The sequence below is a fragment of the Caretta caretta genome, chromosome 1 (genome assembly GCF_965140235.1).
Source record: "Caretta caretta isolate rCarCar2 chromosome 1, rCarCar1.hap1, whole genome shotgun sequence".
Taxonomy (NCBI): domain Eukaryota; kingdom Metazoa; phylum Chordata; order Testudines; family Cheloniidae; genus Caretta; species Caretta caretta.
Genome location: NC_134206.1, coordinates 208411620 through 208555798, shown reverse-complemented (window position 1 = coordinate 208555798; position 144179 = coordinate 208411620). Strand labels below are relative to the sequence as shown.

Here is a 144179-nt window from a genome sequence, read left to right as displayed (position 1 = left end):
ACGGCCAAACTCCCACACATTTCTGTATAATGAGTACAGCAAAGACCATCCAGACACAGGCTTGAAAGAGAAATCTTTCCTTCCCACACTAACTGGACCATAACTGGGGGCCTTTAGACACTAAGAGATCCTCCCCCACTAGATCAACTCAATGCATGCTAGACATTCATTTCATGATGGTGGATCCCAGCTCCAAAACTCTGTCTTGAATACTATCCTAGTGTCACGCTGGAGGGACTGCCTTGCACAGAACAGATTCCAGCACTGGTACCTGCAAAACTAAGTGGGGCCCTACTAAACACCAATACCTAAAATCAACCTCTCTTCCCAAAACACAACTGTGCTGTAGGTTCACCCCCCCTAGAAAACTGTCCAAGTCTCAATGCTCCTTCATTTAGGGATGGAGAGAGAGGGGGCTGCATCCTAGTACAAGGCTGCCATCCTTGCATTTGCCCTTTAAGAGGGACATGAATACTCCTGGGGAATCAGCCAACAGGACGATCCTGTGTGTGTCGGGAGTAGGCAGGACACGACACAGGGATGGGGCAGCTTCCCTTCCTCCCCATTTCCCCATGAATCCTGGCTGCACCAGGCCTGAGGGAACATCTTTCATAGGGGCAGGCCTCGATGCTGCCAGAACATTTCAAACCACCCTTACAAAACCCCCTTTCTGCAAATGAAGCCATTCACACCAGGGCCATTAGGCACAATGGCTGTCACTGTACATTCATGCACTTCTGGTGCAGTTCATTCATTTCAAACCCAAGTGGAGTAACTAGGAGAATACAGCTTCAACACAGACTGCAACAAGGTGGCACGTACCTGAACAATGCCCAGAGTGGCAGATGTGACAGGATCCGAGAAGTCACCGCCAGGGGGAGATACACTTAGCAGGAAGAGAGAAAGGAAAGTGGTGATCAGCAGCACTCGTGCAGGGCTAAGCTGAAGCTCCAAACCCAGCACCACAACTCAATACCAGTAGCAGCCAGATTTGCCACCCTCCACGTCTTTCAACAAAATGCCACACTCCTTTGAAACCAAAGTCAGAGGATGCAGAAAGAGGAAGGATCTTGACTGGTTTTACTCTTGGTGAACAGTCAAATTTTCCTAATCCAGCATTAGCAGCATCAGGCCTTCCCAATTCTTGGTACAAAATAGAATTCATCTATCAAGAGTCAAGGTTTCAAAGCAGACAGCAGGGAACCACGGCCAATGGGAGCTGCAGGGGCGGTGCCTGCAGGCGGAGGCAGCGTGCAGAGCTGCCTGGCCACGCCTCCGCCTAGCAGCTGAGCAAGGGGGATGTCGCCGAGGAGCTCCCCAGGTAAGCACCGCCTAGAGCCTGCCTCACCCCAAGCCTCTCCCGCACCCAAACCCAAACTCTGCTGCTGGGGGGCGTGGTGAAGAGGAAAGAGGTGCCGAGCTAGGTAGGGAGCCTGCTGGCCTTGCCAACTCCTCCCCCCCACCCTCCAGCAACAGCAGGGGTCCCAGGCGCGCCGCCGCTTGCCTCCACCCCACTGGGCCAACCTCCAAGTTTTATTCACTGGTATTTTTAGTTAAAAGGTTATGGACAGGTCATGGACCATGAATTTTTGTTTACTGCCTGTGACCTGTCCATGACTTTTACTAAACATACCCGTGACTAAAATGTAGCCTTATGGATGACTGATGAACATTTTAATTTCTGTAAGACCTCCCAGAGAAATGGATGGGCACTAGAAACCAGTAGAACCATCTACCATTTTCAGATAAGCAAATGAAGTTGATTTTAAATTTAAAGGTTTCCAGCTCCTCAGACAGGTATACAGATGTTTAAATTATTAGGAGATTGAGCACAAGGAGAAGAAATCAGAGACATTCCTGCAAGTCTAGGGAAAGTTACCTTCCTAATGCCACACTGAAACAGCTGTCAGCCCATCTCCCTTCCACCAGTAAACTATCTACAACTATTACCTCACTCTACAGTAACTGCTGTCAAAGGTCTCCAGCATTTCTTCCTGTCCAAGTCTCAGCACCTATACTCTCATCCTGCTCAACCTCTCTGCTGAAGAGACAGACAATCAGCTTCCCTGGCTGTCATTCTGATCAGGTCACTTCCCTCCCTTAGCTTGATGCCATAGTGGATGGGGAGTCCGTGGAGGGATTTTCAAGCAGTGTGTCACCACTATCAAAACTCTCCATAACTCTGCCCCTCCCTATTTACGCAAGCTTCTCTCACATCACAATGAGTTCCTGTCCAGCCCCCACTGGCTTCTCTGCTCTGCCTGTGTTCCTACTCTCAACCACTCATGTTCCAGCTTCTCACATAATCATCTACATACTGTCTTCCATCCATGCTGCCCCTTGAGCATGGTACAGTCTCCTTGAGCATACCTACATACCACATATCCTCTTATCCTCTCCACATTTCAGTCCCTCTTGAATTCTGTTGACAGGCATGTTATTCCCTCCCGGCCCAAACTCTGCTTACCTGTCAGTCTGTACTCAGGCTGGGAATTCCTCAGGGCAGGGGCCATTTCTGCTTGCCTGTCTGGGAAGCACCAACCCACTGCTCCCACTACCCACCCCCCGAGAAGAGCTGCAATCCAGGGAATGTTGAAAGGTTCAGTACTTACGCCCCGACGATGCTGACGCTCCCTTCTCGCTCAGGGTTCCCCAGACACTTCACTCTGCCAGCTCGCTCATAGAATGAGGCCAGACGGGCACCGAGGTAGGCTGGATAGCCACTGTCTGCAAGCACCATACAGAAACTAAGTCACGTGAAGGCTCAACATCTACAGGAAGGCTTCCTGTGGCTGGACACCAAGAAAAAGACTACTCACCAGCTGGCATTTCAGCTAAACGCCCTGAAATTTCCCTAAGGGCCTCAGCCCATCGGGAAGTGGAGTCAGCCATCATACTGACATTGTAGCCCATGTCCCGGAAATACTCAGACAGGGTGATTCCTAGAACAAAGAGAAGAGCACACTGCAGGTTACAGTTCAGACAAGTACTCTGGCTCATATGCCTTCCCTAGAAGGGCAGGAAGCCTGTTCAAGTATCACTGAATTACTCATTTAGATTTTGATGACAAGGGAGGCTGAAAGTTACTCCTTTTGGACTCCCAAGAGAGTTTCCTCACTGCTCTGGTCTCTTCTCCCTCTCTGCTCCTATTCTCTGAACACAGATTTGCTTCCCCCTTGGTGAGCCACGTGGACTGTGTCCCATTCTTCTCGTCCATGAGATTCAAGAGCTATGCCATTAGTTAACTTGTGCTTCTTTTGAAAGGCTGCCTCTGTGGTGGTGTAACAGAGAGGGAGGCTAACCTCGAAGTGTGGCTTTAAAACAGTCCTTTACAGTAGAGAAGGGGATTTAAAGCTAATGGGACGCATCCTTTGGTTTCCAAACGGCAGACTACAATAACTTTAAGGGAGGTCAGATTTTGTCTCAAATATTTAACAGCATTCAGTAAACAGCTTGTATTTTAAGATGAAGGGCATAACCCTCATCCTACCAATTTAATGGGGGAAGCTAGCAAAGTAAAAGGAGATAAAAAGGTGCATAGCTGTATTCCACAGTCAAGAAATCATAGACTCTCTCCAGAATGAGCTAAGCTTTACAGAGTTAATACCACACAACTACAGGATCAGAGCAGACAAAAAAAAAAAAAAATCCACACTAGTGGCAAGGATTAAAATGGCAAATGTAATTCCTTGGCAGCCTATATCTAAGAGAAGATCAAACTACTACACAAAACCTATTGGATAAGGAAGGTTTAAAAAGATCAGTTTCTGAAACTAAGCAGAGCTAGTAAGCAGAGAATACATCGGTATCTGGATATACCGGAGGGCAAGGTGACACCTGTCCCGGGTAGCCTTTACTTCTCTTATAACTCTTACCAGTATAAATAGAGGCCTCTCTGGCAGCGACGGGCATGTTGGAGGTATTTGCTACTAGGGCTGTTCTCTTCATAATACTTTCTACCTTGCCATCAACTTCCATCGTGAGCTAAAAAGGCAAAAAAAAGCAGCACACGAATCTGTATAACCCTACAGAGATTATCCTCATACTCCTGTGCCAGAAAAAGCCCCAGTACAAGAGTATTTGCCCTCACAAGTGGTCTAACAACTAGAGCAGGGGATTGGACTCAGGGCTCGTGAGTTCTAGATGCTGTTCTACTACTGAGACCCCCAAGGGACTTGGGTAAATCCCTTAATTTACATGCCTTTGTTTGCCCACCGGTGAAAGGAAGAGGACAGATTTACTAGAGGTAAAGCTTGTTCAGGTAATTGGATCAATACCACTTAGAACGGATATAAATGCTTTCACCTTCAAAATGGTGTACGAACAATTGTACTTTGGAACCTCTGTGGACAATATGTAGATAGGGAAACAGACAGAAAAGGTAAATGACTTTCTAGAGCAGGAGGTGGGATTAGAACTCACAGGCCCAGGCCTCACTCCTGTGCTCAGACCATGTCCTGTAAATATGCTAGATGAGCAGTATCGCTATATTATTGCTCTCTGGTTCTTACGTTTGCCATTTTGTTGGCTTATCTTAGTATTAGCAGTGTTACTGTTCAGTAAACTTGTGAGGGAAATGCAGAGTGTATTGTCTTTATGAATTTAATTACCCACTCTTCCTCGGCCTCCCTGTGTGGCCAGAAAATAATTTACTTACATGTTTGTGCAATGTGTTCTGTAATTTCTAGAAGAAGCTAGCTCTCCCAGGAGGCACATCTGTCCTCCCTACTATTATATCCCTGTAAAGAACTGACTCAACTCTCCCAACAACTGAGGTGGATTATTTTTTGGGGGGGAAGAGGGAAGAGCAGGGAACTGCACAGGTATTGCTTTGAAAACATAAGGCTATAGGAAGGAACCACAGTAGTCAAGTTAATAAACTGACGTGCAAAACATTCTTAATGCTACATTAGGGTTTAGATTTTAAAAAATAAATAAATTTACACACGAGTTTTCCATTCCATAAATGAGACCTACCATTAGGCAACAGTCAGAGACAGGGATTCCCTTTTCCCTTATAAAGAAAGAAGCACTGAAGAGCACATTGTCACATTGCCTGTATTATCTTGCAAGAACACCCCCTAGGATCGGATCTGCAGAGGTGCTGAGCACCTACATTCTCAGTTACTTCAACACTAGTATATACCATACAAAGGGGCAGAGTTCAAACAGCTTTTGGAAAGATTTTCTTCATGGGTGCAACTAAAACCTCAACATTTATGTAATTTTGCCTATTATTTTGGGTTTGTTTTAAAACAAAGATTTATCCCAGTGTTAGTTCAAATGCTGTGAGAGCTCCCAAAACTGATGTCCTTCCCTGGATGGGCCAGTGACAGCTCTTACTATAGCAAAATATAGATTACCATGCCACATGGTGTCTGGAGGGACATGAAACAAGGCCCACAACAGCTGAGGTCTGACAGTATCCAGTGGTTCAAAGCCACCACCTCACCAAGACACACGCAACAGCTCTGTTCCCAGGAACATTTGGAAAGAATCCTTGCATCCCATACTGACCTCTGGGAAATCTCTGAGTACTTCAGACATCTCATTTCCTCGTTCTCCACAGCCTACGTATATGATAACATCACTGTTGGAGTACTTGGAGAGAGACTGCGAGATCACAGTCTTTCCACAGCCAAAGGCCCCGGGGATAGCAGTAGTACCACCTTGGACACACCTGAGGAAAAGAGCCAGACTGGTTTTATACTGAACTCAGACAGAGAAAAGCGATGTCCTGTTTGCATATTGTAGTAAGTTTTCTTCTCAGCCCTCTGAGGCTCTCACTTCACTTGCCTAAGACAACACATGGAGTCAGATTTACCCCATGTCATGAGTGCATGTGATATTTCAACAAACCAGAACAAAGGGAACGAACAGGCTGTCCCTCCTCTATGCCAACAGCACCTACCACTGTTCCCAGAGTAACTACCTAGTGCTGGGACAATGGCTGGAACAGGTTCAGTACAAAAATATGTTTCACGAATGGAGATGTCTGAAGAATGAGCACACTGAGAACATCCAACTTAGAAGCATCATTGAGAGATGAGATATTAGGCCAAAGTTGTCAAGCATAAATGCCTAAAGTTAGGCACTTAATCTATATGTAGGAACCTAAATAAGTGGTCTGTTTTCACAGGTGCCAAGCCTCTGAAGTCACTAGGAGTTGCATGTGCCTAACTTTAGGCTTCCAATTTGAAAAATGTAGGCCCTTGAACAAGCTGCTCTCTCAGTGATAAGACCTTCAACTCTGACTATTTATATGTGGAGACTCCCCAGTTATAGTATTTACTAGGCCTGTTTTACTTTGACATTTTCCTCCTCCTCTTGGTGCACAGTGAGATTTTGCTTTTGCCAGGGATTCCTCTGAAGTACTTGCATCACCATTTTTGGGATGTTGCTTCGGGGCACAGGAGATTTATGTATAATTTTCCAGCCCCCCTTAAAGGAATTCTTGTACAAAGATCGGAACCAAGCCCCGCAGAACCCCAGGTGATACTTACGGGAAGAGGGCATCAAGGACCCGTTGGCCAGTTAGCAATGGATGGTTGGCTGGTAACTTTTCAGTGACAGGACGGACTTGACGTACGGGCCAGACCTGGACCATAGTGAACTTCTCCTTCACACCTTCAAATTCCAGCTCCAAGACAACATCCTGTCAGAAGGCAGCAGACACCCAGAGTAAGCAGACAGCTGGATGCGGGGGGAATGTGCGAGTTCTCATTCTCACAAGTCTATACAGAATCCCACCAGCAATCCACATCATTAATGACTAGTTATTTTTTAGAGCCATAGGCCTTCCAGACACCTCAGTGTACTACCCCAGCCTGGGGGAAGCCCACTTCCTAGATTTACCATGTCAGGGAAATTACTTCTGGGGGAATTCCGCACCACTGTGCACATGGAGAATTTATGTTCCCCCACATATTTCTTTGTTTCCCAGCAGAAAAATGACTTTCTGATGGGGAAGCAAAGGGAAGCCACAAGAGCCGTCATGTGACCCTCCCCAGCAGTATGTTTCGGGTGCCCAGGGCAGCCAGCAGAGGGTAAATCACTGTGGGGCAGAGGGTGGGACTGGGGAAGACCCAGCTGGTGGCCATTACCCTGCACCAGACTCAGCTGCCAGTCCCGGCTGAGCAGGACGAGACTATTTCTCCTGCATGGCATCCGGGGCCATGTCAGACCAATCCCCAGATTTCTCCCCCAGCTGTAGGAAGCTCTGCAAATTCCCCTCCCCCACATGCTTCCTGTGCCCATTGCTCCTCAGCTGCAGGGGGAGGAATCACTGTACAGGGCGCTGCTCCTCCATCTGCCCAACCTCCATGCATCCAGACCCCCTCATACTCAGACCCTCCCACTGAGCCTCATCCCCCCACCCAGAACCCCCTGACAAGCCCCACTCCCCCTGCACCACCCTAATGAGCCACCTGCACCTGGATCCCCAACCCACTGAGCCCCACTCCCCCAGCATCTGAACCCCCCTGCCAAGCTTTATCCCCCCCCGTCCTCCTGCTGAGTCCCAATCACCTTCACCTGGACCCCCCTGTAGAGTCCCATTACCATTGCACCTAGAACCACCACCCCCCCCAAGCCCCTGTGCATCCAGATCCCCCCTGCACCTGGATCCCGCACTGAGCCACCTGCATCCAGATTGCCCCACACAGAACCCTCTCAAACCACACCTGGACCCCCCCGCCCACTAAGCCCCGCCACACTTGGATCCTGCTTTGCTGAGCCTGCCTGCCCACACCTGGCATGGAGGGGCAGGGCACTGTGGTGTTTCTGTGGCTGCCCCAGTCCTTGCGCTGCGTCAGAGTTGGGTGCAGCCTCACTGCTGAGTTCATGTCTGGGGAAATTGGGGGGCCCTGCACAGTGATCTCCCATCTCTGTGCAGCCAGTGGCCTGTGCTCCCCAATGCCATGCTGGAGGTTCCACATTTGACAAAATTTTGCAGAATTTTAAAATATTGTGCACAGAATTTTTAATTTTTTGGCACACAATGCCCTCAGGAGTAGGAAATCAAGTGTAAGCATAAAGCCTCAGCTTCAAATAATCATGATGCACAGTAGCTAAAGAAAATGCCCTTGTTGATTCTGCATATACCCAAGACACTGCAGGACCACCCACAGTAGAGTAGCAAACATGGTGTATTTAAATGGCACTTGCTCACACAAGTGAGCAAGGCTGAGTTTTCACCATACAGAGCAGCTTGATTTCACAAGGCATTAGGGTGATCACTGTTGGCAAGTTGGCAGCAGGTGACCTGCATCTCCAATACCCAGCTGCATATAATGCCCTTTGGTTGGTGCTGCAGGACACAGAAGGGGTGTACACACCTTCTGGCAAAAGTGTGAAATGCATTAGCCAGCACCATCTGGAAAACTTACTGATGTGTCGTAGTTCCCTGGAGGAGCAATATATGTTACCGTACCCCTGTTCCGTGGGGGCAACATAATTTTGTGTTTGATAAGGGAGTTTTCATTCACCAGTCCATAAATATCTCCCCCAGTGATGTGACTGCCAACCTAGGATCAGGAAAAGAAAGTACTCCTTTAATCATACAAATGAAAGGTTTAGGTTTAGAGAGAGAAGCACAAGGCTTTATAAAAATGGTCCTTAAATCTAGCACCCTGATTGTCTCCCATGTAAGGCACTGTAACAGCATAATAGCCTGTTTGCATCTTTTACTAGCACTGTGACAGCCCTGCTAGAAACGTGCCATCAGCCTACACAAGAACAGCAACCATTCTATGCAATGAGGCTTGCAAGGCTCAGGCAGCTGTGTGATTACAGACGAGTACTGGAGATTCCCTGGACTCCTTTCTACCCACCAGCCAGACTGACTTGTTGAGTACAGCAGAGGTGGAATGCATCAATTTGTAGGCAATGGAAAGTGAGGTACTAGAAGAAGGCAATCAGATCAAAGATTGCATGTTTCAGCAGCGAGGCGGTCTTCAGGGTTGACAAAAATCACTTGGCTAGAAGTATTCCATTTGCAGAGGTATACCACCCTCTCCCAGAAAGCAGATGCGTTAGAGAGCTATAGCTATCCTACTTGCTATGCCCAGCATGTTCCCATTAATTCTCTTTATTGTACTGTAAAGACATCCAGTTTAATAGGTACCAATGTATTTCCCAACAGTGCCACCTAGCATCACATCAGTGGTACAGTGACCTGCTCTTTCATAGCCACTTTGCCTTAATCCACCAGTATGCCCATCCTCAAGCACACTGGACTTCTGTTTCACAGACACAATGTATCTGAAAATGTGACAATTCATCACTGCACATTCTTCCGCCACACAGCAATGTGCCTGGGGGATTTTTGGCAGCTTTGTCATAGCCTACCCGCAGGTTTTTGGAAGGTGAAAAGTCCCATTTGAGGTCTTTGCTCAGAGCTGACACGTTGACACCTCTGGGGATGTAGATACTTTGGGTCTGAGTGCTGATGTCTGTCAGAGGCCTCTGGATACCATCAAAAATGGCCCCCATAATGCCAGGGCCAAGTTCCACTGAGAGGGGTTTACCAGTCCGGAGTACAGGATCTCCTACAGACACACCAGCTAAAGAGGCCTGTTCAGGAAAAGCTCATCCATACATTTACCAAAAGACGCTTTATCTCACCAATTCAATTGCTCAGGTTGTGCAATGCACTGTATTGCAAAGGAGATAAGCATTCAGCCTCTATTCTCATACCTCGGGCTGGAATAATTAAGATTGATGTTTTCACTCTCCAGAGAGGAGACACTAAATATTTTCCCTTATGATCACTAGTCTCGAGCCACAAAATGGAAAAGTTTACTGGAAACTCACAACCATATTTAGAGATCCAAAGAGGACAGATAAAAGCTAGCTCATCTCTAAAGAGCCTCATGTGACTTACGCCTCCTGAGGAGAGGATAAGAGAATGAGTCACAGGTGACAGTTGCCATTTAATATGCTGTAGGAAGGTGCTCACATACCATGGTGATGAGGGCTGTATAAGGGCTCTTCCCATGTGAAATTAACCTGTGGAGTCAGTCGGCAAGAGGTCTATTCTCCATTTAAGCCCTCAAAATAGAACTTCAGCAGACTTCATGGCCTACATAGTACTTTTGCACAGAGATGGAAACATTGTGGCAGACTCCAAGTTTAATGACTCCCTCCCTGATAGTCTCCCTCCTTCTTCAATATCATTATCTATTACCACTACTAGATGGTACATTTTTGTAGCAAACAAGTTTGGATCAATAGAATGGATTTCCCAAGGATACATGTGTAATATGCTCATGTTTAGCAGCGAAATCTGAATCCACCCAAAGGATGAATCCTTCCCAATTTTAAAGCTGTATTAGGATATTTTAATAGTACACACTTTTTGAAACCAAAGCAAAAACCACCCCCAAAAACTGAATTTGCTTGGTAGCGCTGGTATTTGATGTTTGTATTTGTCAATGAACAAATACAGTCCAGTTACCAAGTTCAAGTGTAACTGATGTTAGACATTAAATCAGGACTGAGGTTCAAGGAGGTGTGATAGAAATTTCCTTCTATATCCTCAAAAAAACCTTACTGGGCTTATAAGTAACCGCTTTAGGGGGGAGATGTAATGTGAGGTGTGGGAGTTCAAAGGACTATGCTGAGAAAGGCAGGAATGAACTTTTGGGACTTCAAATGTGAAGTAGATTTCCGGGGAAATATCTAGAGAGGTTTATGCGAATTCCCCACCTCCAGTCATACAAAATTCCAGCCTTTTGACCCTGTATCTGAGGAGAGGATGACATTCTGCTGATTACCTGTTCTAGGAGGTTGGCGATCGAAGGCCTGAGCTGTAAAAGAAACAGGCTGATCTGTCCAGTCTGCGTTCTGGTTCTCAGTCTGAGATAGTTATGAACTTGTAATGATGGAGAAAGTCCAGTTGCGGTTTTGAAAGACTGACTCCTACTAAAGCCCGAGGCTGGAGTTGGGGTGACCCTGGTGAGCTTTTTAGCATGCATGTAGATTCTTTTATTATTTTTAATATGTTTTCTCTGTATTGCTTTCACTTTTAGAATAAAGGTGCTGGTTTATGTAGAGCTGTATGGTAACTTGTAACTTCTGGCAATTTCTCTGTTCATAGCCTCTGGAAAGGAAGCAAAGCCCAGACACTGGCCTGTATAGGCAGCCTGGCTTGCTGGGAATATCACAGTGTAGGCAGGGAACTGTGCAGCCTGGAAATACTCTGATCAGGAGGGAGTGAGACACAGATCTCTGTCCAAGAGAAATGATGGCTGAGGAACTGGTAGCCTAGAGTGGGTGCCCTGCACAGGCCAGAAGGTAAATACAGGTGCAGTTGCCTTGAAGTGGAACAATAGGTACCGGGTATATTATGCAAGTCTTATAGAAGCAGCTGTGTACTTTGAAGACTGTCATTACCAGGGTTGTGCAATTATAGCAGTGTAAGGGATAAGGAACAGAGATGGCTTCTGTGATCTGGTCCCACTGAGGTTTGTTTATTTGCTCTACTGTACTCATCCTACCTGTTAGGATTACTTAGTTTGACAGGCCTTAAAGACACCAATGAGAAGGATACAGGTTTCTTCATACACCTGGATAGTGGCCATATCACCCTCCAGCCGGATAATTTCTCCCACCAGTTCACAGTGGCCAACTCGTACCAACTCGTACATAGCTGCACCTGCCATGTTGCAGGCAGTGACCACTGAAAAAGAAAAACACCTGGGTGAAACCATTTCACATCTTGTCTGAAGAAGTCTGCTAACCCAGCAGAGAATGTAGAGTGCTGGAAAGCAGAGGCCTGGTACCCAGTCAGTCCATGTAAGCAGTAAGCGGGTCTGGGAAGCACAACTGTAGAGCTTATAAACCAAAACAAAAAACTGTCCTGTGCTTATTATTCCTGCTCTCTGGGGCCTATGGCCAGGCACCATCATACCATGGTAGTCTATAGACAGCTGTAATTCATATCCAGGATATGCCCTGTACTCAGCACAAGATTAAGAAGGTTTAAGGTTCTAAATGACTATCCTCCCAAATCCCTCTATAAAGACACTCCTTCCCCAAAGCCCATCATGAGCACATTCGCCTCTGGGAAAAAGTAAAAAAAAAAAAAAACAAGACACCCCCACTACTCTGACATCAGACCATCTGGTGTATTGTCTATTTAACTTATGGAGTGTGCTGGGGCAGGGACTGTGCCATTTATTGTTACTATTTATATTTGATAAGTTTGATTTTGCAGGAAAGTGACAGATGATTTTTAAACAGATCTTTAAAGTTGATAGAGCCTTTGCCACCTGATTAGAACTATTTTAAAGCAGATTATATTTTGGCCCTAAGCTACTTCACTATCCTAAATGACCAGAAACTAACTACAATAGTTTAGACACTGGCTTATGAATTAAACTGTTATGTTTAAGAGATTCCTAAAGTTGTCCTGCTTCCTTCAATACAATGCCCTCTAATACACAGGGTTTGACATACAGGAGGACATGCATCCACTGTGGCCGATGTATAATAAATAAAATACATAGCAACACCTTGCTGACATTTCCCATGCTGGTGGCTCCCGATTTAGTACACGTGTGTAAAGCAGCAGACAGTTCTTTGAGGGCTCTGTGCTAGGTAGAGTGGGGGGGAAAACAATTAACCACTTAGAAAAGCTTCACTGTGCTTCCTCCAAGAGGATATAAAGGTCCATGAAACAGTTTTCATAATACAATGTTGAACCCACGTGGGCCATCCCCAACCAAGCAGCACCTACCAGGTCCTGAGACTCCATGGACGTAGCCAAACACGCTCTCCCTGTCTTCATCTCGGATTTTGGGTAGCTTGGAAAAGTTCATCTTGCCCAGTTTACCTGCCCAGTAAGAAGACAATCAACAGTTCGTTCTATACAGAGCAGGAAGAGACCTAACCCAGTGAGTAGCAGGCTCCCCTTTTCCAGTGCTTCCAATTAACAAAGCCCACTGCAGGAGTCTCAAAATTCATGTGGACTCATGCACCTTAACTCCCCCCTCCACCACTATGAATTCATAGCCAGCTATAGTCAAGAGTGGTTTGCTTGGTTTTTTAATTCAGCAAGACATACTAGTATGAGCAAGCTTTATTACCAATAACATGGGGCCCTGTACTGACAGTGTCACAAAGAGCTTATTATGGAACTGCTTCCACCCTGATTTTAACAGCAGAAATCACTAAGTACAGCAAACTATGCTTTGAATGTATTATTTTAAGCTCAAAGTTCATCTCCCACTCCCCTCCCCCTTGCTGAAAGGCTCACTTCAATCTGCAACATTTACTAGAATGATAAGTGATTTCACAACTTTCAAACCAGCATTTCTGAGCTGCGTAAGTATGGTATGCAGCCTAAAGTACCACTATGCCTGGAATTCCCCCAGTGCATTTTTATAGCATCACTTTTCAGCGTTTGTTATCTCTGTGACTGCTACAGCAAATGTACTCCTTCTACAAGTCAAGTGATGCCAACACCACAGCATCCAGCTGCTATATGCTCCCTTGTTAAACAGCTGTATAGATTCTGCAGGGCTAACAGGAGGCCTTATACTTACTAATTGGGAAAGACTTAAAAATAGATTTAGAGTTTAAAAACAAGGATTTGCAAAACAGCTCCTCATTGACTGGTCACGAACAGACTGTAGATGCACGTTCTTCCTGTAATAACTGGCCGTAGGGCTGCACTGCGCTTTAGGTGCAGATAACAGCCCTTTGCTTGGTGTGTGTTACCTTGGAAACTCCCCACAATGTTACTGATCTAAGTGGGCATCACTTGCTACTCGTATGTTAATTCACTCCTAGAACAAATCAAAATAAAGTGTTGGGAAAAGCCCTGGAGACTGGCTGCTCTGTGTATCCACAGGGCAGATCAGATACAGCCAACAGCAGTTCATCCCCACCATCAAACCAACCCTGGAGAACTGAGTTCAGGCTCACAGCACACCCTATGCCCAGTGTCTCTGCTGAAACAGTTAACAAGGGGGTTTATCATGGCTTGAAAAACTTGCCCCAAAACCGACTACCCCTTGTGAAAGATGCATGTGCTGCTAATCCATCTGCACATACACATCGCCTATCCCACCCGCCTTGCAGGGTTCCTCTTCCCAGTCTGCTCTCTAGGGATAGTAGGGAGAAGGCTGCTGCTCTCCAGGGCACATAGGGCTCAGTCTCTCAGTTCTTCCATTGTACATGGGCCCTCTGCTCTTCCCTAGCCCCACTCAGCCAGAATTCCTACTCACCCTGAGCAAGTAGGTTTTTTCAAGCCCAAGTGCTCACTCATGGTAGTGGTTTGTGTGATGTGGATACCCATTTATTCATTTCTCTAGCCACCAAAGAGATGATCATGACTCAGTCCCTACCAACTTGAATGGGAACTGGTAACCTAGAGATCAAAGACTGGGTGTTCCATTTCTAGTTCCTAGAGCTACCTAGTCCTTCTGGGCACAAAGTGTCCTGTGACCGTGCAGGACCTCAGGAACAGAGTGGAGTCCTCAGCACTGTGAAACTAGACTGTGTAGCTTAGCATTAGAAGCCAATTTCAAAAAGTTTGTTGAGAATTCCGTCAGCTATTTGACAACTCCAAGAGGGTGTCATGACCAAAAGACCACCTGAAGCTCAGGAGTCGCAGGCAAGGGAATCGGTGCAGCAGTGGCTCCAGCAGCGTTATTCCACATGCCCCACTGAACAAGCAGCAAGACTTAGAATTCCACCCAGAACGTGTACACCAAGAGATCATTCACAGATGGATGCTCCAGAGCCATTAACACCACGGCAGGGTTAGTTCCTACCTACACAATCCTTAAAAAGGTGAAGCAAAGACTAATCTACATTCTGATGGGACTGAACCATGAGAGGTAAAAAGTTGCTCCTCCTCATCCATACTCCCACCTAGCTTAACAGAGGCATACAAGGGACTTGATCAGGTCACACCATTCTAGGTCAGTTCCTTCTGGAGCTCAAACACAAACTGTTCAGATCAGGAAGGTCAGCTGTGAGCCAAAGCCAGTGAGGTTATTTGAAAGGGTTTAACTCCTCTTCAGTCAGATTTTTTGAAGAGCTCACAGCAGGCGGCAAAAGCAATCATTCCAAGGACAGACAAGCACATGCATTTAGACCTGCAGCAAAAACACCCTACCTAGATCTTGTCCATCTTTCATCCAGACGGTCAATCTCCTCCACTTCTCTAGCATTCCCACTCCCCACTTGCTTCCCTGTACTTTGTCCAGAAGGCTACCAAAGTAATTTTCCTCACCCACCACTCTCTCCAGGTGGAATGTTTTGGAATCATTCCATTAGACTGCCCTTGACCCAACCATTTCAAGCTCCTCATCCTGACCTCTAAGGATATGCCTACACTGCAGCTGGGAGGTACAACTCGCACATGCACACCTCCAACTAGCATGCTAAAATAGTAGTGGGGACATTGTGGCACAGGCAGTGGCTCAGGCTAGCCACCTGAGCTCAGACCCATGGGGTGGATGGGCTTGAATTTGGGTGACTAGTCCAAATGGCTGCCCATGCTGCACTGACCACACTGCTATTTTTGACATGCTGACATAGCATGAGTCTATCTGGGCTGGGAATCACACCTCCCAGCTGCAGTGTAGGCATGCCCAATGTCTGCACAGCACTGCTCTGGCCTACACCTCTCCAAAACCAACACCCACTGCTAAGGTTTCCACTGCCCTGGCAACGAAACCTGCTTCAGCACTCCCTTCGGATCCTTCTCCCACATGGTCAGAGCAGCCTCCACATCCTGCTGCACCAAGCCATGAGCCCCAGAAGCACTGACCTTTCTCAAGAGGTTATGATCCTTGAAATACTGAACACTATTCAGAAACCACTGTTCTGCATCTCCCCCACTGAGATACCTGGTAGCTAGTGCTCAGGTTGGTTCTGCAGGTTTTCATCTTAGACTGTACGGTCAACTCCTTCGGGGGCAAGACTGCCACTATATTCTGTATTGTGCCCCCCCACACTGGTGGAACTCATATCCATGTGCTATGGGAGGCTGCTATCTGCCAGCCAGCATTGCACTACGAGCACAGATCGTGATTGTGTTTAGCATTTAACCACCACCACACTACTGACCTTCATCAGCCAAGACCACCTTAATATGTTAACAGAGCTGGACACACAAGGATTTTACTAAATTCTTTTAGTCCCTTAAGAGGACTCCCCCAGCCCCTGAGGTTAAACATTACACACAGTTCACTTTTCCTTGGTTACCCGCAGCGTGAGCAGAGCAGTTACATAGAATGTAACAGACTAACAAGCATTACTGACCAGTTTTGGTTTTTTAATAAAAAGCTGAAAAAACCTGATTTTAAAGATCCTTTCAGAGTGGCCTTCTAGAGAGAAGATGAATGTATTCTGTCCAAAACCCTGCAGTAATAGCAGACCTCAGAACACAACCAGATTCAGACTTAGCTGGTTGAAAGCTATGCAAGTACACCACGAATCTAACTAGTCATTTTATAATGGAAATCCATAAGTAACAGACAGAAAAGCCCCAAATCCAGTAGTTTTCTACCTAGATTCCCCCCCAATAAAATCATTTGACTGCAGAGAAGACCCCCAAAAAGTGAAAGATTTTCTGCTGCCAGTGTAAGAAAGCACCCAATATTCTCTGTCATGATTACTATCTTTTGCCTTTTAAATTTGATATGTGATCATTGATGGAGACGTTCAATTCCATTCAAAGTTTGAGCCCCATATCCTTGGACGAAAATTGGTTTAGGAATTAAGACCCTGGTGAGATGATCATAAAGTGCCTTTTTCTAGCAGGAAGCAAATGACTCTAGATTTACCATACCATAAATATCAAAGGATTTCTTACCTTGCTTTGTAAGGGAAAGGGGGAGGCAAAACAATCCACAGGCCAGATGAAGCAACCCAGATTTCAGCACTAAAGTAGCAGCACTTAGTAGCAAATGACTGTCCTTCCCAAAAGGCCCTCCAACCCCCTTACACAGAGGGATGCAAAAAGCCTGCTGCAGAGGGGGAAGAAATTCCAGGCACACAGCAAAGACACAGTCACCTGACTTGATGACTCATCAGTCTCTCCCCAACAGCACTGAGAATGCTGCAATAGCAAATCAAGCTGCTCCAGGCCCATCTGAGCTCTTGTTCCTAAATACAGCTTCACTGTATTAGCTGTCAGGAGGTAAAAGGAACATCACGGTTCCTAGCAAGTTCTTCCTGCAAAGGTCTCTAGGGGAAAAGCTAGTAAATTCAGCTTTGGAAATTAACATCCTTAAACAAAATCCTTAAAAGAAGCAGAATTTTACTACACTTTCTACTAGCTGCTTAAGTCAGTCTATACAATCAGTTAATTCACTTTCAGATTTCATACATCAGTTTCAGTACCAAGTTCTATCTAGTTATTTCTTGGTGGTTTTACATAGCTACGCATGCACATCAAGCAGCACAGTAACTAGCCAAACGTGAGACGCAAATTCGAGCGCAGTTTTAAAGAATGACTGTTTCTTACTGCTCAGTCAACAGCAGCCTGTGAATGGAACACCGCTGCGACAGTGAAGAAACAGGGGAAAGAATCTGCAATACTACTTATGGCTTAAAATAGGGAATGAACTCATGGTAAGGTAAGGAATAAGTCCATATGGCGATTTAATGCTGTTAAAATTAAAAACCTTCTCTAGCTTAGCGAGCAGAAGAAGGGTATTAGCTATGAAGACCAATGTTCTTGGAGTAACAACTGCTAGAATTTGCTGTGGAAAATAGTTACATGACAACAGCGAGCTCTGCACTATATAAAAGACAGGGGAAGATGTGAGCCCTGCCTCAAAGAGCCAGTAGGTCTTTGAAGAAGTCTCCTCCACCTTAAAATAGTTGCCTCAAAAACAAAATAGGCATACAGTTACTATCCCTTCTCATTAGGACAATAGCATAGATGCTGCCACTCCACCGTGCGCATCGCATGGGACATGTATTTTTTAAAAAGGACATCTTAATTGTAATGTAGTGTAACTAAGTGTTAAGGATCTAGAAGACAGACACTTTTAGGTCCTGCAACTGACAATATTAAGAAGTGGGCCCCTTCTCCCACATCATTTGCATTTCATCAGAGAAGTGTTTTCCTTTTCTTCTCATTCACTGACAGTTAGGGTTGCCAACCCCCAGGATTGTCCTGGAGATTAATCTTGAATTAAAGATTATGTCATGTGATCAGACCTCCAGGAATACACCCAACCAAAATTGGCAACCCTACTGACCGTGTATTGTGTTCGGGCTCTCAACACTGGAGGCGGGGGAATGTTTTTAAATTTCACAGAAACTTGCTTTCATAAGTACTATTCCTATGTAGGGCACAGAAATGTTGACGAGCCCTGTATTGAAGGCCTCTCAGTAGATGATGTGGCTTTAAGGGAAGTTGTCACATGAGCATGGTTTATGGTAGTGTAATGTTTGAAAGCAGAAGCCCAGTCTCAATGCAACACTCTCCCCCACCCCCACCCCAAAATGCAGAATTTTGCACTGAAAGACAGTCACTAGACTGTGAGCAAGTTTCAGCTCAGCTGCCCAGTGCATTGTAAGTTTTTCACATGCACAATGAGACTTTTAGTCAATTGCCAATTACTTCATTTCAAAGCCAGACCGATTTCATGTTGCAGAGGCTTTGAGAACCAGTCACTAGAAGCAGCACTGGAGGGTAAAAACAGAATTATTTTTAATCTGAAGGAGGCAAAGTTTTTTCCCTTCCTGCTTGTTTTTTCTTCAAAAATATCAAGAATGTGAAGTCTTGTTATTCTTTCATTTGAGAACTTCTTGGCTGACTTAGAAGAGTTGCCTGGGAGCAGTCTCAGCCCTTAATTAAAAGGTGCAATGGTGTTGAATCAGAGAGATCATTCCTCCCAACCGTTTGTCAGTAATTTGCATTTAATAATTGTATAAAAACTGTTTTTAAAAATAGCTTCCTCTGTTAGATTTCACTTCCTTACTACTTGAGATTTCATAACTCTAAGGAGGTCTGCAGACATCCATAGAGTTTCAGGGTGGCAAAGACAATGCAAAGTACAAATAGTCACGGCAAAAAAAAAAAAAAAAAATTCTGCACTAGGACCACTGTTACAGATATTAATTATCTCGAAATGGGGCAAACAGCGAAGCTACGTGTGACAAAACTATTTCAATTAGTCAAAACCAGAGAAAAATTAACTTCAGAGAGATTTAAACATGATAGCAGGTGAAATTAGTGTTTACAAATGCAAAGTAATCCACATTGAAGGGAATTATCTGAACTACTCAGACTTCTTACATGGTTATTAACTAACTGTATTAACTCAAGAAAAAGACCAGGGCATTATTGTACAGAGTTCAGTGTGCAGCAGCAGTCAAAAGAGTAAATATACTGGATTTATTTCATAACAGAGTAGAGAACACAGAAATTATGATGCCACTATATAAACCAACAGTATACCCTCACCTGGAATACTGTACCAGTTCCGGTCACCACAGCTCAAAGGGCACAACAAAATTACAGGGGTTTCAGGAACGGGCAACAAGAGTAATTAGCAGCCTGCAAAAACTTTCATGAAAAGATATTTAAAAGATTGGGGCTACATACCTTAAAGAGAAGATAAGAAAAGATGTGATACAATAAATGGTATAGGTAAGGTAAATTGGGAACTTCTAACAACTATGTCTCATAATACAAAAGCAAAGGGACATTCAAAGAAACTGAAAGTGGCAAATTCAAATTGTGGAATTCATTGCCACAGGATATTACTAGGCTGAGAGTTTAAATGTCTAATTCTTGCTTGAGTTCTAAACATACAAACTTACAGCTTTAAAAAAAAAGTTTTTGCAAGGCCATTGTGATAGAAGACAACAATATCCTAGGCAAACCTTACTAAGTTTCATACCATTGGGGTTTATTGAACATAAAAACAGCCATACTGGGTCAGACCAAAGGTCGATCTAACCCAGTATCCTGTCTGTCAGTGGTCAATGCCAGGTGCTTTAGAGGGAATGAACAGAACAGGCAATCAAGTGATCCATCCCCTGTTGCCCATTCCCACCTTCTGGCAAACAGAGGCTAGGGCTGCTATATTTTGTATTTGTATTCAAAATACAAATGTTTGAGTACTATTGTGGGATTCTATAGAACTTCTTTAGGAGGAAACTGGGATTAATGCATCCTCTAGGAGGTAATACACTGGACCCTTGCTAGAACGTGCGTCTATATAATGCGAATTCGGACATAACGTGGTCGCAGCCATGGATCCCAAATTTAAGTACTGTACAGTATACTCAAAAAAACCTGTTGACGCAATAAATCGACCGCTGAGTGCTCTGTCGACTCTAGTACTCCACCAGAACGAGGAGCGCAAGCACGGTCAATGGGAGAGCGTCAGCTATTCATGTAGTTGAAGTTGCGCATCTTTGATCGACCTCGTGTGGTAGTGTAGACAAGCCCTAAGACGATTGCTGTAGGCCCAGAACACCATACAAATGTAATGTAATAAAAATTTACAGGTACAGTATTTATCTTTAGAAAAGTCAAAAATGGCAGGCAAAAGGCAGGCTTACTTGGTGCAGGACAAATTGGACGCTATCGAACAACTTAGAAATGGTGAAACCCAGGCAAAGATTAGCCGTGATATTGGCATTAACAAGTCCACCTTTTGTGGATGGCTAAAGAATGCTGACAAGCTCGGAACTTGCATTCATAACCTGGATGAAGAGCATGGCCTTCAAAGAAAATGAGCCCATTTAGCAAATGATGCCGATCTTGATTCTGCAGTGTACACATGGTTTGTGCAAGAACAGCAGAAAGGCATTCCGATCTCTGGTCTGCTTATAGCCATGCAATTCGACCTGGAACTTAATGGCAAATTCAGCAATTTTAAGGTGAGTTCAGGTTGGCTAAGGTGATTTCAGAAATGACACGGAATCTCTAAGATTGCAGTTTCGGGAGAAAAACGCTCTGCTGATGCAGACGCCAAGCAATCATACCCTGCAAAGCTGAGGGAAATTTTACATGCAGAGAGTTATTCGGAGGAACAGGTTTACAATGCAGACAAAACAGGAATTATAAAATGTTACCCAATAAAACCCTGCCTGTCAGAACAGATGAATGTAAGAAAGAAGAATATAAACAGGCAAAAAGTCACCTTACTTTATTGTTTTGTGTGAATGCAAAAGGCAAGCATAAATTAAAACCATTATGCATTGGAAAGTCTCGCATGCCTTGGTGCTTTCATCACGTAAATGTGAATTGCCTGCCATTTTCATACAAGAACTCCAAAAATTCCTGGATGAGAGATTTCTGAACAATGGCTCTTCACCGAATTTGTCCCTTCTGTGCAAAAGCCTTTGAGGGCAAACTGCTTAGAAGAAAAGGCCGTTCTTTTGCTAGACAACTGTCCAGTGCATCCTCTGGCCTAAAGACTCAGAACCCATGATGGTAAAATATGGGTTGAATACTTACCTAAAAACCCGACTTTCAAAAATCCAGCCGCTTGATCAAGGTGTTATCGCCATTTTTAAGCGGCACTATTAATGAAACTTGGTACGACAAATGATAGAAAGCGAGTTGTCTGTCACTGATTTTCTGAAGAAGTTGATTATAAAAAAGACTTTTTACATTGTCAGCAAGTCCTGGAATTTATTATGCGCTGAAACAATAAACCGCTGTTGGATGGCGGGACGGAGAGAGTCATTTGGCCACCCGCTCCTGGAAGAAAATGAAGAAAGCAGATCACAGTCTGACAAGGAATTCGACTTAGAGGAATTTACAGAAGAGGAAGTTGGAAGAACAGACATGGAGTGGATATAGGAGCTGTGCCAGCAACTGTCCGGGCTCAGGGTAACTGTTCTGCCACAAATTATCGAGTCCTGGATAAGAGGCGACAATGAAGCAGAAGAATTTTATCCCGTTGCTGAAAGTCTAACGGATGACCAAATTCTTCAGGCAGTATGACCAAACAACATTCCAGAAGCTGAAGAATTGGCCTTCGTCATGGAAGAGGAGGAAGATGAAGTGGACATCGTTCCAATATCAACTGCGACCGTAGCTGGCTTAGAGACTGTTTTGAGATGCAAGACGTTGAGCCTATAAAAATTATGCAGCTACGTAGTCTTTTGCAGTTTGCTAAGTGGAAGCGGCACAGCAGCAAGAAGCAAAAGCAACTCACTGACTAAGAAAAACTAGACTATTTTATTGTAATGTCTACTTTAAATCTCTAATAAAGCAACACTTTTCGTCGTTTATTGTTTCCTTCAAGTCGGAGTTTATTTTCTAGGGTTTTCTATACTTTATGGATGTGACAATTACTGTATACAGTAATTTCATTTTAACACAGTCCCCACTATAACGCAGTACTAGGCATGGATCCCAAATCCCACATTCTAGCGAGGGTCTGGTGTACATGTGAAGTGGATTTCCTAAGAAATACTAAGGCGGAGGAGAATGCAAATGCCCCACCTGGAATCCACCTTTTTGAAGTTGCACTTTGAGCAGAGACCCATTGTCTGGCTGATTACCTATTCAGGGTCTCTTCAAAGAGCCAAACTGGATACATGAGTGACACAAAGGATAAACCCGAGTGCGAGCCAAAAGACTATTCCTGCCATAGTCCACGTTGCAGGTGGGGTGATCACTGCTAAGCTTTTTTGGTATGTGTGTGAGGGTTCTTTAATTGTTTTAAAATGTTTTCTTTGCATTCCTTTAAACTTAAGAATAAAACATGCTTGCTTAGAAAGAACTGCGTGGCAATTTATACTGTGGCAACTACACTGTGTACTTTCTCTAAAGAGAGGTCAAAAGAAGCCTGTGTAGGCAGCCTGTCTTTTGCTGGGGATTTCACAGTATCATCAAGGGACCATGCGATGTGGAAATATCTCAGGGAGAAGAGAGATGATTGACTCCACCCAAGAGAGGCAACAGCTGGGGAGCCAGAAACCTAGAGTGGGTGCCCTTGCTGGACCACTGATGGGGAACCCAGGTGCAGTTGCCCTGAAGAAATCAAAGTAGTATTAGACATTTAAACAAATAATACAAAGTTACAATTTAAAAAAAGTTTAATGATATAAGCCCTTACACCTTAGGACATTTTTAACAACCGGGAGTTAGGACGCCCAAGGGCAGGATATACCCTTTTGCCTCTATTACAGCGCGGCTCTTCTGAGGCAGTTGGTATGAGCCACTGTTAGACATGATATTGGACTAAAAGTCCACTGCTCTGATTCAGCAGGTCAGTTCCTTATTTTCTACTTTCTAAAAGAAAAAAAAAAGTTTCAGGCCTTGTGTTTTCACTATGAAGAAACAAAAATAATGCAGATAAGGCCAATTTTCCTTCCTTGGTAGATCACCTTTAAGTCCAGTGCACACATAGTGCCGGATCACCTCTAGGAAAAGAGGACCAAGAAGTTCTGGATCCACTATTTCCCTGGAATACAACATTAGGAGTTGACGGCTGTACCACAAAGGAGGAGGACTGTTCTGTTTTCCTCTGTTCTACCCCTCTGAAGTAGACACACTTCTCAAAACACACAGTGAGTAAGGGTGAAACACACAGGCATGATATTCCAGCTCAGTCCACTGTCTGGGTTTTCTTGATGCTGTTTCCCTCCAATGGGTCATGTGGACTTGACCGCTCAGGAAAAAAAAAGTCAGCAATATTTTCAAGTCGAAAGAAAATTTTGGAGTCATGTTGAAGGGAAAAAAAAAATCTATTTTTGTTCTTCCCCTCCAACAGAAGCTCACACCTAACATGGTCAATGCAATCCCTTTGCTACTTTAAAGATGGATCTTTACCTTCCACCCAAAGAGACAGACTTTCTTCATAGACTTCTGGCCTTAGTCTTACTTCCTGTCTAACAGAGCTCATAGGATTTTCCTTATATTGTTTCCTGCTTCAAGTCCAGTAGCTGTACTTGAACTACAGCATATCTGTTTGAAAAAACATTTATTTTTGATTTAAAGATGTCCAATGATGGAGAATCCACAACAATCCTTGGTAAATTGTTCCAATGGTTAATTACCCTCACTGTTAAAATCTGACACCTTATTTCCACTCTGAATTTGTCTAGCTTCAACTTCTCCCCATTGCATTTTGTTATTTTTTGTCAACTAAAGAGCCCCCTATTATCAAAAATCTGTTCCCCTTGTAGGTACATATACACTGATCAAATCATCCCCTGAATCTTCTCTTTGATAAGGTAAGATAAATAGATTGAGTTTCTTATGTCTTCTCGCTATACAGCATGGTTTCCAATCTTTTGGACATTCTTGTAGCCCTTCTCTGAACCCTCTAAAATTTATCAACATCTTTCTTGAATTGTGGACACTAGAACTGGATACTATTCCAGCAGTGGTTGCACCAGTACCAAGCAGAAGTAATATAACCTTCCTACTCTATATTTTCCCATTTAGACATCCAAGCATCAACTTAGGCCTTTGACCAGTGTCGTACTGGTAGCTAACATTCAGCTGATTATCCACCATTATTCCTAAAGTCCGTTTCCCCCGCACATAATCCCTGCTTCCCAAGATAGTCCCCGATCCTGTAAGAATGGCCTACGGTCTTTGTTCCCAGATTTACGACCTTACATCTGGCCATATTGAAACATAGTGTTTGTCTTCCCCCAGCTTACCAAGAGATACCAGTGACCTGTTCTCTTGATTATTTACCACTCCCCCAATCTTTTGTCATCCGTAAATTTTAATCACTATTCATTTTTATCTCTAATAAAAAAAAAAGTTTTCTTAGCCCTATGCTATATCTGATCCCTGTGGGACATCCACCTGATTCTCCATTTACAATTACATGTTGAGACCCATCAGTTAATCAGTTTTTAACCCATTTAATGTGTGCCATGTTGATTTTGTTTTGCTACAGTTTGTTAATCAAGATGTCATGCAGTACCAAGTCAAATGCCTTACATAAGTCTATCACATCAACACTACCACCTTTATTAAACTTGTATTCTCAAAAATAATATCAAGATCTATTTTTGATAAATCCACGCAGATTGGCATTAATTATCCTCCTTTATTAGTTGAGTCCTCTATCAGCTATTCCATTATTTCATCTGAGATCCATCTCAGGCTGACAGGCCTATCTGTGCCTGTGCAAGCAAAAGGAGCAGGAGAAGAACACTTAATGAAAATTAATAAGAGCCTTAGATGTGGTGTCAGAGTTCTAAAAGAAGTCAGGGCTTGGTCTACACATGGAGCTCTTCAGGAACCAGTCCACATGTGGAGACACTTATTCCAGAATAAGACAGTCTAAAGCTGCAGGGGCTAAGAAAATTAGAGAACCACTCTTATGATCTCATACCACCAGATTATGCCAAGACAAGTGTAGTGGGGACACTGGATAGGGAGCCATACAGTGACTCTCCCTATGGGACTGAGTCACCTTATCAGATGATCTACAGTGGCTTCAAACAACAACGTTCAACGCCAACAGAAACATCCACATCCCCTTCCCTTAGTTAAGAACAGTGTCTGGATGAGGTAAATACAAGAGATTGGAAAGGGGAGACTATAAAGAGATACTTCAGATCAACTATCAAAGTAGTTGAAGCATACAGCCAGTGTAGCTCTAGATTAAAGAGATTCAAGAGCCATTTCACGTTCTCTTACTCTCCCATTGCTGAAATGAAAGTTCTCTGGGGCCTTCGAAATTGCGGCGCTAATTCCTTCACGGGGGACCCACTCAATAGCAGGATCAGCCCGCACAGCAGCATTTACAGGCGTTACTTGTGCAACGCCAGACACCGCAATGGAGCCGCTGCTAAACGCTGCCACCTTCCAGCCTCAGGTTAGCCGCCCCCCCCCCCCCCCCGCCCCCTTGTTCAGCATTTCAGGGGGGCGGTTTCGTTGCTTTTGTTTGCCAGGCTTGGCCCCCGGACCGCAGCAACAGGGGCGCGTCTTCATTCGGCCAGTAACCGGCAGGGTGCCCAGGCCGCCGGGTCACGCGTCAGCCCCGCAGCCCGGCTTCCCCCACCCCGTGCTGGGTCACCCCCGTAAGCACGGGCCGGCCTCAGCTCCCGCGGCGCCGGCCGCCCCCAGGCCGGCAACGCACGCGACACGCCCCCCCCCCCCCCCGGCCACGGTCCCGGCAGCGCCCCCCCCCCCCCGCCGCGAGTCGCAGCAGGGGCCCAGAGGCCGCCAGAGCGACGCGCCCCGGACGCCGCAGCCAGAGCGGCGCGGCGGGCCTGGGTACGTCACCACGGCCCTGCGCCCCCCGGCCCGAGCAGCATGGCCCGGCGGCGTCACGGGCGCGCGCGGGGGTGAGGTTGGAGAGCCCCCCGCGCGCTCGGCCGGCCTCGCCCACCCCCGGCTCGGCGCTTCCCACATCTGCCAGGTGACGACGTCTCGCGGCCGGGCGGGGGGAGAGTCTCACCTGGGGCGGGCGTAGCCGAACCACTTCTTTTTCCCTTCACTTCAATGGCAGGCAGCGGCGATCAGCTGCTCATTCGCTCATAGGGCGCATGCGCCGAGTCACGAGCGTAGTCCCTGACCCGCCGGAAGTGAGGGAATCGGGAGACCTCCTAGTTTAATGCTGGGGGTGTTTCTTTTAAATGACAGGTGGCCAATGCGGAGGCAGGCGATTGGCCTTCCAGGGCCACGTGACAGGACAAGGCCCTTCCCGCGAAGTGGCCACGGGAGAGGTCACGTGGGTGGCGCCGCCGCATAGCGCCGGCCCAGTCACGCCGCAGCGAGGTGAGGGGTCACGTCGGCGGGGTGGGGCGGAGCGCAGCGGACGGGCGGCCCGAGGCCCATGTGGAGGGGGAGCTGCAGGGCGAACCGCCAGCGCCGAGGAGGAGGAGGAGGCCGGAGCCGCATCGTCGGGCCCCGCACGCACTGAGCGCGGATCCCGGCCCCGCCAGGCCGCACCATGAAGGGGTGAGTGCGGCCCCGAACTCCAGCCCGGCCCTGAGCCTGGGGGGCCTGGCGCGGCCCGGCCTCGCTGTGACCGGGGCCTCCCTGTGCCCGGCTCCGTGCCGCTGCCGAGCTCCCGCCTGGCATCCCCGGCTGGCGGCGGCTGGCCCTGCCTCGGCCCTGGCCAGCGGGGGAGCCCCAGGCGCCGCGGGATCAGTGGGGGAAGCCGCCTGGTCCTACCCGGCCCCGGAGTCTGCGCGGGCTGCCGGGACTGGTGGCGTGATCCTCCCGGGGCGGGGGCCAGCCCTACTCCTGGGCCGCTTCCGCCGCTCCCCAGCGAAGCTGCGCGAACACCGAGACGTTAACCGCTCTCCAGCCGCCCCACGCGCCTTGTCCGCCCCTCGCCGTGCCCCGCCGCTTCCCGGCCAAGTCTCGCCTGGGGCCCTCCATTCAGCCGGGCAGCCGCCGGCCCGTCCCCCGGCTGTCTGTGCCCGGCCCCTGGGGCGTGCTGCTGGGCCGGGCTCTTGGATTGTTGGTTGTCGTGTGGATACCTTGTGTGTGGAACGGGCTAGAGAAAACTCAGCTATTGAGTTGCAGTCGGTGCTTAGTGTTAAAGTAAAACCCATTAAGGGTCTGTCTGGTAAACACTGATGTTTATCTACAAGAAGCTCACAGCACGTTGCCTTTCGAAAGTACCCCACCTGCACGACAAAAGCGGCTCTCCTAGTCCTTGTCTCACCTTATCTGCTGTGCTACAGAAATACTGGGTGGAAAAGCTGGTTTGTTCCATTCCGCTGTTGGGAAATGCAGATTATCATTTTGTGCAGAGGTCTTTCCTGTGAAGTTATCTTGCCAAATTGATATAAAAACAAATTGGTTTTAGCATACAATCTCCTTACCCTTCCTTCACGATAATAATAAAGAAGATATAACTAGTGTCATCAAATTGGTAGCTGTAAGTCACTCAGCAAAGTTCTGGATTGAACAGCATTGGAGATAATGTTTTATCTTAAAATGTTGCCTGCCCCAGGTCAGGTAGAATTTTGTGTGACTGCTTTATAGGGAGGTTTGAAAGGATGGTGTAATTTCCATGAGTATTTGCTTTGATGTAGCCTATAAATTCTATTGACATCTCTTTGAGGTTGCAGGACATGGATGGATGAGAAAGAGCTATGTTTTGTAGCTAACAATGATTTCTGCAGTGTAATCTGTTTGGGGTCTCCCTCCCTTTCTGGTTGTCTTGTGAAAATGTAGGATAGGGATTTCAAATGTGGTAAATGACACACTGATTCCACTGCTAAACAGAGGTAACATGGTCTAGTGCTTTGAACACAGGACTGGAGGTCATGAGACCAAGGTTCTGTTCCCAGATTTGATGACCTGTTTATGTCTAGTGTCTCAATTTCTCTTTCTATAAAATAAGGGTGTTCCTAAGCTGTCTTCCAGAGGTGGTGTTGCAAATAATTACTGTTTGGAAAGTGTTTTATAAGTGTCCGATATTACTATTCCAGTTTGGCAGCTTAAGGCAGGGTGAATGATAGCTGAAGTTCTTAGGTTTTTAAACCACTTTCTATTTGTTATTAACTTGTTAGCAGTTGGGATGAGGTCACAAACCAGGGCTGCTTGATGATAAAAACTTGGTTATCTCTCATTTTCATGACTAGTTTCAAACACCTTAAGTGGTTTTCGGGGACTGAGTCAGTGAAGCTGAGAGATAAAAAACAGGCTCCAAAACTTAGACATCAGGTAACAATGTGGAATGGTTCCATAGAATTGCATACGAATAAAAGATTGCCCAACAGGAGTGATGGATTCCTTTCTCTTTTCCCACTCCCTTGGAGCTAGTCAGAGTTACCTTATTTGGTGTAGGGAAGGGCAATAGAATTGATCAGCAAAGGTGAGCCAGCAGTTGGCTTAGTTATTAAGTTAGGTCCGCTCCTTTGTTGCTGGAGCTAGAATTTTGTCTTTTTCTTCTCTTTGTAACCCATCTTGCAGATTTCTACAGCTTGGCTCTCCTCTGACTCCATGTTGATTGTGAATCAGACAGAGGAGCTATTTGGGCCTGGATATGATACTTGTATGTCTATGCATGTCAGGGCAGACCAGACTGGGGTCTCTTGGCAGGATATAGTTATATATCCCTCTAGTGCAGCTCTGTCGTGTTCTGTGTACTCTTGGCTTTCAGTGGCTTCTGAGTTTGGGGCTCCCATACAAGTACAACACCCCACTACCACCCCCTCATAACAATTTAATACTCAGTTTTATGTCCCCAATCCTGCTCCATTCAGGTCAGTTCTGGAAGAAGCCATTCATAGTCCTCTAATGTTCTGTGACCCTTCAAATCTAAGGAGGCAGTGGCACAGTGTATGTGGTTTATGGCTCTTCTCTCCAATCTCTCTGAATTTAGAAGAACATGCAGCAGTGAAGCTGCGTGTGCAGTTGCTTCACATTCTATGTTGAATCTACCATATCATTTAGTGTGGCCATAGAATCTGCATAGGCCCAGAACCCCCTCTGCTGAGAGCAAGGAGAAATCAACGAGAAGTTAAGGGGCCTCTGCTGGCAGCTGCTGTGGCTCCTTGGATTCCAGCAAGTGAGCCAAACTGTAAGCTTCTGAACAAGTCCTCCACTGCTGGTGCTCGCAGAAGTTCCCATCATTCTCTTCTAAGGAGACCTATGCTACTGGAGGGAGCCTCTTCCCATTTTTAAAACTCCTGTCCGTTGGACTTTCCAATGCTGGAAGTTCTAGCAGAAAGATCCCTGTTACTGACAGATATTGCATAAGATGGAGAGGAGCTGTGGTTTCTTTCAAGGAGGATGTGAAATCATCTAGCTGTGAAAAACAGTTTTCTCTGATTTGTTCTGTTTTACGAGAGGTTAAACATTAGACTTGTGGAAGGGTAATTATCAGGATCTCATTTGTTTTTCTGAAGATCATGATCACATTTGCTTTTCTCTCATCTTCTACACCTTCCCCGTTTTTTCATGACTTAAGCCATGTCTACACTACAAAATTACATCAACCTAACTTAACATCAACATACAGCTATTGCAGTTATTAAATCGCTTGTGTGTGTGCACACTTGACTCCTTGTGTCAGCGGTGCACATTCTCTCCATTAGTGCTTGTATCGATTGTACTGTCATGGTGGGGTGGCTCGTGAAAGCCAATAACAGTCGATGTAAGCAATGAATCTCTGCACTAACACTGCGTCAACCTAATTACGTCGACCGTGACTCTATGCTGCTTTGGAAGGCGGTGTTACAAAAGCAGCGTAGAGAGGCACTTATGTCAGCTGGAGCCAAATTTAAGTGAAGACACTTCCACAGCTAGGTCAAGGCAAGGCAGCTTATGTCGAATTAATCCTGTAGTGTAGACCAGGCCTTACTCACTAAGTTTATCCAATGTAAAGGTTATCTGCAAAACTTTTTCATGTTTGTTCACTTTGCAGCTTGTGAAATTGATGGTCCATGGAGATCCACTTTTGCTTCTCTTATTTTTGCCATAAATCCAGTTTTCATATTTTTTTTAATTAAAAATATTGGCTCTGATTAGTTGTGGGGGGGACTTTAGTGAGAGGAACTTGAACTCCGCCCCCTGTTGACCTCACTGTTTGCATGCAAAGCAGTTGCGAATAGCATCCCTGTCTCTATATCACATTCTGTTACACTGTTTTGTTAAAGTTTTTACATTGCTGCCTCCAAGCAAGGACTGTACAAAGGGAGGTTCTCACTGACTTGCAAGAGCTCAAGTTACAACTTGCTGATTAACATTTCTGTGGGATTTGTAATGTGTCAGAAAATAAAGTTATACCACCTGCTGAGGCAGGAGGGGTCTAGCCAAAAGGCAGACTTCAAAGAGGAATGAAAAACAGAAAAGCAGTTTCTCAGAAGCTCTATCTGTGGCCTTAAGGACTCTACAGGTTGATTCAGATGTCATGGTATTATCCAGGGCGGTGTTTCTCAATAACCGGTTCATGGACCAACGCCGGTCCCTAAAAAATCTCCTTGACACAGTTCAGGAAGGCAGAAAACTAGTCCCTGGAATCAAAAAGGTTGAGAAACACTGGTCCAGGGGACCCAACTGAAATCGGGACCCTACTATGCTAGATACTACACATATGCATAGTAATCAACGGTCTTTTCCACCCCCTATTCCCCCAAAAAGCTATGAAACTTGGAAGCCTTGCAGATGAGCTCTTCCAGAGGCAGCTGGCTCTCTCTGGACTTATAGAGGTGAGACTACAGTTGGGAACATTGAATATAGGCCAGAGAAGTGGTGGTAATATGCATGAAACCCCTGAAGAGCACATGATGAATAGCTATGGCTAGGCTTAGACCTCAGATGAGTAGGTATTGAGGAAACATGTAAAGCCCTAATGCCTGAGGATATCAAACTGTAGATCAAGTTTGTGAAGCCTTGTGCTCACGTTGGACTCTTTGCTGTGCCTGGACAGGTAGACTGCCACAATAATACAGGAATGTCCTTGTTCTTCAGTTGGCTAGGAAAGTGAGTCCTGAACTGAGGACCTAGATCTGGTAATCCTACGCTTTCATGTACCGTGGGTAGAATGTGACCATCACACAACAGCTACATTTGATACAGCACACTACAGGCTGCATCAGAAGCAACATGAGAAACACACATTTGCTTAGCCCTGGCAAGCCAGGGGACAAATTTAAGACAAATATGGGGAGGTGTGTAGGGAGGCAGCAGGGGCAATGGGATGGATGGGCGGCTGGGGCTGGCACCTGCTGCCAAGCAGCCAGGGCCCCACAGTTGGAGGCAGCATGGCCAGAGCCCGAACCCCCACCATCCCCGGAAAGGTGGGGAAACTCACTCTAGCTGCCTGCTCCAGCATTTTTGGCTCTAGAGGAGGACACGACCCAACTCCTGTTGGCAGCCCTGCGGGAGGGGCTGCTGCTTTGCACCCCCCAATTCCCCCACAGTTGGCTGCATTTGAAAAATGCTGCAGGGAAGCAGAGTAGGTGTGCAACCCACAGGTCTTTAAGGGATAGTTGAAAACAAACTGACATGCCCCTGAACCCTGAGTAACCTGTGTGCCTAGCAAGAAAGCTAATCTGTTTAAGAAAACTAGAGGCTCTTCTGGCTTTGGAGGAGATTCTAAGCAAAGCTATGCTTTGCAGATCATTCATAGCTCTGTTTCAGTTTTAATTTATGGGAGTGCATTATCCTGTCTTGACTTCTGTTTTAACTTGCAAGCCAAAACAGAAGCAATAAAGTTAGCTTGCTGTATACTGGGCAGCAAACCCTCTCCTAAGTCCTCAATTTGTTGTGTTAAATTTTTTTCTCCCCCAGCTTACTTTGACTGTTCCTTGATACCTCCAGTAAAATTTGTGAGTTGGAGATTCTGTTCCGCTAAATTTAGAACACCAGCTGCTTTAGATAAATCTGAGCTCTGCTATCAGTTACACAGAGATCTGTTTCAGTCAGGTACATCCCTTTAGGAAGGGACTTGCATTACTTAGGCTATGTCTATACTACGGTGGTAAGTTGAACTAGGCTACACAACTCCAGCTACATAAATAACATAGCTGAAGTCCACGTTCTTTAGGTCGAGTTACCACGGGGTCTGCACTGCGGGGGGTCGACGGGAGACACTCTCCTGCCGACTTACCTTACTCTTCTCGTTGGGGGTAGAGTACAGGGGTTGACTGGGGAGCGATCTGCTGTCCATTTGGTGGGTCTTCACTAGACCCGCTAAATTGACCGCCAGTGGATCGATCTCAGAGCATCAATCCTAGCTGTAGTGTAGACATAGCTTTATGGTTGAATGGGGCTGAGATTCTTGTAACATTTTAAAAAAAAACTTGAAATTTCCCTTTCTCCTCTTTATAGTGGGTTCTAACTGGTTTTGAAAGCTCTGAATATTGATTGTCACTGAAGCTTCTCATCATGATCCATGTTTCTGGGAAATAATTTGAATTCCTTTTGAACTGTAAACTGGTACAGCGTTCAGAGTAACAGCCGTGTTAGTCTGTATTCGCAAAAAGAAAAGGTGTACTTGTGGCACCTTAGAGACTAACTAATTTATTTGAGCATAAGCTTTTGTGAGCTACAGCTCACTTCATCAGATGCGTACTGTGGAAACTGCAGAAGACATTATATACACAGAGACCATAAAACAATACCTCCTCCCACCCCACTCTCCTGCTGGTAATAGCTTATCTAAAGTGATCACTCTCCTTACAATGTGTATGAAAATCAAGGTGGGCCATTTCCAGCACAAATCCCGGTTTTCTCACCCCCCACCCCCATACACACACAAACTCACTCTCCTGCTGGTAATAGTTCATCCAAAGTGACCACTCTCCCTACAATGTGCATGATGATCAAGTTGGGCCATTTCCAATCATACACATTGTAAGGAGAGTGATCACTTTAGATAAGCTATTACCAGCAGGAGAGTGGGGTGGGAGGAGGTATTGTTTCATGGTCTCTGTGTATATAATGTCTTCTGCAGTTTCCACAGTATGCATCCGATGAAGTGAGCTGTAGCTCACGAAAGCTTATGCTCAAATAAATTGGTTAGTCTCTAAGGTGCCACAAGTACTCCTTTTCTTTTTGGTACAGCATTGCTTCCTTTGAGTACACCATCAAGGGGACACATTCTGCCCTGGTGTAAGCAGATGCTGCTGCCAGTGAAGTGAGTGGGACTTGTCAGTTCCACCAGGGCCAAATAGGTTATTTACCTACCAACTTCAAATCTACCGTTTGCACAGTAACACCAACTCTGCGCTCCCCTATGTATGGTTTTCAACCCATACCACAATGAGTTGTAATTAGATCTCGGGGGAAGCAGGCTTGTGTTTGGCAAGCACTGGAAAGATTGTAGAGCAGTGATAGTGAGAGTGGACGTGTTAATGCCAGTGTTCTGGGCAGGCTTCCAGTTTCAGTAACAATAAGCACCTCACTAAATTCCTACTTCCATTTCAATTTGATGTAGAATCGTTCTTTGTTTCCTTTCTTAAATTTGTGTAGTGTTTCTGTGCATTGTCAGCAGCTGCATTATACCCCAGAAGTCATGGGTGCCCTTCAGTAGTGAAGTGATTCCTTTACATAATGTTTGTGGGATGAAAAGTGCCATATAGTATGGAAAGACCAAAGTTTCTCTGGAGTTCCACTTGCTACTAGACTTCTAATCGTAAGACAAGGTTCCTCAGACATCCTTGTAACTTAACTCTGGACATTGAGCTTGACTTTTTGAAAACATGAAGTAGACTTTTTTGGACATTAAAGTAAATTAAACACTTTTGCAGTTTGAGATTTAAAAAAAAAAATCACTTAGTGAAGTGTTGATGAAGAAGAATGGTGTAGTATTTTTGTCCAATGGACTCGAATTCCACCAGACTTGAAGTTGCATGTATGTTGTGACACACTTGCCCTAAACTCTATAGTGAGGCCCATTGAATTTCATCACATTGTACACACACACATACTACACACTGGAAATTCTTTGTCAGCGTCATTTAAATGGTCAGTGGAGATTGTATTATCTAACTTAGTAAAAAACAGTACAATCCTGACCCTTTGCTTTAATTTGGTATTAAATTCTATTTTATGTTGACAAGTTTAACGGGCTGCAGAATTTTGTATTAAAAACACAACTTTTGGGAGTTGTGGTAGAAGTTTGGGAGTGGGGTGTCAGAGCAAGAATTTTGGCATCCGGGTGGGGGACAAATGAGACTCCTCTGTCACCTATACAGTTGTCAGTAGTTTGAGATTATGGGATGAGGACATTAGGTGGATGTTTCTGCTAAAATTATTAGTGAAATAATGTTGTCGGTTTCAGTGTTAACGCTCCATTAAGATAGGGACATTTCATATCGTTGATTGTTTCAGGCTGTCTGAAGACTGAGTATCTATGACTGCATCTGTTACACTAACAGTGGTCTCCAACCTTTTTACGCACAAGATGACTTTTTGAATTTAAGTGCAACCCAGGATCGGCCCCGCCCACTCCACCCCCAACCCCCTCCATCGCTCACTCTCCCCCACCCTCACTCACTTTCATAGGGCAGGGGGTTGGGTTTCGGGAGGGGGTGCGGGCTGTGGGCTGGGGCAGAGGGGTTCGGAGTGTGGGAGCGGGCTCCGGGCTGAGCCTGGTGAAGGAGGGGGTGAGGGGTGCAAGCTCTGGGAGGGAGTTTGAGTGCAGGAGTGGGCTCCGGGGTGGGACAGAGTATTGGGTGTAAAAGGGAGTGCAGGTTGCTGGCTCTGGGAGGGGGCTTGGGATGTAGGCTCCTACTGGGTGGCACTGACGTCGGGCGGCTCCTGGTTGGTGGCACAGCAGGGCTAAGGCAAGCGGCCAGCATGCTCCTGTGGCCCCGGGGGGTGGGGGAGGGAGGGCGGCTTGTGACTCCACACACTACTCATGTCTGCAAGCACCGCCCCTGCAGCTCCCATTGGCCACACTTTCCTGTTCTTGGCCAGTGGGAGCTGCAGGGGCAGTGCTTGTAGGAGGAGCAGCGTGCGGAGACACCTGCCCCACCCTGCCAGGGGCTGCAGCGGGGTGCTGGCCGCTTCTGGGAGCGGCATAGGGCAGGCAGGGAGCCTTTTAGGGGCTGGAGATCACAATCGATTGTCAGAGGCTCCAGGATTGACCAGTCAACCGTGATATAGAGATCTGCACTAGAGTCTGGTCTACACCTAAAACTTAAGTCAACCTAGCTATATTGTTCAGGGCTGTGAAAAATTTCTTGCCTTGTGCTGTGTAGTTAGGTTGTCCTAACCCCCACTGTAGACATAATTAGGTTGACAGAAGAATTAGTCTGTTGACCTATTTGCTGCCTCTCAAAGGGGTGGATTTACTACAGCCATGGAAAAATCCCTTCCATTGCAGTAATATGTGTCTATGCTAGAGTGGCTTAGCTACAGTGCTACAGCTGTACCACTGTAGCACTTGTAGTGCGGGAGTACCCTGAATTTGTCTTTAAAGTTTTCTTCACCACCATAAGGGATAGAAATTCTGCAACAAATTACATACAGAGTGGAATGCACGGAGATGGCCTCCTCAGGATATACTAAATAGAAAAAGTAAACAGTTTTCATTAATACCTTGGGCATAGAATAGTTTTTAGCAAATAACAAAAGAATACACATTCATTACTAACATTTTTTTTCAAACGCTATACTTGTGTTGTCATTGATGCAAATGAAGAGAAAAGCATGGCCAAATATATATGCTGTGTCCGAGATATGTTTGGTCTAGGGCAACTTTACAAGTCCTTAGATTTGAAGACGGAAAACTGTCTGTCTGTACAGAGTGACTCTTGCAGATAGTGAGCTTCAGCATGTACGCGCTGAATGGTCCCTGTTTTCCATGTACTTATGCTGTCCTATCTCTCCCTAGACAAAATGAATCTATTTTTCTTTGTCCATAGTTCTTCAGAGCTAATGCAGTTCATGTGATTCTCAGATCTTTAAGGCCTGTTGTGGACATTAGATATTGTCCACGCAGGTGCTCCGAAGAGCAGTGTTGGGCCAGGTTGAGCTTTGAAGTCCTGTGCAAACTGGAGGAGCATTTGGAGAGGGAGGCCTGTGTGGGTGAGGAATGGAGGGCCAAGCTCTCCTTCAGTTCATGAAGATTTTTGGGGTCTAATTTATGTGATGACAATCATGTAGTGGTATATACTGAAAATAACACTGAAAATATGCTTTCAACAAAAGATTCCTCTGTGGCTTTGTATCTGGTCCTCTCTCTTCTCGTTGGCACTGACTTTTCGAGATGAAATCCAGTTACACCTGCTATCAAGAACTGGGTTTGATGCATTTTAAAGGACCATTTGCAAGCGTGTGGATTTTAGAAGAACCATGTAGACTGGGTCTAGAGCGCTGAGTGAATGTTTAGATGAGACCCTACACCAATGGCATGTTAGATATTTTTTGCAGCAGTGAAAAGAGGGGCTTGCAACATCACTGCTTGCCCCAGGGTAAGTCACGTTGGTTCAAGCCTTGCTTTACATTGGTGCAATTACGCTGAGGAAAAGGAGAGAGGTTGCACTGATGCAGTAGTGCCAAAATCCTTAATGTAGACATGCTCAGAGTAGCCTAAGGCAAAAGAGATAGCGGTGACACAGAGGGAATGGCAAAAACTGTGAGGGTGACAAGAAAAATGGGTACTTTGTGGAATAGCTCAACAGGGCCACTTGGTTCCCAGCCATTTCTGCTTTTAATACACTCAGATGTATTAAAATAAACTATAAAATAGAAGTAGGGTGATATTAGCTGTGTACATGGCATTGGTGAGGTCATTACTGGAATATTGCATGCAGTGCCGGTGTCATACTCTAAAAGGGAAATAGAAAAACTGGAGAGGGTTCAGCAACAAGCTACAAGAATGATTAATGGTCTGGAAAACACACCTTACAATGAGACTAACCAAGGTTAACTTATTTAGTTTACCAAAGGAAAGGTTAAGAGGGGGCTGGATCTGTCTATAATTATCTACAGAAGGAGAAGATACCTTCTGTATCTTCTATCTGATACGGGGGGAGGGTAGCTCAGTGGTTTGAGCATCAGCCTGCTAAACCCAGGGTTGTGAGTTCAATCGTTGAGGGGGTCATTTAGGGATCTGGGCAAAAATTGGGGATTGGTCCTGCTTTGAGCAGGGGGTTGGACTAGATGACCTCCTGAGGTCCCTTCCAACCCTGATATTCTGTGATTCTATACCTGAAAGCTCTTTAATCTAGCAGGCAAAGATATGACAAGATCTAGTGGCTGAAAGTTGAAGTCAGCAAAGTTCAAATTGGAAATAAGATGCAATATTTTTTAACAGTGAGAGTAATTAACCATTGGAACATATTGCCAAGGGATGGAGTAAATTCTCTATCCCTTGAGCCTTTAAATCTAGGCTGCATGGCTTTTTAAAAGGTAAGATATGCTCTAGTAGCTTAGCCACAAGTTTTTGGGCTCAATGCAGGAATCACTAGGAGAAAACTATGGCTTTTGTTATGCAGGAGATCAAACTCAGAAGGATCATTATCGTCATCTAAGCCTTAGAATCTATGAATGAAATAGCCTTTCAGACCTTGTGAATGCTACAGTAGCTGTACAGAAATAATGCACATTTTATAAAGTGTGTGTTTGGGCTGTGTACACTTCTTAAAGTACATATTGGGCGTTCTATACTGTGGCCCTAAGATCTGTAGTAGCTCTCGCAGGTTATAACACTATGCTTAGAAAACAAAAACCTACCTTCCTTCATTGCTGGTGGTAGTTGACTTGATAGTTAATTAAGATGGATATTGTACCTAAAGTGATTAAATACAGTTGAACTTGTCAGTAGCTAATCAAGAGACTAAAAAATTGTTTGCTTAAAGAAGTTGATCTCTTAATAAAACAGAGCTAAACTGTATCCCGCATGTTTGGGGCAGTACTTGAAGACAGCAGGGTGCCTAGTTCAGCAGAGATCATACTTGTTTTACAGTGTTCTGCATATGTCATCTATACTTTTTTTTTTTCTTCTAAAGACACTAACCCGTGTGAACAGCTCTAGCTGTTAAGAAAGAAAGTGCAGGAAATCAAAATAATTCTAGAGAAGTGTACTTACCTCGAACCTTGCCAGCCTGCATATGTCTTTGTAAAATGGTCTTCCTGAAAACAGAATTGTTATAGAGTGTAAAACAAAACAAAATGCTAATGGTGTCTCTTGAGCAGAAGAAAATTCTAGTTGTCTATACATTAGTCAATAAAATTGAGGCTGTAGACTAATCTGGAATCATCCATGCTTGCTCCTCAGTCATAACGTACAATGAGCTGGCAGCTGCCTGTGTATATAGAGCTGTCCACTTGGAACAAGGTTGTTGTTTTTTTTCATTATGCTAGTCCTTGCTAAAGCTGTTGGAGCATTCTTTTAAGCTTGGAGAGAAATTGGCAGGGATGGTGTATACAGTTGATATCCCCACACATTGCTGTCCTGGATGCATCATGTTCCTACCAGGAGTCTGTATTCTGGATTTATGAAAGGGCATGTTATTTTTCCTCAGTATTGTTCATCATAATGGTATTTCAAAAGTTGTAGATTACAGTCCCAGTTCTGCTCCTGTCATATTTAACAGGAACAGTGACTTTGATGACTGTAATCTGTGACCTTTCCCCCCCAAGCAGTAGTTCACCAGCATATTAAAACAGATCTAGCTCAAGTGCTCATGGCAATATTTTGTGCAGCCTCCAGGACTCTCTGGGAAGGAAGTTTAGGGAGGACCTGCCTTTCTTAGGTAATTTGACTTCTCTTAGGTTCATCCCCTGATTTTGTTGAAAATCAGCACAAATTCAGGACTATCTTGTTAGTAGTTGGACTTGGCTAAGGAGCTTATTCTGTACATTGAACAGATGGAGAGAGGCACGCATGAGGCTGGCACAGAGGCAATCTTAGTGAATCTGTGGTAAAAATTTAAGGGGAAGGTTTGGAAACTAGTGCCACTTGGCTCACAGGGTGATTCTGACATTTTCTTGTCATGTTCTCTTTTTGCTTTCTTTCTCCAATGCTGGCACAACCACACACACACACAGACACAGTATTTTGTGGAGAGCCAGCCTTGTGTAACCATTTCAAGACCTTTAGCATCTTCTGAATTTATGGTACTGATTGGGACTTTTTCTTGGTATTAAAGCAGCTGCCCGCAAAAGAGGGAGTAGGAGCTGTGTGTGCGTGTTGACCCCACACCAATGATTCAGGTAGCTATTCAATTGGTTGTTCAGCTAACTAGCCCTCTATGTATAAATAAAATACCTGGTTTTAAATATTTGATATACTTATAAATTGTGGGTTTGTAGACGTGTTAAGCATGTTTTGATTTGTTCCAGTAGCCGGATCGAGCTGGGAGATGTGACGCCACACAACATTAAGCAGCTGAAGAGGTTAAATCAGGTCATTTTTCCTGTCAGCTACAATGACAAGTTCTACAAGGATGTGCTGGAGGTTGGCGAGCTAGCTAAATTAGGTACAGTTTTTGTCCGTAGTTTGGGGGTGGGTGGAAGTATTACCCTCCTCTGTTCTTGGTATTTGTGACACTAGCTCCTCCTGTTCTGTTAAGCAGTGAAAATATGCTTAGCTCTGTATGAGGCACAGTCCTTACCCTAAAGAACTTGCAGTCTAAATAGGGTCTTTCTTTATTGGGAGTAGGTGTTCTGTTCATTACCAGGGGAAGCACAGGAAGATGTATGTGGAATCTTACCCCTTTTTCCCATGTGGTTCATTGGCTGGACTTCTGATTAATCAAATCCTTTGACATGAGCACCACAGGGCAAACATCACCCAGAAAATGTCAGCCAAGATTTAACATTTACCTGAATGTTTCTTGGAGCAGTGTGGAAGAAGTTAATTGGATATATCTCCATATGACTTATTTGACTAAAAGTTTTATTGTATTTTCGGGAAGAATATAATTATCCATGTTCCCCAGAAAAAGGGAAAAAGTGGTTATGGGGAAAAAGAAGAGAAGTGAAGGAAGACAAATGAAGGATAGGATATTTATAAGACTTGAGATTTCTAAATGACCAAAACTTGACTGTTTCCCTCCCTGGCAGCATATTTCAATGATATTGCAGTGGGTGCAGTGTGCTGCAGAGTGGATCACTCTCAGAACCAGAAGAGACTTTACATCATGACACTTGGATGCCTGGCACCCTACCGAAGGCTAGGAATAGGTAAGGCTACCTGCATTTTGATCTGCATCTTCAAAAAAAAAAAAAAAAAAAAAGTGCTGGGCAGCCTTCTGAATGCTTTTCTAAAGCTTTCAGTTCCTTTGATACAGCAGAACTTAATGCTTTATTAGAAGATGATTCCTGTCTTAGGAAGGGAGCTGTGGGAAAGAAGAACTTGTTTTATAGTGAACTCTGCTTTCCCTGTCCTGTGGAAGTGAGTCTGCTTTCTAACTCAAGATTTCAAAGGGCTCTTTGTATATCAAGCCTAAGACCCTCCCTGTGATGTAGGTATTCTATTTTACAGATAAAAAATACCGAAGCAAAGAGAGGTGAAATGATATGCCTTAGGGTCTCACAGCCAGTCAGTGGCACACGTAGAAATATAACCCACTGGACAATGTTCCATCCAGTCACCATGTATCTTAGTTTTCCATCACAATAAGTTAACTCTCCTTGTTTGAGGAGAGCTGCTATTTTCTATCTACATCATAGCGTATAGTTTCAGGGGGGTTTCAGCTTTTTCTCCCAGATCTATGGGCTTCTCACATTAATACAGGCCTTTTATTTCCATTAAAATGTTTCACTGGGACAAAAAGCCAAAAACGGAGCTTTATTCATTTAAATTATTTGTTACCTGCTTGTCAGGTAATGTTGTTAATACTGTCAGTGCTATTACTTAAATTTAATCGCATTCTTTGCTCACTTTGAGGCCCTGGAAGTTTTCTTTTGAAGAAGGTTCTCTAATCAAATCATTGGTACCACGTAGAGTTGCTTATTAGCATTGCTAGGCTGTAAGCTTTTTCTGTTAACTTTAAAAGCATTAAGGCATTTTCTTAAAAGAAATTATAAAGAATTAGACTTTGTGAACAGTCAAAGGAGGGAAGATAGGCCTATTAACCTTAAATTTAATTTGCTTAAACTCTCTGCATCTGTTCACCTATGGGGAAAATACATAACAAGGTGTTGGGAGGCTTAATTCATAAATATGTAAGATGATTTGAAATCTTTCATGAAAGGTGTTACAGAAGAGCAAACTATTATGTTCAATAATCTTTTCTGTTCTAAATATGTTTCCTGGTCTTCTGACATGAGGTTTCTCCTATTTTTAATATCTTCTTTTGCAGGGAGTCCTCTTTGTGATTGATATTTTTAAGCCTCCCTGAGGCCTTTGAATTTAGGCAACTTAATTTTAAGTTACTGTTTAAAATATCCAGTGTATAGATTTTAATGTTCATAGCAGCCTCAAATAACACTTAAAACATGAAGTGCAGTATAGTATGCTAATTTCAGAGTACAATAGCAATGCTCTCAGCACTTGCTCTAGGAATATGTCATATGAACTCACTAAGAGCAGTATATCCCTGCTTAGGGAATTAAGCAGTTACAGAGCTGACTGCAAACTTTAAACTGATTTGGTTGCACATTTGTGGGGTGATTAAGTCTCTCTCTATTCCTTGGCAGGAACTAAAATGTTGAATCACGTCTTAAACATCTGTGAGAAAGATGGCACTTTTGACAACATCTATTTGTAAGTAAATGACATTCTTGCTCTCCTGGGCTTGGGAGAGGCTCCATAGGGGAGTGAGGAGGGTACAATATTTCAGTTTCAATTGCTGTGGGATGATGGATCAAAACTGGTCCCATCTTACAAATACTGCCCAGCCATTCAGCGCTCAAGTTCTAGATTTGTTCCAGGCACTGCCCAGTAGCAGACGCTTCCCTAGTTTTGGAAGGTTTCCTTCAAAAGTAGTGCTGAATTTTAAAGTAGGGATGTCGATTAATCACAGTTAACTCATGCAATTAACTCAAAAAAAATTAATTGCAGTTAAAAGAATTAGTCACTATTAATTGCAGTGTTAAACAATAGAATACCAATTTAAATGTATTAAACGTTTTTGGATGTTTTTCTACATTTTCAAATATATCTATTTCAATTACAACACAGAATACAAAGTGTACACTGCTCACTTTATATTATTTTTGACTACAGATATTTTCACTGCATGAAAAATGATAAACAAAAGAAACAGTATTTTTCAATTCACTGCATACAAGTACTGTAGTACAATCTCTTTATCATGAAAGTGCAACTTACAAATGTATTTTTTTTGTTTATAGAACTGCACTCAAAAACAAAACAATGTAAAACTTTAGAGCCTACAAGTCCACTCAGTCCTACTTCTTGTTCAGCCAATTGTTAAGACAAACAGGTTTGTTTACAGTTACGGGAGACAATGCTGCCCACTTCTTAATGACAGTGTCACCTGAAAATGAGAACAGGCATTTGCATGGCACTGTTGTATCTGGCATCACAAGATATTTATGTTTATTTGTGCTAAAGATTCATATATCCCTTGATACTTCAACCGCCATTCCAGAGGACATGCTTCCATGCTGATGATGCTTGTTTAAAAAAAAAAAAGCGTTAATTAAATTTGTGACTGAACTCCTGGGAGGAGAATTGTATGTCTCCTGTTTTACCTGCATTCTGCCATGTATTTCATGTTCTAGCAGTCTCGGATGATGACCCAGTACATGTTGTTCATTTTAAGAACACTTTCACTGCAAATCTGACAAAATGCAAAGAAGATACTAATGTGAAATTTCCAAAGATAGCTACAACACTTGACTCAAGATTTAAGAATCTGAAGTGCTTTCCAAAATCTGAGAGGGACGAGGTGTGGAGCATGCTTTCAGAAGTCTTAAAAGAGCAACACTCTGATGTGGAAATTATAGAACCCAAACCACCAAAAAAGAAAATAACCTTCTGCTGGTGGCCTCTGACTCAGATGATGAAAATGAACATGGGTTGGTCTGCACTGCTTTGGATCGTTACTGAGCAGAACCCGTCATCAGCATGGACACATGTCCTCTGGAATGGCGGTTGAAGTATCAAGGGACATAATAATCATTTTTGAATGTGGGTTTTTTTGTACATAATTCTACATTTGTGAGTTCAACTTTCATGATAAAGAGATTGCACTACAGTACTTGTATTAGGTGAATAGAAAAATACTATTTGTTTTTTACAATGCAAATATATGTAATCAAAATAAATATAAAGTGAGCACTGTACACTTTGTATTCGAAATGTAGAAAATATCCAAAAATATTTAAATAAATGATATTCTGTTATTGTTTAACAGTGCGATTAATCATGCAATTAATTGCGATTAATTTTTTTAATTGCTTGACAGCCCTATTTTAAAGCATTGTAACTACATGCTAATGGCCAAACAGCAAGATCAATTAAACAATGGGCAGCATTTAAAAATAAACAAACATTTACCACACTGATATCTCCTCTCCTTAGAGTAGGGAATACTATAAATCCTATATTAAACTAAAATGTCGTAGGTGGTAAGTGTCTATAATGATACCCAGTCCACACATGTACATTAAAACACCAGATCACTAGAAAATGTGGTTTCGATCCTACTTCAGAGCAGTTGACTGAATCTTGAGCCTCCACCAGGATTGCTGAGGACCCTAGTATGTGGAATGTTTAACAAGCTAATATCTCCTGATGGATTGGTCAGTCCCCACACCCAGCACTGCATTAGCAGGAAGCTGAAGCAAAGACCCTAATGGGAGAATTCTCAAAAGTTTACTGTGCCGACTCTGGCTAGTAGTGACTGATAAGAAAAGCCTTGCAGTGGAGCTTGTTTGCAAACTAACTAAAATGCTTCCTGCTCTCTCCCCTCAGAGGTAGTGGCCTATCAGGCCCATCGTTAAACATTTGTTAATGAATACTAGTTTTCCTTCTGTCTCCAAGTTAAGAAGCTACAGTAATGTGCAGGTTGGAAGACTAATTGATCTGAAATATCTGCTGCTGTTGCCAAAAAAAAGGGGGAGTGGCGCGCCCTACATAATCTCTCTCTCCACCTACCAAAGTACTGTTCTAGGATGGGAGATGAATAGCTGGCAAAGATGGGCACACCAAATACCTGTTACGGGTGGCCATATTCTTGGTTTTGCTGACACTTGAGCCAACATCTTCAAATTTAGGCTCCTAACTTTAGGCAACTAATGTTCAAAAACATGGCCTTATGTCGTAAGTGTGAAATGCCCTCTTAGATGTTGACCATTGCCGGTGATGAGACTGGACTCTGTTTTTGTTCCATTGGTTCCACATCATGTCATTTAGGACCTTGATATATGAAAGCAGTGATTCCCAAACTTTTTACTAAGGCAACCCACCAAATGCATTTTGTCTGTCTTTGCGAACCACTATTACACAGATGCACCCTTCACCCTGACACAGCAACCCTAATCCCAGCCCAGTTGCAGAAGGGACGCCCTGGGGTGAGGGCGGGGAAGTGCTGGAGAACAAACTCACTCCAGTGTGATGCTCCTGTCCCACTGAGCTTTGCTCCAGGCATTGTGACCTGATGCATGGGTTCACAGATCCTGGAGCTGGGAGTTGGTCTAGCCCCTCAGGATTGGAGCCACTGCTGCGAGGTGAGTTCAGGTCTGGCTCACTGTCCAAACCTCCAGACCTCCCCTCTGCCCCAGGATGAGAGAAGTGTGTGTTTGCATAGGCCAGGGCCCTGTGATGGGTTAATCTCGTCCTGAATGTGGCAATGCATCTGGAACCTTGCTACCATCCCATTAGTGGGTCTAGGACCCACCATTTGGGAAATGCTGTACTAAAGCATCTAGATCACAAGCATCTGGAGTGTCTGTTCAACTCTGAAAATATTTATTTAACAGATACTATTGAGCCAGCGGAAGTCGAAACACAAATCTTTTTTTATAAGACCCATGACAGAAATTAAGTCCTCTAGCAGTTTAGAATAGAAAATTAAAGGCTGTTTAGGGGGATTATCCGCCACCTCCCCAAGAATTTCTGTTCTCCCAAGCTTTGTAAAACTCTAAAGAAGAGGGAGAAATGTTTCCCAAACCCCACAGAATCTGTCTATGCTACAAAAACTGTTGTGTAGGAGGGAAGGTGCTGTAATACAAAGCCCCAACCACATCTAAACAGTCTGGTCTTGCCTGTGTGGGTTGGGTCAGGGCATGTGTTAATACCATCAGAGCACTCTTTTGTTGTGGTAGAATTCATGACATGATTGTCATTGATAAGCCTGATTTTACTGTAGTGTTTAGAGTGTGTTACTGAAAGAACTTACAGAATCAAACTGCAGTAGTGTCTCCAGTGAAACTAGGTTGTATTGTTATATTTCACAAAATATCTGCCAAGGTGGAAACTACTGAGCTGATAATGTTAATACTTAACACTTCATATAATCAAAGCACTTTATATGCTAGCTAGTTGATCCCCACAACAGCTCTCTCGAGAGGGGTTAGGTTTATTTTACAGATGGGGAAATAGAGGCAGAGAGGTGAGGTGGTTAGCTAAAAGTCACAAAGGAAATCTGTGTTAGCACGGGATTAGATGTCAGAAGTTCCTAATTCTCAATTCTGTGCTCTATTAGACCATGGCATCTAACTCTAGAGCATTACCCCCCCCACCTCCATCGTAGGGCTAGTCTACACTGGCAATGCTAAAGCGCTGCGGCAGCGCTTTAATGTGCCTGTGTGGTCGCGACACAGAACTGGGAGAGAGCTCTCCCAGTGCTCTAAGAAAACCACCTCCACGAGGGGCGCGGCTACCAGCGCTGGGGCACTGTCTACACTGGCGCTTTACAGCGCTGAAACTTGCTGTGCTCAGGGGGGTGTTTTTTCACACCCCTGAGCGAGAAAGTTGCAGTGCTGTAAATTGCTGGTGTAGACAAGCCCTTACTCTCTATCCCTGGGTATACAATTCCTGGGTGTGTAGGCTACATTTTATACTACAGAAAATGCTGATGTCTTTTTCTCTATCCTCCTGTGTGCCCTAGGCATGTCCAGATCAGCAACGAGTCAGCTATCGACTTCTACAGAAAGTTTGGCTTTGAGATCATTGAGACGAAGAAAAACTATTACAAGAGGATAGAGCCAGCAGATGCTCATGTCCTCCAGAAAAACCTCAAAACCCCTTGTCTTGGCCAGAATGCAGATGTGCAAAAGACCGACAACTGAACAAAACCCCAATGAACACTTTCTTGCACTTGCTTGTCGCCAAATAAGGAAAGAGAGGCCTGTTGATTTTTTTTTTCTCCCCCCTTCCCTTCATCTTTTTTTTTTCTTGCCCTCTCTCCAACAAAATGTAATGCTTTTCCCAAGGACTGTCCAATCATGTTTGGGTTTTTTTAGCTCTTTCTGTTCAACAGGATAGGAAGAGGTGTACAGATCTCCCTAGTTTGAGGTGTGGAGGGCTTGGGTAGGCTTTCCTGAAGTCAGTCTCCTTCAGAGAGTGATTTATCTCTTGCTTTCACACCGAAAGGTAGGGCCTAAAAAAGTCTGTGTTGAAAGAAAAAGCAATATCTTGTCCTTTTTGAGTTCTATAATACCAGTTTGTTTTTTACAGCCCCTGAAATATGCGTGAACTTTGTTTTAGCAATTCTCTTTTCCCTCTTCTTCCCCAGGCCCCCCAAAATGTTTAATCTTTCCAAATATTTTTGTTTGACTTTTTCTCCATCTCTTGCTAAGAAGAGCAGGCTGGTTTACCAGCACATTTATTGTGCCTGTGCTGAAAGTTATCACCCCAGCTGGTGCTACATTCCTTGATTGACCCAAAAAAGGATTCAGAGTGAGTTTTAGTTTCTTCCTTTTCAGCTACCATCACCATTCATCCTACCCAATTCCGACCAGACTCTTGCCAGGGTAAGAGCTAAATCTGATGTCAGCAAGAAGAGCCTTGCAAAAACATGTATCCTGAGGTGAGGTGTTTGTTTTAAGAGCAAGTGAAATTCTCCAGGTCTCAGCTGTCCATAAGGGGCAGTTCATTTTATCCAGACTACTGGAATGGGAGAAGGGACTGTAAGCATCATGTCCAGTTCAATTCTAAGGCAAGTGCCTGTGTCCAAGTGTTAGTTTGGTGCTAGGACTGTCAAACCTGCGGTAACAAAGAAACCTGGGATTGGAGCCAAGGTGGAGGAACCAGGCAGTGAGACTGAGAAGGGAAACCAGAGTCCTGACCCTAATCAAATAGCTTTGCAGGGGATCTCTGAAATGGCCTGGGCTCTGCTTGGCTTGCTGAGTTTATATGATCTGTGGGTATGAAGGGATTAAGAACTGCTCTTTGAACGCCTCTGAAGACTTTTCTCCGACCTGCCAGTGTTGCAGTTCTCCTCTTGTGAAAGGGTGTTTCATGGAGCATCAGAGAAAACAGCTCAGACTGGAACATCTTTTGGGATTTGGAAAATAGGCTGGTTGACTGGCTTCTTCCTAGTACTGTAACATAAAAACTACAGTAAACTTTTTACTGAGCTCTGCTTTGCATCCTTTCATGCTTCATTTGCATGAATTTCAGTGCTACCTTGTACACGCTGTTGTCAGCAGTTACATACCAACTTGACCTAAGAGGAGACTCCAAGCATCTGGGAAATGCACTGAATTGAAACTGACCCTCCTGCCCCATCACCTAGATTGAGATTAAACTGCATTCCTTTGCCATAAGTGTTTTTAAAAATGCAGCTGCCTGTTGAGCCCATCTGCTTCAAAGGCCTCCAACCCATGGTGCACATAACAGTATACATCTCGTGAGCAGGTGCTGTTGCTCTGAGGCTGACTTGGGAACCAAGGATTTTGACATTGGGGGTGTGAGACTAAGGCAGGAAAAAATGTCTCTCACCTCATATTATGCAGTCTAGATCCCTAGTATCAAAAACAGGCAACCCCAAAACTATCACTATTCACCATAAGAGCTTTTTGAATACATTGATGAGCCTGAACTGAGTAGCTGCTCATTGACTTCAGTTTCTGGATTTATGCTAATTGAGTCTTGGTGGTAGAACTCCCCGTTGGCTTTGTAAAAGCCTTGCTAGAGTGGCCAGGGGAACTGTGTTCATATCACCCTGTGGTGGACTCTAGCTAGAAAAGTGCTGACAGTGTTTCCTTGGCCACAGATTACCTAGTTTTGTAAAAGTTTTATAGCATAGTTAGACCCTGCCTACACTGATTATGGAGGCAGTTTCAGCACCTTTCTAGCAAGATTAGTGTTGAAGCACAATTAGTTCCTCAGATGCCAACATAGTTTTCTTGAACAGTTGTAGACAGGACTAAAAGGTGTTAATGGGGGGAGAGAATATGCATTGGAGGATGTTCATGCAGCACAGCTATAGTTCAGACCATAGCTGTTTTTTGTGCCAAGCCAAGTGCTCTTGATTCTTCTAGAATTAAGTGGTAAGTGTTTGGGTTGGGGAGGTAAGTATAGGGGTGAGCTTTTTAGGATTTGCTGTTGTAGGCTTCCATAAATCAGTGGTTTGTAGGCAGTTTTCCTGCAGGTTTCAAAAGCATAAACGAGTCTGGTGTCTGGACTTGCTTGGTTGTCTCTGTCTTTTTGCTTTGGGCTGCCATCATTCTATGAATGTATCCCTCAAAAAAATTCTTAGAACTCCCATTCCACAGCAAACCGGTCTCACTAACTTCTAACTAAATATTTTATAGGAAGTGGAAGGGAGAGAAACTAGAAATCAAGGCTCCTTTTCTCAGACTATTAGTCTTGGAAAATGTTTTTTTGTACTCTTAAGCACACACATCAAAAGGTTTCATCTAAAACCTCTTCAAAAGCTGCACCCCATACATGGGAAGAAGGGCAATAGTTCTGGCTACCAAACGGTTGTGTTAATATTAGTGTACCCAGACTGTTGGGTGTGGGAGGAGAACTTACCTCAGTGCTGTCAGTAGGAGACACTGGAATAGTGTTGAGTATTAGTTTGTCTGCAGTAAATTTCTATTACTTCAAATGTTACTGCAGCAGGACCTCCCATTAGCTTGAAAATAACAGCATATGCACAACGATTTAAAAAGTTAGGAGTGTCTATGAAATAATCACCAGCACTTCTGTTCTGGATGAAGAGCTTGCAGGCAACATTTAGGCTGTGTACATGCAAGTTGCTTTTAAACCTCTCTACAATAGGTTATGTCATACGTCAGTTGAACCATGAAGATACTGTCCTCCACAAAGAGACATTCGCTACCAGAAACCATAATATAGGGGCCTGGGAAAAGAAGCACCCAGAAGGATGTCACTCGTCTGGGGGGATGGAATATTTTTTTTGTATACACAAATGGGCTGAGTTTACATGGTGCAGTTAATAGTTAAACCTGCCGATGCTGTTACAGCTAAAACAAATAAGTGATATTGTGTTAATTCTTGATGGTGCCCTGTGATGTCTAGTAAATTTGAACCAAAAACCCCCACTGTTACATTCTCCTCCCCTGTGCTGTGATCCAGGTTCAGCAGCTATGCACAGAGTCGGTTTTGTAATGTTTGTGCTGACTTGGATGTTTTTTTGGAATCTGCAACTGCCTCGTACTGAATATGGCTAAGATTGCCCCTGTCTCTTGATTAGGACTTTGTCTGAATGGGGCGGTGCACTGTGCGGCTTACAGATGCATCCTCAATGTTATGACTTTTAAATTACTGGGGTAATCAAATTCTTTACAAATAAGATGGTCCATTTTTAATCTAGATCATTGCCCTTGTACATCAGGAGCATGTTTTGTTTTTCTCAAACTCTTGAAAGTAAAACTTTTAAAAATACTGTTCAGAATAAACGTGCACTATTGGAGTTGTCATCCATGATTTGTCTTGTGCATTTCTTGCAACTTAGCCTTGTTTCCATCAATCCTTGGTCTGTCTGAAATCAGGTGTGGGGTTTTACTCAGGTTTTTCACAGACCATGCAGCTTTCCTCTCCTGATGATCTTCAGTAAGTTGAGCAGCATGAACTGTGGTATGGATCTGGCAGTGTGGTGACTGCTGTATGTAAGTGACTATCAGGGAAGTGACTTTTCCAAAATCAAGGGCCACTCACTGAAATCCCCTGCCTTATGTGGGACAAGAGCAATTGTGGACACTTTAGCTGATGTACTTCTGTGGTATTGCACAAGGAGAGGGGCATCAACACAAAACATGTTAGGCTTTGTAGGTTAAAAACCACTAAACTGTCTCTGGAAAATAATTGCCAGCCATTGCAGATCCTGAAGAACAAACAGCGTGCTTCCTGTGAAAAATGCTGTAAAAGCAGGCAGCTGTAGTGTGTATCTGTAGAAGTAAGTGGTCTTAAGGTACAGAGAGCACTGTGAATCTGTTTTGGATCAAAGAAAAGGTCACTTTTCATCCTGTTCCCACTGCTGCCCAGCCCCATCTTGTTCATAGCGTCATTTGCTAGAAAGCTGGTCAGGAATGTTTTGACAAAACACTTTTTGCTGAAAAATGCCAATTCAATGCAACTAAAACTGTTAGCACAAAACTAATTTCCAAACTTCAAAACCTTTTTTCAACATTTTTCATATCAAAAGATCTTGTTTCAACATTTTCTAAATGAAAAATTTCAAGTTTTGATTCAAAACTACTTGTTTAGAAATTTATTTTAAACAATCACAAAAAAAAAAGCTAAAGACAAAAGTGAAAAAATTGAAACAAAGCTTTGAAATTATCAAAATGAAATGGTCTAATTGACCTGAACCAATTTTTTCCATTTATTGGTTTGTAAAAACTTTTAAGTTTTTGAAAAACTTTTTCATCCTGATGTGGGATGGGAACTTTGAGATTAAAATATATATATATTGCAGGATGGGAAAAATGTTTCCTGCTCAGACCTTCTTCCTGCCCTTTTTCACTTGCTCTTTCCATTCCAACGGTTCTTTCCCACTATTGCTCTCCTCTGCTTCAACAGCTACCCCAAAAAGCATATTTTTATATTATAAATATATAACACTGCATGCAAATTGCCAAGCACAATTCAGACACCATTGCAATATCAATTATAATTTGGAGGAGTGTATAACAAGGATTTTGGCCACACTTAGTTCCCTAACCTCCAGAAGCAGCTGGAAATCCCCCAAACCTTTTCTTTTTTAAAGTTGGGCTATATTCTGATCTTAAACCACAGTGGAAGGGATCATCATCTAAGATGCTGCAGGAGGCAAACATGTTGCTGGACTTGATCCATCACTGTAACCTTACCCTGGGAAGTGAAATTAGACAATAATTGATTGAGATTGGTAAAGTATTAAGAGGTTTCCTTAGGATTGTTGGTAGTGTCCTCTTTAAAAGAGGCATGGACAATCTGTCAGTAGTAGCTCCAGGCACTGCCTAGGAAGGGGCAAAACTTACCTGTTTTTTCTTTTTAAAAAGCTCCATTAACTCAGATAAGGCTGAGAGAGACTCTTTAAGCACTAAGAACGAGGAGTACTTGTGGCACTTTAGAGACTAACAAATGTATTAGTCTCTAAGGTGCCACAAGTACTCGTTCTTTTTGCTGATCCAGACACAGCTACCACTCTGAAATCTTTAAGCACTACAAACAAAAGAAATGACCAATTTAAAGTAATTGCAACATCTATTTCCTTAATACATCCCAGCAAAACTGACTTACAAAGTAACTTTATCCCAAAATGCTAAATATGAGGCACCAGAAGATGCCCCAGAATTAAGCTTCTGATGCAGTTTCTGAATAAGAGCAATTTTTCATAGTACTTTAAAATGTATGTGCATAGTCAAACTGGCCTGAAAACTGCTGTGCAAGCAGATGTGATCGCTTAATCAAGGGATTCCTAAGACACAAACTCCCCCATTAAAATTACCTGCTTTTAAAATTTCCAGTTTAGCTTTTTTAGCAAAGCTGGACAGTGCTATGGGCAGTACCCCCATAATTTACATCATGGATCTTGCCCAGTTCACAGCCATTGTCTTGTCACAAAAAAACCTGCTCCCAAAGCAGTAGTTGAACTTATTGGTCTTAGTTTCTGGTTCTGCAGTGTGGTGTGCCAGGCTGCTGTGAGCCTGGATAGAATGCACTGCTGCCAATGCTGAAGATACCAGCTGTCGCTTGACTTACTGGGGAACCTGAAGGGCACAGCTGGTGCTAAAGCTGTATCAGGAGTGGAGCTTAGAGCTCTGGTCTCACCAGCAGCAGAAGCTGGCAAATTTGTGCTCCACACTGCTGCAGCTGCTGTCATCTCAAGCGCCTTAGCTGTGATATCTCAGGACTAGAAAGAGGACAGGGAGATGGGATTGCAGCAGAGGCTGCTGTGGGGCATGTCTGCTTGCCCCTGGACTGCTCTCTTCACTTCTGCTGAGAGTCATCAGCTGAGGACTGCAATCTCTGTCCTTTGCAGTATTACAGCCCACCCCCTACCAAAGTCCATCTAGCATATCTCATCCAGTTTGCCTTGTAGGTGTGTCTTTGCTGCTCGCTGTCACCCAAAACACAGCACAGTTGAGGGGTACGTGTCTTGCTTAAACAGGCATCAATAATTTCATAATAGAAACAAAGAGAAGGAAACAGACAGCTGAAGTCTACATGATTTTGCTGTAAATGACAGACCATCCAACTAGCCCGCAATTATGAGATGGACATAACCATGGGCCTTAGGAGAACATGGGAGAATGTGAATTATGGTCTCATGTCTGTCTACTACTGTTTATATATCTGCACTTCATACCCCTTATTGCTGACCAGATCCTTTTACCTAGACCCCTGCGTGGATACAAAAATGTGGATCCGCATCTGCAAGAATCGACCTGTGATCTGCACTCAGTCTTTTTATCTATCTGTACTACACCAACAGCAGCACACTCTCTCACAGTGCCTCTCAGGAGGAGCAGCTTGTATGCATGCATGAATGCACTGCATATAGCAGGAGTGGCCAAACCACAGCTCCTGAGCCACATGTGGCTCTTTTACAGTTAAAGTGTGCTTCCCCCCGTTCTCCACCTACTAGACTGGGAGGGGGTGAGGGAAGCTCAGGGCTTCTGCCCTGCAGCAGCGTGGTGGGGCTTCAGCCCTTGGGGAGGCACCTGCTGGGGCTCAGGATTTCAGCAGGAGTGGGGCTGAAACCCAGAGATCCCCTTCCCCACAGGTTTAAAGCCCCAAGCCCCACTACCTTGTCACAGGGCAGAAGTCCCGAGACCCAGGCGGTGCGCCCGGCTCTTGAATTTCTGAAGATTATTGTATGCAGCTCAGAGGGTCAGTAAGTTTGACCACCCCTGGTATATAGGCTCTCAAAGGCAGGGAAGCAGCTGACTGAAGCTCATAGCCTATGAGGATCTGGATGGCAGGGAAGCAGCCTCTATTCCCTCTCCCTTGCATACTGAAATAGGGGATGTGATAGAACAAGACAGGCAGCAAAATCCCCTGTGGTCCTATCACAACAGTTTAAGTAGCCAAGCTATTTAGGAAACTTCTCCCAACTTCATTATTGAGGTCAGTTGGAGAGGGAGGCAGCTGTTTCTGCTAAGTAAGTACGTACGGGGGAGGGGGGGAATATAAGATTTGGAAGGCGGGGAGCAAACTCATAGGCTAAGAGCTCCAGACAGCTGCTTCCCCACCTTTGAGATCCTATATTTACAGCCCTGTGCGGATAAAAAATTTGTATCTGCATGCAATCCACAAAAATGGTCCACAGATTTGCAGGGCTCTTCTTATACCCCAATCCTGCAAGACACTTGAGTATTAGCCCCACCCCATTTTACAAGTGTGAAGTTGCTCAACATCACTTCAAGTAGACCTGGCAATAGAAGCCAGGTCTTTCATATGGCAGATCCAAATCCACTCACCTACAGAGCTTCTTGGAATAAGTGCAGTTGTGGGTGGTCTACAGTGATCAGATTGGACATACTGAGCTACCTCTCAACTGTTCAGTGAGAGAATTTGCTAAGATTGCCACATGGATATTGTCAAATTGCAAATGGAAAGGGAGGTAGTGTCAGGGATCCACAGGATCAGTGCTGTGGCCCCAGCTTTGGAATGGTCTCTAAAGTAACTTCTGTAGTGTGCCAGACTCTAAGTGTCTCACTCTTCCTCCACGATAAGCCACGTGACTTTACTGCTTCCTTAGGCAGGACCTCTGGCCTGCACCACATCTCCTTCACACGGTGAGCTCTGTTCAGCAAGTCTAGATGAGACAGACCCCTGATGGAGATGTGTACACTGATGGCATGTCTCCAAGCATTTGCAGTGACACTCACGCAGCGTTGTCAAAACAGTAGGGTTTATTAGTCATCTGGAACACAGCATAGGAAGTCCCTAGGTTAACACAGAGGAATGAAGAATAAAGCATAGTTCATTCTGTTTAGTTCAGAGCCTAGTCAAGCTGTAGTGAATCCCATTGTTCAAGCTCTGCTCTCTCCATCCATCTAACCTCTGTCAGCTTCCTAGGTGAGCCCCAAATGCTTCCTCCAGCCCACACTTAACCCTCCCCACTTTTAGCCATTCTTCAACAAAAAAACTTCAAAAACAGACTTCAAAGAGAAACTGTAGAGCTACAATTCATTTGCAAACTTAATACCATCAATCTGGGCTTGAATAGGGACTGCGAGTGGCTGGCTCACTACAAAAGCAATTTTCCCTCTCTTGGTATTGACACCTCATCAATTATTGGGGGTGGACCACATCCATCCTGACTGAATTGGCCTTCAACATTTGTTCTCCACTTGTAAGGTAACTCCCTTCTCTTCATGTGCCAGTATATATTTATGTATCTGTAATTTTCACTCCATGCATCTGAAGAAGTGGGTTTTTTATCCACAAAAGCTTATGCCCAAATAAATCGGTTAGGCGTTAAGGTACCACCGGACTCCTCATTGTTTTTGTGGCTACAGACTAACACAGCTACCCCTCTAATACTTGACTGCAAGCTAGAAGCAGGGCCTACTGGGGCAAGACTATGTAAGAGACTGCCTTTCTTTCAGTAGGGGAGTGCAGAAATGAAGTGAGACCTTGTGTGTCTCTCTCCATGATGGAAGAACAAGAAGTAGCTGTGGGAACTGTCTAGGGTCTGAGGGTATGAAGAACCCAGTGGTGGGTCCTTATGGAGAGTGAACCAGGCACAGAACCCAGGTAGTGGTCTGCTGGGGATAGGCTGGTAGGGAAGGCCTTAAACAAGCATTTCCCAAACTGTGGGATGTGACCTCCAAAGGGGCTGCAAAAGTATACTGGAGGGTTGTGAGGAATGGGGAAAAAAAGAAAATGCAAAAAAAATTTGTAAAGAAGGGGAAAAAAATTAAAAAGGCACATTACAACCAACTGTAAACTTGCATGCAGGGCACTGGCAATCACGCAGTTCCTATTGGCATGCAGTTCACGCAGGCCCTGGAAACAATGCTGGCATGGGATTCAGATCCCACTGTGGTGGGCTGGGACCTCAATGTGGCAACTGAGGCTTCTGGGGAAGTCCAGTGCAGAAAGTTCATATGAGCCTTCAGGTGTATAAAAATCTCCCCCTTCCCCAGGGATTGAGCAACAGGATGGCAGCGGCCCACCTTCACCCCAGCTTAGTATTATCAGCTCTGGCACTAGGTTCCCAGGGGCCAGGGCTCTGCCTGGGGATACAAGCTCTAGCCCTGGAGGGCAATGGCTCTCAACCTTTCCAGACTACCTGTACCCCTTTCAGGCGTCTGCTTTGTCTTGTGTACCCCAAGTGTCAACTCAAAATCAGACATCAAAATACAAAAGCGTCACTGCGTACTGTTACTGAAAAATGGCTCCTCTTCACCATATAGTCATAAATCAATTGGAATAGAAGTATTGTACTTACACTTCAGGGTACACTATTATAAACAAGTCACAGCATGAAATTTTCTTTCCCAAGGACTTCACTAGTGCTTTTACGTAGCCTGTTGTAAAACTAGGCAAAGCTCTAGATGAGGGTCTGCAGCCCCCAGAAAACCTCTGTGTCCCCCCCACTGGTACCTGGACCCCCGCTTGGCAACAAGAGCTGGAGGGAACCGGAACCCTTGTATGGACCCTCCCATTGGCTGCCTGCCCCAGCTGCCCACCTCCTCAGGAAGAGCAGCCAATCAGCGCTGGGGCAGGGAGCCCCGCTCCCCTCAGCCCTACACAACCCGGGCACGTGGCTCCGCTCTGCCCGCCCCTCCCCGGGCGTGGCGAGCCGGCGAGGGCGGGGCTTGGGAGCACTGGGGCGGGGCTGAGGGCTCCTGCAGGAGGGGCCGGTGCGAGGGGAGCGACCCGCCAAGAGCCCGCCCCAGCATCTGACAGTCCGGCCGCGGCCGCGACCCCTCCGGCTCGGCCAGGTCGGCCCCGGGCCAGCTCAGAGACTCCCCGGCGGCCGCAACCGCCGCCCGACCCGCCAAGGACCTATCCCCCTTTAGTGACTCCCGGCCAGCCTCTCCGCGCGCGCTCCCCCACCTCTCCTTTAAGGCATATTCCCGCCCTCTGCTTCCTAGTCCTTTTGCTCACTTGCTCCGCGGGTTGCCAATCACCAGCAGTTCCTGTTTTGTGCAACCTAAATTATTGGCTGCTTTTACGCTTTTCCACCCTCTCTGTATCTGATTGGTCAGTCCAGGGCAGCGATGGGTACGGCGCAGGTCTCCCCCGCGGCTGGCTCGCGGATTGGTGCAGGCAACACAGCATGTGGCCGTTGATTGGCTGCTGCGGGCCGCGTGTGCGTCTAGCAGGTTAGGGTGCGAGTGAGGGGCGCTGAGGGGATCGGAGTGGAGCCTGTGGGGGACGCGGGGCGCCCGTCCGGAGGATGGTCCCCGCGGTGGGGCTGCCGCGTCTGCCCTGCCCGCCGGTGAGTGCCGCTCGCTGCCTCCGGGCGGAGCCGCAACGGGGGGGCGACGCAGCAGCGGGGGCTGCTGGGCGGGGGCCGGCGCAGCCTCGTCCCGTCCCGCAGCCGTTAGCGGAGCGGGGCTCTTCGGGCCGGCGGCTGAGGGCGCTGCGGGCGAGGGGGGGGCGCTGGTGCCGATGGAGGGGACCCGAGCGACGCCCGGGATGTCAAACGGGAGGACTCCTTGGAGAGGCCGGGGGCGGGAAGCATCCGGCTTTGCCCGGGGCGCCGGCCCCAACGCGGGGACCCCCGGGCGCTCTGATCCTTGCGGTGAAGCCCCCGTGCGCGCCTGTGGCTTTGTCTGTGTGTGCAGCCTGGCAAACCCGCCCCAAGGGAAGGGCGCCTGCTGTAGCCGTGGTACAGGTCAGCGCAGTTCAAAGGTGCCTGTGCTTGGTGAGTCCACAGGCCTTAATCTTGAGCTGGGATGCCCTGTTGGGACAGACCCAGGAGAGCAGTAGTTGTGTATATGGGTATAACTGTTTTGCCCATGGGTGTGGGGCAGGGGAGAGGTAGTTAGTAGATGGACCATGGGCCAAATCCAGACTTCCAGAGGCTTTTGAATGGACTCCGAAATCTTTTAATTTACTTATTATCATTGTTGTTGTTGTATTTTCTCCAGAGTCTGGACCTTGACTATACCTTGATCAAGAAATTTGGAACTTGACAAAAATAATTGACTATCGCTGGTGTGGGGGTTTTAATCAAAATAGTTACACGAGTACAGCTCCTGTGTGGATGCACTTTTCAGGAACACTTATACCGTTATATCAGGTTTCAGAGTAGCAGCCGTGTTAGTCTGTATTCGCAAAAAGAAAAGGAGGACTTGTGGCACCTTAGAGACTAACAAATTTATTTGAGCGTAAGCTTTCGTGAGCTACAGCTCACTTTATCGGATGTATTCAGTATAGCATATTCTGCTTTTTCTATTGGAATAAGCTATAGCATTATAATTACCTTTATACTGCTGTAGTTGCATCCATACTAGGTGAGGCTGAAGTTGATTCCTTAATCATGGGACTAGCTCTTTACTTGTGGTTTCTAGTTCCTTATTCAAAGACCAACATTATTTAAAAATATATCAACTAAATTTTTAGAATGTTCATCAAGTTAAAGTGAGTGAACATGATAAATAGTTAAATTACCAATTACTTATCTGATTATTTAATATATAATTAAGGAGCTGAGGTTTGACTAGCTGTAGGTGACAACACCCCAAAAGAGACATCCCTGCAACTTAGTGGTCTGAAGGAGAGGGACATGCCACTCCCCAGACTGAAACCTTGTTTGTGAGCAATATGCTGCCACTTGTCATGACTCCATCCCACTTCTATGATAGGGGTTGAATAAGGAGTTGGCTTTTGATTGGCTATATGACAAAATTACTGGGTCATCCTAAGTGACATGTCACTGCAACTGCTGTTCCATTATGAAGTTTATGGAAACATGCAAAATGGTTCCCAGTGTTTCATGTTATCCCAACAACTTCATACCTATAAACTTTAGGCTTTAAACTAGGTTCGCTGGCGGGTGCAGACCTAAGCCCTGAGGTAAGCGGAGAAGTGGGATAATGGGAGGAAACACAAGGAGGGTGCAACAGGGGAGGCCTCCTGGTTCAGACTGAGAAAGCAGGGCAATCAGCTAGTTATCTTAGGTGCCTGTACACAAACGCAAGAAGCCTGGGAAACAAGCAGGAAGAATTGGAAGTCCTAGCACAGTCAAGGAGCTATGATGTGATTGGAATAACAGAGACTTGGTGGGGTAACTCACATGGCTGGAGCACTGTCATGGATGGGAATAAACTGTTCAGGAAGGACAGGGGAGAAAAGGTGGAGGAGTTGTACTGTATGTAAGAGAGCAGTATTATTGCTCAGAGCTCCAGTATGAAACTGGAGAAAAGCCTGTTAAGCGTCTTTGGGTTAAGTTTAGAGGAGAGAGCAACAAGGGTGATGTCGTGGTGGGCGTCTGCTAGAGACCACCAGACAAGGAGGATGAGGTAGACAAGGCTTTCTTCAGACAACTAACTAAGTCTCCAGATCACAGGCCCTGGTTCTCATGGGGGACTTTAATCACTCTGACATCTGCTGGGAGAACAATACAGGAGTGCACAGACAACCCAGGAAGTTTTTGGAGAGTGTTGGGGACAACTTCCTAGTGAAAGTGCTGGAGGAACCAACTAGGGGCCATGCTCCTCTTGATCTGCTGCTCACAAACAGGGAAGAATTGGTAGGGGAAGTAGAGGTGGGTGGCAACCTGGGCAGACATGACCATGAGATGGTCGAGATCAGGATCCTGAAGAAAGGAGAGCAGCAGAATACGGACCCTGGACTTCAGAAAAGCAGACTTTGACAACCAGGCGTCTGACTCTCTCAGAGAACTGATGGGCAAGATCCCCTGGGAGGCTAATATGTGGGGAAAAGGAGTCCAGGAGAGCTGGCTGTATTTTAAAGAAACCTTATTGAGGGTGCAGGAACAAACCATCCCTATGAGCAGAAAGAATAGCAAATATGGCAGGTAACCAGCTTGGTTTAACAAAGAAACCTTTGGTGAGCTTAAACACAAAAAGGAAGCTTACAGGAAGTGGAAACTTGGACAGATGACTAGGGAGGAGTATAAAGATATTGCTCGAGCATGCAGGGGTGTAATCAGGAAGGCCAAAGCACAACTGGAGTTGCAGCTAGCAAGGGATGTGAAGGGTAACAAGAAGGGTTGCTACAGGTATGTTAGCAACAAGGAAAAAGGCCAGGCAAATTGTGGGACCCTTACTGAAAGAGGGAGGCAACCTAGTGACAGATGATGTGGAAAAAGCTGAAGTACTCAATGCTGTTTTGCCTCGGTTTTCACAGACAAGGTCAGCTCCCAGACTGCTGCACTGGGCAGCACAGTACGGGGAGGAGGTGAGCAGCCCTCAGTGGTGAAAGAACAGATAAAGGACTATTTAGAAAAGCTGGACATGCACAAGTCCCTGGGGCTGGATGCAATGCAACTGAGGGAATTGGCTGATGTGATTGCAGAGCCCTTTGCCGTTATCTTTGAAAACTTGTGGCAGTCGGGGGAGGTCCCAGACGAATGGAAAAAGGCAAATATAGTGCCCATCTTTAAAAAAGGGAAGGAGAATCCAGGGAACTACAGACCGGTCAGCCTCACCTCGGTCCCGGGAAAAATCATGGAGCAGGTCCCCAAGGAGTCCATTTTGAAGCACTTGGAGGAGAGGAGGGTGATCAGGAACAGTCAACATGGATTCACCAAGAGCAAGTCATGCCTGACCAACCTGATTGCCTTCTATGATGAGATAACTGGCTCTGTGGATATGGGGGAAGCTGTGGACGTGATATAACTTGACTTTAGCAAAGGTTTTGATACCATCTTACACAGTATTCTTGCCAGCAAGTTAAAGAAGTATGGATTGGATGAATGGACTATAAGGTGTATAGAAAGCTGGCTAGATCGTTGGGCTCAATGGGTAGTGATCAACAGCTCGATGTCTAGTTGACAGCTGGTAATCAATCAGAGTGCCTCAGGGGTCGGACGTGGGCTTGGTTTTGTTCAACATCTTCATTAATGATCTGGATGATGGGATGGATTGCACCCTCAGCAAGTTTGCGGATGTTGCTAATCTTGGGGGAGAAGTAGATATGCTGAAGGGTTAGGGATAGGGTCCAGAGTGACCTAGACATATTGGAAGATTGAGCCAAAAGAAATCTGATGAGGTTCAACAAGGACAAGTGCAGAGTCCTGCACTTAGGACGGAAGAATCCCATGCACTGCTACTGGCAAATGACCTGGGGATTACAGTGGATGAGAAGATGGATATGGGTCAACAGTGTGCCCTTGTTGCCAAGAAGGCTAACGGCATATTGGGCTGCATTAGTAGGAGCATTGCCAGCAGATCGAGGGACGTGATTATTCCCCTCTATTGGGCACCGGTGAGGCCACATCTGACGTATTGCATCCAGTTTTGGGCCCCAACTACAGAAAGGATGTGGACAAATTGGAGAGAGTCCAGCGGAGGGCAACAAAAATTATTAGAGGGCTGGACACATGACTTATGAGGAGAGGCTGAGGGAACTGGGGTTATTTAGTCTGCAGAAGAGAAGAGTGAGGGGGGATTTAATAGCAGCCTTCAACTGCCTGAAGGGGCGTTCCAAAGAGGATGAAGCTAGGCCATTCTCAGTGGTGGCAGATGACAGAACAAGGAGCAATGGTCTCAAGTTGCAGTGGGGGAGGTCTAGGTTGGCTATTAGGAAACACTGTTTCACTAGGAGGGTGGTGAAGCACTGGAATGGGTTACCTAGGGAGATGGTGGACTCTCCATCCTTAGAGGTTTTTAAGGCACTGCTTGACAAAGCATTGGCTGGGATCATTTAGTTGGGGTTGGTCCTGCTTTGAGCAGGGGGTTGAACTAGGTGACCTCCTGAGGTCTCTTCCAACCCTAATCTTCTATGATTCTATAATCACAATACCTTTGATTTAACAAACTCTGTTATACAGGTAATTTTGATAACGACATCTAATGAACTAATCAATGTTTGAAACATTTTAAATATTAATTAGGGATGTCGATTAATCGCAGTTAACTCACACGATTAACTTAAAAAATTTAATCGTGATTAATCACAGTTTTATTTGCACAGTTAAACAATAGAATACCAATTGAAATTTATTTAATATTTTGAATGTTTTCTACATTTTTTCATATATATTGTATTGTGTTGTCATTGAAATCAATGTGTATATTTTTGATTACAAATATTTGCACTGTAAAAATGATAAACAAAAGAAATAGTAGTTTTCAATTCACCTCATACAAGTACTGTAGTGCAATCTCTTTGTCGTTAAAGTGAAACTTACAAATGTAGATATATTTTTTTGTGTGTTACATATCTGCACTCAACCAAAACAATGTAAAACTTTAGAGCTTACAGGTCCACTCAGTCCTACTTCTCATTCAGCCAATCGCTAAGATAAACAAGTTTGTTTATATTTACAGGAGATAATGCTGACCACTTCTTATTAACAATGTCACCAGAAAGTGAGAACAAGCATTTGCTTGGCACTTTTGTAGCTGGCATTGCAAGGTGTTTACATGCCAGATATGTTAAACATTCGTATGCCTCTTCATGCTTTGGCTGCCATTCCACAGGACATGCTTCCATGCTGATGAGGCTTTAAAAAAAAAAAAAAGCGTTAATTAAATTTGACTGACTGAACTCCTTGGGGGACAATTGTATGTCCCTGCTCTGTTTCACCCACATTCTGCCATATATTTTATGTTATAGCAGTCTTGGATGATGACCCTGCACATGTTGTTTATTTTATAAGAACACTTTCACTGCAGATTTGACAAAACACAAAGAAGGTACCAATGTGAGATTTCTAAAGATAGGTATGGCACTCGACGCAAGGTTTAAGAATCTGAAGTGCCTTCCAAAATCTGAGAGGGATGGGGTGTGGAGCATGCTTTCAGAAGTCTTAAGAGAGCAATTTTCAGATGCGGAAACTACAAAACCCGAACCACCAAAAAAGAAAATCAACCTGCTGGTGGCATCTGACTTAGAGGATGAAAATGAACATGTGTTGGTCCGTACTACTTGGGATTGTTATTGAGCAGAACCCCTCATTAGCATGGATGCATGTCCCCTGGAAAGGTGGTTGAAGCATGAAGAGACATATGAATCTTTAGCGTGTCTGACATGTAAATATCTGGCAACGCCAGCTACAACACTGTCATGAGAATATGCCTGTTCTCACTTTCAGGTGACGTTGTAAACAAGAAGCGGGTAGCATTATGTCCTGCAAATGTAAACGAACTTGTTTGTTTGAGTGATTGACTGAACAAGAAGTAGGACTGAGTGGACTTGTAGGCTCTAAAGTTTTAAATTGTTTTGTTTTTTGAATGCATTTTTTTTTACATAATTCTACATTTGTAAGTTCAACTTTCATGATAGAGATTGCACTACAGTACTTGTATTAGGGGAATTGAAAAATACTATTTCTTTTGGTTTTTTTACAGTGCAAATAGTTATAATTAAAGTGTACAGTGCTCACTTTATATTTTTGTTCTGGTTTGTAATTGAAATCAATATATTTGAAAATGTAGAAAACATCCAAAAATATTTAAATGGTATTCTAATATTGTTCAACAGTGTGATTAATCACAATTAATTTTTTTAATTGCTTGACAGTCCTAATATTAATGCTATGTACAAGCTCTACAGAGAGGGCAGATAAAGGATTTTTCTGGGAGTTGGCATATTTCCTTTTTGTCTGAATAGTCAGCAAATGATACCTGAAAAAACATAGGTTACTACTGTGAGATGCATTTGCCGAAGTGTGTCTTGTTTTCTTCCAGTGCATTTGCTATCATGCACAAAAACATCTGATGAAAATAGATAGCAGAGGGTCAAATTTTTAATCTTTCTGTGATCAGACTTAACTGCAAGTGTAATGAGTTGAAATGCATGGCTCACCATTAATAAAACGTGTATTCAATTGACTTAATCCATTGCACCTGTTCCCTTTGACACTGACATTGTAAAATAAGTGAAATTGAGCATTTGTTGCTGCTGTTAATGCTGACCACTGACAACACCTATGTTTAAGCATTCCTAAGTATTTGTATAAGACCCTGTTTTGCACAGAAGGGAAGTTTCTTTGTGAATTTTTGCACAGAATTTCACCAAACAATGTTCACCAAACATCCATATGGGGGAGAAAGTTTGATTAAAATTATGGGCACAGAAGAGCCAGTTGCAGGATTCAGAAATTTTCAAGTCTGAGGGGATCAGTAGATGATCTCTAGTGATATACAGGTCAGACTAGAATTTCATCCTTCTATTAAACCCATTAGCAACTTTTATTTTGACTAAAATATCTTCTACAATGGTATCCACTCTTGAGTTGAAGACAGCAAAAGCTGGAGAATCCACCATTTCCCTTGATAATCTGTTTCAATTGATCATAATCTTCATTATTAAAAATGTGCGCCTAATTTCTACTTTGAATTTATCTGTCTTCAGTTTCCAGCCATTGCTTCTTGTTCTGCTTTCCTTTGCTACATTAAATAGCCCCTAAGAACCTGGTATTTTGTCCATGTGAAGATACTTATACATCATAATCAAGGTATGTCTTAGTCTTCTTTTTGATAAGCTAAACAGACTGAGCTCTAACTTTTTCACTGTAAGGCATTTCTCTAGCCCTCAAATAATTTTTGTGGCTCTTTTCTTTGCCTACTCCAATTTTTCAATGTCCTTGTAACAGAGTCCGCTACCTTCTGTGCATCTCCTTGAGGCCAGAAGTGGGTCTGTGGTGCCCTTCCACAGTTTCCCCTCATGGTGCTTCAGTAAGCTCAAAACAGCCTTTCACCAGTCCAGTAACAGCTCTTCTTGAAGGGGGGGTCTAGTTTTATTAATAAAGTTCCAAAACAAACGAAATCCTCCTCCCAGCCTTTAGAGACAAGTCCCTCCTCCCTCACGTATTGCCTTTTCTTTTGCTTTTTGAGGGCATGTCTACAGTATTGCCAAGTTAATCTAACTTACATCGCACAGCGGTGTGAAAAAGACCCTCCGAGCAACGCACATCACAGTGACCTAAGCTCGGTCCAGACCGGTCTGGAGGAGGATGGAGTTGGGGATCCCTAGCCCAAATATATGATCTCTGGATCTGATATACACTTACTCTCCAATTCCATTAATCACAGTGATTCTCAGAAAATTCAGGCAAAATGTTCATAGTAGTTCCAGTGTGGCTGAAGTAGTTATGATTCTTGGGCCTAAAGAATCCAGCCTCAAAAAAAAACAAAAATTGCCTCTCCAGCCAAGTGTAATATCTCAGACTGTCAAGTCCTCCATCTGGATCCACACTTCTTACACCACACAGCATGGCTGGCTAACATCAGTTGAGACAATCTGTTCAGCTGAGGCACACAACATTCTCATCCACAATAGAAAGAACTCTATGAGGTGTATTTTGCCAAATGGAAATGATGCATTATCTTTGCTCAAAACCAGTCATTTCAGTCTGTATCTCAGGTACCAGTCATATAGATGTACCTTCTATCATTAAAGAATTCCGGATTCTCAGTGAGCACTCTGACTAACCTTATCAGTCAGTTTTGCTTTTCACCCTTCAGTTCAGGAGTTTTCCACTTTTTCACGCCCTACAGTGGCTTGGTTTGTAAAAGGCCTTGTGAGGGTATATCCCCTAGTCAGAGAACCACCTCCTTGCTAGAATCTAAATTCTAAATCTTGTACTGGTTGGGTTAATTGGTCCACCTTTCAAGCCATTATATAAACATTTTCTGTTCTGTCTTTCCATCAGTATAGACTCTCAGGTAGGGGAAATACGAGAATTAATGGGAGACCCCCTAATTACAATCTTTCATAAAGACAAGGTGAAAGACAAGTGAGACCTCACCCTAAATATGTGCTGAAGCTACTGTCACTTCCATCTAAGCACTTGTATGCACCTACTTGTATTTTTCCCAAAACCACATTCAAAAAAAAGTGAGGTTAAGGTGTACGCTTTAGATATTCTAATGGTGCCCTCTTTCTACATTGATAGAACTAAGACTCCTAGGGTGCTTCTACACTGCATCCTTCTTTTGGCAGTGTGTAGTGTATGTACATATACAGTCCACCTAATACAGGTATAAATTACAGTGTAGTCAGTGAGACATGGCTTAGCTGAGTAGAGACATGTCTGAAGGGTGTGGGTATTGTGACAGGGTCAGGCCAGATGGCTACAGGAGAGTGATAGAAGGCAGATATATTAGCTCCAGGTTAAGCAGGTCCCCTTTCTCTGGGTAAGGTAACGGGTAGTTCCAGAACAATCAGGTAATTGCTGGAACCAATTAAGGCAGACAGGCTAATTAGGACACCTGGACCAATTAAGAAGCTGCTAGAATCAGTTAAGACAGGCAGGCTAATCAGGGCACCTGATTTAAAAAGGACCTCACTTCAGTCAGTGTGGGGGTGCGCAAGGAGCTGAGAGTGAGAGCGCGTGCTGCTGGGGGACTGAGGAGTACAAATGCTATCTAGCATCAGGAGGAAGGTCCTGTGGTGAGGATTCAGAAGGTGTTGGGAGGAGGCCATGGGGAAGTAGCCCAGGGAGTTGTAACAATAACACAGGTGTTACATGAAACACTGTGGACAGCTGTGATCCACATGGCCGTAGGCTGGAACCTGGAGTAGAGGGTGGGCCGGGTTCCCCACATCCCCCCCAGCTCCCTATTGGATACAGGAGGAGTTGACCTGGGCTGTGGTCCTACCAGAGGGGAAGGTCTCTGGCCTGTTCCCCGACCCACTAGGTGGACCAGGAGAGAATGCGGGAATTGTTCTTCCTTTTCCCCATGCTGGCCAGTGATGAGGTTAGCTGAGTAAATGGCAGGTTTGAGCCACTAATAAAAGTGGCCAAACTGAGGGCTGCCGTGAATCTCTGAGGCGAACAAATCCTCCAATAAGCACAGGACCCACCAAGGCAGAGGAGGAACTTTGTCACAGTGTGTACCTGGCCCTCTACTCACCCAAGTCATTCCTCCCCTGTTTACACTGCTGTTTTTAGCAGTGTCGTGTTCCTCTGCCTGACCACGTCTGGAGCCTTTTCCTGCCACAGGAAAAGATTCTGGCATGGGGGAGACAGCAGGGAGGAGCCTTTCACTGTAGCTACACACGTGCTACAGACTGCCACCAGTGGTGCGTAGTATAGATGCAGCCCTAGAGCGTTCCCCAGATCGTTCATAGATTATGGGAACAGGTTGAAGAGTCAGGCTATTTCAACAGACTTTCTAATGAGCTTTCTACTTGTATCAGCCTGTGCTATGAATGAGCCAACATAGACCCACCAATGAGTGACAGCTCATTCTATAAGAGCACAAGGAGCTTCTCTGAGAAATATTCCAGTACTAGAAATATGTAGAGCGGCTACCAAGGGTTCAGAGCACACACTTACCCAGCATTACTCCATGGTGGAAGTATGAAGATACGATGCTAATTTTGGTAGGGCTATCCTACAATCATTGGTTAGACTTGCTACACCCACCTCTTGTAATGTAGGTGAATCACCAATAGCAGAATGTATGTGGACAAGAACTCAGAGAATAGGAAACTGTTACATACCTTACAGTAAATGTATTTCTTTGAAATGTGATGTCTATAAGTAGTCTATGACCTGCCTTCCCACCCACCTCTTATGTAGTCTGATGACACCTGGATTCTGTATTGGGAAAAAAAGTGAGACACAGGTGGGATTGCCCTGCCCTTTATGCCTTTGGTTGGAGGCACAGGGACAGTCAGGGCACAGGCAAATAAATGTGCACCAATAATGGAATATATATTGACAACATATGTTGAAGAGCCACTCACCGGAGGTAGCAGTTACTTTTCCTCGTAGTTTTGTGAAACTTTCACTTTTTGAATTGAAATTTTCCAGCACTCTTCTCTGCCCCAAGGGGATTTTTTTGTTTTGTTTTTGTTTTGAAATTTGAGCAAAATGTTCTAGCTGTGGGTTTCTTCAAGTGAAGGACTGATGATTGATTGATTGAATCTAAACACATCATGTAGGATGATCAAACTAGATGAACAAGCATCTCAAACAAGTTATTAAGAGACAGCAGAAAGCCAAAAAGGAATGGACAAAGGGATGGATCAGTCAGGAAAACTACCAGTTAGAGGCCTGAAAGTGTAGGGGAGAAAGTGGGAGCAGCCAAAAGCCAAACAGCATTGGACCTTGCAAAGAAAAAGTAAATCACTAGTAAGAGGATCTTTAGCCATATAAATAATTAAAAAAAAAAACCAACAACAACAAGGAAAGAAGTGGGATTGCTAAATACTGAGGATGTGGTGGAGATTAGAGGTAATCTAGGTATGGTCCAACTAAATGACTACTTTAGCCTTATTAAAAATAGCGGCAATGAGGAGCTTGGGAGCAGTGACAGGGTGGCTAATGGGAACAAATATATGGAAGTAGAAATAATCACATCTGGGAGGAGGGTATGCTGGGCACAAAGCCTGGGCATGCTGCACCTCTACTTCCTGCGCCTATGGAGACCCGCTGGCACTCTGTGTTGACTTCCCGTGATTGGCATATTCTCTGGTTCAGCACCAGTCAGGTCCTGAGGGTGCCAGACTGAGAGGTTCAAACTGTATTAGAATTAAAAGATAGGTAAGGAGGTAGTTACAGGGGGGACTACAATGGGCATGCTGAAAGATGAACCTTTAGGCTGAAAGGAGGTTACTGATGGAATTACTCAAGGATCAGTCTTGGGACCAATCTTCATTAATTTTTTTTTAATGACCTTGACACACAAAGTGGGATTGTGCTAATAAAATTTGCAGATAATGCAAAGTTGGGAAGGATTGCCAATATGGAGGAGGACCTGAATAACATGCAAGAAGATTTGGATCACCCTGAAAACGAGTAATAGAAATGGGACGAAATTTAATAGTGTCAAGTTCAAGGTCATGCACTTAGGGACTAACAAGAAGAATTTTTGCTATTAGCTGGGGATGTACCATTTGGAAGTGACAGAGGAGGAGAAAGACCTGGGTCTATTTGACTGATCACAGGATGACTGAGCTGCCAATGTGTAAAAAAGCTAATGGAGTCCTAGGATGCATCAGTGAAGTATTTGCAATAGAGATAGGGAAGTGTTATTTCCTTTATACAAGGCACTGGTGAGCCCTCATCTGGCATACGGGATGCAATTCTGGTCTTCCATGTTTAAGAAAGATTAATTCAAACTGGAACAAGTGCATAGAAGGGCTACTAGGATGATCAGAGGAATGGAGAACCTATCTTACGAGAGGAGATTTAAGGACCTTGGCTTATTTAGCTTAACAAAATGAAGGCTTGGGGAGATTTTATAGCGAGCAGCCATTATAGCAGAGGAATAAATAACTTCCTCTCTTTACCTCCCTGGTGTTTAAGGGCCAATATTGGCACAAGAACAAATGGGATATAAACTGGCCATCAGTAAGTTTAGGCTTGTAATTAGACAAAGGTTTCTAACCATTAGAGAAGTGAAGTTCTGGAACAACCTTCCAAGGGGAGTACTGGGGGCAAAAAAACTTTAAGATTGACCGTCATAAGTTTATGGATGGTATGAGGTTGCTTACAATGACATATGGCCTATCCATGACTGCTATTAGCATATATCACCAGTGACTGGATATGGGGCACTAGATGGGTAAGGCTCTAAGTTACTACAGAGAATTCTTTCCCAGGTGTCTGACTGGTGGGTCTCGCCCATATACTCAGGATCTAACTGATCACAGTATTTGGGGTTGGGAAGGAATTTTTCCCCAGGTCAGATTGGCGGAGACCCCGCGGGGGTGAGAGGGTTTGTCTTCCTCTGCAGCATGGGTCACAGATCACTTGCTGGTTTGAACTAGAATAAATAGTGGATTTTCAGTAACTTGAAGTTTTTTAACTCAAGCTTTGAGGACTCCAGTAACTCAGCCCAAGGTTATGGGCCTACAACAGCAGTGGGTGGTTGAGGTTCTGTGGCCTTCAGTGTGCTACTCCTAAGGGCATTCTGCACCAAAACATTGGACCTTGCAAAGAAATTCTGTGCACAATATTTTAAAATTCTGCAGGTTTTATTTGCCAAAAAATAAATGCAAAGGCTCCAGCATGGCAGTGGGGAGCACAGGCCACTGGCTGTACAAAGGTGGGACATCACCCTGCAACGTCCCCACCCCTGGGACACAGACTCAGTGGTGAGGTTGCACCTGACCCTGACACAGCATAAGGCCTGGGCCTGCCCCAGAAACACCCTGGGGTCCTGCCCCTCTATGCCAGGTGCACCAGGTGTGGGGCAGGCAGGCTCAACCAGGCAGGATCCAAGTGTCTTGGGGCTCAGTGGGGGGGGGATCTAGGCGTGGAGTGAAAGGATTCTGTGTGGGACAATCTGGGTGCAGGCAGCTCAGTGGGGGGGGTCTAGGTGTGGGGGGGATCTGAATGCTCAAAGGCTCGTTGGGCATGGGGTTTCAGGTGCAGGGGGCATTGGGACTCTGCAGGGCTTCCAGGTGAAAGTGGTTGGGGCTCAGCAAAGGGGTCTGGGTGTGTGTGTGTGGGGGGGTTTCAGCAGGGGGATCTAGGTGCTGGGGGAGCAGGGCTTGGTGAGGTGGGGGTCTGGGTGCAGCTAGTTGGGGGTCATTGCTGTGTGGGTCTCGATATGGGGGCTCAGGGTGGTGCAAGGGGGTGGGGATCATCAGGGTGGGGGCTTGAGTGCAGAGAACTCAGTGCGGGGTGGTCTGGGTGCAGGGGTGGGAGTCCGGAGGCAGGGGGTATCCAGATGCAGGGGTTGAGGTTCAGTGGGGTAGGGTTTGGGTATGGAGGGCTAGGTGGGTTCTGGGTGTATGGGGTAAGGCTTGGTGTAGGTGTCTAGGTATGGGAAGTCCAGATGCATGGGGGTTACACCGATAGGGGAGCAGATCCCTGTACAGGGATCCCCCCCCCCCCGCAGTTGAGGAGCGATGTCGGTAGGAAGCAGGGGAGGATGCTTAGCTTCCTGCAGCTGGGGGAGGTTTCTGGAGGTGGATCTGACACAGCCCCAGCCATTTCTTGCAGGGGAAGGGGAAGACCCGTCCTCTCCTGCCTCCAGCCAAGCTTGGACTTGCTGATCTTGGCTCAGGGTAGGAGCCACTGCCTGAGTGTCCCCAGCCCTGCAGTGATTTACCTCTCTGCCAGCTGCTCTGGGTGCCTGAAACAATGTACCTGCTAGGGAGTGGTGCATGAGTGCTCTTGCAGTTTACCTTTGGCTTTCTGACAGGGAAGCATTCTTCTGCGGGGAAGCAAAGAAATCTCTGGGGGACATGAATTCTGTGCATGTGCAATGGCGCAAAATTCCCCCAGGAGTAATGTGCAGGAGGTCAGACTAGATGATGATCACTTCTGGTCTTAATCTGTGAGTTACTGTTATCATGTTGATGTACAGTATGGCGCACATACAACCTTTACTAGTATTTACTAGTTTGATGGCTTCATTTTGCAACTTGGACATTCTTAATGCTTTCTATGTAGGATATATAAAATCTTCCTTCACCCACAGACAGGAGCCAGTTAGTAATTGGTTGCTTGGTCCAGGGATTTGGACCAGTCAAATTTTTGAATTGCTCCGCTCTAGCTCTGGTCTGGCACCAATCGTATCTGCTCCAGCTCCGCTCCGACTCTGCTCTGCACTCCGACTCAAATTAATTTTTAACTAAATAAAAAAGTGCATACTGTAATTTTGAAAAAACATTCTTTTTATTCAGACTTTTAAAACAATTTAAATGTCATCAACAATGATACAAACTAGAATCATTCATAATTCATTCTGTAAAAAATTATTGTAGCAATCAAGTCATCTTTCGTAGCCTGCCGCAAATCATTTAAAATTAACTTTAAAGCCGAAAACAGTCGCTCTACACTAGCTTGAGTTGTTGGCATGCTTGAAGCAATTCTACAGGCAGCCTGAATGCAGTGTGGGTAGCTGTGAATGGCCTCAAAAACAGACTTAACTTTTAGCTTTCCAATAGACTCCATCACCTCACAATATTCCTGAAAGTTTCTCTTGAATAAAGCTTCATTACAATTATGAATCACAGAAACTCGCCGGCGTCTTTCTTGTTTATCCAGTTCCTTTTCGAAGGCGTCATCTTCTGAAGAATTGGTGCTGGAATTGTCTCCATTTCCCTGTGTTGGCTGAAGACATCTCAGGGATGGATGCTCGAACAAGTTCAGAGTGGAGACGGAAGTTTGAGAACAGCCTGCTATTACTGAAGGATGTGAACTTTCCGAAACTGCAAATTCGATTGTTGATGACTCCTTTTGTTGTGTTTTGTTTTCTTCAACCTCCTTCGCCGAGTTCAAATGTAGCAATAGATTTTGTTTTTCGAGTCGTCGAGCAATATCCAGGAGCCCTTCCTTTGCCTTTGGTATTTCCCTTGAGGTAAGAAGAATCCGATCCCATGGGGCAATGTAAACTCCAGCAAGGAATGAATATTGTCAAAAAGCTTCTCTTCGCGTTTCTGCATGGAGGATAGAATTCTTTCTGCAATTTGTCCACCATTTTCTTGCAAGAATTTTGACAGTTTTCACCATTCCTGCATTAAAACTCCTGGGGTTACGTTGACAGCTTGAAGATTCACAGTTGTTTGGTTTGCCAGGAGGTCTCGCAAGTTCTTCACTTCATCACATTCAGCTTTTGTTAACTTGAGTTCTCTTGTTCTAGCAGCAGCCACTTGTTCACAGTAAGATTGAAAAACAAGAAGCCGATCAATCATGGCAAATGTTGAACCTCAGTGAGTCACAGTATCCAATGATTGAGTTACCCCTTGTAGATCAAGCAGAACACTTCCAATACTTTGGGTTCGTAGTTTGAGAACGACTTGTCGCATTTTTGCCAGTAATTTTTCTTCGCATGTTCTTTGTTCAGTCCATCCCAGATTGCCAACTGAAGAGTGTGAATTCCACACCTCGTCAGTTGGACTTTTGAGTCGTCCTCATGAAGCCATGCTGGAAGTATGAGGCTAGGGTCATTAACCCATTGCACAGCAGCATCCATGTTGAGTTTGATTTCATCCATTCCTTTAGTTCCTTCATCAGACAAAATAGCTTCAGTACTGTCCATATCCCTGTTCTCAGAGGTAGAAATGGTTTCATTGTCCTCCCTGAAATTTTTGACAGCACACATCATGTTTGCTGCGTTGTCAACGCAGATGCTCTGTACTTGCATTTCACTGATCCCAAATTTTTCTAAAATAGCTTTTACTTGACTTTTCACGTACAAAGAATTGTGACGCCCTTCAGTGTTGATTATGTCCAAGGTTTTTACCACAGCTTTATCTTTTCCTTCTTCGTAGTACTGAGCATTGATTGCAAGGAAATTTCTGTTTCCACGGGTTGCCGCATCCATTTTCAGGTAGCACAGTTTTTTGCTCCAAAGCTTTCTTCAGCTCTTCGCGACCAGACTTAACTGTGCTGACAACTAAATGACAAACCGCATCATACCCCGTCGAAATGCCAAGCTGCCGACCCATTTTAAAAGTCCTTAGTAAAGGACGTAGTCTTACCAGATCAGGAACCATTCTAGCCAGACCCACAGGCAGGAGAATAAGATAATCATTTAAGTTAAACTTGGATACAGCAGCCTCCACTTTGAAAGTTTTGGCTGCATTTTCCCATTGTGAAGGCATGTGCTCAACTGGGAGGTCATTGGGATTGTGCCCTAAAAACCCTATGTAAAATGGACTATAAACTTAGTTCTCTTACAGCTTTTTCAGGACCAAAACTTCATCTTTGATTTGCTGTACTTTCAAAACAACAAAGATGTGTCCTTCAGGCAACTATGGTCCCACTTGAAGAAATTGGAATTGCAGGCTAAACTGGTAACTAAAAATTTGTAGGGTAAGCTCTTTGGAGAGCATAGACACAGACCACTTGCTGAAGCTTGCGGGTTTAGGCAAGGTGAGAATTTCCTCCTTCCTTTCAGCGAGAGAATCTTCAAACTACCTTATCTAAGCAGGAGTTTCATTTGAAGCCATGGCTTCTCCAGGTTCTAGCCTAGAGACTACACATTCAGGAAAGATAGCAATGGCATCCTCTTGCTGGGGTTCTCTGGCAAGCCATCCAACCCAAAAGGGGTGTATGTGTTTTCATTCCAAGTCTGGACAGATTTTCCTGTCCCTCTGTGGGAGGTGCTTCAGCATGGGCCCTCATCTGGGAGTAAACCACCTTGGAAAATGGGTGCTTGAGATAATCAGGGAAGAAAGTTCAATAGAACTCACTCATTATCCCAGGTACAAGTTTATCCTTTCCCAAAGGTATATTAAAATAAACCAACACATCGCTAAGACCCTTCATAGCATCAGAAGATGAAGAGTGCAATAGTCTATCTTCTACATGCTGCAGTAATGCAACCAGTTCTATGGAGAGTCAGCTGTTTTGGACAGGGCACAAGATTCTATGGATTCACAAAAAGAAACTGTATCATGTAGTCTATTTTAGATCTTGGGTCTCAAGTCCCTATGGAGATTGGTATTCAGATGGAAATACAGAAATCTGTCATTACGATATTATCTTCCCAAAACTTCAAAATGTGAAAATAAACCTTCTAGAGATCTAGTGAACATATGTCTATAGAGTCACCTAGAGATACTTTGGCTTCTGCTACAGCAGGAAGCATTTCGAGTAGAGTTACTCCCGTTTTGGACTCTGCACTTCTACATGGTATTCACAAATGCCACATCATTCCTTCTTTCAAGTGAAAGGGATACACGTCTACCCTCATCGGGATGACCATATCATTTATCAGGGCCCAGCAACAGTCCCTTAAAAACCTTAACATGGTTTTAAGCAAACAAGTGGAAGGGCCAGTTACAGCCCTCAGAAAACTCCAGCATCTAAGTTATTGTGCAAGACAGTCTTCTTATTTCAGGAGAGAGAGAAGATTAGCACGCCTTATTTAAAATAAGATATTTGACTTAGCTCCTGGGCTAGTTTGTCTCTTATATGGATACCCTACACCATTCTTGCTTTGTTTCCAGCCAGCGATTGCAGCAAATCACTGTATAAAGATCTTGGTGCAGATTTTCTTTAATATTGAACAGCTAACTGATATTGGGTCCTGAGAAACTGATCATCAGTACAGATATCTGGCACACAGAATATAACTTTTCTCATGCTATGGACTATCAAGAGTATGCCTCTATTTCCAGCAGATAGAGAGGGTTGGAGTGTGTGTAAAGCATTAAACCTTCTGTGCTGTGTAGAGAAGTAGCCTTACTCATGTCCTGGGTAGAAGTGCTAGTGGGAGAGTGGCACTATAGGTGAAAGAAAGCATAGAGTCAAAATAAAAATCTTAAATCAAACTATACCATAGTCTCTAGCAATAGAAATTCCATGCTTGAACAATAAGAGTATAGCGGTAAGAATATGCTACCAACTACCTGACCATCAACATGCTGGTAATTGTCCTTTCTAATCTTCCTGAGTGTTTCACAAAGGCAGAAAACACAGTAATAATGGGTGAATTCAATTATTCTCAGTGACTTCACTTGAGTAATGGATGCAGAAATAAAATTTATACACACCTTAAATGACTGCTTCTTGGAGCAGCCTGTCCTGGAACCCACAAGGGAAGAGAGGCAACTCTTGCAAAGAAGCTAAGTTAAACAGAAATTAAAAGGAATAGTCACAAGGATGAAATGTGTGCAAGCTGCATGGAGACTATTTAAAATACCATAATAGAAGCTCAAACTAAATATAATCCCTAAATAAATTAAAAAAAAAAAGACCAAAAAAGTGTCAACATGGTAAATGGTGAAGCAAAAATGGCAGTTAGAGGCAAAAAGGCATCCTTTAAAAATTGGAAGTTAAATTCTATCACTAGCAAGAATTCTTTTGTCTGTATATCTTTATTTGACAGTTCTCTAAACTAAATAAGCTATACTTCCAAAGGACTCTTTTGCTAGAATAACTACCTCTACACTAGGAGTTTTAGTGGCATAGCTTTATTTGTTAGCAGTGTGGCTTTTTCACATTCCTAACTGATGTAACTATGCCAGCAAAACTTAAAGGAAAAACAGTCTTAAGTGTCCAGCTGTTGCAGTTGGGAAGAGAACCTTCCAAATGTGACCAGTGTGTAATCAATACAGACATGTGTCTGGTACAAAACTGTTTTGTAGACCAGGTCTCTGAGTTTGTAGAGTCTGAAATAATAGCTCTGAGGTGTCAACTCCACCATTTATTTCAGTGAGTGCAAACTCAGAAGCCAAGGACAGTATTTCACAGTTGAGCAAAGCTTGTAAGAAAAGGGGAGGATATCCTATTAGGAAGATTCAAACAAATTACCGAATAATATCCATTATTTTGGTGCAGGCCTGCCAGCTGCTGTACACATGCAGCAACCTGGACTGAAGCTTCACAAGAGGGTTGCTTAACATATTACCCATCTAAATGTTGCTACCTACTAGTGATTATTTTTTATAGTTATTGCTGCTATTGTAAACTTGAAAGTGTTCTATTTCAGTGTTAAATAACAACTCTTTTTTTCCAACAAGAAATTCTGACATTTCCTAACTTCTAATAAAAATGTAAGGACATATTTTCAAATATTTTATAATTTTAATTAAAATTGTGAGTAGGCATTTAACATATGCTGGAGTTGAAGGTGGAGGATTAATTGGCTTCGTTTTCTGAAGGGAAGCATAAGCTTTAAAAAGTTTGGAAATCCTCACGTAAACCATTTCATGGAATAATCATCTCTAGAGATTCAGATAAACATTGACTGTGAATACTGAGGAACCTTGTCCATCCTTGGCACCTTTGCTGCTGTTACCAAGGATGCTGATTTTCATTATTTTAAAAAAGCTATCCTGTCCCTGCACTTTTTTGTTTCCTTAGTGTGTATAAAGAGGACTGAAAAGGGTCTTTCTCAAAAATACACTCCGTATGTAATCTGGAAAATTCTGTGACTAGAGAGTTGGTGTAAATGATGATCCAATAAGAGACCAGGAAAGTTAATCTATCACATTATCCATCATAAACAACCAAAAAAATAAATAAAATCCCACAAACTCAATTTTTAAAAGTCATTTGCGTGTCACCATTAGTGATGGGAGCATCTGTCCACTCCAGACTCAACTGGAACCATCAAACTCATTTCACATGCAACAGTGAAAAGCCATCCTAGAGAAGACCACTACTGACCTAGCGATTTACCAGTTCCCTTAGCTATGCACAGGTGCAAATTGCAGATCTTGTGACCTTGCTCTCTACAGACTTCTGCTTTGTTGTCTGCTGATGAAAATCATATAAGTACTGAAAAACATCTCACTTTCCATTAAATTGTTTAAAATATTACAGTGTGAACAAGGCCTAATATATGCAGAGTTTGACAAAAACTAACTCGGGCTCCTAAGTCACTTAAATGCTTTTGAAAATTTTATGCCATGTCTTGATTGAAGTCTGGATTTCCCACCTTGCTTAACGTTGGTGTTGCATTGCTCAAACAACTTTTGGTAGGTGTACATTATGTATCTTCAGATTTTTGGAACAATTTACCAATGGTAGTGGTGGATTCTCCATCACTGACCATTTTTAAAACAAGATTGGATGCTTTTCTAAAAGATCTACGCTAGGAATTACTTTGGGGAAGTCCTCTGGCCTGTGTTATACAGGAGGTCCGATTAGCTGATCACAATGGTCCCTTGTGGGTTTGGAATCTGTCACTTCAAAAATAGTCATTTAGTATAGTTATTCTCAGCTTGATTGACTGACAATGTATTGCAAAATTATTTTTAAACCTACATAAATGGGAAGATTTTTCATCAGTTCTTTGGGGGAGGCGAGGTTCTCCCAGCTATATATTTTTTCTATTAGCCTTCAGTGAGAGATGCTGAATCATCTGTTACAAAAGTGAGAGGTGGAGGAGCAATCTTCCACAAATTTTTATCCTCTCCATAGTTTTCATCTATCCCTGTCATTCAGTTGGTGATCCTGGAGGCTTTGACGCAAACTGTCACCCAAGGTAGCAGAGGGCTGATCGCTCTGCTGAATGGGACTAAGAATGCATTAGTAGGGTTCACTGGGTCATCAAATATAAATATGGCAAATTTTAAGAACTCAGGGAAGTAAGGAAAAATAAAGATAAATTCCTGATTTTTTTTTTTTTTTTTTTTTTAATCAAGATTGACTAGACCTCTGTGATGGGGAATTGACCCCTCCTTGCCTTTCCAAGCAGAGAGGTCCATGTGTGGAAAAACAAATTCTGCAAAACACAAAATTCTAAAAAAAATTCAGAAAGGCAATATATTTCCTACTGAGCAAAATGACTTATCTTCATTAAAATGTAGATATTATAGCTAGTGTGCGTGGTTTCCACAAGATTTTCAGAGGTTGAACACTGAGTGGGGAAAAACTTCACCCCAAGCTTAAATCTGTAAAACTCAACTGCAATTGCTAGGGTCTAGGAAAATGTAGGTAGCTTAGAGATTAGAACAAGAGCTCTTGTAAGAACAGTGGGTCTTCCTGAAGAAGAGGAAGGAGTGAAGTTGCTTTTTCATAAGTAATTTAAGCAAATATGACACTTTTTTTTTTTAAAGATGAATGAACCCACTACCACACCTTCTTGAAAAAACTTGATCAAACTGCCAAGAGCAATAATAAAATTCTTCATCCTTCCAAAATAATCCTTAGTTAGCCAGGGAAGAAAACTTTTTAATTACAAAAGGAGAAACTTTTCCCTCAGACAAAAAGATATGGTATCCTGCCTTTTGTTGGAATCAGTTTAAACTGTTTAATAATCTGGAGGAATTGATGACATTTTCTACAGCTTGTGGAAAAACAAGATGGATTTAAGCAACTAATGTGTCATCTCCGTTAACAGAAGCTAGATGAGAAGAGCACAAATGAGCTCTTAAAAGCACCAGTGTCTCCTTTATTTTCTTACTTTAAAAATATTGTAACAAATAAAAAATGTACACAGTTGTAGTAGCTAAATGCTGTATAAAATATTTTAAACATTCTTTATTTAAATAAGGAAACTGTTATAAGGGAAAAAGTGATTGTTCAATATCTAACTGTATCAATGTCTAAGGCCTGCTCTACTTATATCAGCATAGCTGCATCTCTCAGAGGTGTGAAAAATCCCTATGCCAACCTAGCGTCTGGTGTAGACAGTGCCAGGTTGATGGTAGAGTTCTTTTGTTGATCTAGCTACCGCCTCTCAGGCAGGTGGGTTATCTTCCTGCACAGGAGAACCCCTCCCATTGGTGTAGGTAGTTTCTACACTGCAGCTGTGCACCTGAAGAGGTTTAAGTGTAGGCATGCCCGTTTAAAATGTTGTTAAATCTTGTTAATGGAGATTTTTTTCCCCTCTTAAAGGTTTTGGGAAGTAAGGAAAACTTTACCTCTTCCAGATTCTACCACATAATGCAGACAAACAGAATTTATGCAATAGTCTAATTCAGTATTTCCCAAACTTGGGACGCCGCTTGTTCAGGGAAAGCCCCTGGCGGGCTGGGCTGGTTTGTTTACCATCTGCGTATGCAGGTTCGGCCAATCGCGGCTCCCACAGGCCTCGGTTTGTTGCTCCAGGCCAATGGGGGCTATGGGAAGCGGTGGCTGGTACGTCCCTCGGCCCGTGCTGCTTCCCGCAGCCCCCATTGGCCTGGAGCGGCAAACCATGGCCAGTGGGAGCCGCGATCTGCCGAACCTGCGGTGCGGCAGGTAAAAAAACCAGCCCGGCCTGCCAAGGGCTTTCCCTGAACAAGTGACGTCCCAAGTTTGGGAAACACGGGTCTAACTGAATGTTAATCTAGCTAATAATCCAGGAAAGGTGTAGGGAAAAAAAAAATACCCAGCTATCTTTAAAAAAAAAAAAAAAAAATTGCATCCAGATACTGCAAGTATACAAGAAACTTCTCTTCCTAGAGGACCATTAACTGGGCTGAAAAAAGGTTAGACGGGAAATCTGTGTATTCTCTTTTATAAGAGGGGAAAATACCGAAAGGGGCTTCTTTCCTTACCGGTTCAAGTAATGCAGGTCTTATCTGATACTGAGTATAGAAACATACTTGCCTTAGGCAACTGTGGATGATGATCTAGACCAGTGGTCCCCAACACTGTGCCCGCGGGTGCCATGGCATTTATGTTCACCCGTCTAGTGACACTGTGTGAAAAGTAGTTCCCAGCAGGGGAGAGAAGCCACAACCCCATGCCTGCCGGGGACCGAGAACTCCAGGGCTGCAGGCTGTGGGTGCTGGTGTTCTCTGTCCCCGTCAGGTGTGGGACTGCAGCTTCTCTCCGGCTTCTCTCCGCACTGCCCAGAACTGCCCCTTCCCTGCCCCTCCCCCCAAAAAAAGTAGCTCGGACTGTCGCCACCCGAACTGCCAAAGTGCAAAAAAAAATAAAACCGCTGAAGCAGGGGGGGAAAAAACTGCTCAGACTCTTCCGCCCCAAGAATGGAGAGAATGTCGCCCCTTAGCAAGTGACGCCCCAAGCACGTGCTTGCTCCACTGGTGTCTGCAGCGGGCGCTGTATGTCCGCTGCACTGATACTGCTGTTTTCTCATGCTTTGCGATTTATTATTTTTTTTTTTAACATTTTGCCCAAAAATGAGTGGTTCAAATAAAAGACAACGTACATATTATTTCAACACAGAGTGGGAAGAATCCTATTGTTTTGTTGAAAATAAAGGGAAATGTGTTTGCTTATTGTGCGGTGATACTGTTGCAGTGCCAAAAAAACATAATGTCGAACGCCATTTCCAAACTAATCACGGCTCTTTTGACAGCCATCCACTTAAATCTGAGTTGAAAGAGGTTTGATTTGAGTTGATTAATTTTCTTCTATCTGCCCAGCAATCTGTTTTCACTAGACAAGTGGTAAAGTCTAAAAGTGCTACTATTGCTTCTTTTAAAATTGCTCATCTGCTCGCAAAGAAGAAAAAACCCTTTCAAGATGGTGAATTGTTGAAGGAAGCATTTTTGACTGGTGCTGATTGCCTGGCAAGGATTTCCTAACTGCAAGTCTTGTATTGCCGACAAAATCTCATGCTTGTTATCAGACAACACAATTATGAGGAGGATACATGCACTTTCAAGCGACATGCAAACTCAGCTCAATGATGACTTGGAAATATGTGACTGGTTTTCACTGCAGTTCGATGAGTCGACAGATATATCGGATACAGCGTAGTTGGCAGTTATGGTGAGGATGGTATTTAGTGACTTCACTGTTAAAGAAGAGTCACTAAAAGTATTGCCTATGAAGGGGCGAACAAAGGGTGAGGACATCTATAATTTATTCAAATCATATGCAACATCAATTAGTATGCCACTACACAAGCTGTCTGCAATCACCACTGATGGGGCACCAGCAATGATGGGCAGCGCCAATAGATTCATTGCACTCTGCAAGAATGAATCCTTTCCGAACTTTGTCTTATCATTGCATTATCCACCAAGAAGCTTTGTGCATCAAAGTTCTTTCTTTTCAACACGTCATGAATGTCGTTATTAAAATAATTAACTCTATTCGAGCGAAACCTTTGCAGCACCAACTTTTTAAGGCCCTGTTGGAAGATGTTTATGATAAACAATCTGATCTTGCACACAGAAGTCCGATGGCTCAGTAAAGATAAAGTTCTTGCATGTTTTTAAGTCTAACTGAAGAGATCAAAGAATTTCCGAAGTCCACAAATCAGAACTTCAAGCAACTAGAAGACTCCAGCTGGTTAATGGACTTGGCTTTTCTTGCCGACATCACTGACAAATTGAACATTTTAAATCTTGAGTTCCAGGGAAAAGACAAACATGTGGCTCAAATGATAGGTTCTGTAAAATCACTCAAAGCAAAACTGATCTTGTGGGCGTCACATATGAAGACGAAGTCTCTCGTACATTTCTAGTATGAAGAAAATGGTATGTGACAGTGATTTTAACCCGTCACCATTTGTTATCCACATTCAAACACTTCTGGAACAATTTGAAAAGAGATTTTAACAGTTCACCATCGTTGAGCCTGTAGTTGCCTTTCTTGTGAATCCTTTTACTTGCCAAATAGAAGTAACAGAAATGACTACATCAATTGCGAGTCTCATTCAAGTAACAACAGAAGACGTGGAACTGGAGATTTTGGACCTTCAAAATTATATTGTTCTAAAATCCTGCGCAACGGATGAAAACATTTGGAATCTGGTTGACCGAAAAAAGTTTCTTGCTTTAAATGTAGCATACAAAATAATAAAATCTTATTTCGGTTCCACTTATTTATGCAAAGTTCTGTTTTCAACAATGAACATCATAAAATCAAAATACAGATCTCGGCTTACAGATGCCCATCTTGACGATTGCTTACAAACGGGAATATCATTCTACTCTCCCAACTATGAAAAATTGGCTGAAGAAATGCAGTGTCAAAAATCACGCTGACTTTATTAGAAAAAACACGTGAATTAATAATATCTATTTTCCATTAAGTGCTGAGGAGCGTGTATGATTAACTTGTGTTTAACTTTTTTCATATTTGTTTGTTTATTGAAATCCAGATACAAGTAACAATACAAAGAATATTTTTGTATTAACCATAACTGGCTATCTATGTTAAAGTAAGAATAATAAATGTATTTGGACCAGCAGTTCAACAACGTTTTATATATAGGGCTGAAATATTACTAGCCTCACTTTCTGCTACAGCTAGTCTAAATTTTTCAAAAAAACTGTCCAATCAAAAAATAGTTTTACTTTTTTAAAATAAGATGAAAACTGTTTATTTATTTAGTAAAAACTCCTTAATTTTTCTTACAGGTAGCTAAAAAGGAGCAAATTCACATGGTAAGGTGAAACAGTAATTGCCAAGGTTGGGTCATCCTTCAGGATAGGTTGTAGATCCTTAATAATGCGTTGGAGGGGTTTTAGTGGGGGCTGAATGTGACGGCTAGTGGCGTTCTGTAACCTATCCTGAAGGATGACCCAACACTCTCTCAAACCTTGGGAGACAGGCCAGTCCTTGCCTACAGACAGCCCCCCAACCTGAAGCAAATACTCACCAGCAACCACATACCACACAACAGAATCACTAACCCAGGAACCTATCCTTGCAACGAAGTCCGTTGCCAACTGTGCCCACATATCTATTCAGGGGACACCATCACAGAGCCTAATAACATCAGCCACACTATCAGAGGCTCGTTCACCTGCACATCCACCAATGTGATATATGCCATCATGTGCCAGCAATGCCCCTCTGCTATGTACCTTGGTCAAACTGGACAGTCTCTATGTAAAAGAATAAATGGACACAAATCAGATGTCAAGAATTATAACATTCATAAACCAGTCGGAGAACACTTCAATCTCTCTGGTCACGCGATTACAGACATGAAAGTTGTGATATTACAACAAAAAAACTTCAAATCCAGACTCCAGCGAGAAACTGTTGAATTGGAATTCATTTGCAAATTTGATACAATTAACTTAGGCTTGAATAGAGACTGGGAGTGGCTAAGTCATTATGCAAGGTAACCTATTTCCCCTTGTTTTTTCCTACCCCCCCAGACATTCTTGTTAAACCCTGGATTTGTGCTGGAAATGGCCCAACTTGATTATCATTCACATTGTAAGGAGAGTGATCACTTTAGATAAGCTATTAGCAGCTGGAGAGTGGGGTGGGAGGAGGTATTTTTTAATGCTTTGTGTGTATATAAAAAGATCTTCTACACTTTCCACAGTATGCATCCGATGAAGTGAGCTGTAGCTCACGAAAGCTTATGCTCAAATAAATTGGTTAGTCTCTAAGGTGCCACAAGTACTCCTTTTCTTTTCACTATAATGTAGTTAGTGAATGTGTAGAGAGAGCTACATCTTGGAGAGAAAACTTGACCTTTTGTTTGAGTAATCAGTGCTCATGCTCTGAAATTGTTCACCGTCTGCAATGGTTAAGGTAATCTATATAAGATGTGTGAAGTTGGTATAAGCGGTATTATTGTAACAGAGCATGCCCCTGTTTGGGGTATTTTACAGGATATAAAGGAGGAAAAATAAGGCAAGCGCTGGACATTAAATGATAGTCTTTTTCTTTTCTTTGTACAGTACCTAGCACAGTGAGGGTCCTGGTCCATGAGTAGGGCTCCTAGCCATTAAAATGATACGATATTCTATTACAAAACCTGAATTGTCACAATATTTTAAAAAGGATGCTCTCAAATATATAAAAATGAATTATGTGGAAGATACAAGTGATGCTGCTCCTTGTGAAACAGTTTAAGCAGTAATCTGAGGAAGATTGTTTGATATAGCTAATAATTTAAAGAAAAAACTAATGGAAAGAATTATTTTGCAAAATAGGAAGCTCTTCACAAAGATATGCTAAATCAAAAGCAGTACAGAGCACGTATAAAATTTAAAGGGATAATTTATTATACTATTGAGTGAAAAGATAGTAGCAAATAAAGCTAGCTAAAATAACCTTTTTATGATAGGATGAGACAACTGATAACATTCTGGATTTTTGTCTGAGAAGGAGAGCTCCTAAGAAGGTAATTTGTCAAAACAGGAAGGGGGGAATGAGAGACTTTAGATTAGTTAAATCATCTTTTCAGGATTTCTATCCCATTTTTATACATCACAATCTTACAGTGTTGGCAAAATTAACATTTATCTCCCACCACCATACTCCCTAAAAACCACCTCTGTCATTTCTAGCAGAAGATTATTCAATTAAATTAGAAGACCCAATACCTAAAGCCGAATTTAAAGGGCTATGAATGAACACCTTAAAGCTTTACAAAACCCCAGGACTGGATGGCTATAAAGCCAGCCTGTGATGTATGTTGAATTCCATATATTCAATCGGTTGAAGAAACAGGAATTTGTTCTTTTTATCTGTTGATGCAGAGATGGCCTTGAGCTGGGTTGAGTGACCATTTTTGATAGCTTGATTTGCACAAAATGTCCAGCTTTACAGAACAAGTGAATGCCTTATACTGAACTCAGAAAGCTCGTATTCTAGTACAGCGGACCATCGCTAGAGCACACATCATTACAGCGCGGATTCGCATATAGCGTGGTCGCGGCGATGGATCCCAAATTTAAATATTTAAATTGGGATCCGCGGTACCACGCATGGATCCCGAACCCCACGTTCTAGCGAGGGTCGGTGTAAGTGAATCCCTTTAAAAGGGGAGCAAAATGAGAATGTCCAAGTTCACTCCTTTTATTTGCTCTAGTTACAAAGCAGTTGTCTGGACTTACTATAAATGTTACAGGACCCAAAACTAAAACCATAGGACAAAAACACCATCTGTGCAGATGGCATTTTATTATATCTTATATAACCCTTACCTTCAGTATTTGTACCTCTCCAGGGACTTTCTAGCTTTAGTCATGTCTTGGGTTGTTAAGATAGGCAATAACACCGTATTTTTCTTCATACCAATGTGAAGCAAGAAACTACAGTGAAAATCAAAACTTGCTGTAATTTCTCATTTGCCTCTACAAAAATAAAACACTTAAGGTTTGTATAACTGACACAGTAGACACACTTTATAAGATTAACTTCACTGTTCTTCAAAAATTCCAGGAGAAAGCCAAAATCTGGAATGAACTTCATATGAATTGTTTAGGAAGATGGTGTGTGATATGTGTTAACTGGCTGCCTTGTGACTTTTACTTTTTCTGTGTGCTACAGATTGAAAACACTTGGAAATATTGAGCGGTTGGAGGGTATCAGGAATGTTGCTTGTTTAGGGTTGCCAACCCTCCAGGATTGTCCCAGAGTCTCCAGGAATTAAAGATTAAAGATTGTCATGTGATGATACATACAGGAATATGTCCAACCAAAATTGACAACCCTGTGCTTGATTATTGCAAGCCTTTAAAAACTCTCACCTTAAACAGATAATTCTGTACTAACCCTCAGAACAAATTCAGATGTGAAAAAAATTGGGTTGTGGATGAATACAGGAAGATTTAAATTGGAGAGTAAGGAATATAAATTTACATATACTTCTAATCATTGGCAAAGTTTGCAAAGCCCTGTGTTCAACTTGATAACGTTTTTCTATTTGGATGCAACAGAAGACTTTTGAACACCACATTCAATCAATTCCAAAATTTCGGGGGATGTTCTACGTATCAGTTGGTAGGTAGAACTCTGTTTATTTTGGTGAAAATCTAAACACGAAGAGGAAAATTGGGGGGATACATGGATCCCCGGGCATCTGGTTGGTAGTCCAAGCAAGTTCAGTCAGGTAATTCTCTAAAGATGAAAGAAATGGTTGATGGCATCCGCTAACATTCTTGCACAACAGTGCCCCATCTTCCAAGTAGAATTTAAGATGTTGATGCCCTGAATAACTTATCTGCCAGACAAATACCATCCCTTTAATATGGACCCAACCACAGAATTCTTAGTAGAAAGTATTTAAATGTTTTCAAAATGTAATTGTGCTGAGAGAGATTAAGTTCTCTCAAGAAATAGTCATGGGAATAGATTGCATTAAAGTAGTGAGTGCAAAACTTAGGCCATGTCTACACTACAAAGTTAAGTCAACTTCAAGTACGTCGACATTGAGCCTCCGATTTAAGCAAGTCGATCTTGCACGTCCACACTATGCTCATTGTGTCAGTGGAGTGCTTCCTCACTAGCAGAGCTTGCATCGACGCATGGAGCACTGCACTGTGGGTAACCATCCCACAGTGCACATAACCAAGTGGAATTTTGGGTTGGGCTTGCAATGCCTTATGGGACCAAAACGTTAGCACGGATGGTTATGGGAAATGGCCTTAGCTCCCATGATGCACTTACCTGCCTCCCTCCCTGAAATCAGTGGCAAACAAACTGAGCCTTTTTCATAAGCCTGGGTTACCCATGCGGACGCCATATCACGATAAGCATGGACCCCGCTCAGCTGTACACTGTTGTTGTGAGCATTACAAACACCTTGCACCCTATCCTGCAATATTTGCACAGCTGATACAGGAGCCGCTGAATGAAACAATGTGATGCCACACAAGCAGCCCTGCTGGAAGACCTAGAGCGGAGCAATTCGCAGTTGCTGGCGACAGTCATGCATTACCTTGACATGACTGAGCGCTGTTTCTGGGCCTGGGAAACCAGCATTGACTGGTGGGACCGCATAGTTATGCAACTATAGGATGATGAACAGTGGCTGCAGAACTTTCAAATGCGCAAGACCACTCTCCAGGAACTGTGTGAAGAGCTTTCCCCAGCCCTGAAGTGCAGCAATACTAAAATGAGAGCTGCTCTGACAGTGGAGAAGCGAGTTGGGATAGCTCTGTGGAAGCTTCCAATACCAGACTGCTACCAGTCAGTGGGGCATCAATTTGGACTGAGTAAATCTACCATGGGATCTGTTATGATCCAAGTTTGCAGGGCCATCAACAGACTTCTGCTAAGAAGGGTAGTGACCCTGGGCAACGTGCAGGACATAGTGGATGGTTTTGCCGTGATGGGGTTCCCTAACTGCGGTGGGGTGATAAACGGAACACATATCCCTATAGTGGCACCAGACCACCTTGCCAAAGAGTACATAAACCAAAAGGAGTACTTCTCAATGGTGTTGCAACCACTGGTGGATCACAGATGCCATTTCACCGACATCAGCGTGGGATGGTTGGGAAAGATGCATGATGCATGCATCTTTAGGAACACAGGTCTGTTCAGAGAGCTGCAAGCAGGGACTTTCTTTCCAGGCTGCAAAATAACCATTGGTGATGTTGAAATGCCAATCATGATCCTCAGAGTCCCAGCCTACTCCTTGCTCCTGCGACTCAAGAAGCCATACACAGGCAGCCTGGACAGCAGTAAGGACTGGTTCAACCATAGGCTGAGCAAGTGCAGAATGGTGGTGGAATGTGCCTTTTGACGTTTAAAAGGTCGCTGGTGTTGTTTGCTTACTAGGTTAGAAATCAGTGAAAGCAATACCCCATTGTTATTGCTGCCTGCTGTGTGCTCCATAATATCTGTGAAACAAAGGGAGAAAAGTTTCTGGCGGGGAGAGGGGGTTGAGGCAAATCATCTGGCAGCCAATTTTGAGCAGCCAGACACCAGGGCAATAAGAAGAGCACACTGTGAGGGGCTCTGCATCTCTGTGAGGCTTTGAAAACAAGTTGCAGCAATGAGCCAGAGTAATGTGACACTTATCTGTGTTGTACCTTACCAAACTGTCTACTCCAGTGCATTTTCTCACCTGTAAACTCCACCCCCACCAACCACCGTGTGTTGAATTAATAAAGAGCCTTTTCTCCTCAATCGTGAAGTTTTATTATGCACACAAACACAGCAAAGAAAAGTAAGATAACACTGTGGGGGGAGAAACAAGGAAAGCTTGCTTACAGATGCACTGCAGTAACAATGGGAATGGGTGCCTTCTGGTCCTTGTACCCTCCCCTGCTGTTGAGTGCAAGGGATACCAAATTCACCCCCCCCCCCCCCGGCCTCATGGGATGTTTGGGGGAGGAGGATGTAGAACTGGGCGATTATGGCAGCAGGTTCAGCATAGGCTGCAGAGGGATTCTAGCATCCAGTGCCTTTCTTGAACCTCAACCAGATGCCTCAACATGTCTGTTGCTTCTTCATAACCCACAGCACCTCTTCCTGCGTGGCACACTCTTGTTCCCTGCATGCTCTCCTGTCCTCCCTGTCCATGTTCTCTAACAGTGTAATCATCCATGCTCTGAGCTCCGTCTTGTCACTCTTGGAGGCGTGCATTAACTCATTGAAAATGTCTTCCCAAGTCGTCTTTTTCCGCTTTCTAATCTGGGAAAGTCTCTGTCCCGGTGTGGAGGATGTGCTGACGGACAAGATTTCAGCTGCAAGGAATGCAAAGCACAAGGGTAGCATTAACAGCATTTCTGGCAAGGTTAATTCTTTTTATTAAAAAAACCCACCCCTCAGTACACTTCACTTCAAGCCACAATGTAATTACAACCACTGGCTATTGCAAGAGTCGGTTTCCTGCTCCAGCCATGGTGAGTAAGGCCACGAGGCATGGGCAAGAGGTCTTGTGCTGCTGTTTTTGTGAAGACATCCTTGGGATCTTGAGAAAAGCTTCCTTGCCCCTAGCAACGTGGATGTTACTTGAGGACAGGCACCAGTGTACAGCCCACCAAATAGTTGGTTTTTTTTGTTTTTTGTTTTGTTTTTACAAAAGCGGCATCGGGTTGGGGGGGAAGGAAGACAAACAGGAAACCACTACCCCTCTTTTCTCCCCCTCCCCCCCCACTTTTTTGTTTTTCTTCAATGCTGCTTGCAATACGTGGTGATTCCTTTCAACCACAGCATGTTTGGGAAAGCGTGGTTGTGTGACCTGGATTTCACCAAACAGGACGGATTACTTGTTGAATTGTTTGCGGTTTAAAGGCTAGCATTCAAAACTTCCCCCGTTTCCCGTAGGTGATCTTATGAGATGCTCTCCTGAGGGTAACGGAGGCAACAGGGAAGCAGATACTCAAGCATCTGGGTACAGACCCAGTCCTTATGCTGCAATGCTATGTGCTGCAATGATGCCAGCAGAGTTAATACTGGAGTGGCACAGGAAAGTGTCCTACCGTGGTGGATGAAATAAGGCAGCCCTTCACAGAAACCTTCTGCAAAGGATTGCAGAGTACCTCCATGAAGGCTTCCTAGAGATCTCCATGGAGGATTCCTGGGCCATCCCCATGCATGTAAACTGTCTTTTTTGGAGAGCACCCTCTGCGTAGCTGGAGTAGCCACCAATACCCAGGATACCTACTTTTTTGTTCAGATTAAACATAAAAAATAATAGCATGTAACCTGTACAGTTTGACTGGAAATGTGTATTCACCAGAACTGCCTTCCCCTGCATAATGCTCCGCCGCCAACTGGTCCTGTGAAGGGATGGGCTCAAGGGTTAAAACAGTTCTTGGCTGTCGGGGAGAATGGATCCTCCACTTGCCTGCCTTACGTTCTCCTACTCTTCCTCATCAACAGTGTCCTCCTGGTTGTTGCTCAAGGATGCCTGGGGCTCCTGGGAAACATCCATGGAGCGTTTCGGGGTAATGGTGGGATTGCCGCCAAGAATCACATGCAGCTCCTCATAAAAGTAGCATGTCTGTGGAGCAGAACCAGAATGAGTGTTCACCTCCTGTGTACCTGCCTGACGTGCAGTGGAGTTGAAAGCGCTCTCCAGAGTGGTCACAGTGGAGCACTGTGAGACACCTCCTAGAGACTAATTCATTCGAATTACACAAAGCAGTGTTTACGCTATCCTCATGTCGACCCGTGGATGTCGACTTAAGTGCCTCTTGCGGAGGTGGAGTACAGAAGTCGACTTTACAGCCACTTAGGTCAGCGGAAGGGACTCGATAGCGTAGCTATATACATTATTAGATCAAGTTAATGCAACTTATGCTGACCTAAGTTTGTAGTGTAGACCAGGCCTTAGAAAAAACATTATCATTAGGGAAATACCCTCAGATTTCCAAACTCTTACTCTAATATATGTCTACGCTTCAATAAAGCATCTGCAGCTAGCCCATGTCAGCTGACGTGGGCTCACAGGGCCTGGACTGCAGGGCTATAAAATTGCTGTGTAGACATTCAGGCTTGGGCTGGAGCCCAGGCTATAGGATGCCTTGGCTTCAGCCTGAGCCCAGTTGTCTACACTGCAACCGTATAGCCCTGCAGTCCAAGCCCCGCAAGTCGGAGTCATCTGACATGGGCCAGCCACAGGTGTTTTATATAACTAAAACACTTTTCAGCTTCTGTGGAAGAATTTTAAAGCTGGATTCTTCTCAAATTATGGGCAGAATGTTCTCAAGCAGAATCTTGATAACAGGAAGAGCTCATACAATAAATGGAGAAGGGGAAGCCAGAGAAGGTATTCAAAGAGGGTGTGACGTGCTCAGATATTTGGGATAGGAAAGTCATTTGATGTATGTATTTTAAATGGCCTGGAGTTGGGTGGTGTATAATACCAATTGGGCTCTGGTGACACTGTGGAAACTTGATTTAAAGGTGATTAAGGGTGCAACTTTTTATGAAGCTCTGAGCACTGTCAAGTCTGACTGAGGAGTTGAAGGTATATGGAATTTTGCAGAATTGGATCTTCAGTATCTCCAACTAGATGTGATCTCAGGGTTTTTTTTTCCTCCACAGGATGGTGATATTCCCTGTATCAATCTCATGCTCAGGGAAAGGATGTTAGAGATGTACAACTTTCAGAGCTAGAATCTATTTTTCTTGGTTGACTTGATAAGCATAGGTCTCTTGTTCAGTCAACTATTTAGGACATCAGAGGCTTAGATTCCGAACTTCATTTCTGTATGCCACCCTCAATTCTCTCATATACACAGTTCTAAACTTTGGCGTTCTTTAGATGGCTGACTTTTAGACTGTATGCAATCTTCTTACTTGCAACATCAGTATCATCAGGGTCAAGTTACAGAAACATAAAACATTTCCTGGTAGCCAAATTTAATATAATCTTTTCTTTTTCTTTTCTCCTGTATAGTAACAAAAAAAGTTAAACATAAGAAGTCTGCCAGTGGAACCTGATGTGTCTGGATCAGAAACTGATGTGAGGTGAAGCTGGGAGGAGTCTGAGAATTCATGTGAAGAATTCCAGCTACAGGTTGGTGGGTGAAAGGATGTTAGCAAAACCCAAAGATCTACTGGATACCATACCAAGTTGATAATATGGGATACCGTTTTCTGGGCTTCGCACATTGCTTTCTAAATCCATCTCAAATACCCTTTTGTAACATACTCCTTTCTCCTTTAGAGGCCAATTTTTTGACTAATATAAAAAAGGGGATGAAGCCCAACGAAGAGGGTGTAAAGTAACCAAATATAGTGATAGAGGTCAGCAAGGTATTCAAGCATGTGCCAAATTCTGAAGCAGAGGGACTGTTCATCTCCTTAAGTATCTTGCTCATTTGGGGCCATCGTGCAGCTGGTAAGGGATTTTTATCACCTATCAGGAAAATAACATAAAAAGATACAGTTAAAAGGTTGTTTTTCTTATTTTAAATGAAATGATTTTTAAAAATGTAGTTGACTTTTCAGTATTTTTTCAGTTGACTTTTGTGCATGTCCCTCTACTTGGTCAGTGCATACCTGTTTGGTGTTTCACTCTGATATCTAGTTTTTTTCGCTTTATGGGTTTCCGTGCTCTAACCAAGTGTTGATTGAGACACACAAACTCCAGAAGAGTGTCTTAAATTTAAAAATTGTTGAAATTAATTTAAATGTGTTTGCGGATTACAACCTATTCACTCCTCCTGCCAAGACTCTGCCCTTCCCCAAGTGCAGACCCCTGAACTGTGTAGAGAGTTCAGGGGTCTGCACTTCATCTGGTTCAGGGAGAACAATGCTGTGAAGATGGTTGAACCCACCTTCGACAGTATATATCAAGGGGAAACACGGTCTGGCCCATTATTGTATTTGGTTGTTTTCAACACCCCAGGTCACCCAGATTCCTTGCACAGTGATTTTTTTCATGGTCAAGGAATTTTGAAAAGTCCTATTCAGATCATGAATCTGACTGATCATGACTGATTCTGCAGCTGTGATTCTGTGAGTAGACAGTTGGGTTTGTGTTGGTTCTTTTGAAGGGGACATAGAAGATTTACTGCTGTTGAATCCGCAACAACTCTCTCACTGTATGGAGCAGAGTGCTGTTTTCCTGCATGTTGGCATGTGTGTATTGCATTTCTTCATAGTGATCCTTCAAGCTAACTAAGGGCTTGTTTTTGCAGAACCTGTAATAAAAATAACTAAACTGGTTGTAAGCCACACCTTTTGGTTATTTTGGTGCAAGTCTGCATGTAGACACTCTTATTTCAGATTGAGTCCCAAATTTTGATAGGTTTCAGAGTAACAGCTGTGTTAGTCTGTATTCACAAAAAGAAAAGGAGTACTTGTGGCACCTTAGAGACTAACCAATTTATTTGAGCATAAGCTTTCGTGAGCTACAGCTCACTTCATCAGATACATACTGTGGAAACTGCAGAAGACATTATATACACAGAGACCATGAAACAATACCTCCTCCCATCCCACTCTCCTGCTGGTAATAGCTTATCCAAAGTGACCACTCTCCTTACAATGTGTATGAAAATCAAGGTGGGCCATTTCCAGCACAAATCCAAGTTTAACCAGAACGTTGGGGGGGGGGTTAGGAAAAAACAAGGGGAAATAGGCTACCTTTCATAATGACTTAGCCACTCCCAGTCTCTATTTAAGCCTAAATTAATAGTATCTATTAATAGTATCTATTCAGGGGACACCATCACAGGGCCTAATAACATCAGCCACACTATCAGAGGCTCGTTCACCTGCACATCCACCAATGTGATATATGCCATCATGTGCCAGCAATGCCCCTTTGCCATGTACATTGGTCAAACTGGACAGTCTCTACGTAAAAGAATAAATGGACACAAATCAGATGTCAAGAATTATAACATTCATAAACCAGTCGGAGAACACTTCAATCTCTCTGGTCACGCAATTACAGACATGAAGGTCTCTATCTTAAAACAAAAAAACTTCAAATCCAGACTCCAGCGAGAAACTGCTGAATTGGAATTCATTTGCAAATTTGATACAATTAACTTAGGCTTAAATAGAGACTGGGAGTGGCTAAGTCATTACGCAAGGTAGCCTATTTCCCCTTGTTTTTTCCTACGCCCACTCCCCCTCCCCCCCCCCCCCCCCCCCAGACGTTCTGGTTAAACTTGGATTTGTGCTGGAAATGGCCCACCTTGATTATCATGCACATTGTAGGGAGAGTGGTCACTTTGGATGAACTATTACCAGCAGGAGAGTGGGGTGGGAGGAGGTATTGTTTCATGGTCTCTGTGTATATAATGTCTTCTGCAGTTTCCACAGTATGCATCCGATGAAGTGAGCTGTAGCTCCCGAAAGCTTATGCTCAAATAAATTGGTTAGTCTCTAAGGTGCCAAAAGTACTCCTTTTCTTTTTTCCAAATTTTGATTTAAGTCAGTAAAAAATTGACTTAACTCTAAATGGTTATATTGGTTCCAGTTTGTGTATAGAAAATCCCTAAGAGGCAGTGTTGATGAGCCTGAAAGAGTTGTTCTTGTCTTTTTCAGAGAGAATGTAATTGCACCACAGACTCTTGGGTAGGGTTTAAAGTGGGTGAACAGAGGTCTGGGGAAATTCCCTATCCCGTTTTTTTTAGAAATGAATGTAAATAGAGTCTAGGTACTGGAAGCTAATTGATAGCTAAGAATTATTTTAATTGATTGATAATGTAGTTTTGAATACATTTTGACATCTCCACTTCATTACAAGATCAGTAGAAACATCCCTGCATACAAACACAGAAACATACATAAAGCATATTTGAGTTTTTAGAATAAAAAAGGTTACAAAAAATTCGGTAAGAAATAATCTTCCTGCTGGCATCTACAGCACGTTCCACCTTATGTACAATCTCTAAAATCTTTCCTTTCCATAATGCGTGCACACACACCCCCACACCCATTATGGAGAGGAAAGATTTTTAGAGATTTTACATAATGTATATAAATAAAATAGCCATCATTGGCATAACTTCATCTTCAAATTCATGTAACCCTACTATCGTGTCGTCTTAACATTTTTAATGGTCTTATTACAAACTGCACAGCTTGTATTTAATCTTTGGAAAGGTTATATGTAAAGTCATGTTGTGCATCGGAAAATGTAGTCATATTTTATCTTTGTTTTTACTGACTTTTATGTTTTTGAGACCATGGTATATTATTTGTAGCAACCGTAACTGTATATCGATGTGGGGTTTGTTTGTTTTTTGGTCTAATTATACCAGGGCTCAGCTCTGTATATTTGCCACAGTAATGCCCAAAAGGAGTCTGATAGTTAGTTAGTAGACTAAACCAAGAAACCTAGATAAAGAGCTTTTATATATCATCTGTACAAAAACAAGAGCTGACGAGAAAAACCACATTGCCACTGTTATACTTTTTATTGAATAAAATACTCTCAATCTAGTTTACTTTGCTCAGCAATTATTGGCTTTATTCAAAACTGGGAACTGTACACATATTAGAATGAAAGACTGTCCAGTTTCATCATATCTTCTGTGAGTATCTCATGAAAAATTGAAACACCCACCCCCAATCAAGTGGTGTAACTTTGTTAGTGGCTTCCCTGAACAGATGGGAAACTTTTTTTTTTTAAGCCACACTCAAGGAATGGAAATTTGTTCAATACATATAGCAAGAGTGCACTACAGGGATCGCACTTACTCTTTTGATGTGCTCTTGCCTAAAGATGTGCTAAATCAAGGTGCTGGACTTCTTGGCTCATTCAAATAGATCTTGCACTTATAGCTGAAATGTTACAGATCAAGCTGACACTTTTTTGTGCTAATAGAGTTCTAGAGAGATCTGTATTTGCTAATTCTTTTGCCCATTCCTCTTCAGGCCCTTCTGTCTGAAACCATGCCAGAGATGACAGAGAATGAGACTCCTATGAAGAAGCAGCACCGGTAAGTATCTGTGGCCAATTGACTGGCACGTGTTGGCCAGCTGAAAGCTCTATAGAGCCTCTGTCTGCTGTACTGCTAGGCAGTCTGTCCAAGGCAAGCGTATCTTGACAACATAAGTGAAGGCCTCTGATTATCTACAGGGCAGCAGACAGACAAGTTCTTCTTTGACTGATGTCCCTATGGCTACTCCTGCATCTGGGATTGGAGATCTTTGGTAGCATTGTCTGTTGGACCACACATGTGTTCCTCCCTGTCTTGCGTCGTGAGTGGGATCTATATATAGCTCTCTGTGGTCCAACCACTCTGTTCTTTCCAACCGCCTTTGGTCTGGGATGGAATCTGTAGCAGAGCCTTTCTATCCTCTGAGTCTTTAGATAGTACCCTTACCTGTTTAACATAGTAATTAGTAGTTTCCTTTAATTGTCCTCTTCCCCTAAAAAAGAAAAACAAAAAATTTCTTACTCTTTCTTCCCTCCCTATTAGTACTTAGCTTAGAATATGTTTTTCCCGCTACCTGCCCTTCCCTACCGGAAAGCTCTTTCCCTCATACTTATACCTGGGCTTAGAAGATGCCTTTCATGCCATGAAACCATCCCTGTCAATGATGGGCACCCACAGTGCATCCACTGCCTCAGTGAAGAACATGTCACACAAAAGTGAACTCATTATCACAACTTGACTGCTAGGGCCTGAAAAGACTGAGACATCTGGCTGACACTTCTCCTCATGGAGAGGTCTAGACACTTTGCCTGCTCAACTAGATCATCAGCTGACCCCCACTTGTCACGTCCTTCCAAGATAAAATCCTCTTTCGCTCAGATGGGAAGAAACGGGGTGCCACATCACCCTGTAAGGAATTGTCTGGTAGAACACCATCCCCTGTGAGGTAAGTAGCCTCGACATCTTCAGGGGTAGCTCCTGTGACCACCTGAGTGCCTTTGGTACCAGCACTAAGAAGAAACCTAAGGATCCTAAATAGGCAGGCCCACAGGCCACTGCAGTGTCTCTTGGCACCAAGGAGCACAGTATGAGACCTTCAAAAATGGTACCAACTTCCCCAGCCAAATCAACTTCAGACACTTCGGCACTGACAAAACCATCAGCACTGACATCTCTATTGGCACCAGCCAGACCTGCAGCACCAAGCAAGCCCTCGGCACAGATATAACCTCTGGCTCGGACCAAACCCGTGGCACTGAGCAAGTCCTCGGCACTGATACAATATTTAGAACTGACGAGACCCTCCACACCAGGCAAGACTTCGGCACTGAACTGAGTAAGCCTTCTATTCCATCTGCTGGCTGTTCCAGAGAATGCACCCTCCCCTCTGCACTGACAGGATGATGCTCCTCCCTCCTCCACAGGAGCTCAGATACCCTAAAGATCTGGTGGTATCTGACATGCCTGAGTCACCGCTACTCAGAGTTGAGCTCCCTCCACCTCATGTTTCTTCTCTGGAGTCATAGCATTACTCTCTTTCCCCTCCGAGGATGACACCACATTTCCCTAGCAAGGAAGAGGAGGAGGAATACTCTGTCCCCCCCATCAGATTCGGGACTTACACAGAAAGCATCCTCTACATGTCCTCACTACTCGGAAACCGGAACCAAACCAGGGCACTGGTATGGACCCCCATGGATGCAATCCCATGTGTCAGTCCCTCCACATTGGGATCCATGGGCTATGTACAGAGCACAGTTTTCAAAGCTTCCATAGAATAGAGCTGCAGACATCTATGCTTATCATCGTCATCCGTCCCTCTACCACCAAAGGCTGATCCACTACCTGTGGAGGAATAGGAAGATGAACAAGAGGAGGTTATACCAACCCTCCACTTAGCCTCACTGAGGGAAAGGGAGGAAATCGTGCCTCCACCCCCTACATCAGCAGACAATCTCAAACATTTCTAAGAGCTGTTCCATAGGATCGTGGGCTCCCTCCAGATCCCTCTGGAGGAAGTGAAAGAGCAACAGCGAAGATAGCTCTCCCTATCAATGAGGCCCTCTTGGACGCAGCCAAGGTGCTCTGGCAGACCCTAGCTTCCATCCCGCCAACTTGCAAGCGGCCAGACAAAAAATATTATGTCCCTGCTAAGGACATGGAATTTATTTTTCCCACCTTACTCCAAACTCCCTGGTTGACAATGCAGTACATGGAAAAAGGGCACCAATACCACCTAAGTTCAACCCCTTACAACAGGGACTGGAAGCAACTAGACCTGTTTGGTCGCAAGGCTTATTCCTCTGTCATGTGCAGTTTCATATCTCTAATTATGAGACTCCCATGGCCAAATACAGTTACATAAACTATTCTAAGATACAGGATTTCTGCCAGGATCTTCCCGACAACAAGAAGGAGCAACTCCAGGCACTTGTGTCTGAAGGACACCAGTTGGCCCGTATGGCCTTAAAAGCCTCCTTAGATGCTACTGGTACAGCTGCCTGTTCCATCAGGATAGCCGTAGTGATGAGACTGAGTATCATGACTGCACCTCTCCAGAGTCCCCAAGGAAGTGCAAACCACTGTTGAGGACCTATCCTTTGAAGGCTCCAAGCTATTTGCCAAATGCATGGATGAGTCCTACGTTTCCTAAAGGACTCTCGAGCGACTCTCTGCTCTCTCGGCATATATATGACAGCACCAAAGAGACGTCAGTAGAAATGCCAACGTGCCACGAGGTCCCAGCCTCCACGTTTCACTCCTCCATTGGCGGTATGACTCACAGCAAAGACATCAGAGGCCCCCAACAAAGTGCAGACAATAGACAACTCAAGGGGCTACCTCTCTTATATCCACGTCCAAACAACAATTTTGAAGATTTGGTCTACGCCCTGAGAAATCTCCCTCTGTTCCAGTCATGGCAACCATTTTCAATAACCACCAGTTTGGTGACCACTTAGCTCCTTTCTAACCATCGTGGCGGCAAATCACTTTGGACAAGTGGGTCCTAGAAATCATCAACAAATGGAATGCATCCCATTCCTATCTATCTCCCCTGCCCACCCCCCCTCTCCGTCCCTCTTCTGGGGCTCTTCTTATGAACACCTTCCACAAGAAGAAATAAACCACCTGCAAATGGAAGCCATAGAATCAGTCCCATCCCAACACAGAGGGAAGGGTTTTTATTCCCATTATTTTCTGATCCAAAAGAAATCCAGTGGGCGGAGACCAATCCTAGACCTATGAAATCTCAACAGATTCGTCAAACTGCAAAGCTTCAAGATGATTACGCTATCCATCATTATCTCAGCACTGGAACAGGGGAACTGGTTCTCTGCCTCCAAGACATGTATTTTTACATCATCAGATGGTTCCTCAGATTCATCATGGAGACCATTCATGACCAGTACAGGGTACTTCCCTTTGGACTTTTTACAGCCTCCTGAGTCTTCTCCAAAGTCCTTGCAGAAGTGGCAGCCTACCTATGCAAACAAGGCATTGTCATATTTCCATACTTAGATCACTGTCTCCTCAAGGCTTCATCCAAACCTGACTCAGTTCATGCCGTACGGCAGACAATGAACCTTTTCCCAAATCTCTGCCTTCATATAAACATACAAAAATTGACACTGTCACCTGTACAACACCTGGAGTTTATTGGGGCACACTTGGATGTGATAAAAGAAGAGCCTTCCTCCCCACAGATTTTCAGGAATAGTCGACCTCGTGTCCACAGTGAGAACCTGTCCCCAGATCTCTGCCAGGATGTGTCTCCAGCTGCTCGGCCACATGGTAGCAGCCACATTTGTGGTAAAGCATGCCAGGTTGCATGTGTGCTGTCTCCAGGTGTGGCTACGCACTGTCTACGTACCTCAGAGGCACAGTCTTCACAAATTCCTGTCCATGCATATCAAGGTCAGTGGCTTACTACTCTGGTGGACAGAACCCAAAAACGTTTGTGTCAGGGTACCTTTCCTTCAACCAGCTCCATCCCTGATACTAACAACTGACACCTCCCTAATTAGTTGAGGAGCACACCTTCTCACCCATATAGTGCAGAGCAGGTGGTCCCTAGTGGAATCCACCCTACACATCAATCTTCTAGAGTGACAGGCAATCCACAAGGCCTGCTGGCATTTTCTACCACTGATCAGACATCGCACTCACTATATGAAATATGACAGACAATATGGCCTGCATGTTCTACATTACTGGACAAGGTGGAGCAAGGTCCCACTCCCTATGCTCAGAAGCCTTGAAATTATGGAAATATGTCCAACACAACATCAGCATTTCAGCTGCATATTTCCCTGGACACCAGAACGCTTTGGCAGACTCAATGAGCAGGAAATTCTCCCAAGATGACAAGTGGAAGTTAGATACAAAAACCCTACACCACATATTCAGCTGTTGAGGATTCCCAACCATAGATCTCTTTGCCACAACGGAGAATGTCAGATGCCCTCAATTTTGCTAAAGAGCAGGCCTATGCCCTCAGGCGCCTGTGAGATGCGTTTCTAATTACGTGGGATGCCCCACTACTCTATGCCATCCCAACCATTCCCCTGTTGTTCAGAGTGCTTCACAAGATACAGGGGGACCGAGCCCGAGTCATCCTTACAACTCCAACATGGCTACGTCCGATTTGGTATACTCACCACCATACGAAGGAGGTATATGTTCTCTGATCACTCTGTGACCAACTCTGTGCCTTCTCTCACAGGATGCAGGTCAAATCCTCCATCCCAATCCACATTGCCCCTATATCTGAAGTCGTGAGTCCTCCATGGTTTCAGGATTCGGAGGTGACCTGTTCAGAGGCAGTAAAAGAGGTCCTCTTGAATAGCACACGTGACGCAACTCAACGCACTTACCTCCAAAAATGGACAAGGTTCTGATCCTGGGGCACCACCAGTCACGTCATGATTTTACTTATTTTGAACTATATTTTGGATCTTAAAAAATCAGGGTTTATCCACAGGTTCATGTACACTTAGCCTCCATCACAACATTCCATCCCAGACAGCCACACTGTCTTCACCCATCCATTCCGGAAGAGATTCTTGAAAGGTCTCCAAAACCTTTACCCTCACGAGATCCCACCCCAGTTTGGGACCCTGGTCTCATCTAGCGCTGCCTCAACAGACCACTGTTCGAGCCCATGGCTCTTGTATTCATCTATCCATGAAAACAGCATTTCTCATCACCATCAGATCGGCTCGACAGGTAGGAGAAATTGGCGCTCTCACGGCATACACCCAGTACACAGTTTTTCATAAAGACAAGGTCACATTATGTCCACATCCAAAATTCTTACCAAAGGTACCAACTTCCTTCCATTTAAATCAACCTATCTTCCCAAATCACATAGCAACCAGCAGGAGGTGACGTTACACACCTTGGATGTCAGGCAAGCATTAGCTTTTTACCTGGATAGAACTAAATCTTTCACACAATAGCCATGCTTATTCCTGTCAATGGTCGAAGAAGATGTTTGAAGAAGAACTTCCTTTTATTTGTTTTAATGAGACAGTGTACCAGCAGCCTAACTGTTGTCAAGTTTTTTTTGTTGGCATCGTGGCAAAGGAATGTTTTAAGGAGAATAATGACTTAGTTTTGCAGATGTTTGCAGGAAGCTCCTCCCAAACCTGAGGGACACCATGGGAGAAAGCAGGAAAGTACTTGTTTAACAAGCAGACAATGGAGACAGCCATCGTCCTTTTTGATATTTGAATGAGAGATGATAGATGGGTTGGGGATAGGTCGAGAAGAGGTTTGAAAGTGAAGACAAGTAGCTTATGTTTGACACAACAGAGAAGAGGGATGCAAAGAGAGGAGTGACATGGTCAAAGTGACGAGTTAGAATGCTGCTGCAAAGACATGTTTCCTAATGGATATAAGCAGAGCAAGATTGCATTTGTCAAAGTCAAAGAGAAGAATATTGCAGTAACTGAGATGAGAGCCTGGATGAGAATTTTAGCTGTGTGGATGAATAGAGATGCTATGCAGAAAGAATCTGCAAGACTTAGACATAGCCTCGATGTAAGGACCTAGAGAGAGTTCCAAATTGAAGATGACACCCAGATTATGGGAGTCTGTGACAAGCAGGTTGGTGGTGTCCACAGTGATCAAGAAAAGAGTAGTGGGGAGGACTTGTGGGAAAGGTTAAGTAGACATTCTATAGGCTAAAAGCATTTGGGAGGGGGGCAGAGGAAGGGTGTGTGAGTTTCTCATGCATAGCATTTTATCAGCTGTGGGAGAAGACATGACAGATCTGCTAAATGTGTGAGTGTCACACAAGATACAGCATTTGGCAGGCCTAAGAATGTAATTTCCCAAGATGGAATTTCACCAGGTTGTCAGCTTTATGTGTCATCTGAAAGACTGCACCCTTGAGGATCAGGTCTTGTGTTGTCCTCCTGTTGATTTCAGTGGGACCAGGAGCAGGCACTGGATTAGCTGATAGGATCATCTCAACAATTAGATTTGAGTAAGATCTGCAATTAAGCATTCATTTTCACTCTTCCCAACAGAAAACTTATTTATATGGTGGCAAAGGATATGGGAAAAGTTGTTCTTGTGTTAGGTCTCTGATTCAGGAAGGAGTCCTTATTCAGGAAGGATGTTTAAGCACATGCTTAAGTGCTTTCCTGAATTGAGGCCTTGGCCTTCTTTAAGCTAGGCCACAGCCTGCTGCTTAATAAAAGTGAGTGTTGAGATCCATTGCATTTCTTCCCCCCTTGCCTCACAAGTAGCTGTGCTTCTTCAAGTATTTGTCCATATGGCTCCCACTCAAGGTGCACATGTACCTGTGCATGCAAGATTGGAATCTTTTGGCTTGCAAGTGTCTGGGGCAGTGCATGCACCCTGCATGGCCTCATGCCTCTAATCGAGGGCATACAGGGCATAGTGAGTCTCAACTGCAACTTGGTTCCTTCTTACTGCCCATGACAGTGAGACAGGACCTCCATAGTGTCCAATTGCTACCCCATAGCTCTTTGTTACCTTTAGTATTAGTTCATTGTTAATTTTTCTGTATTTTTTTCTAGCAGGTTGACAAGCTTGTCTTGCTTATGAGGCAGCTATTCCCTTAAATGATGGGAATATTAAATATTTTATTTGCCTTTCCAGACAAGTGTTCAACATGCAGGGCTTTTTCAAAACACCCTCAAAGTCCGAGATGATTGTTTGAAATTATTTTTATTGGAGCAATCAATGAAGGGTACGTCTGATTCCGAAACCCTCTATCAAAAAGAAACAGCTACTACCTCCAAGCTGCACTCAGCAAGTGCTCAAGCACACTGATCTCATGACCCTCCTTTCCTGTTAATGTGGAGTCCTTTAATCTTGGTGAAGGAATTGAATGGTAGTTGGGCCCACTCTGCCCTTTATGCCCTTGGGTAGGGGGCAAGAGGACATGCAGGGTGCCAGCATGGCCCCTATAGACATTGCTGGCCAAAAGAATCGAATCTCGTGCACATAAGGCACATGTGCACCTAGAGTGGGAACCATGTGGACAAACATTGTAAAGGACCGTACTTGCTGTAAAGTAAGTAACTTGTTTCTTTTCTGCCTTTTCCATTAAGCTCTGGGAACAATAAAATACTTGTGCATGTAGCATGGCTGTATGTACAAAAAATTAAGTGTGTTCTGTTTAGTGCAGCTTTTTCATGAGATGAGCTTTTCCACTGGTCAGAAATCTGATTAGTTTTTATTTATTTGTATCATGATAGTGCCCAAAGACTCCAGTGAGCAAGGGGGCCCCATTGTGCTAGGTGCTGTACAAACACACAGGAAGAAACCATCCCTGCCCCTATACATGTATAAATTGTACCAAGTACACACACAACGCACATGTAGTATTGCACTCTAATCCATTTAGTCTGAACATTCATGATCTTTTCTCAGAAATCATTAATATAATATATTCCTATATCAAGAACTACTTTTGTGGGTTTTTATTTCTCTCTTCTCTATATTCATTCTTGCCAGGAAAGCAGAATTTTGTATTAAATGTATTTTTTTAACTGTAACAATAAAATTGCTTTAAAACATAAAAGAAATAATTGTACATGTGGAGGTTTTCCCTTTTATTTCACATAATTTCTTTTGAACTTTTGTATTACAGAAAGAAAAACCGGGAGACACACAATGCAGGTAGGAACTACAGTATTTTACTGTTCAGAGTTGAGCTGCACAGCTCTTTGAGTTCCTTACTCCAATCTGCTTGAAAGTGCATTTGGAATGGGGAAGGATCCATTTATTGGAGTGTATTACATGAAAAGACTCCAGAGCCCCACATGGAACACCTGAAGCAGGGCTGCTTCATGGACAGCTGTAACCATCCTTTAGTTTGCCTAGCCTATGGAAAATGTATAGAATAATAGAAATAATATCTTGAATAAATAGGAGAGGCTTTCTGAATGTGACCCTCATGTCCCTTATTCCTCCCAAACACCTCTGTGGACACCTTGGCTTTTCATTTCATTGCTAATAAACTCAGTGAATCAATTTCTATTCAGTTACAAAAGAAGATATAAGCAAAAGCAGATATTGGTTTTGTGTGAGTATTTTTTTTGGAATAAACATATAAACTATATGGAAATCAGGGGCAGGCATCTAACACATAGAATGCATTTTAACTTTTAGAGGCCTTGGGTTAAATATTTTGAGATGGGATTACTCCACAGCATAAACTTCCATTGCATTCCGTTGAACACCACCAGTCCAGAAATCCTCCTTAGAACCAATCTGTGCTTTGTGGAGATTCCCCCCGATCTCCTAGCACATGCCCTTTCCTCTCTGTTGGTTCCCAGCTTAAGCAGTGTTGGGAACTCACAGCTGTAGAATAGGACAGGGAGGGGCAGGTTTCAACCAACTCAGAGAAATAGTGGGCATGGTCCCATGGAAAGACCAATTAGGAATAAAGGAATCGAAGGGGGCTGGCAGTTCCTAAAAGATGTAATACAGTACTGGAGACTCAACAGCAAGCTATTCCAGTGCAGAGGAAAGTTAAGAAGAACCACAGAAGGCCAATGTGGCTGCACAAGGAGCTTTTTAGCTATCTAAAAACCAAAAGGGATACGTACATTGAAGATAAATAAGTCAGCACGGATTTTTCAGCAATAAATCGTGTCAAACCAATGTAATAGCATTCTTTGATGAGGTAACAAGCCTTATGGATGGAGGGAAGTGGTAGGTATGGTAAGTCTTGATTTTAGTAAAGCCTTTGATACTGTCTTGCATGACCTTCTCTGATTTGCCTAGTTTGTTAACAACATAGATAGAGTTACTATAAGGTGGGTGCATAACTGGTTGGAAAACCATTCCGAGAGAGTAATCAGTAGATCAAAATCAAGGTAGAAGGGCATATCGAGGGGTCCCGTAGGGATCAGTTCTGGGTCCGGTTCTGTTCAATATCTTCATCAGTGATTTAGATAATGGCATAGAGAGTACACTTACGAAGTTTGCGGATGATAGGGCGGGTTGCAAGGGCTTTGGAGGATAGGATAAAAATTCAAAATGATCCGGGCAAACTGGAGAAATGGCCTCAAGTAAATAGGATGAAATTTAATAAGAACAAATGCAAAGTACTCCACTTAGGAAAGACCAATCAGTTGCACACATACAAAATGGGAAATGACTGCCTAGGAAGGAGTACTGCAGAAAGGGATCTGGGGGTCATAGTGGATCACAAGCTAAATGTGAGTCAACAGTGTAACACTGTTGCAAAAAAAGCAAACATCATTCTGGGATGTATTAGTAGGAGTGTTTGTAAACAAGACACGAAGTAATTCTTCTGCTCTACTCTGCACTGATTAGGCCTCACCTGGAGTATTCTAAGTAGTTCAGGGCCCCACATTTCAGGAAAGATATCAACAAATTGGAGAAAGTGCAGTAAAGAGTAACAAAAATTATTAAAGACCTAGAAAACATGACTTATAACGGAAGATGGAAAAAACTGGGGTTTTTTTAGTCTGGAGAAGAGAACTGAGGGGGGACATAACAGTTTTCAAGACATAAAAGGAAAAGGGAGAAAAATTGTTCTCTTTAGCCTCTGAAGATAGGACAAGAAGCAATGGGCTTAAATTGCAGCCAGTGTGGTTTAGGATGGACATTAGGAAAAACTTTCTAACTGTCAGGGTAGTTAAGCACTGGAATAAAGTGCCTAGGGAGGTTGTGAAACTCCATCATTGGAGATTTTTAAGAGCAGGTTATACAAACATATGTTAGGGATTGTCTAGATCATATTTAGTCCTGCCTTGAATGCTGGGGACTGGACTAGAAAACCTCTCGAGGTCCCTTCCAGTCCTATGATTCTATACAGAAAATGGAAAGAGGGGTATGTCACCAAGGAAATATACATGAGAATAGCACAAGCATGTAGGGATAAAATCAGGAAAGCCAAGGCAAAGTTACAGCTGGCAAGGAGTGTTTGAGATAACAAGAAGATGTTCTTCAAAAATGTCAGACAAAAAAGAAAGGTCAAGGATGGTGTGGCTCTGCTGCTCAATTGAGAATATGAGCTGGTAACAGAAGGTGATAGGAAAGCAGAGCTGCTCAATGCCTATTTGCTTTAGTCTTCTCTCAAAAAATAACATGTGGGTGGATGCCTAGGGAAGTTACCATAGATGATAAAGGGGAAGGGATGCAGATGGGGATAAGTAAAGAAGATGTCCGAGATCTTCTGATCAATTTGAATTAATTCACATCAGTAGGGCGGGATGCTATACACCTCAGGGTATTGAAAGAATTAGCTGAAGAGATTTCGCAGCCACTAACAATAATATTTGTAAACTCATGGATGATAGGAGAGGTCCCAAAAGACTGGAGAAGGGCTAACATAATGCCCAGCTTGAAAAGGAGGAGCTGGGGAACTATAGAACAGTCAGTGTGACTTAGATACCTGGGAAGCTACTAGAGCAATGTATAAAACATTCAATTTGTGAATACCTGGAGGACAAAGGGGTGATCACTAACAGCCAGCATGGATTTACTAAGAACAAATCATGCCAAACCAGCTTGATTTCCTTCTTTGACAGAGTAACTGGTTTGGTGGATAGGGGGAATGCAGTAATATACATAATATACCTGGATAATATACCTGGATTTCAGCAAGGCTTTTGACAGTCTCACATGACATTCTGATAGGTAAGCTGGAGAAATGCAGGCTTGGTGGAACTGTCTCTACGTGAATACAAAATTGATAAAACAACGACAAACAAAAGAGTAATTATTAATGGAATGGTGTCAGATTGGAAGGAAGTCTCAAGTGGGGTTCCACGGCGAACTGTTCTGGATCCAGTGCTGTTTAACATCTTTATTGATGATCTGGATGTAGGAATAGAGAGCATATCGATCAAATTTGCAGATGACACAAAGGTGGGGGGTGAGGGGGTTGCCAACACTTTGGAGGATAGAGCTAAAATTCCGATGGATCTTGATAAATTGGAGAACTGGGCTATTGAAAATTCAACAAAGACAAATGTAAGGTGTTACACTAAGGGAAGAAAAACCAAATGCACAAATACAGAATGGGGGATAACTGGCTTGGCAGCAGCACTGCTGAGAAGGATCTGGGAGTTGTGGTGGATCACAACCTCAACGTGAGTCAGCATTGCAATACTGTTGCAAAAAAAGCAAATGCAATTTTAGGTTGCACTAACAGAGGCATGGCATGCAAGTCATAGGAGGTGATAGTACTGCTCTACTCGGCACTGGTTAGGCCTCAACTGGAGTACTGTGTCCAGTTTTGGTCAACAATGTATAGAAAGGATATAGAGAAACTGGCCAGCAACAAAGATGATCAAAGGGATGGAACTGGGTATGTTTAGTTTGGAAAAGAGGAGATTAAGAGGGGGACATTAGAGTGGTCTTCAAATACTAGAAAGACTTTCATAAAAAAGATGAAGACAGTTCTTCTCTCTTGCCACAAAGGGCAGGATAAGAGGCAGTGGGTTCAAACTACGGCAAAAGAAATTTAGATTTAATCTCAGGAAAAACTTCCTAACTGTAAGAACAGTAGGACAATGGAACAGGCTACCTACGGAGTTGTGGAAGCTCCTTCACTGGAAGTTTTCAAAAGGAGGTTGGGTAGCCATCTGTCTTGGGTGGCTTAATGCAACAAATCCTGCATCTTGGTAGGGGGATAGACTAGATGACCCTTGCAGTTCCTTCGAATCCTATGATTCTATGTTTGCATTAGTTTATCCCAAGAGTTCTGATCCAGTTCTGCCTCCAAGCAGTCAGAATCTATTCCTCCCTGGAATAGTGGTAACTAGTGACATTCCTAAATCTCAAGGAAGTTGTTCAGTGCTTAGAGCAGGATTGTGGGAATTAGGGGTCTTGGTTTCTATTCCCAGCTCTGGCACTGTCCTACTGTGGTGGCTATGGGCAAGTCTCTGCACTTCTGTGCCTTGGTTTCCCCATATTACAGAAAAGTGGTGAAATTTATTGTTTGCAGGGAGCTTTCAGCTCCTGGGGTGAAAGGTGCTATAGTAATTCAGAGTATTATTCAGATGTAGAATGCTAGAAGATTAGCCAATTTCTTAAGGGTTAAGAAGTGTTAACAAACAGACTTTCTGCAATCTAGTATTCTAATTAGTGACATATATACTTAAGATTGTCAAAGTGTTGCTATTCTAGGCCCCTGATTTCAGTTGCTCTTATTTTTTCAAAACTTTCACCCTTTGGGCTGAAGTTTTCCAGTCATGGGGCCTGAATTCTTACTACCCTGCACCTGAGCAAATCCACTTTTCCCTCACTTGGCACAGATATTAATGTGACTGCACAGTGTGTGAGGCCTGGTCTACACTACAGAGTTAGGTCGAAGGAAGCTGCCTTAAGTCGACCTGTTAATGTATGTGTCCTTTACATCAACCTAAGTCGCCTCTGATATCGACTTCTGTAATCCACCCCTGCGAGAGGCGTAACACTTAGTTCAATTTTCATGGGCCGTCTGCGAGGTAGTGCGGACGCAGCATTGTGTAATTTGACTTAATTGGCCTCTAGGTGGTGTCCCACACTGCTCATCTGTGACCGCTCCGGAGATCATTCTCAATTCTGCTGTACTGCAGCTAGGTACACAGGAAACAGCCCCTCCCCTGTTAAAGCCCCGGGAACTTTTGAATTCCCATCACCTGTTTGATCAGCACTGGGAGCATGCCAGCTGATCATGGAGACTACACACCCCAAACGCGCTCCAACCTGATCTGCACAGGAGGTGGTGGATCTCATCGCTGTGTGGGGAGAAGAGTCTGTGCAGGCAGAGCTCAGATCCAGCAGAAGAAATGCTGATATCTATGCGAAGATCGCTCTTGGAATGGGGGAGAAGGGCTACACGAGGGACACACAGCAGTGCCGTGTGAAAATAAAAACTTTGCCAGGCATACCAGAAGACAAGGGAGATGAACAGTCGTTCTGGTGCTGAACTCCACACATGCTGGTTCTACAGCGAGCTGCATGCAGTTCTTGGGGGTAACCCTACCAGTACCCACACAAGCAACGTGGACACCTCAAGGGTGTGTGAGTCTACGGACAATAAGGAGGATTATACGGTGGAGGAGGAGGATAATGGGAGACAGGCGAGTGGTGGATCCATTCTCCCCAAGAGCCAGGAAATATTTTTAACCCTGCAGCCCTTTGGGTCGCAGGACAGCATGGTGCCTGACTGTGATGCCAGGGAAGGCACCTCTGCTAAGTATACATTTAAATTAAAAGTCCAGTTAAACTTTAGCGGGCACACACATTCGGTGGTATTGCATGTTTACTGTGAAGAAAAAGCGAGGTGCTGTGGCCACTTACAAGAGGCCACTCCAGCTACGCAGACGGTGGCTCCTGGAAAAGACTGTTTATGTGGACTGGGATAGCCCAGGAATCCTCCATGGATATCTCTAGGAAACTTTCATGGAGTTACTCTGCAATGCTTTGCAGAAGGTTTCTGGGCAGGGCAGTCTTATTTCTTCCACCATGGTAGGACACTTTCCCACACAACTCCTGAATTAATTCTGCTGGCATCATTGCAGTACACAGCAGAGCAGCATAAGGACCAGGTCTATTCCCAGACGCTTGTTACATCTCCTTCCTTTCTGCCTCTATTACCCTCAGAAAATTGATATCACATTGGGTTGCCTAGGGGAAACGGGGGAAGTTCTCATTAAAAGTGCTCTTACATGGGGAAAAAAAGGTCATGTAGACCCCACCCCACCCCCATTCCGGATTGCCAAACCACACAACCGCTAATGTGACTTTACAATGCTCAGCATGGGTTGGCAAGTAGTTTAAAGTGGCTGATAGGGGACTGGGGCACCACATGAGAGATCCTGGGGGGGCCTACTCACCATGGCTGGAGCAGCAAAACAGCACAGTGAACGGTTATGGATTCTGATTGTTATGGCTTGCACCTAGTGTAATAAGGGTGGGGTTTTTTTCTTTGTTTGTTTTTTATGAAAATGGCCTTGCTATGGAAACATTTTATTCATGTACAATGGCTCCTTTATTTTTTCCCCTGACTGACAGCTGGAATTGTGTCCTTCAGCGGGTCATCAACACCTGAAAGCAGACTTTCGCTGATTAGAAGAGGACAAAGAATGCAGGAGTATATGTTCACCAAGATAATGAACGCCTCCGGGACAACTGACGCAGAGCTGAGAACAGGGAGGATTTCCCCCGAGAAGTTAGACACGGACATGGAGAGCAGGAAAGCTTCCAATGAGCGAGAGCATGCAGCACAGGATGAGATGCTTTGGATTATGAGGGACCAAGCAGACATGTTGAGGCGTTGGGTTGAACTGCAGGAACAGAAGCAGGAGGGTAGAGTCCCTCTGCAGATGCTGGTGGACAGCCAGCCAGCATCGCCTGGCGCAGAATCACCCTCCCATAAGCATTCCATGAGGTGTGGGCGAAAAGTCCATTATCCCTTTCACTTAACTCGTGGCAGGGGAAGGGTACAAGGAGCAGAAGGTGCCTATTCACAGACCTTTCATGGTCTGGACTGCGGTGTTATGTTACACAGATGAAAATGTTTCTCCCATTCCAACTTTACAACCCCTTTTCCCCAAGGTTACCTTTTCTTTCAGCTCTCCCTCTTTACTTATGTTTGTTAAATAAAGTAAATGGATTTGAGGAATAAAAGTTCTTTATTGAGTAGAAGCAGGGGGGTTTGCTTTACGGGGACAGTGATACAAGCCAGGTGAAGGTTTGGGAAAGCACAATGAGGACAAGCAGCTCACATTACTGTGACTCATTACTGAAACAGTCTTGCAGATACGCAGCACGTCTTGCAGTGCTCTTCTTATTTCCCTGGTATCTGGCTGCTCAAAAATGGCTGCCATGTGATCTCATAGAACCATAGAATATCAGGGTTGGAAGGGACCTCGGGAGGTCATCTAGTCCCAACCACCTGCTCAAAGCAGGACCAATCCCCAACTAAATCATCCCAGCCAAGGCTTTGTCAAGCCTGACCTTAAAATCCTCTAAGGAAGGAGATTCCACCACCACCTCCCTAGGTAACCCATTCCAATGCTTCACCACCCTCCTAGTGAAAAAGTTTTTCCTAAGATCCAATCTAAACCTCCCCCACTGCAACTTGAGACCATTACTCCTTGTTCTATCATCTGGTACCACTGAGAACAGTCTAGATCCATCCTCTTTGGAACCCCCTTTCAGGTAGTTGAAAGCAGCTATCAAATCCCCCCTCATTTTTCTCTTCTGCAGACTAAATAATCCCAGTTTGCTCAGCCTCTCCTCATAAATCATGTGCTCCAGCCCCCTAATCATTTTTATTGCCCTTCACTGGACTCTTCCCAATTTTTCCACATCCTTCTTGTAGTGTGAGGCCCAAAACTGGACACTACTCCAGATGAGGCCTCACCAATGTCGAATAGAGGGGAATGATCACATCCCTCGATCTGCTAACAATGCTCCTACTTATACAGTCCAAAATGCCATTAGCCTTCTTGGCAACAAGGGCTCACTGTTGACTCATATCCAGCGTCTCGTCCACTGTAACCCCTAGGTCCTTTTCTACAGAACTGCTGCCTAGCCGCTCGGTCCCGAGTCTGTAGCAGTGCAGGTCTCATCTGCCCAGCCCTGTGGAAAATTTTCCCCCTTTTTTTCACAGATATTATGGAGCACACAGCAGGCAGCTATAACCGTGGGGACTTTCTCCTCACTAAGGTCCAACCTTGTTAGCAGACTGCTCCAGCCCCCTTTCAAGTGACCAAAGGCACATTCAACCACCATTCTGCACTTGCTGAGCCTATAATTGAACCGTTCCTTACTGCTGTCCAGACAACTGATGTATGGTTTCATGAGCCATGGGAGCAAGGGGTAGACTGGGTCCCCCAGGATAACTATAGGCATCTCAACATCGTCAATGTTAATTTTGTGGTCTGGAAAGAAAGTTCTGGATTGCAGCTTTTTGAACAGACCCGCATTCCTAAAGATGTGTGTATCATGAACCTTTCTCCACCAACCTACATTGGTGTTGGTGAAATGCCCCCTTTGATCCACCAGCGCTTGCAACACCATTGAAAAGTATCCCTTTTGGTTCATGTACTCTTTGGCAAGGTGGTCTGGTGCCAAGATGGGGATATGCATGCCATCTGTAACCCACCGCAATTAGGGAACCCTCGCAGCAAAACCATCCACTATGTCCTGCACATTTCCCAGACTCACTACCCTTCGTAGCAGAAGTCAATTAATGGCCCTGCACACTTGGAGCCCAGCAGCTCCCATGGTAGATTTACGTACTCCAAATTGATTCACCGCTGATCGGTAACTGTCTGGCGTTGCAAGCTTCCAAGTAGCGATCCCCACTCGCTTCTTCATTGTCAGAGCAGCTCTCATTTTTGTGTTGTTGAGCTGCAGAGCAGGGGAAAGCTCTGCACAAAGTGCCTGGAAGGTGGCCTTCCACTTTCAGAAGTTCTGCAGCCACTACTCGTCATCCCATACCTGCAAAATGATGTGGTCCCACCAGTCAGTGCTTGTTTCATGGGACCAGAAACGGTGCTCAACAGAGTGCAGCTGCTCTGTGACTGCCATCAGTAATGGTGAATTGTTTTTTCTAATGGCTTGCAGGAGGGCTGCTTGCAGGACATTGCTATGTTCTGCACGGCGGACCGTACTTTGGTTCTGGAAATACTGCAGGAGAAGGCATGAGGTGTTTGAGATGCTGACAGCAAGAGTGCACAGCTGAGCAGGCTCCATGCTTCTGGGGTTATGGTGTACATGCGGCGGTTTTAAGACGCGAAAACCACTGGGTTGTTTGCCGTTGTTGTGAGGGAGGGAGCACAGTGCATCATGGGATGCCGACGCAGCGTTCCCATTCTCCTCTGCGATAATGTTTTGGTCCCAGGGGGTATTGCACAAACTTCCCAAAATACCCTGCGGCAAGTTGCACTTTGGGATAGATACCCACAATGCACTGCTTTGTGCATCAATGCAGGCACTGCTAGTGAGGACACACTCCATCGAGACAATGAGCATGGTGTTGTCACGCACAATCGACTTCATTATTTCGGGGGCTCGAGGTCAAATTAGATAAAGTCAACTTAATTTTGTAGTGTAGACAAGCCCTAAGTCTGGGATGAATCAGACCACTTGGGCCAGATATGAAAGGTATTTGGATGCCTAAAGATGCACATTGGTTCCTATTGTGATTTTCAGAAATGCCTAGGTGCCTAATTCTCATTGATTTCAAGACACCCCATCTTTGTTTCTTTTTTCCTGTGCCTTTCCTGTGAGAGAGTTTACTTATTTACAAATACAAGCAAAAAAATAAGGTTGAGGAATCCTTAGAGAAGTTTATAGTAACATATATGTTTGTGATCAGGTGGGCTGAAATTGAGAAGTCCCCCCCACCCTTGCCTCCCAGTGCCTCCAATGGTCAGCCTTATCTTCTTCAGTGTATGAAGTATTGAATTGACTGAAAAAGAACTTGGTACAAGTCTTTAGTTTCCATAGCTACTTCTGAGTTTAGGATTAAAAATTTTTTCTTGGGCTCCAAGGTTTAGATGCCCTTTTTGATTATTTTGAGTTTAAAATTAGATGTATTGAATAAAATCCTGGCCTCACTAAGTCATTGGGTGTTTTTTCATTGACTACAATGATGCCAGGATTTCACTATTCATCTGTAATGTTGTACGATGCAGAGAGAGAGAAGGGTAATCATCTGAAAAGAATATTAATAAACATCAAGAAAAAATAGATGTGAAGACTAAATAAAAGAACACCAAATGATCCTTTTTGATGTGCTAACTAGACTAGACAATATATTGTTTCATAGGAAAGTTTCAGTCTTCGAAAATTTTTCCCAATATCTGCACTATGCGTGTTCTGGATGTCCCTGAAGACTTGGAGTGGAAGGACCTAAGTAATTTTATGTTAATGAAGTTAATCTTCTACTTAAAATATCAAGCTGTCCTGTATCCCAAATAAGGACTATCTTGCAATTCTTTCAGCAAAATCCTTGACACTTACAGTGATCTTTACTATCACCTGTTTATTGAGAAAGGTTAATATGCCAGGTCTGGGATGGGGGAGCTAATATTTTTTCAAAATGAACTGTGATGTATCAAAAAGCACACTGGCTTGGAGAAAGAAGTTATTGCTTCTAAGAGTCAAGTATGTCTTTAGGTTTAAACCTGTTTTATTTCCATCTAAACTTTGTCTTAACAACAGTGTTTATTATCTTTGTTATCTGTTATTTTTATTATTAATTTGGTATTTATATCATAGTGGCACCCAAAAGCTCTGGTCAAAAGTAGGGCCGTCTTGTGCAAGGTGTTGTGTACACACAGAAGGAGATGCAACCCCTGCTTCCAGAGAACTTTCTGTTCTAAGGTTTTAATGAAACTAAAGCTGTTCTAGCTAGGCATTTGACTACTAAGAATACTGTGAGCTTGATACTGAAGATGATTTATCAAGCCCATTGGTACTGTAATTTAATGAACCTTTAATTCATTTATAGACTTTGCTCTTTGAAGTTGTGAAATTGTTACAGACGATAAGTGTGACACTACCTCAAAATAGCACCCTGGAACCCCCGTATTCACCTCTCTGATATGATTGTGATATGTTTTGTACAAAAAGAAAAGGAGTACTTGTGGCACCTTAGAGACTAACAAATTTATTTGAGCATAAGCTTTCGTGAGCTACAGCTCACTTCATCGGATGCATTCAGTGGAAAATATAGTAGCGAGATTTATATACATAGAGAACATGAAACAATGGGTGTTACCATACACACTAACGAGAGTGATCACTTAAGGTGAGATATTACCAGCAGGAGAGCGGGGTGGGGGTGGTGGGAACCTTTTGTAGTGATAATCAAGGTGGGCCATTTTCAGCAGTTGACAAGAACATCTGAGGAACGGTGGGGTGTGGAATAAACATGGGGAAATAGTTTTACTTTGTGTAATGACCCATCCACTCCCAGTCTCTATTCAAGCCTAAGTTAATTGTATCCAGTTTGCAAATTAATTCCAATTCAGCAGTCTCTCGTTGGAGTCTTTTTTTGAAGTTTTTTTGTTGAAGAATTGCCACTTTTAGGTCTGTAATCGAGTGACCAAAGAGAGTGAAGTGTTCTCCGAGTGGTTTTTGAATGTTATAATTCTTGACATCTGATTTCTGTCCATTTATTCTTTCACGTAGAGACTGTCCAGTTTGACCAATGTACATGGCAGAGGGGCATTGCTGGCACATGATGGCATATATCACATTGGTGGATGTGCAGGTGAACAAGCCTCTGATAATGTGGCTGATGTGATTAGGCCCAATGATGGTGTCCCCTGAATAGATATGTGGATGGGTCATTACACAAAGTAAAACTATTTCCCCATGTTTATTCCACCCCCCACTGTTCCTTAGACGTTCTTGTCAATTGCTGGAAATGGCCCACCTTGATTATCACTACAAAAGCCCCCCCGTTCCCCCGCTCTCCTGCTGGTAATATCTCACCTTAAGTGATCACTCTCGTTACAGTAAAAAGAAAAGGAGTACTTGTGGCACCTTAGAGACTAATTAATTTATTTGCGCGTAAGCTTTAAAGCATAAGCTTTATTTGAGCATAAGTCTCTAAGGTGCCACAAGTACTCCTTTTCTTTTTGCGAATACAGACTAACACGGCTGCTACTCTGAAACCTGTCGTTTTGTACAAAGTATGTCTTGTGAGGTATCATTTGAGAAATCATGATCTGCTGAACATTACTACCCTGTTGAATTATATGTATTATCACTGTATATGGAGTTATGAGATTTTGCTATATGGCTATTATTGAAATATGTTGTGAGTCTAGGAGACACCCACAACTAGCTCTGCAGTGGCAACAAGGGAGGTGGCCCACACCCAGGCTGGTGTTAAGTGACCACCACCAGCCACTGACCAGCAGGGGAATTGTAAGCAAGAGATTTACAATTCAATAAGAGACAGTTTCTCAAGCTCCACACAATGGGGATTGTTTACCTCCGTGACTGAGCAAGGTTTCAGGACATGTGATGCTAGACTCCATGTTTAGGTCAGTATTTTTCCAGGTACAGGAACTGAGAGTATAAAATAATGAACAGTAGCATCATGAGACCACCTCTCTCTTCCCCCATCTCAACACCCGGAGATAAGATCTTTTAGAAGAAAAAGAGAAGCCTTCATGAACTGGGGGGAAGGGATGGTCCCAGCTAGAATGGTTTCTAGCTAGCATGAACTGTGAACTGAATTCTGCCTGCAATATCCAGTAGTATGAGAAAAATTGCTTGATTCAAATCTTGTTTGGTCTGATATTTCTAATGTAATCAACTCTGACCACTATGCCTAACACGTAAAATCTATCTTTCTGTAGTTAATACTCTTATTTTAATGTTTTATCTTTACCAATTAGTTTGTCTAGGGATCATTGTGACTCCTTAACTCTCCAGCCTGGGGAATCTGCTCAGATTACAAAGCCTGGTGCATGTCCACTATCCTCTGATGCAGTGGCAAACTAATTAATGAGCTTGCACTGTTCAAGGGAAAGTTTTGAGCAGTGTAATATGGTACATTTCTGGGCTGCAAGGCTAAGAGCTGGGGGGATTTGCTGTTGTCTCCGCCATGTATATTTCTTGAGTGGCTTAGAGAGCATTCATGCAACTTAGCTGGGTGTGGCCCTGCATGTTGTTAATTGAGTGACCACAGCACCTGGAAGGGTTTGCTGCTTGTCATTAGCAAAGCATTGTGAGAGACAGCCCAGGCTGGAGAGTTAAGGAGTCACAATGATCCCACAGTTTCAGGTTGTATCCCAGGGGGTGTCACAATAAGGTACATAGTTAATATTATATTATAATTAAATAGCTTCTAGAATATGCATATGCCTGCAATATCTGCTTTCTGAATAAGAAATTATACTATGGAAAATCAGTCTATTTGTTTTGATCTACAGTAATCTGTTGTTCATTTTATAGGTCTTTTATCTCTTTGAGGATCTACTTTTTTTTGCATTCACTGTTTATAAAGGATAGTCTTTTGTTAAGGTATTGGACTGGGACTCAGGAGATCAGGGCTTAGCTCTGCTGCAGATGTGCTGTGTGACCTTGGGCAAGTCACTTAGGTCCCAGTTCAGCAAGGTACTTTATGGAAATACTCATGTGTTTAAACTTAGGCGCATGGTTAAGTACCTTGCTGAACTAGTGCCTATGACTCCCTGTACCTCAGTTCCCCATCTGTAAAATAAGAATAATAATACTTTTTCTCCCACCATTTGTCTGCTCTGATTAGATTGTAAGCTGTTCAGGGCAGGGGCTGCCTCTTACTATCTGTTAGTACAGGATTTTTTTTTAGCATAATTTGGCCCCAGACTGGAGACCTTTAGCCACTACTGTAATACAAATTGTAAAAATGCTCTATGGACTTGTGTCAGTAGTTACTGATATGCTGAAACTATAAATGCAATTTTTTAAAAAACATGAATTGACTCATCTTAAATGGATGTGGTAGAACTAATACATTGTTCCACTTGTAGTAAATATGCATATCTGTAGCTAAACCTGCCTACATATATGTTCTTGTTCTTCTCCCCCACCTCCACTGTAAGGTGGCCTGTTATAAGAAACGTAAGCAGATGCTGATTCCTGCCAAATGGAGGCATGCTGGCCTGCCACTTGGGTATGTGAGTGGATTCTGGTTGTTGATTTGCCAGCTGAAAGAACTGTGGAACATGTCATGTCAGCAACTCATTCACTCTCTTTGGAAAAAAGCTGTTATTCCAATTGTCAACTTTGATCTGAGTAACAGACCAAAACATCTCCGGAATCAGCTGCAAAAGCAGCTGCTCAACCATGCTACCATGTGGATGAACAACATTTGAAGGCATCTGATTGCATTGGGAGGGGGGAGAGGCTAATAAGCTTTGAAAACGTCAAGCTCAAAAGCCATGTGAGTTTGCATAGCTGCACTTAGTGAATTTTTAACCACAGTTGTCATGATTAAGGTGTTGCACGGAGACTAACGATGTCACAAGGGGACTAAAACTAATTCAGGCTTTTCTTCTCTTCTCCCAAAAGAGCCATAAAGTGGAAACATTTTCATAAAATATTTTCTTGGTGAGTCCTTCACTGCCACTCACAGCTAGACCCTGCAGTAACCATAACTAGAAGATGGTAAAAATGTATGGTTGATGCTCCACACACCCAAAGCCTGAACCATGTTCTCTGTGTTCTGTTGTACCCAACAGCATATAGAATTGGTGCTTCAGCTTAGAAAATCAGAGCCATTTCTTGTTTGGGGGCTGAGAACTGGAGTGGGAGACCAGGGTTTCATTCCGCACTCTGCAACTAGTTCTTTGTGCGTCTGTGTGCCAATTAATTTGCCCAACTGTGAAATGGAAATAATGATTACTACCCAACTTCGAGATGCTTATTCGACCTTTGAAACCCTCAGCTGAAAAGCATTATAAAAATATGAAGTGTTGTTATATATGTCACTGCTTTCACAGAGTGTTTCTGATGATCCTCACCTTTTAAAATAGCCCCTTCTCCGTCACAGCCCTCAAACTCCATTGAGGGAGAACTCAACAGTTGAAGAGTTTTTTTTAGAGCTAATTCTTGGTGCTAAACTGCCTAGTAGGGGTTGTGATAAGCATAAAGTAATACATTTATGAGTGCACACATTGGTGCCAGGTGTGTAGTTGGTGTGTTGGTCTGAGTAGCCCAATGACAATGCATTTTATTTTTTACCTAGTGGAGAGACATCGAAAGAAGAAGATCAATGCTGGGATAAACCGAATTGGAGAGCTCATTCCATGTTCCCCAGCACTTAAGCAAGTAAGTGGACATTTAAATGTGCACAGCTATCTCCCAAATGGTGTTCATTTGGTCTTGGTTCTTAGCAGCTGTAAATACATAGGGATACTTCTTGCTTCAGACTTTATGCTGGAGGCCCAATGAGGTTTGATACACTCAAGAAAACCTGGATGAAAATCTTATTTACAAAGTTATCTGTGATGGAAATGCCCTTGGAAATGACAGGACAATTTGAATGCAGTTCTTTGAAACTTGAATCTCCCAGCTGACTTGGAATTCAGTATCACTCTGAAGGAGTGGTCTGGGTTTGACACATGAAAGACATTCTCTTCCATCAGGTGTCCTAGTTCATATATTCGACTCTTTGGAGCAGATATTTTTGAAAAGCCTTTGCCCAGCTAGCAGTAGTGACCTTGCACTGGCAACATGAATTCAAGGACTGTGAGAATGGAGGGAGCAGGCTATGTAGAATCAGCTGCAGAAGGGTTATGATTGTTTGTTTTTTTCTCATTTAAACATGTAACTTTGGAAGCTGGTTTGCTTGCCTATACTCTTCTAGTCAGATTGGTTGTACCTACTTAGGAGTTGATTCACAATTCCCAGAAGCTCTAGTTGTTAGACTGTTTTCCTATTGACACTACTAAGTGTATTCTGTCATGATGCTCTTTCATGCAAAAGTGAAGAAAGTTATAGACTGTGAGAGAGGAATTTTCTGTTGACTCTTCTTCCCCGTGCCTGCCCCTTTCATGTCTTCACTCAGTGTCCTGCTATATGATGCAAATGCAATTCTATATATGTTTATTTTTTAGTCTTTTATTTAAATGGTCGTGAAGTAGTTTATTGTGTTAAATAATAATGGTGAAGGGAAACAAAGAAGTCTAGGTAAGGGGAAAAGTGTTTGTGTGAGATATGAAATGATCTAGATAGTTGATGAGGCAGAGATATTATAGGAGACTTTTCAAGGTGGCACATACTACAGAGAAGAGGGTTGTTCTTGTACATGTCTCTATGGTACGATGGTACGTGCTCCACTGTACGATGTGCACATGCCCATGCATTCTCAATCAGAGACTGCAAAATAGTGTCAATGGGCCTGTGTCTCCGCAGACACTATGCCTCATGCTCCCAACAAGGGCTTATAGAGAGGTGCAAACCTACCTACCTACTCAATGCCTTCTCAACTGCCTGCGACTTGAGATGGAAAGTTCTTCTGTCTGCTGTATTCAGCTTCCTGCCTTCACTTTGTGAATTCTTTACCTTATTTATTTGTTTGTATTTGTAGTTTCTTTTCATTACTTATTTTCACATGGCACCAACACTGTTGAGGAGGTGGGAGGGCTCCTTACCCTCATCTTCTTGGATCTTTTGTTTGTGTCAGTCCACAATTTGTTAGGCACTGAACCCCAGGATTTAAGACATGAGACTTGCTACAGGTCCTTTCCTCACACTGATGGACACTGCAGCTGTCTGTGATGTTTGGGGGCTCCCCAAACCCTTCTAAATACAAAGTTTGTCAGGGTTTCAAAGGCAAATCCAAGAAAGAAAGGGAGACTAGACTTAACCTCCTTTTAATGGAATGTGCCCTAGCTCTGAAGGGGTCTGCTTTGCCCCACTGTACATTGGCATCTACATCACAGACCACCTTGGTCCTGTTTGTTGCCTTGCCTTCAGCCCCACACCGTAAAACTCTAAAGAAGAGGAAACATATCTCTCCAAGAAAGGAAATGAAGAAAAGGGTTAGATGAGCCCATAAGATCTACTCTTCAGAGACTTCTCATCCCTCTAAGAGTACTGTAGAGGCTCTGACCGAGTCTGATACGGAGGCATCGGTATCGAGGAAGAAGCCCCGTTCAGGCATACCTACCACCAAAGCAACTCACAGTGGCATCGTCTGACACCTTGCGACACTGCAAGACAGGGCTTTGGAGCGGAGCCCGGCGCTGGAGCGCGGAGCAGTGGACCTGCAGGTTTTTGCCCGGAGCTGGAGCAGAGCCAGAACACAGAAAATCTTGACTGTTCCACTGCTCCTTTTTTTTTTTTTTTCTTTCTTTCATTTTCAATCCAGAATGAATGGTATTTAGCAAGAAAGTCCTAAAGGTGCCAAAAAGTTTCAGATTGTATAACAATTGATATTAACATCTACTTTACCACTTTACGTAATATGTCACAGTTATTCTCACTTCAGCCAAAATCAAGATTTAATGTACAGATACAAAATTATAAAGCTTTTGGAGATATGTTTTATTAAAGAATCAGATAATTATCAGACATCCAGCAACACTGCAGACTGCTCCCACCCTTGTGCCAAGGTTAGGCGAGTACGTACTCGCATAGATTAGTTAGATTAGTATGTGTTGATACTTCTTTTGTAAGGGTTGATCAACGAGACGCGCTGAGTGCTGCGATTACGGAAAAGTGTGATGCAAGACACAACGTTTAAGATATCACAAACAGGTATATTGCAAAAAAAATAATGTTTTTGTTTATGGATATATTAAGATATCGCCAGAAATATTAACCACTTATGCTCATTTCTCACACAGGCTCCCGTTACTGATACATTTGTTCTTTTGTACATGCTCCCATATCGCTCTGGTGGACTTATTTTATATGTCATCTGTTCAACGGTCTTTTGGTAGCGTTGTTTGTAATTTTAAATTTACTGAAAAAGTCGCGTGCAGCAGGCATATAAATATACAATAAACATTTTTGCATAAATTAAGAGTGATTTTTGTGATATATCCAGAGTGATTGGAAAATGTCCAACACAACTTTGGGGGTGAATCCTTAGGTCATTTTAAGAAAAAAACGTTTCTGTGAACACATGTCCTAAAATTCTTCCTAAGGGAGCGACAGTCCCTTCAAGGAAGTGATGAAAAGTTAATTTCTGATTAATATCTCAAAAACGCTTTAATATTAAAGTAATTAAATTGTCTGTGTCTTAGCTTTAGTATGTGCTACCGTATTACATTATCCAAAATTATTTAAACCATAGGCGTACCGAACTGGCGGTTGGTCATTTTTATTTCATATTTCAAGAAAGGCTTGTCATCGACTGCCCCTGGCTACGAGCAGTAATATTATGTTCCATAATAAGTGAATAATTTTTGGTTATTATTTATTATGTTTAAAATGTATGGTTCCAAAGTTGAAAAATAAGTAACAAGTAAAATTGTTTGTACCATTCTAGGCATCTAAGCAGATTAAAATTTTAAAAGAGTTTTCTCAGAAATGGTCAATTATACAAAATAAATGAAGAGTGCCATTTTAATTCATGTTTTAGCATTAAATCATATTCCAGGGTCGGCTCTGTTAAATAGTCGAAGATTTAAAAATTATTAAATAAAATTGGCCCAGTCCCCCCAGTTCACAACACCTGTAGTTTAAATAATTTTATTTGAATGATGTTGTATGATAGAATGTTGGAAATAAACTTTAACAGGAAAGCTTTCCCATTAAAGTTTATTTTCAAACTTGTAACATGTAGCCTCGTTACTTCCCAACAATTGATGTTGTAGAACAGCGATAGCACATACTAATGCTATGGTAAATACCAAATTTCATTGCTATATCTACATTAAAGTCTTTTTGAGATATTAATTAAAAACTTGGAAAATATTTCGAATATTTTTACCACAAAGTTTCATGAGAAAAATTAACTTGCAATTTATAAATAAAAATTTATATTATGTATATTAAAATCCTTCTTACTTCATTAAAACTGCAAGAAACATGTTAAAATATTAATATACTTTAATAATAATTTTGTGTAAAAAGAAAATGTGATCACTTTTGTCCAGAAAATCCAAAATAAATTTGAAGTACCTTAAGTGGTTAAAATATCACAAGCAGGTACGTTATAAAAAAATGTAATGCTTTTGTTCATTGCTTTTCGAAGATCATAACAAGAAACATTTGGATGTGGTAGCAGCACAAGAAGATTTGGCCATGGCTTCAAGAAAAAAATCAAATCTGCCCCCCCATGATTGATAGCCGATTTATGGAAAAGGATCTCACCGACAGCTTTACTTTTGAATTTGAAAAGCCCAAATTGGGGCTTTTGGGAAAAGCAAAGAAGAAATCGGCAACGTGCAAGGTGGCAAAGAAAGTGAATGGCGAGCTCAAACCATGTAGCTTCAAGACAAGTGAAGCAAGTGCCGTGAAAAGTTTCAACCTTTGGTGGCATGTAAAATGTAACCATCCTGAAAACTATGTGGCTCTGGTTATAAAAAAGGTCCAGGAAGATGAGGCAAAACAGAAAGCTGGCGCGGCTAAATGACATTCATCTGGCTCTTTGAAAACTCCTGGACAAGATTTTTTTTGTAGAGCTTCATCTGAAAAGAAACCCAAAATTGAGCAAACAAAACTTGACTCATATTTGAAGTCCTCAAAGGTTACAGTCACCATAGATGCCAATAATTTCCGTGAAAGGCTGATGGAAATGGTTTGCTTGAGTTCAACACTGCTCACTACCTTTAGGCTAAAGAACAAAGGATTCAAAAAAATTGCAGGTGAAATGGGTCGGCAGCTTGGCATTTCAATGAGGCATGATGCGGTTTGTCATTTAGTTGTCAGCTCAGCTGAGTCTGGTCACGAAGAGCTCAAGAAAGCTTTGGAGCAAAAATTGTGCTACCTGAAAATGGATGCGGCAACCCGTGGAAACAGAAATTTCCTTGCAGTCAATGCTCAGTACTACGAAGAAGGAAAAGATAAAGCTGCAGTAAAAACCTTGGACATAATCAACACTGAAGGGCGTCACAATTCTTCGTACGTGAAAAGTTAAGTAAAAGCTATTTTAGAAAAATTTGGGATCAGTGAAATGCAAGTACAGAGCATCTGCGTTGACAACGCAGCAAACATGATGTGTGCTGTCAAAAATTTCAGGGAGGACAATGAAACCATTTCTACCTCTGAGAACAGGGATATGGACAGTACTGAAGCTATTTTGTCTGATGAAGGAACTAAAGGAATGGATGAAATCAAACTCAACATGGATGCTGCTGTGCAATGGGTTAATGACCCTAGCCTCATACTTCCAACTTGGCTTCATGAGGACGACTCAAAAGTCCAACTGACAAGGTGTGGAATTCACACTCTTCAGTTGGCAATCTGGGATGGACTGAACAAAGAACATGTGAAGAAATTACTGGCAAAAATTCGACAAGTCGTTCTCAAACTACAAACCCCAAGTATTGGAAGTGTTCTGCTTGATCTACAAGAGGTAACTCGATCATTGGATACTGTGACTCACTGGGGTTCAACAGGTACGATGATTGATCGGCTTCTCGTTTTTCAATCTTACTGTGAACAAGTGGTTGCTGCTAGAACAAGAGAACTCAATTTAACAAAAGCTGAATGGGATGAAGTGAAGAACCTGTGAGACCTCTTGGCAAAGCCAAACCAAACTGTGAATCTTCAAGCTGTCGATGTAACCCCAGGAGTTTTAATGCAGGAATGGCGAAAACTGTCAAAATTCTTGCAAGAAAAGAGTGGACAAATTGCAGAAGGAATTCTGTCCTCCATGCAGAAATGCGAAGAGAAGCTTTTTGACAATAATCGTTTCCTTGCTGGAGTTCATGTTGACCCACTGTATTGGATTCTTCTTACCTCAAGGGAAATACCAAAGGCAAAGGAAGGGCTCCTTGATATTGCTTGATGACTCGAAAAACAAAATCTATTGCTACATTTGAACTTGGTGAAAGAGGTTGAAGAAAACGAAACACAACAAAAGGAGTCATCAACAATCGAATTTGCGGTTTCGGAAAGTTCACATGCTTCAGTAATAGCAGGCTGTTCTCAAACTTCCGTCTCCACTCTGAACTTGTTCGAACTTTCATCTCTGAGACGTCTTCAGCCATCACAGGGAAATGGAGATAATTCAAGCGCCAATTCTTCAAAAGATGACGCCTTCGAAAAGGAATTGGATAAACAGGAAAGACGCCAGCGAGTTTCTGCGATTCATAATTGTAATGAAGCATTATTCGAGAGAAACTTCCGGGAACATTGTGAGGTGATGGAGCCTATTGTTAGGCTAAAAGTTAAGTCTGTTTTTGAGGCCATTCATAGCTACCCACATCACATTCAGCCTGCCTGTAGAATTGGTTTGAGCATGCCAACAACTCAAGCTAGTATAGAGCGACTGTTTTCATCTTTAAAGTTAATTTTAAATGATTTGCGGCAGGCTATAAAAGATGACTTGATTGCTACAATAATTTTTTACAGAATGAATTATGAATGATTCTAGTTTGTATCATTGTTGATGACATTTAAATTGTTTTAAAAGTCTGAATAAAAATAATGTTTTTTCAAAATTACAGTATGCACTTTTTTATTTAGTTAAAAATTAATTTGAGTCGGAGTGCAGAGCGGAGCTGGAGCAGTCACGATTGGTGCCAGAGCGGAGCTGGAGCGGAGCAATTCAAAAATTTGATTGCTCCAAATCCCTGCTGCAAGACACATTCATACCCCAGTAGTGGCCTCTCTCTCTATTTCTTAAAGGGGAGATGGTACCACAGTCATATTGGTACCACAACAACCTTCATCTTACCAGGCAATACTGACCCAAACTTTGTGTGAAAACTATGAGAGTCGTCCATCTTCTTCCAGGTTCCTCTTTTCAGAGGATCTCATTATCTCTGATGAACCTGAGTCGCCAATACGGGGAAGGTCTACCAGTGCCACTGTGCTGGTACTGCTGCAAAAGCAACAAATTTAGATTTGCTCATGTCTCCAGCCTTTGGTACTGGTTAGGACATCAGAGGCTCCCCTCCTTAGCTCTGGAAAAGATTCATTAGACTTAGAGATCTTGGTACAGGGATCCATCCCAGGACCATTCTACCTTACCCACTCGAGTCCCTTTCATGAAGAGGATCTTAGGGGACCTCCTAAATATCACAGGCCCAGAGATTATGATTATCATTGGTGTCTCTTCATTATCGCCTCCCCCATGCAGTTACTGGACCCATGGGGCCACTAGCACGACCGGCTGCATTGGATGCCTAAAGAAAGCACCAGCACCCACCAATACCATACCAGACACCAGCACTTACAAACTGCCCTCCAGTACTGCACACATTGGTGTCACACACTTCTCTGATACCAGACGATATACAGGAAGGGAAAGAATCTCAGGCTGAGGAAATCTCACCTCCATCTGTAAAGTCGTCGTCTTCTCCAGACAATGGAGTAATGCCACTACTGTGCTGCTTCACTGATGATATTAAGATCTTCTAGGACTGCATGAAAAGATTAGCAGACTGTCTTCAAATCCCACTAAAGCAGTGGTTCCCAAACTTTTTATCTCGCGACCCCGCCCTTACCCCTGCCCACACACACCCCACCCCACCCCAAGCCATAGTGCGGGGCTATGGCCAGTGCCACGGTCCTGGCCAGGGGCCGAGGCTGGAGCTGCTTGGCTGTTTTTTCTACTTTTTGTTTTATTTTGTTCACAACAAAAGTTCTGCTGCTGCTTCAAATGGGTTGTCCGAATGGGATTCCACTCCTGGTGCATACGTGCCCTCATACGCACAAGATTGGATTCTTTTTGGCTGGCGGTGTCCATTGGGGTTGCAACTGTGCCCTAGATGTCCTTGTACCCCCGGCATAAAGGGCAGAATGGGCCCAGTGATCAACCAGTTCCTTTTTACCATCCATGGCAGTGACACGGAACCTCTGCACTGTCCACTTATTCTGTGAAGTGTGCAATCTCTTATTAGGCTAGTCAGTAGTAACTAGTTAATATAGTTAGTGTAGTTAGTATAGTTACCAGGTTTTTTCTTTAATGCCTGTTGGCAAGCAAGCAAACATACAAAGAACCCCCCCAAAAAATAATTTTTTTACTAGTTTATGGAATATCCCTGGTACAGGGACCTTAGGTACTGTGGCTGAAACAAAATCCGTGGCATTTAAAACTTTCCCCTTTTGTGAGGCTGCTATCCTGCTCAGTAATGGGCACTCTTAAGTGCCTCTTTTGCTTCAGTAAGGAATAGACACCTGACAAATGCTCAATCTGTCGCTCCCTCTCCAAAAGGACACAGAAAGTGAGAGAGGCCTTCTTCAAGCTCTTTTTTACTGGAGTGCTTGATGAGAGCCCCTCCAGAGCCTAAGGTAAAAGATCCCACCAAGTCTGAATAGTTACTTTGGGCTAGTGCTCCTGTTAGCTGCAGCTCTACACTGAATTCCTGGGCTCATTGTTCATTGAAAGGATTGAACCCCTTGACTACTGAGTATGACAGCACAGTCAAGATCTCCTCCATCCATTCGTCACCAGAAAGGGTTAGGAAGGAACATCGTTTCCAGGACAAACATAGATATAAGTCACTCGCTCTGATGCCTAGTAAAATAAGACAAAAGATGTCTCTGCCTCCACTCCTGTCCCTCAGTTGAAGGGCAGCTCATGGCCCAGATGGCAGACACTTTGGAGATTTCGAGGCATGTGAGTGCAAGAAAAAATCCCTCAAATTACTGGACATTCTGCACTCTTCTACACCTGGGAGGTTTGCCATGCCTATCAATGAAGGGTTTTTGGAACTGGCTGTGGTTCTGTTGCAGTCCCTAGCACCCTTGGCATCCCATGAAAGCTGATAGACGTAATCCAGTTCCACCTAAGGAGTTGAATATTTTTACAACCACCCAGTCCTGGGATCATGGGCAGTGGCAGCAGTGCACAAAAGACCAAAACACCAAGGGCCACCTCTAAAGATGATTCCAAGAGAGAAGGACCTTAAAAATCCTGACCTGCTTGGCAGAAAGATCTATTGTTCTGTTAGTCTCCAGATGCATATTTCTGTCAAAATGTGACTCTTTGAGTAAGGAAGAGGTGGTATAATTCATAGAGAAGCTTCCACGGGAACATAGGGAGGAGCTAATTTCTCTGGTTTCTGAAGGACAGTTTGTAGCCCAAACATCTCTTCAGGCTACTCTAGATGCCTCTGATGCTGTGGCACATTCATTAGCCACTTCCATAACTATGCGCAGAGCTTCATGGCTCCAATCTTCTGGAAAACCCAAGGAGGTGCAAACAACCATTGAGGACATCCTGCTCAAAGGCTCTGAACTATTTAAAGTGCAAACTGATGAACTTCTTCCTTTATTACAGGATTTGAGAGCCGCTTTCCGCTCACTGGGCATACTCACCAACCCTAAGGAGGAAGCAGGATAGACCCCAAAGTTTTGCCAAACAGAGACCCACTACCTCTTATTCTTATAGTCTGCAGAGACTGTAACAGAGGTCTCCAGCCTCTTCTTCCCCTGCGACACACTCTCTGTGTCTACCTCACAGCAGCAGGTTTGATGCCACTATAGACTGCTGATCACAACCATGTCAAGACTGATGCTGCCAGGGATCAGACCAGCAAGAAACAACTGCTGGCCTGCTCACTGACTAACTGTGCTGCTAGGCAACGAATACTGCCTTACAATGTTGTTGAGTGGCCAGAGCCACTGATTGGCTTATAAGCCTGTCCCCCACAGCAGGTCAGTGGCTGCTCAGCATATACCATGCCCGCAGCTGCGCTTGCCTTTGCTCCAGTCCCTGCTCCAGCCTGCTTCCAGTCCCTGCTCCTGCTCTGCTCCCCTCTGGCTTCAGCTCTCAGTTCTGCTTCTGGCTTACAACTCCAGTTGACCTTCTTGTTCCGGCATTCTGATTCTGTCTCTCTGGTTCTGATCTCTGGCTTATACTCTGATTTACCCCCGCTCCTCTCCCCACAGCTTTGGCATTTGATTTCTGTCCCTTGGTACTGACCCAGCTCGTTTCTTGGATTCAACCCATCCTGGATCCAGCTCTAACCGGTAGGCTGAATTCTTGTTTTCACCTCTAGGCCTGACTGCCCATGGCCAGTCAGCAACAGATACCCTGTTCCACACCCTTTTGACAACTGTCTTTTTTATTTTTGGGACGTATGGACCTGGATCACCTCAGACCAGAATGTTCCTGGAAATTATAAACGGGGTTTTCTATCCAATTCCAGTCCTTTCTTACCCTGCACTCTCCTTCACCCTTCCTTTTCAGGGACTCTTCTCATGAGATACTGTTAAAACAGGAGTTGTGCTCCCTTCTGGAAGAGGTGCCCTTCAGATTCAGAGATCAGAGGTTCTCCTCCCATTATTGTTTAGGCCCAAGGAAAAGCAAGGCAGGCATTTTAGACTTGAGACATCTCATCAGATTCATCCTCACTGCAGGTTCAGGGTGGCAACCCTGAACTTATCCCTCTGTAGCAGCCTTATCATCGCAGACCACCCCAGTGGCTTTTTTCAGTGATCTCCTGCATTCAGGCCCCGCCCTCTAATCAGATTCCTCTAAAGTCCCACCCCTTCCAGGGCAATAACCCCATCAAGTTCAAGCCTCAAATTTGAAGTGCGGGAGTCTGTCAATTCAGGGTCCTGCCCTTTGGTTTCTCCACCACACTGAGAGTATTCACCGAGTATCTAGAGGTCATTGAAGCCCACATAAGAGGACATGACATTCTGGTATAACCATACCTAGATGGCTGACTGATCCAGGTAAAATCATCTCAGAAGCTGACCAACTTGATTTATATGATCTTAGGGATTTTCACCACACTGGGGCTCAAGATTAACAAAGACAAATTCACACTTTTACTGATGTAAAGCATAGAATTCATAGGAGCTGTGTTAGATCTGAGGTCAGCTATCTCATGCAGGAGAGGTTCCAGACTATAATGGGTCTCCTCAGTCATCTGCAGGCTCAACCAGAGATGTCCGCAAGAGCATGCCTTAGAATCCTGGGTCACATGACCTCCTGCATCAGTGTCACACAGCATACGAGACTATCCAGCAAGTATCTATCCAGCAGGCACCACATGGCCATGAAGGTCCCATGAGAAGTCCTCTCCTCATTGGATTGGTGGAAGGATCTTCTTCACGTGTGCAATGGAGTACTCTTTTCTGCCCCTCTGTCTACCAAGATACTGGTGATGGATGCTCACTGGGATGAGGAGCTCATCTGGACTCACTTCAAACATAAAGCCTTTGGGTCCTGTCACTACCCTTTCCCCTCCAGAAGCTCATCTTATCATAAATGTCCTGAAACTCAGAGCAGTTTGTCTAGCCTGAATGGCATTTCTGTTCTTGTTACAGGGATCTACTTTCCAGGTGATGATAGACAACACCACAGCCATGTATTATGTCAACAGATACGGGAAGAGCATGGTCATATCCACTCTGCCAAGAAGCCATCTGTCTCAGGCTGGTGCATTCATTATCAAATCACATCAGAGGCTCTGCATCTTCCAGGCTTGCAAAATGCTCTAGCAGATCAGATCAGCAGAGAATTCACAGCCAACCACGAGTGGACTGACAAAGACTCAGTTCTACTGAGCATCTTTCACATATTTGGGGTGCCCAAAAATAGATCTGTTTGCCACCGACCAGAACAAGAAATGCCATGCATTCTGTTCTAGAGAGAGAGTTCAAGCCCAGGCTCCCAGTTGGGTACTTCATCCTCTCATAGGCGCCAGCATTCATGTATTCCTACCCTCCAATCCCATTAATACCAAGTGTTCTGAGAAAACTTAGACAACATTCAGCTCAACTTGATCCAGACAATTCTGGTACTCAGATCTGGTGAACATGTCAGCATAGCCTCTGATCATATTACCTGGTCTACCTAACTTGGTTTTGCAAAATGGAGGTCAGATTTTATGCCCAGATCCAGCATGATTACATCTGACAGCCTGGGTGCTGTCTGATTAACTCCCTGCAGAAGAAGCTGTTCAGCTGAAATCCAGGGCATTTTGATATATAGCATTCTGGTATGCAGCAAAGTGGAAGCGATTTTCTATTTGGGCAGGACAACATGTCCTGACTCACATGAAAGCCACTGTTTCTGCTATTCTGGACTATCTACTAGCCCTAGAACATTCAAAACTATCTATCAGCTCCATAAGAGTACTTTTAGCAATATCTGCACATCATCCTCCAGTTCAGGGTCATACCATATTTTCCCACACTACAGTTGTTTGTTTCTTCAAGGATTTAATTCATACGTTTCCTTCAGCCCTCTTCTTCTTGGGACCTCAACATAGTGTTAATTGGTTTAAAGGGCCCCCCTTTTGAGTCCCTAACAACCTGCTCTTTTTACCCTCTATCTATGAAGTTTGCCTTTTTAGTACCCATAACATCACCTTGTAGAATAGGGAAAATTCAGACCCTTCTGACTGGTTCACCTTACTCAGTGTTCCATAAAGACATGGTGACTCTTAGGCCTCACCCCAAGTTTCTGCCTAATGTTGTTTCAGATTTTAATTTAAATCAGTTGATTCATCTCCCAGTTTTTTTTCCCATGCCTCACTCAAACCAGGGAAAAGCCAAACCTGCACATCCTTTATTGTGGTCAGGGCTCTTTCATAGTACCTGGACATAGTACAAGATCCTTCAGGAGCTTTCCCATGCTCTTTGTAGCCTTCGGAGATAGGATTAAGGATCAAGTTGGTATCACTAAAAAGTTGTCTAAATGGGTATCTAATTGTATTATATCATTTAGAGATCAGTCCACCAGAGTTTAGACAGCTTCTGTTGCTTCTCAGAGAAGCACCTGTGTTTCCAAAATGTGCAGGGTGGCTAAATGGGGATCAGTCCACACTTCTATCAAATATTATTCCTTTGTTGAGGCTTCAAGATCAGATGACAGACCTGTCCTGAAATCCTAATTTAAATAGGACTCCAAGCACCCACCTTCTAACTATGAGATCACTGCTTGCTAGCCACCAGAACTGGCATCCATCTGGACAATCACTCTAAGAACAGTTACTTTACCTTACAAGATGTGTTGTTCACTTGGATTCCACGACCCACCCTCCTTCCCTGCTTCTACAGAGTCCTATGGCTGTAGGATTCAGTATCATCAAAGAAACTGAGGAACAGTTGTGCCCACTCTGCTCTTTATTCCCTGGAGTGGAGGGGCACAAGGACGTTGATGGCACAGCCATGGCCCCAGTGGTCACTGCTAACCAAAAGGAATTTTATTTCAGAGTACATGTCAAAAGAAGTGGAAACCATGTGGACGGAGCATCCCAAAGAATCACACATACTGTGAAGAAAGTAGCCAATCTTTTTTGGAAGGAAAATACAAGGGAAATAATTAAAAATGTCAGACAAGTTTGGCACATCCTTAAAATGAACATTCCAGTTGAAATCCCAGGTTTGAAAAGTGATGTGTACAGACTTTTCACTAGTAGGTCTGCTTTTGATTTTAAAAGTTTCATTGATAGATCTTTTTCCCTAATATACACACATTCTTTTGTAGAGTAAGAACATGATCCTGGATCAGGCCTTTAAATATATAACAGAAATGAAAAGGCAAAATGATGAACTCCTGTTGAATGGAGGGAACAATGAACAAGGTAAGTATAAAATGTGGTGAAGGTTCTTGAATTTCCCTTTCTCTTCCACTGTGGTAATGTGGCACTGGGTGTACTGTATTAGATCAGTGCTGTTTTTTCCCACAACAGTGTATTAATACTCTCCTCTCCTTACTAATCCAGTGAGGATGTGGCATATTGACATGACATCACCATTGTTCCCATCCCGTGTTCTTTTTCTCTGCTACAAGGCAGCAGCTTCATCCCTGGAACATTAATGAATTCATTGTGTTCATTATGCATTTCATTCCTGTCCTCCTTGGCTAGTGAGCCTAGTAATGAAATCAGCAATTCTTTACTTCAGCTGGATCAACAAACTGGGGAATCCCAAGAGTTTATAGGGGTGGAGAGGAGAAATGGTTGCTTAAGGTAACTTGAAAACAAGAAAGTTGAAGCATATGCCCTACCGCACATTCTTGCATTTAACTATAGCAAATTGAAGCATCCCTATCATGGTATACTGTCATTGATAAGTTTACACTTAATGCAATCATTTCTGCAGATTCCACTTCTAGTGGTTTTAATTTGACTGTCCTAATATCTGTTGCCTGTAAATTAATAGACCAGAGTAATTAAACCAGAGAAAGCTAATATTTTGCCAGTCTTTTTAAAATGGGTAAATGGGATGACCTGGGTAATTATAGGTCTGTCAGTCTGACACTGAGCCCAGGCAAAATAATGGAGTAGCTGATATGGGACTTGATTAATCAAGAATTAAAGGAGGGTAATGTAACTAATGCCAATCAACATGGATTTATGAAAAATGGATCCTGCAAAATTAACTTGGTATCTTTTTTTTTTATGAGATTACAAGTTTGGTTGATAAAAGTAATAGTGCTGATGTAACATACTTATTCTTCTGTAAGGCATTTGACTTCGTATTGCATGACATTTTGATTAAAAATTAGAAAGCTATAAAATTAACATGGCACACATTAAATTGACTAAAAACTGGCTAAGTGAAAGGTCTCAAAATGTGACTGTGAATGGGGAATTATTGAACAGGTGTGTTTCTAGTCAGGTCCCTCAGGGATCAGTTTCTGCTCCTATGCTGTTGAATATTTTTATCAATGTCCTGGAAGAAAACAAAATCATCACTGATAAAGTTTGCAGATGACAAAACCTAGGGGAGTGATAAATAGTGAAGAGGACAGGTCACTGATACAGAGCGATCTGGATCACTTGTTAAGCTGGACACAAGTAAACAATATGCATTTTAATACGGCTAGATGTAAAGAATACATCTAGGAAGAAAGAATGTAGGCTATACTTACAGGATGGGGATTCTATCCTGAGAAGTATTGACTGTAACAGAGGTATGGGAGGTCATGGTGGATAATCAGCTGAACATGTGCTCCCAATGCAACGCTGTGGCCAAAAGACCTAATATGATTCTTGGATGGATAAGTAGGCGAATATTGAGTAAGAGGCAAGAGGTTATTTGGCTGCTGGAATTCTGTGTCCAGTTCTGGTGTCCTCAGTTCAAGAAGGATGTTGATAAATTGGAAAGGGTCCAGAGAAGAGCCACAGAAGAGGAGAGTTGGCTGTATTTTAAAGAATCCTTATTGAGGTTGCAGGAACAAACCATCCTGATGTATAGAAAGAATAGTAAACATGGCAGGCGACCAGCTTGACTTAACAGTGAAATCCTTGCTGATCTTAAACACAAAAAAGAGGCTTACAAGAAGTGGAAGATTGGACAAATGACCAGGGAGGAGTATAAAAATATTGCTCAGGCATGCAGGAGTGAAATCTGGAAGGCCAAATCACACTTGGAGTTGCAGCTAGCAAGGGATGTTAAGAGTAACAAGAAGGGTTTCTACAGGTATGTTAGCAACAACAAGAAGGTCAAGGAAAGTCTGGACCCCTTACTGAATGGAGGAGGCAACCTAGTGACAGAGGAAGTGGAAAAAGCTAATGTACTCAGTGCTTTTTTTGCCTCTGTTTTCACGAGCAAGGTCAGCTCCCAGACTACTGCACTGGGTAACACAGTATGGGGAGGAGGTGACCAGCCCTCTGGGGAGAAAGAAATGGTTCAGGCCTATTTAGAAAATAGATGAGCATAAGTCCATGGGGCTGGATGCGCTGCATCCGAGGGTGCTAAATGAATTGGCGGATGTGATTTACAGAGCCATTACTCATTATCTTTGAAAACTCATGGCTATCAAGCGAGGTCCCGGATGACTGAAAAAAAGGCTAATGTAGTGCCAATCTTTAAAAAAGGAAAGAAGGAGGATTCGCGGAACTGCAGGCCAGTCAGCCTCACCTCAGTCCCTGGAAAAATCATGGAGCAGGTCCTCAAGGAATTCATTTTGAAGCACTTAGAGGAAAGGAAAGTGATCAGGAACAGTCAGCATGGATTCACCAAGGGCAAGTCATGCCTGAGTAACCTAATTGCCTTCTATGATGAGATAACTGGCTCTGTGGACGTGTTATTCCTTGACTTTAGCAAAGCTTTTGATACGGTCTCCCACAGTATTCTTGCCAGCAAGTTAAAGAAATATGGGCTGGATAGAAAGTTGGCTAGATTGTCGGGCTCAATGGATAGTAATCAATGGTTCCATGTCTAGTTGGCAGCCGGCATGAAGCGGAGTGCCCCAAGGGTCAGTCCTGGGGCCAGTTTTGTTCAATATCTTCATTAATGATCTGGAGGGTGGCATGGATTGCATCCTCAGCAAGTCTGCATATGACACTAAAGTGGGAGGAGTGGTAGATACGCTGGAGGGTAGGGATAGGTTACAGAGAGACCTAGACAAATTAGAGAATTGGGCCAAAAGAAATCAGATGAGGTTCAACAAGGACAAGTGCAGAGTCCTGCACTTAGGACGGAAGAATCCCATGCACTGCTACAGACTAGGGACTGAGTGGTAAGGCAGCAGCTCTGCAGAAAAGGACCTAGGGGTTACGGTGGACAAGAAGCTGGATATGAGTCAACAGTGTGCCCTTATTGCCAAGAAGGCTAACAGCATTTTGGGCTGTATAAGTAGGAGCATTGCCAGCAGATTAAGGAACATGATCATTCCCCTCTATTCAGCATTGGTGAGGTCTCATCTGGAGTACTGTGTCCAGTTTTGGGCCTCACGCTACAAGAAGGATGTGGAAAAAGTCCAGCGGAGGGCAACAAAAATTATTAGGGCACTGGAGCACATGACTTATGAGGAGAGGCTGAGGGAACTGGGATTATTTAGTCTGCAGAAGAGAAGAATGAGGGGGGATTTGATAGCTGCTTTCAACTACCTGAAAGGGGATTCCAAACAGGATGGATCTAGACTGTTCTCAGTGATTGCTGATGACAGAACAAGGAGTAATGGTCTCAAATTGCAGTGTGGGTGGTTTAGGTTGAATTTTAGGAAAAACTATTTCAGTGGGAGGGTGGTGAAGCACTGGAATGGGTTACCTAGGGAGGTGATAGTGGAATTTCCTTCCTTAGAGGATGTAAGGTCAGGCTTGACAAAGCTCTGGATGGGATGATTTAGTTGGGGATTGGTCCTGCTTTGAGCAGGGGTTTGGACTAGATGACCTCCTGAAGTCCCTTCCAACCCTGATATTCTATGATTCTTAGTGATTTAAAGGATTAGAAAACATGCCTTACAATGATAGATTCAAAGAGCTCAATCTATTTAGTTTAACAAAAAGGTTAAGGGATGACTTCATTTACAGTCTATAAGCACCTGCCTAGGGAACAAATTATTTGAAAATGGGTTCTTCAGTCTAGTAGAGAGAGTTTTTTATAACATGATCCAATGGCTGGAAGTTGAAGCTAGACAAATTCAGAAGGGAAATAAGATGTAAATTTTTAATAGTGAGTATAATTAACTGTTGAAACAATTTACCAAGGTTTGTCATGGATTCTCCATCACTGGAAATATTTAAATCAAGATTGGATGTTTTTCTAAAGAATATGCTCTAGGAAAATTTTGGGAGAAGTTCTATAGCCTGTGTTATTCAAGAGATCAAACTAGATCAGGGGTCAGCAACCTTTCAGAAGTGGTGTGCCAAGTCTTCATTTATTCACTCTAATTTAAGGTTTTGCGTGCCAGTAACACATTGTAAAGTTTTTAGAAGTCTCTTTCTACAAGTCTATAATATGTAACTAAACTATTGTTGTATGTAAAGTAAATAAGGTTTTTAAAATGTTTAAGAAGCTTCATTTAAAATTAAGTTAAAATGCAGAGCCCCCCAGACCGGTGGCCAGGACCCAGGCAGTGTGAGTGCCACTGAAAATCAGCTCATGTGCCACAGGTTGCCGACTCCTGGACTAGATGATCACAATGGTCCCTTCTGGCCTTGGAATCTATGAAAAACCTCTCACAAATTTCAGAATTAAGTGATCTCATTATAAACATGCGGGGTGGGGTCTTCCTATGGGACTAGTCTGGGGCTGCTGCCTCTCTACTCAAGTATCTTGAAAGTTAATAGCATGGTTTTGGGGATCCCCCCAAAAATCATGTTAAAATATTTTGCTTTCGAGAGCAACCTTCTTAAAAGTAAGCACTATAAAACAGCAACAGGTACCATTGAGCTATTCTTTTACTGTAATTTGTTGTGGTCTATGATTCTGTTTGTCCCTACAGACTGTGCTTTTAAATGGCTAATTTTAACTTGAAATATAGTCAGTTTTAAAAATGAGTTAAAATTAATTTTAGATATCACACCTGTCCCTCGGTCCATTGCAAAAATATTTTCTTGCCCCTTTCTGTGTAAATACTACAGTGGGTTTAATAAAATGTAAAAATGAACTGGGAAGCCAAGAGAATACCAATGCAGTTTGCAATATAAATGCATTACAGGTGTTTGGCCACAGAGAAAAGACAAATTAATGTGCCAATGCTTTTTTCATTTGTTACAGAATTTCATCAATTGTCCTAAACTTCCAGTATGATTTAGTCCACTAACAGATGGCCTAGATGGAAAAACAAATGTCTCTGTCTATTACAGTGATTGAGTGCTCTGGTGTGACATTGCTAAACTGAGCAGGAAGGTGATAGGGTGCCATACTGTAAAAGAGACTTGGTCGTACTTAGAAGCCCTTATAAGTACGGGTTTTAGAGACAGCATGTCATATTAAGAGTTTATTACAGTGACACTTAGAGTCTATTTCCCAAATCACATGATGACAATAATAATTTCTGGCATTTTTAATTACACCACTGTAAAGTTGTATTCTCACTGTTTTGCAGCTGAAGAGATAAAAAAGCTCCGGAAACAGTTGGATGAACTCCAGAAGGAAAATGGGCGATACATAGAACTACTGAAAGCAAATGACATTTGCCTGTATGATGATCCCACAATTCACTGGAAAGGGAATCTCAAAAGTGCAAAGGTCTCTGTTGTTATTCCTAGCGATCAGGTTCAAAAGAACATCATTGTCTATTCGAATGGGAGTCAGCCTGGTGGAAATAACCAGGGGGCATCTGTCCAGGGAATAACTTTTAATGTTGGTCATAATTTACAAAAACAAACAGCCAATGTTGTACCAGTTCAGAGAACTTGCAACCTAGTGACTCCTGTGACCATTTCTGGTGTTTACCCCACAGAAAACAAGCCATGGTCTCAGACCACAGTTTCTCCATTGGCGTCCAATCAACCAGTTCCTGCTGAGACTGTGCTTGAACTTTCCACCTCAGAGAATGAGCAGGACATGCTTACCTCTGCTACTGCAAGCTCACAGAATGCTTGTCAGTCTGGGACAGAACAAGAATTACAGTGTTCCTCAAGTAGCACACCACAGAATGATCAAAATGTCCCCAAAATTAAAAATGGACAAGAATGCACCAAGTTGATGAAAAAAACAATCATGCATGGCATCAGCATTCCTTCTAACACCACCATAGAGGCCTCTCAAGTTCAACAGGTGAATGTGACCTCTTCAAGCTTACAGGATCCTAGAAGTGAATTTCAAGAAAGCTTTGTCGTTTCAGCAACTGATACCACTTGTACCCCATCTGTGAGACTCTCCATTGTGGATAGCCTCCCTTCAGTAAACATCCTCAAAACTACAGACTTATTAAGTAGTGCTGGGGTCCCTGTGACTTCTGCAATAGAAACTGTTAAGGCTGTTACAGCAATAAGCACACTGCCTGCTGGTCCATTAGACAACTGTTGGTCTTTTTCAGGCTCTTCAGGTGTTGGCACTTCTGATTTGAAAAACATGAGTAGCCTTACACGGATCCCTTCAGCTGGAATCACACAAACCACATGGACTACTTTGCAACTAGCAGGAAACACTGTTCAGCCATTAACCCAGACACCGTCCAGTGTTATGACTGCATTGTTAAACGAGCCAGTTAATGGTGCTGGTACCATATCTTCCACCCATAACAGACATTTGGCTCCAAGCATCAGTTTGAATACTTCTGTGCCTGGAGATGGGCAGACAGCTGAACAAAATGTTGTTACCTTGCCCTCTTGCCCATCTGTACCTATGCAGCCATTAATCACTCAACCACAGGTTAAAACCCAGCCTGCTGGAAACATCTTTCCATTGAATTCAGCTATGCAGGTAATTCAGATGGCTCAGACAATTGGGTCAGCTGTTACTGCAGTACCAGCTAATCAGAATGTTATAATTCTCCAGCCTCCTAACACCACTCCATGTCCACCAGTGGTGAGAGCTGAAGTCCCCAGCCAAACCGTTAGTCAACAGATTGTAATTATACAAGCAGCTAATCAGAATTCTCTTCCTCTCCTCTCTGCCCAGCCCCCTGGTTCTCTCAGAGTTCCTGTGAATGGAGCCAGTCCAATAGCAAGCTCTAACAGCTCTGTGCAAAATGCCTCTGCTCCACAAACTTTTGGAGGGAAACATCTTGTCCATATATTACCAAGACCACCTTCTTTACCATCTTCTAGCGCTACACAAACTTTTTCAGTTACAATGTCAAATCAACAACAGCCTCAGACTATTTCTTTAAATGGACAGCTGTTTGCATTGCAACCTATGATGTCCTCGTCTGGAGCTTCAAATCAAGCCCCTATGCAAATTATTCAACCTACCACTAGCGAAGATCCGAATACCAATGTTGCCCTCAATACATTTGGTGCTTTAGCTAACCTCAATCAGAGTATATCACAAATGGCTGGGCAAAGCTGTTTACAGCTGTCCCTTAGTCAGCCTACTAATCCAACAACTGCCAGCAGCCAGATTGCCCCAATTAACTGTGTTTCATTACCAACTTCTGCAGCATCTTCCATAGCTACCGAAAGTTCAACAGTGTTATCCAGTGCTTCTAATTCTATAAACATTTCTCCAAAAAAAGCTTCTGCTGGTTTGCCATCAAACATAAAATCAAAAAGGACAAACAAAAAGACAAGTACTAAAAAACATTTAGCAGCCAACAGCAAAGCATCATGTCCAGCGAATCCTTGCAGAGAAGCAGGGAAGCTTGATTGCACTAACGTGGAAGCTACAGCAGAGCATTCAGATGGTGAACGACTCATTGAAAACATTCCTGTAGTATCACAAGCCTTAGCTGTATCACAAGCAAACAGCGTGGCAGCACCAACTGATGTAAGCATTTCTGACTGTCAATCCAAAGAGACTCTGAGTTCTGAACAGATGGTGAGTTTACCAGAGCTGAGTTCAACAGAGGTACCGAGTTCATCACCGCTAGAATCTGTGATGTCAGAACAGTTTGTACTGGTTCCATCAAGTTCCAAAGATTCCACTGCTCTTCTGCAAACATCTCGGAATAACCCGTTACCCAACTCTGTGTTGCCAGAATCTTCCAAATCATTTGTTACCACTAGCATCTCAATGTCCTCTGCCACTGAAGCACACGTGACAATTTCTCAGGTTTCTGGGGCATTAGCTCCACAAAACAGTGCAACGACAGACCATGCTTCTGAGGCAGAAAGCATTTCAGAGACCTGCAGTGTTGGGCAAGAGTCATCAATTGTGATGCAAACCACAGACTTGTTAGAGGGACAAGGTCTAACCAGAATGCTGTCTGACCTTACTAAAGAAAGAACAGCGATGCTAAAACCCTCTTTTTCGCTTCAGGTGGAACACTCTGATTTCCCCCCAGAAAACTCTAAAACAATAAAATCAAATGTTGATTTGCCTGAGAAGCAGGAACTTTTGTTAATGAACACTGAAGGTGACACTCTCACGCAACATCATTCCTGCATTTCCGATCAAGAGGTTGTTAGTGGTTCTCTTATTGCTAGCAGGCAGGCGGACTCTCCAATGTCAACTAGCTCTGGGAGCAGTCGTGGCTTCTCAGTTGCATCCATGTTGCCAGACACATCTAGGGAAGATGTAACCAGCAGCACATCAACAAATACATGTAACAGTTGCACTTTTTCAGAGCAAACTGACATTGTAGCTCTTGCAGCAAGAGCTATTTTTGACCAAGAGAACCTTGAAAAAAGTGGAGGGGGGATACAAGTTAATTTAAGGGATGCTGCCTCTAAATCTTCTGAAGTTGCACCTTTGGAAAGGGAGCAGCAGCCTTTTAAACCACAAACAGGTAAAGCTAATGTAGGACAGTTGGAAGCAGCACCAAACAAATTCCAAGCTCAGGATCCAGTGCAAACAAATGTTGATAGACCAGTGGAAAAACCCAGCTGTTCTGTAGGAGTGGAAACATCAAATACTGTACAGATATCAACTTCCCAATCACCAAATGTAACCAGTTTAAGTGTAAATAATCTCATACATCAAAGTCGCATCATCCACCCCCTTGTAAGTTGCTCAGGTTTATCCCAGCCTTCAGAGCAAGCCACTGTTCCTGCCACAGAGATTCGGTCCATAGCATCTAGTTCCTATGTCAATCAGTCTCCAGGATCAGCTATGATGACTGAATATGTTCAAGATCAACTGAGTGCTATTAGGGCAAACACCATGCAGGCTCCACAGATGCAGGAACCCCACTTAAAGCAGCAAAACCATGAAAGTCGCAAAGACTCTGCTAAACGTGCTGTCCAAGAGGACCTTCTGCTTTCTACAGCAAAGAGGCAGAAGCAGTGTCAGACAACACCTGTCAGGCTTGAAGGCGTGGCATTGACGAACCGAACACCAGACAGTATTGCTGACCAAACTCAAATGTTGGTTAGTCAGATCCCTCCTAATTCATCCAATCCGGTTGTGTCAGTGAGCAATCAAGGGCACACAGATGGTCTTAACAGATTATTCCCATCCAACAACAACTTTGTGACCTCTGCTTTGAGGCAAACTGAAGTTCAGTGCAGTTCTCAGCCATCCATTTCAGAGCAGCAAGGTCAGACAGGAGGTCAGCATCTGCAACCTATACAGCATGTACCTGCTCAAGGCGTATCTCATCTTCATAGTAACCACCCATACTTAAAACAACAGCAGGCTGGACAGTTAAGAGAGAGGCATCACTTATATCAGCTACAGCACCATGTTCCTCATGCAGAGAGCTCAGTCCATTCTCAATCCCACAGTGTCCACCAACAAAGAGCAATACAGCAAGAGGTGCAAATGCAAAAGAAACGAAGCCTTGTCCAGGGAACCCAAGCGAGTCAACTTTCTTTACAGCAGAAGCATCATGGAAATGATCAAACTCGGCAAAAAAGTGGGCAGCCTCATCCCCACCACCAGCAAATACAGCAGCAGATGCAGCAGCACTTTGGAGCTTCCCAGCCTGAAAAGAACTGTGAAAACCCTTCAACAAGCAGAAACCATCATAACCATCCTCAGAACCATCTAAATCAAGATATTATGCATCATCAGCAACAGGATGTTGGCAACAGACAGCAAGGCTCAGGGGTTTCATCCGAACATGTATCTGGACATAATCAGATGCAGAGACTTCTGACCGCCAGGGGCTTGGAGCAACAAATGGTGTCCCAGCCAAGTATTGTAACCAGGCCATCAGATATGACCTGTGCCCCACATAGACAAGAAAGAAACAGAGTTTCTAGTTACTCTGCAGAGGCACTTATTGGGAAGACGCCTTCTAATTCAGAACAGAGAATAGGGATATCCCTTCAGGGCTCTCGGGTTCCAGACCAGCTTGAAATGAGAAGTTACCTAGATGTTTCTAGGAATAAAGGTTTGGTCATTCATAACATGCAGAGTCGTATATCTGTAGACCATGCGGTTGGCCCAGAAGTTCAACGGCTTTCTGATTGTCAGACATTCAAACCAAATGGGGCCAGCCAACAGCCAACAGGCAATTTTGATGTACAGGCCTCAAGAAATAGTGAAATTGGTAACTCTGTATCATCCCTCAGGGGCATGCAATCACAAGCTTTTCGAATTAGTCAAAATACTGGGCCACCCATAGAGAGACAAAAGAGATTGCCCTATCAACCAGTTCGGGGTATTCCAACAGGAAATGCTCTTCCGCCAAGGGACAATGAAAATACATGCCACCAAAGTTTTATGCAGAGTTTACTTGCCCCTCATCTTGGAGATCAGGTTAGTGGAAGCCAAAGATCAATTTCAGAACATCAGAGGAATACGCAGTGCAGTGCATCCTCCACAATTGAATATAATTGTCCCCCAGCACGAGAGAGCGTCCACATTCGAAGAGATGGTGAAGGTCAGAATAGAGAAAGTTGTGACATGTCTATGGGTACAATTAATACTAGGAATAGTTCTTTAAATATTCCTTTTTCAAGTTCTTCTTCCTCAGGAGATATTCAAGGTCGAAACACAAGCCCAAATATTTCTGTACAGAAGTCCAATCCCATGAGAATGACTGACAGTCATGGAACCAAGAGCCACATGAATACACCTGTTTCTAGCAACATGCATGGAGTTGTCCGGCCAGCTCTCCCACACCCTGCTATCTCTCATGGGAATGCTGAGCAAGGGCAACCATCTGTTCGTCAGCCAAATTCTTCAGTTACTCAGCGATCAAGGCATCCTCTACAGGATAATAGTGGTTCTAAAATCCGCCAGCCTGAAAGGAATCGATCTGGAAATCAAAGACATGGAAATGTATTTGACCCTAGTCTGCCCCATCTTCCCCTGTCTACTGGTGGCAGTATGATCCTTGGGCGCCAGCAATCTACGATAGAAAAAAGAGGCAGCATTGTCCGTTTTATGTCTGATGGCCCTCAAGTGTCTAATGATAATGCAGCCCCTGACCAGCATGCTTTGTCTCAAAATTTTGGATTTCCATTTATTCCAGAGGGAAGTATGAATCCACCAATAAATGCCAATACTTCTTTCATTCCACCAGTTACTCAGCCCAGTGCCACTCGAACACCAGCCCTAATCCCAGTAGATCCTCAAAATACACTGCCATCTTTCTATCCGCCTTATTCTCCTGCTCATCCTACTCTTTCCAATGACATTTCTATCCCTTACTTTCCCAATCAAATGTTTCCTAATCCAAGCACAGAAAAGCCCAGTAGCGGAGGTTTAAACAATCGATTTGGATCCATTTTATCTCCTCCCAGACCAGTTGGTTTTGCTCAGCCAAGTTTTCCTCTTCTCCCAGATATGCCGCCAATGCACATGACCAATACGTCACACTTATCCAATTTTAACTTGACATCTTTGTTTCCAGAAATAGCCACAGCTCTTCCTCCAGATGGTTCAGCAATGTCACCTTTGCTTTCAATAGCAAACACGTCAGCTTCAGATTCTTCCAAGCAGTCCTCAAACCGACCTGCCCACAACATAAGCCATATTCTAGGTCATGATTGTAGTTCAGCTGTATGAAAATTGATAGATTGACGGTTTAGTCTGAAGGGTTATGTTAAAAAAAAAAAAAGGCATCCTTGAAGAGACCATTCATAGCATCACTGTTTGTCTAAAAGTATGTATATATGTGGGTACTTCTGTATTTATATACATACTGTATATCCACCCACTTACTGACTTTAAAGCACCAGTGCCTATAGCAATTCTTATCATTAACAGTAAGAATGCAACATCTAGAGCTATACAAATATTGAATGTTGATTTTACAGCATTCAAAAATCTGATCGTTCTAGAATAACTGACTCTTTCAGCTCTTGGATCTAAAGTACCAAGTAAAAGATTAGCCTTGTGGGAGATGAGACTGGAGGAAATAAGTGCTTGAGTTTTTATTTTAATTCTTTGTTAATTAACTTGTCCAGAAGATAAAGTGAACTGTTTAGAATTTGGGGTTTTTTGTAAAGTATCTTAAAGAGCCTCGCACATACCTGGTCTTTAAGTCAAATTGGTATCAAGCCAGTTTTAGTTGATAGAGACTTTGGCTTTTTGTCTGTTAAAGCTTGTGACATACATACTAATTAAGGCAGAGTTAATCAGGTAAAAATTTGTGTGTATGTTTCCAGGGTCAGCTTCTGAGTAGCAGTAAAACATTTATGTTATTTTAAAACATTCAGTTTCCCTTAAAACTTGATTTGCTGTCACTTTCTGTGGAGAAGAATTTTATTCAGATTTGTATTTGGAATGGCATCAGTTCCTGCTGAACTGTGTATAGAGTTTTTAATATAATTTATTACCCCTTTTAGTGTAATCAACATAGACACAGCCGTCATGTTTTTTGTCATCTGTCAGTTG

At 43.5% G+C, this 144179-nt stretch overlaps 3 protein-coding genes across 6 annotated transcripts in view; 2 read left to right on the top strand and 1 right to left on the bottom strand.

The window, feature by feature from the left end:
* The window catches only part of ATP6V1A (ATPase H+ transporting V1 subunit A), a 36236-nt gene extending 9711 nt beyond the window's left edge, over positions 1 to 26525 (bottom strand). Inside the window, exons 1-11 of one of the 2 annotated variants that reach the window (XM_048819546.2) lie at positions 26370 to 26525; positions 12740 to 12835; positions 11552 to 11680; positions 9349 to 9563; positions 8388 to 8525; positions 6504 to 6655; positions 5518 to 5680; positions 3876 to 3984; positions 2820 to 2942; positions 2613 to 2727; positions 823 to 886 (exon numbers count right to left, since the gene is read on the bottom strand). In XM_048819546.2, coding sequence (XP_048675503.1) covers positions 823 to 886; positions 2613 to 2727; positions 2820 to 2942; positions 3876 to 3984; positions 5518 to 5680; positions 6504 to 6655; positions 8388 to 8525; positions 9349 to 9563; positions 11552 to 11680; positions 12740 to 12821 — 1290 coding nt within the window. In that variant the 5' untranslated portion in view covers positions 12822 to 12835; positions 26370 to 26525. Of the gene's footprint in view, positions 1 to 822; positions 887 to 2612; positions 2728 to 2819; positions 2943 to 3875; positions 3985 to 5517; positions 5681 to 6503; positions 6656 to 8387; positions 8526 to 9348; positions 9564 to 11551; positions 11681 to 12739; positions 12836 to 16831; positions 17011 to 26369 lie in introns of those variants that run through there. The other variant, XM_048819553.2, reaches the window with a different exon arrangement.
* Positions 26526 to 26682: 157 nt separating this feature from the next.
* NAA50 (N-alpha-acetyltransferase 50, NatE catalytic subunit) lies at positions 26683 to 50140 on the top strand. Of its 2 annotated transcripts, none has more exons than XM_048819593.2 (5): positions 26683 to 26872; positions 39677 to 39810; positions 40397 to 40516; positions 41975 to 42041; positions 46357 to 50140. In XM_048819593.2, exons 1-5 carry the CDS (start codon positions 26865 to 26867, stop codon positions 46535 to 46537), a joined length of 510 nt encoding a protein of 169 aa, XP_048675550.1. In that variant the 5' UTR covers positions 26683 to 26864; the 3' UTR covers positions 46538 to 50140. The 2 variants fall into 2 exon arrangements, with proteins under 2 accessions (XP_048675550.1, XP_048675540.1); XM_048819583.2 differs by having other exon boundaries at positions 26685 to 26872; positions 39674 to 39810.
* A 6835-nt stretch (positions 50141 to 56975) lies between these two features.
* USF3 (upstream transcription factor family member 3) lies at positions 56976 to 143478 on the top strand. Of its 2 annotated transcripts, none has more exons than XM_048819504.2 (7): positions 56976 to 57102; positions 91118 to 91237; positions 95059 to 95123; positions 103192 to 103220; positions 118270 to 118352; positions 131596 to 131692; positions 136891 to 143478. In XM_048819504.2, the coding sequence occupies exons 3-7, from the start codon at positions 95077 to 95079 to the stop codon at positions 143346 to 143348; spliced, it is 6714 nt and encodes a 2237-aa protein (XP_048675461.1). In that variant the 5' UTR covers positions 56976 to 57102; positions 91118 to 91237; positions 95059 to 95076; the 3' UTR covers positions 143349 to 143478. The 2 variants fall into 2 exon arrangements, with proteins under 2 accessions (XP_048675461.1, XP_074975352.1); XM_075119251.1 differs by having other exon boundaries at positions 91118 to 91241.
* The last annotated feature ends 701 nt before the right edge of the window (positions 143479 to 144179 follow it).

Bases quoted from the DNA above. Each gene is read 5' to 3' on its own strand.
- NAA50 (XM_048819583.2), top strand. The intron at 39,811-40,396 runs GTACAGTTTTTG...CCTCCCTGGCAG, and splicing joins TGGCGAGCTAGCTAAATTAG to CATATTTCAATGATATTGCA. The intron at 40,517-41,974 runs GTAAGGCTACCT...ATTCCTTGGCAG, and splicing joins CTACCGAAGGCTAGGAATAG to GAACTAAAATGTTGAATCAC.
- USF3 (XM_048819504.2), top strand. From the start codon at position 95,077: ATGCCAGAGATGACAGAGAATGAGACTCCTATGAAGAAGCAGCACCG. The intron at 95,124-103,191 runs GTAAGTATCTGT...TTTGTATTACAG, and splicing joins CCTATGAAGAAGCAGCACCG to AAAGAAAAACCGGGAGACAC. The intron at 131,693-136,890 runs GTAAGTATAAAA...ACTGTTTTGCAG, and splicing joins TGGAGGGAACAATGAACAAG to CTGAAGAGATAAAAAAGCTC.